Source organism: Podarcis erhardii (assembly GCF_964252035.2).
Source record: "Podarcis erhardii genome assembly, chromosome: 16".
Lineage (NCBI taxonomy): Eukaryota > Metazoa > Chordata > Lepidosauria > Squamata > Lacertidae > Podarcis > Podarcis erhardii.
Genome location: NC_138514.1, coordinates 24227298 through 24371225, shown reverse-complemented (window position 1 = coordinate 24371225; position 143928 = coordinate 24227298). Strand labels below are relative to the sequence as shown.

Below are 143928 nucleotides of genomic sequence, written 5' to 3'. Positions count from 1 at the left end.
TTTAAATTTTTATTTATTTATACTTTTCAAGTTTATACATTTCACTAATTTTACAATCATTCTGACATTTCAAAACTTGACTTCCTTCCCCGTCTTTCTGCGGTTCCTTACATTTATTTTTAATATCTTCTGCATTTCCAAATTAACTTAATTTACTCATTTATTCGTCTTCTTTAAATATGTACTTCTATAAAACTGCAGGTTATTACAATAAGCTTGCCAGTGTTTTTATCTGTTTATCTGTAAATATTCAATAAACCATTTCCATTCTTTTGTGTGTGTGTTTTAAAAAGTTATCTTGATTTCTTATTCTTCCGGTAAGTTTCGCCATTTCTGCATTTTCCATAAGTTTTTGTATCCAATTCTTCCTTTGCTGGGACCTCTGCTTCTTTCCATTTGGGGGCAAGTAACATTCTTGCTGCTGTAGGAGCATACACGAATAAGTTTCTATACATTTCAGGTAGTTCTGTCCCTATAATTCCCAAATGAAAAGCTTCCGGTTTTGGAAGTGAGCTTTCCTGACCCTCTCTCCATCTGCAACCACCAGTGCCTCTCAGAAAGCCCCTTGGGAGGTCATGGGGTCCCCCTGAAGGCTAGAGTTTGCAGGTTTTGTGGGAAGGGGGAGAAGTGACCCAAATTGAGTGGTCCCCATGGATTGTTTATTCTGAGAACTCGGCCAGCAATGCTCCACCGACTTTATAACCAGTTTATCTCTGAGCCTGGCTTTGGCTGGGGATAGATATAGATAGATAGATAGATAGATAGATAGATAGATAGATAGATAGATAGATAGATAGATAGATGATAGATAGATAGATAGATGATAGATAGATGATAGATAGATAGATAGATAGATAGATAGATAGATAGATAGATAGATAGATAGATGATAGATAGATAGATAGATAGATAGATATCTTTATTGTCATTGTCCCATACAGAACAATGAAATTGAAAAACTACATAAAACATTCGAAAAACCCTAAAAACTCTGAAACTCCATTTTAAAATACACTGTGCTATACTATAAAAACCCCTAAAAACTCTGAAACCCCATTTTAAAATACACTATACTATACTATACTATATAGTATATACTATACTATACTATACTATACTATACTATACTATACTATACTATACTATACTACACTATACTATACTATATAGGGACGCGGGTGGCGCTGTGGGTAAAACCTCAGCGCCTAGGACTTGCCGATCGCATGGTCGGCGGTTCGAATCCCCGCGGCGGGATGCGCTCCCGTCGCTCGGTCCCAGCGCCTGCCAACCTAGCAGTTTGAAAGCACCCTCAGGTGCAAGTAGATAAATAGGGACCGCTCACCAGCGGAAAGGTAAACGGCGTTTCCGTGTGCTGCTCTGGTGCCGGTTCGCCGGAGCAGCTTCGTCACGCTGGCCATGTGACCCGGAAGTGTCTGTGGACAGTGCTGGCTCCCGGCCTATAGAGTGAGATGAGCGCACAACCCTAGAGTCTGGCAAGACTGGCCCGTACGGGCAGGGGTACCTTTATCTTTACCTTTACCTATACTATACTATAAAATACACTATACTATACTATACTATACTATACTATACTATACTATACTATACTATACTATACTATACTATACTATACTATACTATACTATAGAGGGGGCGGGCGGGATATAAATAAAAATTTATTATTATTATTATTATTATTATTATTATTATTATTATTATTATATACACAGGGTCCTTTTTCTGTCTTTCTCCCTCCCTCTCTCCCTCCCTCCCTCTTTTCTTCATTTGCTCTCTCTCTCTCTCTCTCTCTCTCTGTCTGTCTGTCTCTCTGCATCAGTTGGCCAACAGAGCTGATCCATAAGAACATCAGAACAGCCTGCTGGATCAGGCCAATGGGCCACTTATTCCAGCATCCTGTTCCCACAGTGGCCAACCAGATGCCTGTAGGAAACCCGCAAGAGCAGGATTTGAGCCCCAGAGCCCTCTCCCCTCCTGCGGTTTCCAACAACTGGCTTTCAGAAGCGTCGCTGCCTCCATCAAGTCGCTCCTCGCCTTAAATGTAATGGAAACATTTACTAATGAATTAGTCCTCATTGCAGCCATTACGAGGAAATGCTTAATTTGCGGTAGCCACCAGATAACTGGGTTTAATTAATAAATCTGGGTGGCGTCTCCTAAACCGCAGGAAGGGATTACAGGAGTTAATGCAACTGTCTGCTGGTCTTCTACGGAAGAATTTGGCCGCCTGCTTTTAAACATGAAAAAGTGCGCTACTCCCGGTCCCATCACTTGCAAATGGGGGGTGTGGGTGGGGAGAGAGGAGGGCAATTGGTTACGAAAACACAGGATGTCCTTTGGGATGTTTGAATTTAGGCTGCATGGGTTCTAGGCATGGGAAGGTCAGATTCCCTGCAATTTTACTAAAAGCTCATCCGGATGACCTATTTATTAAGCATGCATCCTGATTTCCTTGCGCAAAGCTTGCTCAGAGGTTAGGTTATATCCAGTTTTCATGGAGCATTTGTTCTGATTTGTTTGCAAGGTGTTTATACCTGTTCCTGTTAACCATTCATTCATTTCTCACTTTTTGATGCCTTTCCCTGACACTTTCCTAACTGCAGGTAGTCCATTTGACTCAGAGCTACAGAGCCCTTTAGTCCACTTTAACTGTGTAAACCTAAAGTTCTGGCATGTGCTTGAATCCCTCCTGCAAAATAGGGACAGTCAAGAGGCACCCCCCCCAGGTGTCTCTAATATCTTATAGGTACCTTCTACTTTATTGGTGTTTTCAAAATGGGATCAGCAGGAGGCCCTCTCCTGCAGAGTTGGGTATGTAATGGGAGAGATTTTTGTTTTCATTTATTAGTTCAATGTCATGTTTACTGCATGGTAATAGATGGCGACCAGTAGATGGTTAATGAATTAGACACCAGCAGCATCCATTGCCTGAAGATCAAAGCAGTTTGTTGTGTTGTTGCCTGTTAACAAAAGGCTCATCAGATGTCGACGCTTCATATTCCAGAAAATTGCACACCTATGTTCGTGACAAAGGTGTGCTGTGTAAAAGTACACAGATCTCTTGCTCGCTGCTTTGAGTCTCCTGCTGTCTTTTTCCTTTTTTGCAGAACTATCATCACTGCTGAATATGTAGAGAAGAAACCATCCCACGTAAAAAAAGTATAGTGACACACACACACACACACAAACACACACACTTAAAAGACAGCCACCCCAAATCTATGAGAATGATCCTTGGAAGCCCTAATTATTACCAGGAACTCCTGGCAGAAAGCATTCCAACTGCGCACTATATTGTCTTGTGAATAGAACATCTCAAAACGTAGCCCTCGCTGCACCAACTCAAGGCAAAATAGGTTGTGATCTAGTCGCATAGCAACCCAGAGCTCTGAAGGGCAGCCAAGAAAGTAATATTTCAAGAGCAGGAGGTTGCTGAGCACTCTTCCCTCTTTCTCTCCCGGCGTTGTTATCACCCACTGCAATTCATTTGCATCCTTTTTACTTCCCAGCTCACTGTCAAGGGCAGAGTTCCATCGCGCAGTTAAGTATGGTTTGCCGCCATTTCCCTTGCTTTTCCTATTATAGCTGCCTATTTTCTGGGAGCGTGGGTGATAATTGGTTTGCTTGGGAGATCAATTAAGTAAAGCTGTGCAGGCCAATCCTGCAGAACTTTTCTCTGGAATAAGTTCTGCTGAGCTCAAGGTGTCAAGGAGGGAGTTATTTCCAAGTAAGTGTGTGCACATACCGTATTTTTCGCTCTATAAGACACACCAGACCACAAGACGCACCAAGTTTTTGGAGGAGGAAAACAAGAAAAAAAATATTCTGAATCTCAGAAGCCAGAACAGCAAGAGGGATCGCTGTGCAGTGAAAGCAGCAATCCCTCTTGCTGTTCTGGCTTCTGGGATAGCTGCACAGCCTGCATTTGCTCCATAAGGCGCACACACATTTCCCCTTACTTTTTAGGAGGGAAAAAGTGAGTCTTATAGAGCAAAAAATACGGTATGTGTGAACGTGCAAACACAGGGAGCTGCCATGGGCTGAGTCTGGCCTTTGGTCCATATAGCTCAATTCCATCTGCTCTGTCTGGCAGAGGCAGTCTCTCCCAGGCCTGGCTGGAGATGCTGCCAGGGGCTGAAGCAGGCATAGAGATGCAGGACTTGTAAATGATGGAGGTGACTCTTGATCAGCTAAGGCTGAAGGGCATGCCAGATTTATTTATTTAGGATGCTGCTGACAAGCAGATTCCTGTTCAGAAAGGCACCTTGGATGCGCCACACACAAAAGAAAAAGGCAGATATGATAACATCAATCCAGCAGCATTCAGTACACAGAGATCAGTGGCAACTGTAGTCGGTATCAGCAATCTGGCATCAAAAACACCCAGTGGTTGGCACCTGACTTATTTCAAAAGTCAGACTGTTCCACAGAGCAGGAGCCACTGAGGACACTCAGGTGTGATTAGCTGTGGTTCCTGCTTTGCTAGATGACCTTGGCAGTCCCTTCCAACTCTACAACTCTATGATTACATAAATACAAAATGGGGCTGGGGAAATTTTTTTCTCAAGGAGCTGCCACTTTGGGTAGCAGATTTGGAGGCTTCCAAATGACATGTTTATTAAGGATTCATCATGATCCATTTGCAGGGAGACCAGATGACACTGATTATTTAATGAACATTCATTTCGTCTTGCCTGCTGGGAGGTTAGGTGATGATGCATCCAAGCCAGTGTTATCTTGCCTACTTCCCAGTGCACTCCCCACCACTTTCCTTATCACAAAGAAGCCCACCAGATCTCCAGATCCACTGTTAGTTTTTTATATGGTTTTTCTTGTATGGTTTCATGAATAATGGGATATTAGGGATGCCATATTTCAAACAGTGAAAATCTGGGTGGAAAAGTTGTTGAGCTTTTATTGCCCAAACTTGTTCAGCATTTTTTTGGCAAATATGCCATACAAATAATAGAAATTGAAGTTTTTGAGCTATTTTTAAGGAAAATCATCAAAAACGACACTGCCGACATGGGTTGCTATGTTTGGATTTTCCTGAACATTTTAAGCAACATTTTTAGCGATTTCTGCCCAGACACTGCTTCAGACCGCAGTATTCCAATAGGTCCAGGAAAACCATATAAATATTTGTAATAAAATAAATAACCATGCAGCTCGAATTTGCCAGTATGCAATTGAATCCCACCCACCCTGAAAATAGCGGCAGTCCAGAAGCACCCTTTGTATGCCATTAAAGGATGACAAAGAAGGTTTGGGTTTCATGAGGACAGGTAGCTTGAAAACGACCCAGTGCTTGCTTTCTTTCTTGCTTTATTTATTTATTTGAGACAAACTAACAGGAAGGATTCGAAACCGGCGGGACCAGAAATTCACCGAAGACTGGAGTAAATTTACGGATTATTTGAAAAGTATTTGTGACGACCAGACGACGTTTGTAGGTTTACAAGAAGTTCTGTGAGGAATAAGATAAGAAATATTGTAAAAAATGTAGAAGGAGAGATGATATGTTAAAAGATGTAAAGGCAATATTAAGTTAGGAAATGCATAAGAAGTGATTAAGTCGGAGGATTATCAGAGGTGCTGATGGTAATCCAATAAGATTGTATTTGTGATAAACTGTGTGGTATGTTTTATAATTTTATATGATAAAAATCAATAAAAATATTTTTTTTACAAAAATTATTTATTTGAAACTCGCCTTTTACCATCTCGGAAAACATGGCTATACCGGTATATTTTTCGCGCTGTTCTATGGAGAAAAAGCTTTGGGCCAAGGAGAATGTCAAGGTTACAGAGACCAGAGTTGAACGGAGAAGGAAGGGGGTGCAAACGTGAAATGCTGGAGTTTGCTCCTTCCACGCAGGGGGGCTTAGGCAGTTGTTGAGTGCAATTCTCCAAGGGTTAGCTCAACGTAATGCCCCCAAAGCTCCGGGGCTTAACCAATGGCACCAGAGCTCAAATCAGAGACTTTACATCTACATGTGCTTTAATTTCCTAATTATTCTCAGTGACAATTGGATTACTTGTCTTCTCGCTGATAATGAACATTCTTTCTCTGAAAGAGCATGGAAGGGAGAGAATGGGTCACGGCAGGGGCAGTGTTAGGGGGTAGGAATGGGAACCCAAGACCCAGGGCTTGGCGGGAGGGTCTGGATCTCCTCCCCCTTTGCCCTCCCTTAATTTTTATTTTTTTTGGGGGGGGTAGTTTTGCTAACAGGACGGGTGATAAGTGCATTGCAAATCGCTGGTCACCTGACATCTTAATCTTCCCATAGGCATCTCTTTATATACATTAGTCATGGGCCTATATCCTTGGTCCTTTAAGTACCTGGCAATGCTCTGGTTCATGGGGAAAGATTGATTTTGGATGGGAAGGTTTTAAAAAAACAACCTGAGGATATTATCAGCATGGGATATACTAGTTTATAAGAACGTAAGGGGAGCCTGGCTGCTGGGTCAGGCCAATGGTCTATCTTGCCCAACATCCTGTTCTCACAGCGGCCAACCAGATGCCTGGGGAAACCCCTAAGTAAGACCCAAGCACAAGAGCCCTCCCCCCTGCTGTGGTTTCCAGAAGCATTGCTGCCTCCAGCTGTGGGGGCAGAGCAGAGCCATTGTGGCTGGTGGCCATGAATAGCCCTCTCCTGCTCCATGAAGAATTGCCAATCCTCTTTTAAAGTTGGTGGCCATCAATGGCTCCTCTGGGAGCGAGTTCCATAGTTTAACTATGGGCTGTGTGTTCTCTTCTCTGCCCTGAATCTTCAGGGATGGGGAACCTCAGAACCGGGGGACAGATCCTTGTTCTCCTCACTAAAAAATATCTCTCATGCATACCCTTTCCCCATACTTAGAATAATTTGATTGTAGAGCTGGAAGGGACCACGAGGGCCATTGAGTCCACCCGCCTGCAATGCAGGAAACTTTTGCCCAATGTGGGGCTCAAACCCACTATCCTGAGACTAAGTCTCTCCTGCTCTGCCGACTGAGCTATCCACCCCTTACTGGCCCTTGTGTGCTTTCTCCTGGCTGGAATGCAGCCTTGAACTCTGATAATGCTTCTTGCTTGCCTTGAGATGTGTGTGTGTGTGTGTGTGTGTGTAGAGATTAAAAGGTAAAGGGACCCCTGACCATTAGGTCCAGTCACGGACAACTCTGGGGTTGCGGCGCTCATCTCGCTTTACTGGCCAAGGGAACCGGCGTACAGCTTCCAGGTCATGTGGCCAGCATGACTAAGCCGCTTCTGGCAAACCAGAGCAGTGCACAGAAACACTGTTTACCTTCCTGCCGGAGTGGTACCTATTTATCTACTATACTTGCACTTTGCCGTGCTTTCGAACTGCTTTGTTGGCAAGAGCAGGGACCGAGCAACGGGAGCTCACCCCGTCGTGGGGATTCTAACCGCCGACCTTCTGATCTTCAAGTCCTAGGCTCTGTGGTTTAACCCACAGCGTCACCCACGTCCCTTGTAGAGATTAGCCCACTGTTAAAGGCCAAATCAATATTCATTGCTCCTCCTACTTTTGCTTCCAGCTCCACCCATCTGAAGGTCCACAGGTTCACTATCACTACTGGAGGAACATAGAAGAGCCTTCCTGGGTCAGGTCCATCTAGTCCCACTCTTGTTCCTCACAGTGTCCCACTAGATGCCCCCAAGGAAAAGCCCAGAAGAAGGACATGAGCACCGTGGCTCTCTTCTGCTGCTGTTCTCCAGTGGCTGGTGTTTAGAGGCCTGGTGCCTCTGATCCAGGAGATGGTAGATCGCCTTTGTAGCTGGTAGCCACTGATAGTCTCATCCTCCATGCCTAATGTCCCTTTCTAAAATGGTGGCTATCACCACATTCTGTAACGGCCAGTTCCATAGTTTCAACTCTACACCGGATCCTCTTAAGAAAGCGGAGACTTTGGGGGAAGTGGGAGAGCTAGAGAAGAGAAGCTCACAGGTGCTGGGATCTGGGAGTCCACCCATGCTCTCAGAGGTTGCCTCGGAGGGTTTCTCTTGCTTCCACTCACTCTTGCAACAGCAGAGCCCATCCAGCCTGTCTCTGGTACAAGTTGGTTTGCAAATTAAGATGCCTGTCTAGGAACCAGTTATGAAGACTGATGTCCGATGGTTTTGGTGAGCTTCTCACCGACAAAAGTGGTGGCAGACTGTCAAAGCCGCTTAAGCTCCTGGGATGACACCTGCTCACACTCTATGAATAGACGCCTTGTGGAAAGCTAGTGCCGGGCAGATGTCTGGGCGGATATTAGAGACCTAGACGCTGATCGCTGGAGCCTCGAGAATGAGCCATTACAAAGCAAATGGAGTCTTTGGGCTGATGGTGCAATGAGAACAGCAGCCCCCTCCTGTGTCTCTTGCTCTGGGAGATCTAGACGCCTTGTGCTGGGTGCAATGCTGGGTGCAGTACACATTCCCAGATACTTTCTAGTGACTGTGCACATCCCTAGCTTCACCGTTATGAGAAACCCTTGCCTTTTTGGGCAGAAAAGGGTCTGTCTTTCCCTTTGAGGGCACTTCCAGCCCATCCCAGGAAACATAGGTTTGCACAACCCAAGTGGATTAAAATGCCCTGCCACCCCAGGACAACAAATCCATTGTAAAAAAGAAACTGACTAGGCTGGCACAGGCATGGCCAAACTTGGCCCTCCAGCTGTTTTGGGACTACAACTCCCATCATCCCTAGCTAACAGGACCAACTGTGAGGGATGATGGGAATTGTAGTCCCAAAACAGCTGGAGGGCCAAGTTTGACCATGCCTGGACTAGGGCTACATCTAAACCACACATTCAAAGCACTGCAATACCACTTTAAACAGTCACAGCTTCTCTCAAATAATTCTGGGAGCTGTAGTTTCTTAAGGGTGCTGAGAGTTGTTTTGAGACACCATTCATCTCCCAGAGCTGCACTTCCCAGAATTCCTTGGAAAAAGGGAACCCACAACCAACACAGGATTTAAGCCTGCTTACTGCCCATTTGATGACACCAGGCAAGAGGTTTCCCACTTCTGCATCAGGGTGTTGAGTCTATAAGTCAAGCCCAGTCTCCAGTTTGGAGAAACAAACTCCAGTTTGGTTTCCCTTCTGCACCATTAATTTGGGGCAATGTGTTTCATGATCTCATCATGACTGAGCCACAAACTGAGCCTGATAATGCCAATCTCCACTTCTTCCAACAAAAGGCTTAATTAATTCCCTGACTCCAGAGCAAGAGTTACGTTCTTTCTGACTCACTGTCAGTCATGCAGTTTTTCGAGGTGTCAATTAGTGTAATTAGATTTCCCTAATGAATGCTGATTTATGGGATGTGCTGCTCAGTTTTCCATTTTCTGATGCGATAAGGACTAAAAACCTGCATAGCAAGCAGGTGGCCTGATTTGGATCTCACTCACCTCAAGTTTAAAAACCACAAGAAGTCAGACTTAGTCCTATTACGCAGGCAGTGTGGGCAAAACCCAAGCAGTGTCAATGAGGTGCTTTCAAAATGGGTTGCCAGTTTTGCTACTGCGGAGCTCAGCCCAGCCCAGAGGAAGCTCCTTCAAGGCCCATCCATTGATGGCAAGGAGAAAGTTAAGGAAGTAGTTGAAGTCATTCTATTGAAGTTAACACACACTCTCTCCTTTCAAGCAATTTGATTCAATGCTTGGAAGGTGCAGTGTGAAGATGGTGGACTTTTGGAAGGTGGTGGCCTCTCCTTCATTGGAGGTTTTTAAACAGAAGTTGGCCATCTGTCAGGGGTTCTTGAGCTGTGATTCCTGCATTGTAGAGGGTTATACTTCATGATCCTCAGGGTCCCTTTCAACCCTGTGATTCTATGGTTTCCCATCCTTGCTCTACACTTGACAGGCAGTGGCTGTTCAGGATCCCAGGCAGAAAGGGGCCTGTCCCAAGATCCGCTACCTAACAATAAACAAGCCTGAAGATGCGAGGGATTGAACCACAGACCTTTTACATGCAAAGCTGTTGCTCTTCTCTCTGAGTACTCATTCTGCTACTCATATAAACTGATCCTCATCCTCTGTCTTCAGAACAGGTGGGGTTGGAAGTCCTGTTTCTTTTTTTTTTTTTTGGTTTGGCAATCTTTATATATCCACAAGATCAGGTTGATTATGGGAGACTCTGAAAGTTTCTTGTTTGGTAGCATCAAGCTTTCCTCTTGCCTGAGATGCATAATAATAATAATAATAATAATAATAATAATAATAATAATTTGTTTGTTACCAACATCCACAGGAGGGACACGGGTGACGCTGTGGGTTAAACCACAGAGCCTAGGGCTAGGGTGGCAGTTTGAATCCCCATGATGGGATGAGCTCCCGTTGCTCGGTCCCTGCTCCTGCCAACCTAGCAGTTCAAAAGCACGTCAAAGTGCAAGTAGATAAATAGGTACCGCTCTGGTGGGAAGGTAAATGGCATTTCCGTGCGCTGCTCTGGTTCACCAGAAGTGGCGTAGTCATGCTGGCCACATGACCCAGAAGCTGTACTCCGGCTCCCTTGGCCAATAAAGCGAGATGAGTGCCGCAACCCCAGAGTCGTCTGCGACTGGACTTAATGGTCAGGGGTCCCTTTACATTTACCTTTTACCAACACGCACAAGCAACTACAAAAATAAACATAAATACATTTTGAAAGGGTAACTCTCCTGCTCTTGAAATAATGGCCTATATGGAAACCTATGAAATTTTCCCAGGCATGTCTGGGGATATCAGTGACTCTCCCTGGAAATTTCTGCATTAACAACCTGTGTTCTGCTACCGAGGCCTTTCTAGAATCCAAGACATCACCCTGCCCTACCAGATGATTAGCACTACTTCAATATATTTAATTAGTCAATCAATTAATGCTTGGCATTTGCATGCCACTTGCTGGCCACACTCTCAGGGTGGCTCAATATTAATGTGTGAGCAAGGCAGTGTCTACTCAGAATTCATCCTATCTGAACCCTGCCGGACTTACTCTGAGGTAGGGACGGGGGAGAAATTCCATTCCATTCACATTAAAAGCTGAATCCATCAAATTCACACTTTCAGTAACAGCATGAGAACCGAGCTGTCCTTCAATATTTGCACTTACCTGAACTTTGCAATGGAGTTCTCCAGCTTAGCATTGTTTGTGAAAATGTGTATAATATTAGGGTGAAATATGCATTCAAAGGAATATATGAGTGGAAACAATATGTAAGAATTCATTATATTAGGGGGAAATGCTTGCACAAATGTTCACATTGGTCAAAACTGCCTGTGATTCCCAGCACCTTTAGCGAACTACAGTTCCCATGATTCTTTCATGCTTTGAAGGTCTGGTGTGAATGTGACCTAATCCCCTTTGCAAGCTTCTTTCTCCTTTGCAATTTCAGTGTGGCCCCTTGTAGAACTCAGCAGGGACAAGAATAGGGACAAACCTAGAATTAGTTGGGTCTGCCTGCCATTGGCTTTTCTGCCACCTACTGTTGACCTCCTGCATTACACCCCACCATTCCTCATGAGCACCAGCCACCATGGGTTGCTGGGACACAACAGCTGGAGAGAGATCCTGCACTCCTGTCCTGCTTGTGGGCTTCCCAAAGGCATCTTGTTGGCCACTGTGGGCTTCCACCTCTGAATCCTGCCCAGATATTACTTAGGGTGCCAAAAAACTGCACGAAATTGGACATGCTAGAACTGTAAACACTGACAAACCTGGACCTATTTAGAGAGATGTTTACAGGGTGGTGCACATTTTCCAAAGGGTGTTGCAGGGGAGCTGCTGCATATTCCTGACTAGGCGCCAAGAAAGGGCAGTTTCCTTTTTGGCAGGTGCAAATTAGATTTTTTTCCCCCCTCGCACTGTGAAAGAGGTAAGGAGTTACAGCAAGAAAAACAAACAAGAACACAAATGCTTTCATAGAGATTTGGAAATTAGGCTGTACAAAGAGGATCTGTTGTCAAGGATAAACGTGACTGCCACATCAGCCCTAAGTGTGAACAGTATTGGCTAAGAAAGGTATTTTCATGAACAACTTAACGTAAGATAGCACAGATCGCTCCTTTGTTTCCCTTTCCCACTGGCTCTTACCATCTTGCTTAAGGTGTGGAGCAAATAGAGCTGTTGATTCTGCAACAGTCAGAACCCTGGAGGCTACCAAGCCCAGCCATGTCCACAGTCTTTGGCCAGGAGTGGGGTTGTTTAGCTCCAGCTCCCCTCAAGCCCAGCCAGCAGGGAAGAAGGGAGCTATAGCCCAACAAAATCTGGAGGACCGCAGTTCAGCCATCACTACCTTTGACCTTTAGACCTCCACTGAGGAATACACAACCCAAGACATAGGATGAGGACATTGGTGACAGCAGCCACAGCAAGCCAAGGTATTCACCTGACTTTGCTGCTTGTATTTAATAATAATAATAATAATAATAATAATAGTAGTAGTAGTAGTAGTAGTAGTAATAATAATAATAATAATAATAATAATAATAATAATAATAATTTATACCCCAGCCACTCTGGGCGGCTTCCAACTGAATATTAAAAACAATACAGCACCAGACATTAAAAACTTCCCTAAACAGGGCCACCTTCAGTTGTCTTTTAAAAGTAAAATAGTTGTTTATTGCCTTGACATCTGCTAGGAGGGCGTTCCACAGGGCAGGCGCCACTACCGAGAAGGCCCTCTGCCTGGTTCCCTGTAACCTCACTTCTCGCAACAAGGGAACTGCCAGAAGGCCCTCAGCGCTGGACCTCAGTGTCCGGGCTGAACGATGGGGGTGGAGATGCTCCTTCAGGTATACAGGACCGAGGCCATTTAGGGCTTTAAAGGTCAGCACCAACACTTTGAATTGTGCTCGGAAACGTACTTATGAGCAGATTTTGCTAAGCTGGTTACTGAATCACCCATTGGTCATGCTCTTCTCTGTTTCATGCACACTATCCACTTCTTTGTTTCTCCCCCATCTTTTGTCCATCATGGATTAGTGTGTGTAGGGTTCTCCTGCAGCTTTCCATCCTGGCAACCTGACCTGGACAGGCTTAGCCTCATAGACATCGCTTTATAGCTGGGGGAGGGAAACTGTGGTCCTCCAGATGTTGTTGGACAACATCCCTATCAGACCTGACTTTTATGGCTCAGAATCCATTTGGTCAGGCGCATGAATTGGCCTTGCAAGTTCATATGCAATAAAATAAACTAGTCCGGCAGGCTGGTAGTTCACAAACATTCTGAGTTGGAATATAGCAATACAACTGCTAGCACATGCTAAGCTAAGCAGGGTCGAGTATGGTTTCAATTTGGATGGGGAACCATGTGTTGAGATTCCAGCATTGCAGGAAGTTGAACTAGATGACCCTTGATGGATAATCTTTGGCAGTGATTTTTTTTTCTGGGGGGACGCAGGGGTACGCATACCCCTAAATATTTTGTGAATCTAAGTTTGGCCTCATTAAGGGGCAGTATTTCAACATGAGTAGGAAAATGAGAGTACCCCTAAACATTTTTAGGGGGGGAAGCACTGATACCTGCCACACAGGTATGGCACCCTGAGTGAGGCCAAAATTTGGCACCCCCAAATGAATCTTCTCACTGGTGGATCTTCTTAATTTTGCACCCCCTCGGCTCAGTGCCCCGGGTGTGGGCACCACCTGAACCGCCCTAAATCTGACACTGCCCTCAGGGTCCCTTCCAACTCTACCATTCTATGATTCTGTTTGCATTTTGGCTAGGCACCTCTGTTTTTTACTGAGGCAAATAACAACCCAGTGTCCTCCATGATTCTTTGAAGGAGTCAACGTATTCCAGGACTGTACCACTTTAGTGTGCAGGACAGGATGAGCAAATGCTTCAAAACACACACATGAGATGTGCATATATAGCAACTAGCAGGTCAGGGAAATGGCTAGGATAACGGACTTGGTAGTTTACTAAGTGCGGGGATTATTGATTTATTGGTATCATGTGACTGAACCAGGACTGACAACCTCATTGGGAGATTCACCTCTCCTTCCTTCCTTCCTTTTTTCAGAGCAGACTTCCCTACCCCCTTCCGTCTCTCCACATATTGCGTTCCTGATGAAATGCTGGGGCTGCTTTTCGCCAGACAAGGAGGCCTTTGGGTGATTCCAACAGCTGTAAGGGGGACTGAGCCCACATGGCAGATGTTTGCCATTCAAGCCGCTTCATTTCTCTTGGAAACACCCCCCCCCCCAATTCTTCCTGGCTGTTCTTGACTGACAGCCGACGTGTGTTTCATGCGACATAAACGATATTATTGCACAGGCTTCTTTTAAAAAAACAAAAAAAACCTCATTATTGAAACATTTTCCTGCACCCTTTCAGAGAACTCTGATCACGTCTGTGAGTTTTGCATGAGGCTGTGGCGTGTTCTTAACCAGTTTATTCTCCCGGTTCTGGGCAGCCAAAGCAGACTCCAAGCTGATGGTCAGAAGCTCTGGGACTGAAGATTAAAATCAATGTTTGCTCCAGACCTGGACCCAGGGCACTTTCACAAAGAATGTCTCAATGCTTTGTTGAGCCAAGGTCTCCTCTTGGTTAGCCTTCTGCCAGATGTGCAAGAGCCTGCAGCAATAACACGGGGCAAGGCAGTCTGCCTATGCTCACAAGCACCTCTCTCCTTCATTGTTCCTTCTCAGATCCCATGGCTTGGCAACAGCATTAATAGCAGGGTTCAGACCTAAACCCCAGAAGTAAATAATGGCACAAAGGGTTCAAATCACTTCACAAACACAATATTGCAAAAGGCCAGTAAGGTAAGGCAGTGCAGTTCCTGCAGATGTGAAACTGAGAGCATAGTGCAGCAGTTGCCAATGTGATGCCCTCCAGATGTTGTTGGATTTCAGCTCCCAGCCACCCTGACCACTGACCATGCCGGCTGGTGCTGATACAGCTGCAGTCTAACAACATCCCAAGGGCTTGCTAGCTAGTGATTTTGTGGCCAAGGTGAGACGTGACCCAGGGATCGCCTGACTCCTAGCTCATGCCAGCGTTTTCCCACAAGACATCATTGAATTGCAGAGCTGGAAGGGACCACAAGGGTCATTTAGTCCAGCCCCTTGCAATGAAGGAATCATTTGCCCAAGGTTAGACTTGAACCCACGATCTTGAGATTAAGAACCATGCTCCACCAAGAAGCACGTTTCAGTGCTCAAAGTATTGGGAGTGGGGAGGTGGCGGTGAGGTACAAATGCAATTCACAGTCCTCATTCCCCAAGGCTTTTCATTTCTAGGAAATTTGTGCCCTGCTCTTTATCCTTCTCAAAACAGTAGCACAGCGATACCACAGAAGGTAACCCTCCTCCTCTGTAATTCCAGCCCTTGCTCACCTCAGATTCCCTCTCGCTTTTGGTGTGGTGTTTAGGTGTTGCCAAGGCTCCTAGGAGCCAATTCCTAGAGGCCAAGGTCCCTTCACCCCCAATAAAATATTTGAGGGGGTGCCTCCCCCCAAGTTGATGAGCATAGCCATTCAAATGGTGCGTGTGTGCCACATAAAGAAAGTTCTGTCCTTCTTTGGCACCAATTGGCCAACCATGCCCAGGAGAAAGGCCTCTGGTTTCTTCAGAAAGGTATATTTAAATACCTTTTTCATTTCATTATAGATCATCTCGCAGAATGTCTTAATCCTTGGGCACGTCCACCAAAGGTGAAAAAAAGTACCTTCGGTCTCTTTACATTTCCAACATTTATTATCATTCAGAGCAAGTTTTGCCATTCCGTTCAAAGTCCAACTTAAGTCTCCAGTGTGAAAGCTGAAGTCAAGAGCTTGCCATATGTCCTCTTTTTCCAGGACACGTCCTCTTTCTCATGGGTAGAGTTGTCATCCATAGTTAAAAGTAGAAGTTGGCGAATGCGTCCTCTATTTTGCTCTTCAAAATATGGCAACCCAACTTGCACATATGAGCGTTTAGGGTTGTCTCCAAAGCTCAAAGTAGTCCATTTGAAATAAATGGCCATGACTCCCTTAGGTTAATTAATGTAAATGGGTTTAGCACTACTACTATGGGCTGTCACCCCTGCTTCTGTGGCTCACCAAACCCTCTTAACCCCACCCCATGCCAAATCTCTCCCCCAACTCCCCCTCTCTGCTCCTTCCAGCTGAGAAAGGCCGAATGAGGTGCCTCGCTTAAGACTCCCTAAGTTCTATTTTATTCACCGTAGAGGCGACATTTGAACCCGGGTCCTCCACATCAGTTATTGGGGCATTTCTATTGCGGCTGAGCATTCTGGTCAGTCATACTTTTGCAAGCGCATGTCAACCTCCCCCCCCCCCATCCCTGCCTTGAAACAAAAGGCACTTTTAAGACCGAAAGCACCCCGAAAGGACTGTTAAGAATAAAATTGAAGAGGAACCCTGTGTCCCGCCTCTCATGGGCTGAGCCAGAGTCCAGCTATCAGCTTGAGGACAAGCCGGGCTTCGCATCTTAAGCCTCTGAGGAAGCAGCAACCTCCGCTCCTTCGACGCGTCAGCCTAAAATCCTCCAGCCTTAAGACTCCACCGGACTCTTCGCCCGCTGCCGCCGCGTTTGCTAAAATGGATGTGCAGGCAGGGCTGAAATCCTCGTCTGAATTGGCCCTTCGCTTGTAACTGACAAACGGCCGGCCGAGACTGGAGTCGCGGCTTGTCGATTTCACGCGCAAGAAACTGACCTCAGCTCAGAGGGGGATCCCCGCGCACAGCGGGAACGCGCGCAGAAATGTTTCCACAACTCTTGTTATTCCGTCTCCATTGAGAAGCGCCAAAGACGCTTCGTCTTCTCCCAGCTCAGCTGTTTCTGTTTCATTCTTAAAATCAGAGCAGCAACAACAGCTATTAATATTTTACTACAACAACAAAAAAAATTTTTAAATAAACTTGTCGCTGGGCGTGCGAACGCCCCCCCCCCCGTCGCGAAATTAAAAACAAAAGTCTAAATCATCTCTCGAAAACTGTCCGGTTTATTTTATTCATTATTATTCATTCTACACACCGCTTGATTGTAAACCAACAACAACAACTTCCAAGTGGTTTACAAAGAGAGAGCGAGAGAGAGATAAAGCAATAAAATAAACACTAAGGAAAAATTAACAACAATTTAAAACTTTCGGAAAGTTAAAAGAACAATAGGTTAACAATAGATTAAAACTCGCATCGACTTCCTAAACATCTGGGGAGACACGTGGAGGTATCGCTTGGCCTTTTATTAGGTCCCTACTTCCCTAAAATTCCTTGTATTTGCTGACGGCTCCCTTTGCGTCCTAGGAGTCAATAGGACTACGCCAGTGTAAATGGGAATATGCGCGCGCCTGTGTTTTCACTACGCTGGATTCGCATTGCCCAGACAGGCGAGTGTCCTTGGGCAGCAGACCCAGGAAAGGGAACTTCTCTTGCGCAAGCACCTCTGGAATGAATTCCTCATTTCTCCTACTTGGTCCAAATTTCAGGTTTTGTCTGGATGCTAGGACATTTCCGGTCCCAATTTTTTATTCCTGGAAATCAAGCTTGTGGGAGGACTGAGGCCGGTTTTGTTCATGTTTAAAAACCTGGTCAGAGCTCCAAATTATTTCAATGAACATTTTTGCACGAACACTGATTGATATTTGCAGAAGTTTTCCAGCTAGGACGACTAGCTTGCCCTTAGATGCAATCCTACCTTCGTCGTTTTCTTTGGTTGAACGCCAAACTGGTTTTATGAAGGTCACCCTCATTTAAAAGAACAAAAGAAATAAAGAATAGATTAACTAATATAAAGGCTCGCTCAATGCCAGGATCTCACCCGGCTTACCGGTAATTTGGCGGGGGGCGGGGAGGCTGCGCGGAACCGAACTGCTATTTTCCCTCTCCTTTAATGAAAGTTTTTGGTGAGCAAAGTAAAAAAAAGAAGACTAACGAACAAGTCTGGACTCTGGGGAGGAAGAGTTGCAGGAGAGGATGCTTTTCAGCCCCAGGCCCCGATCCTCGACTTACAAAGTGACACGGATGTCCAGAAAGCAGCCCTCCAAGGAAGCACGCTTGAGGAGAGAATAAAGCAATTCTCAGTGGGTTTGCACCTAAGTAAAGCTTGTCAGGGAACACACTTGGGATGAGAAGAAGGAACTTTTCGGGCGCGTGAATTCGCCTCTGTTGTTGTGCTCTGTGATGTTAGATGCGACACGTCGGGTGCTACTAGCCAACGCCAGTCCGACTCAGAGGAGACCCATGGAAATGACTGGGCAGTAATTTAACATCAAGGTTCCAATCAATTTCAACGGGTCCGCTCTCTGAGTAAAAACTTCCTTGGCTGTCTGTCACCCGCTGGCTTTGGTTTGTGCGGGCGCGAGACAAGGGAGTCAGGACCAGATCCCATTGGGATCCTGGGGCGTTCTGTGTCCTGGGGCTGCCAGATATGCATGGCACACACCTCTCTGGGAGTAAGCCCACTGAAGACAGTGGTACTTTTCTCAGAAGTAAGAGTTGGGTTTCACCTGTCCCCTTCCTTTCCTACCGGAGGGGGTGGTTGACTTCTGCTGGGTGACCCCCCCACCCCGCCCAGGTCCTTGCCAATCCTCGCAACAGAGATCATCAGCACATCGCGGGATCTCGCTTTATTACACGATAGGGTTTGATTTTTTTTATAAAGCTTTTGTTTTTAAAAAAAGAATTTGGATGTGGTGCATTTTAAATCCATATGCATTTTTATTATTATTATTATTATTATTATTATTATTATTATTATTATTATTATTCCCCATTTTTTTCATTGCAAGGAGCCATTATAAACCAACAGTGATGACTTTTCCAGTTACATGTCGCTGAATCCCAGCCCTGTCCCAGCAGTTTCGATGCAACAGAATGGGACTTTGCTGATTTCCATGTGATAGTTTTGCATTTGTCGTGGATCAGGTTGTTTTGACGCTCCTGGAGAGCCCAGTGGGGCCATTTAAAAATATGAAGGTAAATTCAGAAAAGGGGAGCGGAATTCACAGAGGAAAAATATATGAGCGCAAAACTTCACAGTCGAAGAGGACATTATTGTTTAATAGGAAAAAAATAATCCATAGCGTTTGGAAATATGTTATATTATAGTAGAGGACCCAAAGCTACCTATTTATGAGAAGAGCTCGAAATTGTTGCTGTGGATTAATAGGTCTCTGAGTACTATTTTACGCATGGAAACCCACGGAAGACAATGGCAACTCCCCGAGTGTAAAGAGAGTTTGATTCGCCTGCAAAAGAAAAATTGCGACGGAGATACAGATCTATAGATCGATGGTGATATTACAACGGAGATATTACGAATCACGTTATTCCTCACTTTTGCAGACACTGAAATGTTTGGATTGCTATTGTGCGGTCAGCATAACCTTAGGAGAAAGAAAATTAAAAAATTAGCAACGTAGTCCTCTGAGATATATTCATTGCATTTAGGCGAACATAGATAACTTCCTGTCTCCCGGGGGCTCAGAGCGCTTTAAAAAAAAGGGGGCCCCCACCTATATTTATGTCCCCAACACCCCATTACATTCGTAGCCGAAGACTGCCATTCTCTGCTCGCTTTCCTGGGTCTAACCCCCGCCCCCCACTTCCAGTTGCACATTAACATATCTTAAGAAGCAGTGCTGCAATCCTAAACGTGTCTACTCCGAAGTAAGTCTCTCTGGGTTCAGTGGAGCTTCCTCCCAGGGCATAGCTGTCAACTTTTCCTCTTGCGAGGAATCCTGTTCAGAATAAGGGAATTTCCCTTTTAAAAAAGGGAAACGTTGACAGCTGTGTCCCAGGGAACTGCGTCTGGGATTGTAGCCTAAAGGACTTGGGGGAGGGGAGGAGAGACCAAACGAGTCAAAAGGTCCCTTTCTGAGGCATCCAAGTGAAAAGTGATCTGGGCGCTGAGTCGATCCCATTCCTTCCCCACCAACAAAACAGAGACGAGCGATAACATCCCCGATATTTTATTTGGGTGCTATTTGTTTCTTTGCTTGTTCACTTTGCTTAAGCCGTTTTATTCGCTCCTTTGCCTTGGAAAGTTTTACACAGAAAGGCAGGATCCAAATATTGTCAAATGCCTAAATTGTACACGGCAGGTATCCTGAGCGTATCAGTTCAGGAGGAGCCGGCTTCGCTGTTTTCAGCGCAGTTTACTCGCGAGTAGGTGTGTCTGCGGCTGCAGGCGAAGATCGAGCATACACACTCCCGCCAGCACTGAAGGGCCTGACGCAGCACAGACCGCAGCTCCAAAGGAAGGTTCGCAAGAGACGAAGAGCTTCGCGGGTCCGAAAGACTGCGAAAAACTCGGGCGAAGCGCCTCTGGCCCTGTCCGAGCTCGGCAGGGAAGGCGGATCCGGGCTGTGGTTGCTGGAATAGTGCGCGCTTCTTGGGGGACACTTTGCATAGGAGTTTTTGAAAGGTTTTATTTCCTTACTATCGGAGAAGACTGCGTTGCAAACGCGCACCCTGAGGGAAAGTACCTTGGCTCACAGAAATAGTTCTTCTAAAGAAGGGTGTGTGTGTGTGTGTGTGTGTGTGTGTGTGTGTGTTTAAAAACAAAAAACAACACATATATAAGGCGCCAGGAGAAAACATTCCTCCGCAATCAGGCCTTCAGGCATTAATAATCTTTGGCTTTTTAATGGTTTTTTTCCCCCTTCTAATTTTGAACTGAGTTTATCTGGTTTTGTTTTATATTGTTAAATCGCTTTGAAATAGTGTCACACTACGCAAAGAAATGTAATTAATAATAATGATATATTCAGTAATTAATGACAGTTCGCCTTGGCACAGAACGAGGCGTGGCACGATGGTGAAAGCAACTCGGAGAGCTGCAAGGGCCGCGATCCCCGGGAAAAAAGAAATGACAAGTCCTAAACATCAAGCGGACACCCAGAAAGAAGGAAAAGGCAGCGGCTCCGCGGCTGTTCGTGGTTTTTTGCTTTTTTATTTACGCGGAGGATAGTTGCAAGGAAGCCTAGAGACCTCTGCAATTTTATTTTATTTTTATAATTTTTCATTGGCGGGCAGGGCAAAAGATAACTTACAGCGCGCATAAAATTTTAATTTTTTGTTTTCCTACACTTTTCTTCTTTTTAGTGGCATCTGCAGAGGTGGGTGGATTTAAAACAAATCAAACAGAGGCATCAAAGGCCCCGAGGAACAAAATCCCGGGGGAGAGGCCAAGGAGTTTAAAAAGCTTTAATAACAACAAGAACAATAATTCCGAAGATGAACATCGACAGCCTTTTTTTTTCTTTCCTTTTTTGCCAACCAGCGAGCAGAATTGAAAGAGAGGAGAAAATCCAAGGGTCGCCACGTCTTGGGTTTGCCGCCGGTATTGGTTACTCCCCATCCCAAATAAATTGCGCCTTAGCGAGCCGGAGTGACCAAGGGCAGATTCAGGGAGAAACGGATCTTGCGCCAAGCTAGATCTCCCTTGACTGGCTCCTTAGTTCTTCCCTGCTCTTAACCCGGCAAAGAGGGGGCGGAAATCTCTTTTAGAGACTGAATCCCTCAAACACCACCGCAAAGGTGAGGGCAGCAGGACCTCAGATTCACCTCAGATCCAGCTGCTGACTCTTTGTGATGTTTTTAGCGTTGGGTGTATCAACTCAGATCTAACAAAATCGACGTGAATATACTAAGAATGTTCTCAAAAGGATACATATGTCTTGGCAAAATCATGTCAGCACTGCAAGTACAATTCGATGGGCTCCGGAAGACCCTGCAAGCGACCCCCCTCCAGGCCACAAGGAAGTGTTTTTTTCTGGCCCGACCCCGCGCGCAAACTCCGGGCGCTGCGTCGACTTTCCAAAGCAGGGAGCGATAGGATCGCAGCCGTGGTTGGAAGTCCCGGGGCTTAACGAGCGAGGGATTGACAGAGCAAGCCCTGGCACGCTTACTCCAAAGTAGACCTCAGTGTGCGCAATAGAGGTTCCCACCCCCACCCCTCAAATCAGTGTCTGCAGTCTCCAGCACCCGCTCCGGTGCAGCGCAAAGCGAGTCAAGCGCCGCTTACATCGGAGCGAACGCGCGGAAGGGAAGACCGGGGTTTGCAGTTGGGAAGTGCCCAGAAATTTGCAGACGGGTGACTGAGCTTCCTTGGGGATCGCTGGGACCCTGTGTGTGGGGTGTGTGTAAACAAATTATAAGAATTCGAAGGGACACCAAGGGTCATCTAGTCCACCCCCCGCAAGGCAAGAACCGGTGCGGAATAACCTCGAGGACATTTCGGATCGCGCTGCTGGCCCCGTCTAAACGCGCTTTGCGAAAGTTTCCCGAACTTCGCAGACAGAGCGCTCCTTCTCTCCTGAAAGGGTTGGGGATGTTCAGACTTGAGGAAAAGGAGGAGGAGGAAGAGGAGGAAGGCATTCACGTCAGTCCATCCCCCGTCCCGTCCCGTCCCGTCCCGTCCCCCCCCCCCCCCAGCCAGCCAGTCGGCCAGCCAGCCTAAGCTAACCCAAGGCCTTGGCGCCCTTCCAGCTGGAGAAGGGAGGGAAGCAGTCCTTAAAATAGCAAGCGCTGCCTGCCCGGGCGTCCCAGGCCCGAACAATGGGGCGCTGCGAAGGGGGTGGGGGTGCGCACTTGATTGACAGCCGGCTTGTCCTCCGAAGGCGCGGCGGCTTATATAGAGGCTGGAGGTGGGGAAGGCAGAGCTAGAGAGACAGAGACAAGTCGGGAGGGAGGCTGGGTGCGGGCGAGAGGGAGCCACAGAGCCAGGCGCAGCAGGAAGGCGGATCCCTGGATCTCCTGGCCAGGCGATCTCCTCCGGCCAGCCTCCTCTCTCTCTTTTTGGCTAGAGCTGCCAGCCTCCGCCTACCCCCCCAGTTCCGGCCAAACTCCGCTCCCCTTCCCCGGCGCGTTTCGCTTTCCTCCGCCCTCCTCGCCGCGCTTTCCTCGGGGACTCCTCGCTCGGCGCTCCAGCCATGCACTGCCAAGCCGAAGCCCGGCTGGCTCCCCCGGGGCCGCTGAAAGCAGCCAGGCGGCGCTACAAGACTTTCATGATCGACGAGATCCTGTCCAAGGAGACGTGTGATTACTTCGAGAAGCTCTCGCTCTACTCCGTCTGCCCGGCGTCGCTCATCGTCCGGCCAAAACCCCTCCACTCCTGCTCCGGTAAGAACCGCTGCCGGGATTCGCCCTCGCCGCCTGCCAAGGGGACCTTCGCTTTGCCCTCTCCAGGCGAAGGAAGTGGTAGAAAAGTTTGAGGAGGAAAGGGAAGCCTTCTTTGTTGCCATTGGGGTTTACACCATTTTTACAACGTATAATTAGCATATTATAAATTATATTTATATGTATTTTTACATATAAATTACATTTTTCTTTTTTCTTTTTTTTAAAAAAAGTATTTAAAAGGAGAAACAAACTTATCAAGACATGTGATAGATATATGTTGTAAACAGCCCCTTGATCTCTGGATGAACGAATGGTATATAAAATTAATAAATAACAATAACTAAGAATTAAAGTTGACCTACCCTTTCCTCACCTGGGAGTAAGCCTCGCTGCATTCAGTACGTAGTTAGGATTGTGCTGGTGACGACAGCACTGTGTACCAGAAAATAAATAATTGGAAGCTACTTTGAGCAACACAAACTCCTTGGAAAGGTGGAATAAAGAACACTTGGAATAAAATAAATTAAATTCATGTTCAAAGTCAGTGAAACCTGCTTTGATATGTCCATAGCTGTCAACTTTTCCCTTTTCTTGCGAGGAATCCTATTCAGAATAAGGGAATTTCCCTTTTAAAAAGGGAAATGACAGCTATGGATATATCCTGCTGGTGAGGAAGAAACAACATGTTGTGTCCACAACTTTTCCAGGCATGAGCAACCCCCACCCTTGAAAAATCAGCGCAATTGGTCAGATTGGAGTTAGGATAATTCCACCGGTTAGGGACTGGCAACTGGAGACCCCAGGCTGAATCTGGCCCTCTATGAAAAAGTGCCAATCACTTCCCTGACCCAACAAGCTGTTGGTGACCCAGGTGTGTGGAGGGCCCAGTGGCTGGTGGGCAATAGGATTTACTGGCGGTTCATGGTGGAAGATGAGGATCGGGGCCTCACCACCATCTCCAAAGTAGAATCGCAGAATTGTAGAGTTGGAAGGGACCTTGAGGATCATCTAGTCCAACCCCCCACAGTGCAGGAATCCGAATATGGGGTTCGAACCTGCAACCTTGGCGTTATCAGCGCCACGCTCTAACCAACTGAGCCATGGAGTCCCATAGAATTCTTTCCAGAGCAGGGCCATATGACAGTCCAATTATTTTGGAGAAGGCGATTTCTGAGTGGGCAATCACGCAATTCCAGTTTGAGCTTCTGTCCTCAAAGCAGAGAGCTGCTCTGTTGACACCTCCTGCTCATTCCAGTGGTGCCCTTGAAAAAAGGGTTTCGTGACAGTGTGTGTGGCGGTGCCTCTGTCACCACTAACAGTAAGGGTCTAAACCTCCCATTCTGCCTCCCCTTAGCACACAGCTCTCCCCTTAGCACACACTCTTGGTCTAACAATGTCAGAAATGATGGTATTAATTTTGGGGAGCAGGTGGACTTTGCAAGCATGAAAAAGGACAGTGAAAATTTACTCTAGCGCTCGTAGGAACATGCAGAGAGCTACCTTAGACCCAGCCAGATCACTGCTTCATCTAGATCAGTATTGTCTACACTGACAGGCAGTTGCTCTCCGGTTTTTCAGGCAGGAATTTTAACCCCCTCCCCAAAGTCCTTTCTGGAAATCCCAGTGTTTGAGCCTGGTACCTTCTGCATCCGGAACAGGTGTTCTACTTTTGCACTAAGGTCCTTTGTAATTGTCAGGATTGGTTAAAATGCATTAGTTAGTTGTTTGGTTGTTGCTTTGAAATTACAAAGAAAAAAGTAGGAGAGAGATGGATTCCTCCCCTCCCCCCCCCCAATTTCTTCATTTAAAGCTGAAAGGTGGCATGAGGTTGATTTTAAGCCATGCTGATTATTGTGAGTGTGGAAATGGAATGCTGGCCGTGATTCTGGGTTAATCGGGAATAAAATGATGGTGGTCTGGATGCCTGTGTATGTGTATGTCGGATGGAGCTTTCCGTTTGAGCTGAATAAGAGTGTAGATAAACTTTGATCTAGGAGTAGCTGATGAGTTTATCAGAAGAGTCCAATAGCTTTGCTCTGGCATAGGCAGGATATGTTTCCCCCCCCTCCACTAAACAGTTTCTTTTCTGGTTTTTGAACACTCTTTGGTAGAAGCCGGATCTCTCTCCCTGCCAAACTCTTTATTTGTGTGTGATTTGGAGAAAGGACTCTTGCTGGGTTGTATTGGCCCAGAAAGGCGCTTACTTCTATTCTATGGGACTGAATATACTCCTCGCCTTCCAATTGAAGTTCAAGCATTTCTTTCCACTTGCTTCTCCTTGCTTGGCAGATAAGTTACGGTGCAATGACTGGAGTTAGATCAGGGCGACCTGAGTTCAAATTCTGGACCTCGTCTGGTAACCTTGGGCAAGCTGCTTTCTCTCATGCTAAATCTACCTTGCATGTTCGTTGCGAGGATAAAATAAGTAACGCTCAACTGGAACTCTTGAGGAAGGATGGGAAAGCATGTACGAGGTGAGGAGTCCCATTGTCCTCCATGGTGTAATCTAATTACAAGACTATTGCTTCAGTCTATTTCCTTGTTAGGAAACAGGCTCAGATGCGATCCCTGGGCACTGACTTTCGGTAGAGAAGGTTCGTTGCAAAGTGTCTGTACGTGTTCTGTTCTTGTGGTTTGGAAGCTTCCACTTGCAATATCTTGTAAGTAGAATGGGCACTCCTTGGATTAAAAATTGTCCCATAGGAGTTAATCAATTATCTGTGCTAGCAGCGAACGGTAGAATTGCACTTGCAGACGGTTCTGGGTTGACAATGGGCATCAGAACCCAAATCCATGCTGGTGATGCACGAGTATGAAAATGCTTCAGTCACTCGGGATTTGTGAATTATATGAAATAAGGAACTGGAGAAGTGTTGATCAAAAAATCTTTCAGACCCTTTTTTTGCCACAAAATATAAATTGAAATGTGCATTGAGGAGTTTAACTTGGCTGAGTCACCTGTGTCATTTTTTGATAAAGGGTTCTAGAAAGGAAGGAAGGAAGGAAGGAAGGAAGGAAGGAAGAGATTTTACTTGGAGCAAAACATACCTATCGCACAACCTACAGCCATTCCTCTGCGACTCGCCTAGGGTTTCCGCTGAAGTTAAGCACAGTTGCCCAATGAACGTGCAATGTGAGATAAGCCGTTGCTCATTGGATTCTCCCATAGGTATTGGGCGCTTAGCTTCACCTGTGGCAATGCTCCATTTGATGAAATTTAATAGGCTGTTGTATTTTCTCCCAGGGTCATAGACTTCCCCTGCCTTGCTTGGGATAAAACAACTGGATTTTTGATCTCCAACAAATCATTTTTATAATAGTTAAAAGGAGACAAGTCAGTGGGCACCTATATCACCATTTCAGATCTGATAGTCATATTATGCTTTTTTTCCCTTTTTACAACTGAAATAATTAAGAAATTCTCATTGAAATCCAATAACCAAAGAAACAAGCGCCCTATAAGCTGTCATGCACATCCGTAGTGCCACAGCTATTATTAGTGGTATAAATGCAGAGAAACAGCACAATAATTGTATTAGAAATCATGGATCACTTCAACAACACATGTCTGTGAAAGCAAAGAAGGGGGTTATTTAGTTCAGTGGAATTAACTTTTGTTTTGTTTCAGGGTACTATGAGATGGTATCTATTCTGGCTTTACTTTAAATCCATCTCTGTATCCCTCTGTTCGGTGCTGACAGCCTCCTAGACTTCAGTCCTAGGGAGAGAAACAGAGAAGACTTAGGCTGTGTATAAACCACTGTGTACTCAGCATCCTGCATCTCTCCCATTGTTCCTTGTGAAATACTGCGTTTTGATGCACCCTCCCCGTCTTCTGTCTGAATTGAAAAAAGAAGGATCTAGCAGCTTTAAGACAGTAATGTGTACACAGCCTTAAATCATGCTGAACCCAGTGAGATGGACTTCTGAGTCAATGAGTTTAGGGTTAGACTTTAGAATGTCTTTCCATGACATCCCCATCATTTGGGAATAACCAGTTTCATTTGCCCAGATGTTTGAATGTCTGGAGAAAGAGAGTGCATACTATAAGCAGATTGTGTCATTAATTAAATTGTTAGAAAAGCGCCCAGAGGCTGAATCTCCCTCTCCCCCAACTTTCCAGAGCAACCCATACTTGGAGATTATCTGGGTACAGAATTATCTTGTCATTCGAATTTTCATATCAATTTCCTCTGAACTTTCCCTTTTTCACAAGCAGCGAGCCAAGAATTTTGGATTAAATAGGTACTTATTAAAGACCTGAAGGCAAGATTTCCCCTTTACGGTTTTGGCTCAAGTTTTTTTTTTTTTTTCCTATAGAAAAGCCCGGAGAGAAAGGGAATCATTGCAAAAATGAAATTCCTTTTTTTAAAAAAAGAAAAGAAAAGAAAGAAAAGCTGCTGAAATTACATTTCCAGGCAAAAATCCCAAATCAGCTTGTGAAAGCATCCTTAGACTTCAGGCACCATTTTTAAATGAGCAATTCTGTATCATGTGAAAGATCATTCCGTGCAGAGGAGATTAGAAAAAGGGGAATAATTTCCGCCACTAGATTTAACTCTGTGTAAACTATCCTTCCCACAAACTTTCTACAGGAGCAGTATGAAACCAGACCCACGGAAACTATATCCATGCTTAATGCTATCACTTTCCCCTGGGGTTGAACTTAATTTGAAATGATGCATTTTCATATTTTTAATTAGTTGCGTTGACTACCATGAAACTTTTTTATGATCATCCTGCCTTGGGGAGCAATGTGGGGCTACTCACTGTAGTTTTCTGAGCATGTAGTAAACTTTGGTGACTCAGTGGCTGCTCACAGATGACTCTGTTACAAACATTTTCATGCCTTATTTACCTGAATTCTAAATCTTTGCGTCTTTGAAAAGCAGTGAATCAGTAGTCTAGAAATTGTTCCAGTAGCCTCAGTTGTTTCCTGCAATTTGTTTGAATGCCATTGTATATAATTCTTTGAGTGGTGTTGGCTAAAATGTTAAGAATTTGGGTTGTTGGGTTGTTGTTTTTTGTCAGGCCGGTTAAAACCAAAACCAAAACTCTACTATGATTAGTAGCAGTGTTATTATTTAGTACTGTGCCACTAATGTGTATGCTAATTGGCACTTCACAGCATAAGCAAAAGAGAGGTCTCTGCAGCAAGGGGGCTGCAATTAAATGGCCGAGAATGGTGGGGAAACCAGGGGAAGAGAAGACCGTTGCTGCAGCAGAGAATAAAGGCGGGGAGAAGGTGATTTAAGATTTTGCTAAAAGGTGGATTTTACGGAAGATAGAAATGAACCCATATAGCTTTTCAGGATAGATTTCTAGACACACACACAAACACAAAAAGGCAGTATCAATTTTTCTAAACCACAGTATGTCAAATTAGAAACTTCCCACGACTAAACTTTACAGTGGATGCTTGATTCGCATCACTGTTCATGGAAAGCGAAGATAAAAGATCCTTAAACTGATCTGCAGATGAGGCTGATATATAGATATGGGTGATGTTAATAAGACTTTTTGTAACCAGAGCTCAGTTGCCGATTTAAACCTTGGCCTGAGTCACTGCTCCCAGTGTTTTCGTAAGCAGGAGAAGAGTCCAAATGGCAGTGTAAAAATTAGCGCAGTGCAAGACTTATTTAATTAAAAATTTATATTCCCATTTAAGAACAATGGGAAGGAAAAGAAAGCTGCATAATTTCCCCAGCTCCAGCGTTTAAACTGCTTACTCAGATATCCTCCCGTCTCTGAAAGCTAGAAGATGAAGGAAGAAGGCATCATGTAACTCTGCCCAGGCGTGACCGCCCTTAATTGAAACCGTGTAAAGTTTGCCCAGATATTACAGCAAAGGCTGCTTCTAAAATGCTTGGAATAATAATCTTCATAATTAATCACTTCATCTTTGCAGCTGTGCAGCATGGCAGACCTTTCTCACATCGGGAGTCAAATCTCCGAGTATTTGTGTTGGCCGGCATGGCGACCATCTCTCCTTTTCATCTCGGAGCCACTTGGTTGGGAGGGTCAGAGACGTCTTCTTCAATCCTCTTGGCGGTCCCACTAAGACTGGAATGAGAGAAGATGTCTGCAGACTTAAGCCTAAGAAGCAGAGCAATCTAACACAAGCCCCTTTATGAAAGAGTAGAAATCTTAAAAGCCCTGGGATCCTGGATGGCCAGTTCTCTCAATTCCAACTCGGATCTCGCACAGGAGATTAGTATGAACGCAAAGGCATTTCAACATTAATTTTAAACTGTGGTGTCTTGACCTTGATTTACACAAACGCAGTCAAGTTTCCGGACCCATGGAATAGCAAAACATGCCAAAGCAAGCCTAGGCTGCATAGGAGAATATGAGAGGATGTCTCTTGCATTTCCAAAAGGGTCAGAAATCAAAGAAAAGAACTGGATTTGGGGGTCTGGGTTGAAGTAATCCAACTGAATCTAATAATCTGAGAGTTTTTTTTATAAAAACAACAACAACAACAACCATATTCTTATCAAATTATATGAGAAAAATGTCAACACAGATTCTATGTATCTTGGTGAAGTTGTAATATGATTCAAAAACACTAGGAACAAACTCTAGAGGTCATTGGTCAGACCTCAGAGGTCAATCTCATGATGGATCCTATGCCCATTTCACTTAATAATGCTAATAACCTTTCTTTGAAGCCTGCTTTCAAATCTCTTATTAGTGGCAAGAGTTGTTTTCCCTAGGCAGGGGAAATTTCCAAGAGTTACAGCCACGATAGAATAGCTGATCAAAGCCATAGAAACTGCAGCAATGAACAAATTGACTGGCGATGCTTCAGTTTTATTAGCAGACAGGTGGGGAGTTTGTTGTTTGTTTTTCGTGTTTATTGGAACACACATTGCAATTTCAATGTACTGTATCTGGTTCAAATTGAACGACAACAATAAAAGAGGGAGAGTTTGATCTCGAACTTCTTGAATGGGTCTGATGTCTGATGAAAACTTCTGTGTTTTGCATAAATTCTTTCCACAGCCCTTGATCAACAGCAGCAACATAGTCTTCCAAGAAAGCAACCTTAGGCAGGTTTACCCTGAGCACTAAGTCCCATTGTGTCTATTGGGGCTGACTTTCAAGGGCGTGTGGTAGGAGTAACTTCACCATCAGAGAGTAAACACCATTCTCTTACCCTGTGTGCAAAGAGTCCAAATGTTTCCAACACATCCTTTGCGTAATCACTTACGCTGTTCAGTAATTCTATTCAATTGTGTGGTGTGGTGGCTCTTTAGATGATAATGTGTATCCTTCAAGATGTGGTCAGCCAGCCAGCCTTGAATATGGGGGGTCATCTAGCTCATTTTGGGGAATGGGGCCTTGGGCACTTGCCCTCAAAGTCTTGCCCTTATGTGTACCAAATGTGCCACAACCTGGTGTGAAGTGGGCGTCTGTAGTCATGGCTCCTAGCACTCTAGCACCTGGAGAAGGGGAAGGGCCATAGCTCAGTGGTCTGCATGCAGAAGGGCCCAGCAGCACCTCCAGGTAGGACTGGGAGGGAGCCTGGTCTGAAATCCTGCAGAGCTACTGCCAGTCAGCAGAGACAATATTGAACTAGATGGAACAAAGGTCTGGCTTGGTATAAGGCTGCTTTCATTTGTTTTAGACCAAAACATCTGGAGGGCACCAGGTTCACTAGCTTGTGATGGCAAAATCCATGGATTTATGCCCTTCAGATCAATCAAATTTATTCACCTTGATAGCCTGTGGTTTAGGACTGGGTGTGCGTTCAAATGATCTAAATGGCTGCTCCTATGACATGTGAAGCAACAGGTTAGGAGGAGAGAGCGAAATTTTAATAAGTGATCAGAACATGATTGCAAAACCTTGGAGAAACACAAAGGCCCTGTCTATTGACTATTGGCTAAGGAAGGCCTGGGACATTGTGGTATTGTATCGAATCATAACTTATAATTATGAAGAGGAAGAACTCAGGCAACACAGATCTTTCAAAACAACTGGTTGTCATTTATCTTGTATTGAAATCAGAAGAACACTGGTGGGATGGTTATTAGGAATATCTGAAGTATGAGATGATTTGTTTTGGTTTTGTGAATATAATTAAGCAATACAATGAAGTTGCCCAAAGGGAGCCCCATAGCTATTCCGAATGTTGTCATACTCCATCTTCCAGCAGTTCCAGCTATCATGGTCAATAAGCAGTGGTGATGGAAACTGCACACCAGTCACATCTGGGGGACCACAGGTTCCTATCTCTGCTCTAGAGCCCCACTTGGCCACCCTGTGTGCTAGCTCAGAATAAGCAAGCAAACAAATTGTTGGTGTAAATGACCAGATGCTTCAGAGCTGTGACTGTCTGCAGAATCTGAGTAACAGGACCATCAGACTTACCACTGTCCACCTTGCTGTTGGCTACAAATGTCTATGCTTTCCTAGATCTGGATGACAAGGTGCATCTCCATGGAATTACTGCATTTGGCAGAAGTCATGCCTCTTTGGGTTTATGGACTATCAGTCTGGAATCTTATGTATATTCAGCTTGGCCTTGCTTCCGAGTGAGCGCCCCATAGAATCAGTTGCTAAGCTGGTCAGGTTCAGTCCTGCAGGTAGACGGCTCTTTTTATGCCTTTAATTTAAAGAGGCCAGGGGCAGTCAACAGGGTTAATGTTCTGTGTATCAGGCAGCAGCATCTACGAGAGGTGGGAGAATGCAGAAACCTAAAAAAGGTTTTAGGTTGTACAATAACAGCACGAGTGCTGATTTTTTCTGAGCCTCATCCAGGCTTGTCACCTCTGGGTCAAATGCAGAGAGGAAGCAGATTTATGGTGCATTATAAAACCACCCAGTTTCTATACGGATGACCCCACAAGCACCATGTGGGATTCCATGTAGACAAGGTCAACCGAGTCCCAGCGTGGTAGATTTGGCTGGGTTTTAAATTTGATCTGGGACACTCTTCAGAATCCGGGTGGAAACCGTTTCTGCTGGAAAATATTTAGCCGGACCCCTTTCCCCTTTTAATTGAACGGATACTGTTACGGCATTCCTGAGGGACTGCGCGGAACTGTGGGAAAGGAGGGAGAGAGGAATGGATACAGTGTGCTTGTATCCCAGTGTGGAGGAGCATGAGATCCCCTTCCACCTAGAGCTTATTATTATCTGAAGCGTAACAGCTGTATTAATCCTGTTAAATAAAGCAAACACAATGTTGTGGCTAATACCTTTTATCAGGCTCATTTACACCTGAGTCCAGCGAGGTCGCATCCTGTCAGTCATGCATTCAGCCAGGATTGGGTGGCCGACTACAGAGGCATTTGCTCCCCGGAGCTCCATCATGTGCCCGATAACAAACAGCTAGAAGGACAAATCAGATTTCTCTTTCCCTGGATTGCAACTTTGGTAGATGTAATAATATCAGTTCAATCCCAAACCTTTATTGTCATGCAGACAAAATTCCGAAAGGTTCTGTACAATAAAATCACTCTGCAAAATATGCATCTAACAATTGGAATACCGCTGTATAGCATTCACAGATCCTCATTGTGTGTTGAAGGACCTGGCTACTATCTCCATCTTATCCCCATCCAGGTTAGACATCTGAAAGGCTACCTTGCATTCAAGCAGATGTAATATATTGATGTCATTGGAACAGATGAAACTGAGCACCCATGAGCATCCTCAGGCATATTTTGACCCACTTCAATGTCTGCTGTGGTGAATATTCAGGTGTGGGGATTCATATGATCATAGAGGAAGGGGCCCAAAGGGTAATCCAATCCAGCCCCCTGCAATCACAGCTGAAGAATCCCCAACAAATGGCCATCTCTATTTGAAAACCTCATTGGATGTGCAATGAGAGGGGGGGAGACTTAGCTTATGATGTGATGCCACCATGCTGCCTCTCCCTCACCCAACTGATTGCCACATATGGGAAGAAGAAGTTCCCAGTGGGATAATCGCACACCATGTGGATTATTATACCCAGGCATTAAGAGAAGAGAAGCTAAAGGAGACATGAGGCCGCCATTTTCCTTGACAACCCTGCGTCATTTGCCTTTCCACCCTAAGTTGCTGTTCACCTGCAAAATAAGATGCTGGTGCTACCCATGACATACATTTAATGCACATTTAAATTGACATGGCTTTCCTCAAAGAATTCTAGACCTCCTCAGTAGCTGCTCCCAGGTTTTGGAACTTCCTCCCTAGAGCAGCTAGGCTGGCTCCCTCCTTCTGTTGGCAGGTGAAGACTCTCATTCCATCAGGCCTTTGGGAAACAATAGGTGGGGTTTTGTTTTTGTTTTTTAATAGTTCTGTGCTTTTTCATGACCTGAATTTTAATAGATTTCTTTTTCATGCGGTTTTAATTCTATTAAATTATTTTTGAATGAATACCTTTTGCATTTCTTAATCTTTTTGTATTTTTGTAAGCTGCCTTGAGTCCCGGTCTGGGGAAAAGGTGGGGTATTATTATTATTAATAATAATAATAATAATAATAATAATAATAATAATAATAATAATAATATCTATAGTTTTCCTCCCCCACATAGGGAGTTCCTGTCACCCTTAGTGAACTGCATTTCTTGGATTCTTTGGGGGAAGTTTTAAATGTGCTCTGAGCATGTGGCGTGGTCGTGACCCCAGGCAGAGGAGCACATGAAGAAATTTCTGCTTTGCAACAGGAGGGCCACAGCAGGCCTCCAAGACACCATGATCCTTAAAGTCGAAAGTCTTGCCATCCAGGCATGGACTGGGAGTGATATTATGTTTCTAAAACCTGACAGAACTCCTCGTTTTTTCTCGCCGTCTCCTCTGACAAATGCAATGGAGTAGCTTCTACAGCTCAGCTCCCTGTTGTACACCCTGTCTTATTTTCCACTCCTGTTCCTGGTTTTCTGGTGCTAAATTTAGCACCTTAATAAGTATGCACCAGTCTCAGTGCAGTGACCCTGAATAGATAACTCCCCAAAGTTGCTTGAGTGGGTGTTTTGCATCTCGTCCCCTCCCTGCAATTGTCCCGTCTTCCTCCTCCACCTTTTATCAGGGCTTATAATCTTCTCCAGTTTTGTTGCTAATCTGATCTTGCACATGCCTGCCTATTATTTACCGTTCTTCACAAAGGTAAAAGACTCATCAGTTATGAGGATTATGGGCTTTCAGCACAAAGGAATCAAGAGAAGGATAAAAATGTATACAGCTGCGGTTTAGGATGATTAACCATTGTGTGGGAGCCATGCAACCATTTCCTTATTTATACTGTGGCAGGGGAACAAGCACAGATTTATTTTATTTCAATTAAATGTCATATGACCTCCAAAATAACAAAAATAACAAAACAATAAAGTTTTCAGTAAAAAACAACCCTTTAAAATGTTCAGAAAAATAACAATAAGCCAAAAACCAGATTGAAACACATGTTTGAATAGGCTTTGCCTAAACAAAAATGTTTAAAGTGGAAGTAGTGAAGATGTCTGCCTGAAGTCAAGAGGCAGGGAGTTCCAAAGTTGCACTAAAAAAAAAAAAAGATTTCTTGCAGGTATGGAGTGAGTGTTGAGTGGCATCTGTAACCGCTGCCAGTTCCACTGATCAAAGCTGTTGAATGGGCTCATAAGAGTAAGGGAATCTCGCAAGCAGATGTTAAATGTGACTTAGGTTCTTCCCTTTCAGAAAACACTAGAACAATTGTAGTGAAAGAAAAACCGTACGAGTGAGTCATTTAAAAGTCTATTTTAAAAGGTGCTGATAACTTGGTGCTGTCAGATCCCATCCCATGCAGTATGAGAAATAATTTCCCCACCCTCGGATCCTAAGTGAAGTTTCAACCAAATCCTGTCCTATGCTTGTTTACTTGGAAATCCACATAGATCACCTGGACTTCCTTCTTTAGCAAAGGTGAGGAGTGATGCTGGGGTGCCGAGATCTGTTAATTTCACTTTCTCTGTTCCTTGTTTTCCCACTCTCGAGTTCACTTTGACACATGCCTGCATCGGTTTGTAGTTGATTATTTCTTCAACATCTCTTCTTGAAAGTTTGCCAGCATTTCTTACCTGTCGTTTCTTTGGTGAGGGGTGCTCCCAGGTGGTCATTATTTTGGGGTGGGATTGAATCACACGCCAGCAAACTCAGTGATAGCTGATTGTGCAGCAAACCTGCTTCCCCAAAAGATTGCACATCTTGCGATAAGGAAAATGTGCTTGAACGTGTGGGCTTATACATGCTTGACACAACATCATCTAAACATGTCCGAATGAATATTCAATAAGTAGTCAACATTGTCTAATCTCCCAGCAAACAAACTTATTCAATGAGATATTTATCTTGTCTATGGCAATCAGTGGGACTTGGGAGTGTTCAGTGGGGATCATACCTATAGGCCTTAATAAAAATCTGTACTTTACTCCCTTTTGTTCAGAGTGGTACTGTACCACTTGGGGCATGAAAGCTGCTGGTTCAGAAGAAGGGTCCATGAAAGATGTTCCCCTTAATCTTCCAAGGACATATAACCGGTTGGGACAGAATTTGCAGGTGTATTCCAATTTAATAAGGTGCACACCTTATTAAAAATAACATGGTTGGGATGGGATTATCGGGTGCATGTCTAGAAGTTAACATCACCCAAGTTAGGATTCAATCTCTCTCTCTCTCTCTCTCTCTCTCTCTCTCTCTCTCTCTCTGTGTGTGTGTGTGTGTGTTGTGATTAATGTGGCCATTTGAAAGCTGTAAAAAAACCCAACAGCTTTCAAATAAGGGTACCTGCAGACCCTCAGTATTTTGATGGAGAGATTCAAGGGCATACAGGAAATTTAGGTTTGTGCAGTTAACGTGGATCAAAACACTCTGCCGCCCTTCAGCAACAAATCCACTTAAAAAAAAGAAATGTGCTTTTGTGGTTTGGAAAGTGACAGGGAAAGTGTGGAACGAAGGGATGGTTACTGGGAAGACGTCTAAACATCCCGCAAGCAACTAGGGATGGATACATTTTGCTGTATATCCTGCAAATAAATCAGAATACACGCATGGCAAAGACCAGATACAATCTCATCTCCACGAAAGCTTTGTGCAAGCAAATCAAGGTGGATGCTCCGTAATCGTAGGCTTCATTTTTTGCTGACAATCTCCTTCAAAGATTTATTGGTGTTTTAGATTATTAAAGGGGAGGCTGTACAATATCTATAGAAACGAACTGTGGTTGCATCCTGGGCATGCCAGCACTGCAAGTTATGCTCAGAATACTGTGGAAGAGGTCTTTGAGGAAGGGTGTTTGGTTAACAAACCTGCTAAACTCTCTTGAAATGCTCCACAACTCAGGACATGGATGGCTGTGTTGTCTATGGATCTTCATTAAAATCATGACAAAACGTTTAAACTGCCAAGATCCCATGTAGCATCTGGAGAAGAGCAAGCAGTTTTTGCATCATGTGGCAGGGTTTGGATATGGGCTGTGTGGTTGGACAGTCTAGAGGAATCAGTGTGTGAGAGCAATTGCGTGTCTATGGTGACCCGTTCTTAGCTTGGTATGACAAGCGTTTGTTTTGAATTCATCTTTATAGGGTCTTCATCTGAAGTGCAGGAGCTGTATGTAGGAGGCATGTGAAGTCCACAGTAAGAATGTTCATAATTTGTATCGGGGAAGGGTCATCGCTCAGTGGTAGAGCGCCTGTTTTGCATGCATAATGAAAACTTTCCATCGTGAAATTGTTACTGCCCAAAGCCTGAATTTCAGGTGCTTTCTGAGTGCTGGCATAACCTGATGCCGACGTTTCATTAAATACTGAACGGCACTCAATGTCAGGTATCAAAAGCATCAAATAGCAATTACTCCATCTTGCCAGCTCCCAAATACTAATTACCACTACATGCCAGCAGTCAAGCAATATTGTTACCGAATGTGGAAAAAGAACACCGACTGCACTCAACAGTCAGATATAAAAATTGCAGTACAGTGGTACCTCGGGTTACATACGCTTCAGTTTACAGACTCCGCTAACCCAGAAATATTGCCTCAGGTTAAGAACTTTGCTTCAGGATGAGAACAGAAATCATGCTCCGGCGGCGCAGCAGCAGCAGCAGCGGGAGGCCCCATTAGCTAAAGTGGTGCTTCAGGTTAAGAACAGTTTCAGGTTAAGTACGGACCTCCAGAACGAATTAAGTACTTAACCTGAGGTACCACTGTATTACTAGATGTACAAGTAATTATGTTTCTGTTCCTCTGGTGTCTTAATTCCCACCTTTCCCCTCCAATACTTACAAAGCGATGGCTGATTTCATGTAAAACTTTTGAACTTGTGAAATTGACCAAGAATTAGGAAAAACCCGTTTTGCTGTACCTATTGCATCCTTGGAGCAATAGGAGAGACAAGGAGGTGTGTGGGGGGGATTAAGAAAAGTGCCTCCATGTTATAAGTGCCTCCAAATCCTCTCTTTGAAGACCTGTAATAAAGAAGGTTGTGCTTATGATTAATGAAAGCATTTGACATTACACAGGATGATGTAATTGATCAGTGTAGAAACCATTTCTATTTCAGTAACTCATCAGGGCAGTCCTGGAAATGACATGCCGTTGTCTCCACAAGCTGTTTAGCTCCTGATTAAATTATTTAGCTGAAGAGGATCTGCACAGGGGCTGAAGCAACTGCAAACTCTTTTGTTCAAACACCCATAAAGTACGTAAATCAATATGTGGAGGCAGGCGGGAAGGAGCACCAGTCTGTTCACTCGTTTCAAAAGCACAGAATGGGGAGCAAGACTTTGAAAAACTCAAAATACTAGACCCCCTCCAAAAAAACCCCCTCCTGCCTCTTTGTGGTCATGAGAGCTCTGTTCAGTTTCAGACATTCTTAGGACACAGCAACACATTCATGTAGACACAGCTGGAATTACAGCTGCAAGTCATGCACCATCGCTACTACTACTACTTATTTATTTATTTATTTATTTATTTATTTATTTATTTCATCTATGAATCACTTTTATGAGGCGTTCCAAGGTGGTTTTCAATATAATAAAAACAAATATAAAAGAGTTGCATATATAAAAAGTTAGTGCAATTGCATATGTAAAGGCAATTCTACTACTACTACTATTATTACTACTACTACAAAAACAGAATAAAGCACCCAGGACAAAGATCTCCATTGAGATGGCTTGCTGAAATGGGAAAATCTCTGGCAGGCACTGATGTTCCTTTGCATGCTACATTGATGCTCCTTGCAACATGGATGCTTGACTTCCATTGCATTCTCTCAGGAGAGCCCATGTCTACGTGCAGAAAGAGGAATCTAATGCACGGGTTTCAGAGGCAGGGCTTGCCGCTGCGCTTCTCAATTCCCTTCTCCACACACACTTATCACAGCGCTTTAAGGATGTCTGCTTTCATGAGCATTAAAAACCCAAGATCACATTGTTGCTTGAGGTAGGCAAGTCATCCCACCCCACCCCTCCACACACACACACACACACACAAACACACACCTTGTTCCATGCACTGGAGCCAATTGGTCTACTTGGCTGTTGACTCTTGCTTCAGCACTGGCGGCAGGACAGCATTCTCCACCACACCTGAGGGCAGCAGGCGAGTTAGAGCTGCAGGGCAGGACAGGTATCCCACAGCCCTGCCCTTCAACCCCTCGCTGCTGTCGCCCAACGCAGCACCTGCCATCTGAGGCAGTTGCCTCACCCCGCCTAATGGTAGGGCACACCCTGGAAAGGATAAACAGAGCTGGGAGGGCAAGTGTTTCCAAAAAGGAAAAAACAAACAAACCTATACTTGGTCAAAGCAGTGTATATTATATTGCTTCTATGTATATTGTATGGTTTCTTTTTCTATTTTATAACCTTTGTTGAAAAATAAAGAAGTTCAAAATTACAAGTGCACAGGGTAAGATAAGACACAAAAAAGATGAAGAAACAAGAAATAGTACTCATGTAGAAAACAAATCAGGGAAAAAACTGGGTGCATTACAAAAAAAGGGGGGGACTTGTTATTGTCGTTAAGCAGACCTTAGTCTAATATGATATTTATAAACATGAATTCGATGAATTCCTTCTACAGTGGTACCTCGGGATACATACGCTTCAGGTTACATACGCTTCAGGTTACAGAAGCACAGAAATAGTGCTTCAGGTTAAGAACTTTGCTTCAGGATAAGAACAGAAATTGTGCTCCGGCGGCACGGCAGCTGCAGGAGGCCCCATTACCTAAAGTGGTGCTTCAGGTTAAGAACAGTTTCAGGTTAAGTACGGACCTCCGGAACGAATTAAGTACTTAGCCCGAGGTACCACTGTATATTGTATGTTTATGTTGCGAACTGCCCTGAGATATGTGGCTAAAGGGCAGTATTCACATTTAATAAGTAATATATAATGATGTTATGCAGTTGCCCTCACTGAAGATGTTCCCAGGGAAGGCCTATGAGATACTGAGCGGTGGCTGGGTCCTCCATTGCTTCAGCCAGTGTTAAGTGGTGCATGGAGCAGATTCATCACCGCAACTGAGAATGAGCAAGGAATCCATGCAGTCAATGAATGGGGACTAGCAGCCTACAGGATAACAAGGCCTTCTTGTTCATTATTGTCTTGCATCTGAGAAATTAGGGTTGCCATATTTCAAAAAGTAAACACCAGGACACCCCAAACATTGAGCTTTCTTTTAGGAAGACTGCCTTGTCCCGTCCCCCCCTGGACGTCAATTCCTCCTTTGAAATCCTGGCAATGTCTAGGAAAATCTGGACGCATGGCAGCCTCAGAGAAATGCTTTTTAAATTTATTTAAAGGGTGGCAGCTGGGCTATCCTCAGACCAATATCTTGTGGCGCCCATGGGCAGGAAGCACTGCCGCCTTCGTTTTGTACACAGGGGGCAGCTTGCTAAGCAAGGAACTTTAGTCACCCTGATCCACAAATCATTTAAAATGGATCTAGACCCCCTGAAAACGTCAGGCTTCCATGTCAACTCTCCCTTGCCTTAGCTGGCCAGGTGGAGCTGCTTGTCTTTGAGCCAAGTTCTTCCATCTCTCTGGCTCAGAATTTATTTACTTTTTTTGCATTGCTAGCCCATCTTTTCCTCCAAGGAGCTCAAGTTGGCTTACGTGGGTCTCCCTACGTCTCATTTAATCCCCATGACAACCCTGAGAGGTGGGTTAGGCTGAGAGGCAGGGACTGTCTCCCTACCACCCAGTGAGCTGTTTTATGGCCCAGTGGGAGATTTGAACCTTGGTCTCTCCTAAGTCCTAGTCTGACTCCCTAATCACTGCACCACAGTGGGTGGAACTGCCTCTCCTCTATTGCAACAAATACCTTGGTGATGATTTACCTACCCCACTTCTATCATATCTTTTGGATCAAGGATGCCTTGCCTGCTTGGCAGTTCATAAGATATAATCATTAGGATTGTCAGCCAGCAGAAGACTTATTACAGTGTGATTCTGTGCATGCCTACTTACAAGTAAACCCCACTGAGCTCACAGGGAATGACTCTGAGCCATGTTGAAGGTTGTATCAGTTATTCAGTTGGCTGCCATCATGGCATACTCTCCAACATTTCTCCAATGAAAATAGGGACTTCTTGTTCCATTATAATTATAATTATTTATACTTGCCCATATAACTGGGTTGCCCCAGCCACTCTGGGTGGCTTCCAGCATATATAAAACCATAATAAAACATTAAACATTAAAAAAAAAATTCCCCATACAGGGCTGCCTTCTGATGTCGTCTAAAGGTTGTATAGTTATTTATCTCCTTGGCTTGGAGGGGTCGCATAACTCCATACCCTCCAACATTTCTCCTAAGGAACAGCGGGACATTCTGGGATCAAATCAGAAACCTGGACGGTTTCTGTAAATCTGGGACAGTTCCTGGAAAATAGGGATGCTTGGAGGAGCTGTCATAGCCATGCCTACTCAAAAGTGCCATTGGATTCAATTATTAATTCAGTTCAGCTAAGGCTAAGATAGACTTCTAAACAGGTGGCAATAGATAAGGACCCAGCGGACCTCAGGTGAGAAAGCATAGGAGAGCACTGGGCTTATTACAGTTAAAGCCTGGCATCAGGTCGAGGGCCACTTACCCGGTAGTTCCCGGAAATGATGACTCTTGGAGCAAGGCCCATTAGATGTCTTGACTGCCAGCGCCTGGGATGCTCACCTCACCTGGACGTAGAGTTTTAAAGGCCAACACCAATGCCTGCCAACAAGATTTTAGCTGGCAAGCAGCATAAGTACAGTGGTACCTCAGGTTACACATGCTTCAGGTTACATACGCTTCAGGTTACAGACTCCGCTAATCCAGAAATAGTACCTCGGGTTAAGAACTTTACCTCAGGATGAGAACAGAAATCGTGCTCTGGCGGCGCGGCGGCAGCGGGAGGCCCCATTAGCTAAAGTGGTCTTCAGGTTAAGAACAGTTTCAGGTTAAGAACGGACCTCTGGAACGAATTAAGTACTTAACCCAAGGTACCACTGTACAGAGATTTAAAGCATTGCTCGAACCACTGTGCTCCACTACCCCTGACCTGATTGGGCCTGATCTTCACCCTTATCTCTGGATATACAAACTCAATAAATAAATAAACTAGGGAGGTGTGCATGGGAAGTGTCCAGCCAAACCTGAAATGAAAGCAGAGCACTGACGGGAAGGAGGAATATATTTCCTGGAATAACACCTTCTCTAGGGCTTGCTGGCTGGCATTTCTGAATCTTCCTCCAGTCAGAAAGGGATTCAAGGCGGCTGCCTCTGCGACTGAGTCACGTTGTGCCCTAGATCTCTTGAGGACTTTATATTATTTTAGCAGGTGGAAGAGTCAGAAATTGTCAACTATGCACTGGGCCATTCTGAAACCAGTCTGGGGCCTGACTGGGGAGATCCAAACATCCAAAGCCCACCCCTGTTAACCCAGAACACCCTCTCTAGCCAGGATTCTTATTTATTTATTATAAGTTTCTATTATTCGGCTTATAGTCCTCTTCATGCCAAAATAGGCTTCTAAGTGGGTTACAGTCATAAAAAACGAATGGCGTAAAGAATAAAATATAAACATCCATGGAAAAAAGGTGAGGTTCCAACAAAGGAAGAATGGCTTTTGAAAATGATGCTGAACTGGCAAGATAAACAGCAAATATTAGAGACCAAAATGACAAAAAGATTCTTTGAGAACTGGAGGCCTTTTATTGAATATTTAAAGAAATACTGTAGCAAGATGAAAACACCAGCAAGACTTGAAATATGAGCCACAGCGTTAATTATCAAGATAAATGGGTTTAAATGGATGTCTTGAATACACAGCATTCAAAGGTAAATATGGAAACCATGGAAGGGGAGGATGGGAAGTCGATAAAATAATTAATTTACGGTCTATGTTAAAATTTGTAAAGTTTTTATTGTGAAAAACCAATAAATAAGATTATTACACACACACACACACACACACACACACACACACAATTAAAATACTGAAGTAACAAAACAGCCTTGTTAAAGCAGTAATTAAAACAAGAGACTCGGGTCAAGAGATTATGGGAATGTCTTCAAAAGCTAGGTAGGGCAAGGATTCTTCTCAAGGGCCGATTCCCTCCTGGGCAACCTTCTGAGGGCCAGCGGTGCGCGGGTCCAGAGGCAAAAGTGGGAGGAGCAACACATGCAAATTTTACCTTTGTACAGCAGGCTAGGTTCTAAACTCACTCACACCCCCTTCCCGACCCTCCATTCTAGGAAACAAGAGTCACGATCAGAGTTCAAGGACGTATCCTGTCTCGGCAAAACTGGTTGGGGTGTGAAGCTAAACCAGCGAGGGGGTATGGTCTGGGGAGAGTCCTGGGGGCCAGATTTAGGGGCTTAGAGGGCCGCATTGCCATACTGGCCTGAGGCTCCCGCACCCCTGCCTTAAGCTACAGATGAATCAAGCTAAAAGTCGACTGGTTAATCAAGCCAAAAATTATTGACTCTAATTTAAGTCCCACTGCGAGAGGAGTGGTAGGATAAGTGCTGAAGCGAGAGGCAAACAGTTTGGCAGGAGGTCAATCTCTCCAACTTGTGGCTTAGTTAGGAGCAGAGTGTGTGCCCCTTTGATGCCATCTCTGGGTCTCTGTCCCGTCTGCCTTGGCAAGCTCAGCAGTTAGCAATGCTTTTTATTTTATTGGGGTGGTGTGTGTACCGTTCCCTCCTCATTACCCAGCCGTGAGAGATTTGACTGAGCTAATTGACAAAAACAAAGGTTTGGCCGGCCGGCCAAAATTCCATCATGTGTCATTATGCATCCTTCTAAATTGTATTGTTTGTGCAGCTGTTCTGCAAAACGGGCCACTGGGTTTATTTTTGTCCCCCAGAGCTGGGTGTGGAGGGAAGAGAAGGGTCTTCTTCCTATTGTGGCAGGTCTGAGATCAAAGAATTAAAATAACGCAGCTCAGGACATTCAAGGGTGCTTTGAGGCGGGGAATCACTTCACATTGGACTGTGGAGATATCGCCAGCAAATTATGGGCAACAAGATCTTTTTACTTAGTGGGTTTGCCCCGGAAAGAGTGAATCTGAATTAAATGGGAGTGGGAATACGGGCTGACATTTTGATGGCAACCTTGCAGTGGGTAGGGTAGCATTTTTAGGCTCCTGAACTTCCTAAGTGAACTAATTTAATGGCTGACTTTTCGAGGCTTCTAATTGTGGCTCTCATGGACGAGCTGGTTAGTGTCCCAACAAAACTGGAAATCTCCGCAGAGTTTCCTTACTACGCTTGGAAAGCATGTGTTTGAATGCTTTCTAATTCTAGATTCCTAAAAAAAATGTTTTAAATAGAACGTAAGAGAAAGGAACACGACTGGGGGAAAGTGTTATTTGCTATGAATTCTTTTAATGCTCCCATCTTCACTATACAGCTAAAGCAGTATAATAGTATTGCAGAGATGGAAGGGTCTGTGAGGGTCTACTAGTCCAACTCCCTGCAATGCAGGAATCTTTTGCCCCACGTAGGGCTCAAACCCATGACTCTGAGAGTAAGAGTCTCATGCTCTACCAAATGAGCCATCCTAGGACTGGGCCATGGCTTCACCAAAGAATCCTGGGAACCCTAGTTTATCAAAGGTGCTGAGAGTTGTCGGAAGACCTCCTTATTCCAACTTGCAGAGTTGCAATGTCCAGAGTTCCCTGGGAGGAGGGATTGGATAGTAAACTGCTTTCCTGCTTATGTTCTTTTAAGATGTGGCTCCTAGACTGGTGACTGGGTGCGGCCGCCGAGACCACATAACACTGGTCTTGAAAGATCTACACTGGCTCCCAGTACGTTTCTGAGCACAATTCACAGTGTTGGTGCCGACCTTTAAAGCCCTAAACGGCCTCAGTCCAGTATACCTGAAGGAGCGGCTCCACCCCCATCATTCTGCCCAGACACTGAGGTCTGGTGCCGAAGGCCTTCTGGCAGTTCCCTCACTGTGAGAAGCCAAGTTACAGGGAACCAGGCAGAGGGCCTTCTCGGTAGTGGCACCCGCCCTGTGGAACACCCTCCCACCAGATGTCAAAGAGAACAACAACTACTGGACTTTTAGAAGACATCTGAAGGCAGCCCTGTTTAGGGAAGCTTTTAATGTTTAACAGACCACTGCATTTTAATATTTTGTTGGAAGCTGCCCAGAGTGGCTGGGGAAACCCAGCCAGATGGGCGGGGTATAAAGAATAAATTATTAGTAGTAGTCTTTAAACTGGACCTGGACTGGGCAGTCCTTCAAGCAGAGAAATGTCCTCTGTAAAGTAGGACACATGGCCATTATATTTAACAGTTTATTTTCAGTTCTCCCCTCATACCCCATTTTCTTTCTTTTATAGTGCTTTGGGAAGGTGCCTCGGTGGTAGAACATCTGCTGTGCACGCAGAAGGTCCTAGGTTCAATCCCTGACATTTTTGTATGCAGTCGTTGTCTAATATACAAAATTTTGCAAAGCATTTCCCCCTAATGCAATGCATTTTGCTTGTTGTTCTCGCTAATACAGGCATCCTTTGTCCTAGTCTGTGCAATTTTGCACACCCTAGTTTTCTGGAGAACTGCATTGCAAAATTCAGAGAAGTTTGAATTGTTTCAATCCTCTTTTTTTTAAAGTGTGAATTGAGCAGCTTTGCCTTCAGCTGTGAACTGAATCAGTCTCCTCCCCCCTCTCCCAATCCATGCTTGCTTCCTGCATGGCACTTCACTTCTCTGAGAAAGTGTATCTCCTTGTAAGACAATTCCATTTCCTGAAAGTCGGCGATCTCAGAGGGACAGCAGTTCTTGGTTTGCAAACAATTAATTTCACTCTCCATCCTTCTGTGTCACTCATCAAATGGTTTTTACACGTTGGAAGCAGGAAAAAGGCAGTGGCATTTGCAGCGAACGTTTTCTTGGCACTGGCCACAAGGGTGGGCTTGTGAAACCTGAAGCGCCCTTTGTGTAAGCTCTGAGTCAGCCGCCTGGAATTCATGTTTGCTTATGGATGTTGCGATAATTAAAAGAGCAGGAAGCCAACGACTGATTGATTGATTTATATTTAGGTGTGCGTTCACACAAACACACAGCGTTAATAAAGCACCTCTTGGAATGCAGAGATGGGTTGGAGAGTCTGATCTCACACATGTTTACTTGGAAATTCATTAAGTGTGCATAGAATTTGAACTCGTAGCCGGTGCCTCCTTTTTCCTGGATAGTTTGTGGAGTTGCTGCCGAGAAGCTCATCAACAGAACATCTGCTGTTGTGCAGGAGATACCAGATTCAATGCCTTGCATTTCTGCATAGGGCTGTTAGACTCTTACCCCAAACCCTAGAGAGCTGCCGCCGGTCTGAGTAGAGTGTACTGAGCTAGATGGGAGGATGGGAGGATGGTGTGATTGTGTGATAATGAGGATTCCTGGGTTTCTATTTAGCATCTCAAAATTGAATCCAGATGCCAACCTGCCTGCCTTTGCTGTTGATGGTTCCAGTTTGCTTGTCACCATAGCTGGTGCAGATCTAATGGTGGAGGCACATTAAGTCAGCTGAGCATTGCAACAAGGATGTAGTCCTGGAGGGCTGCAATGAGCCTTTGGATCTGTGCAGGATGAGCCCCTGACCAGGGCTGATGCACGAACCCTACATGCTGTGGGTGGAGTTTGGACGGGGACTTGTTAAACCGGGGTTATAAATTGCTTTTGCATAAAGGATTATGGGCAGGTCTCCAGGGTTGCCTTTATTAAACCCTTTTGCATTTACAAAGCTTGCAGGTCGTCACATATTTTTGGAGCTAATTAGTTACTGTCAGGGCATTTATCTTGAAGTTGTAAACAGCAGTGCGGAGAAGTGTCATCATCATAAAGTGTTAATTATCCCCCTGATTAGTTTTTACTAAAACTTCCCAGGGCCTTCAGGCATGGGAGCTTTGAATTCAGTCAAATTTATTAATTACTGTGATTATGTCTGAATTATACTGCTGCGTTGAGAGGTGGCTAATAAGAGAGGGCTCCGATACCACTCATCGCAGAGGAACCAAACAGAGGGAGAAAGTTTTAGATTAATGAGAATCATGGAATTTGAAGAACAGGGAACATGGAGGGCATTTCTATTTCCCCCTTTAGCCAAAAAGGCATTCCAAGCTGCTTACAAAAGACTTGCAACCCAAAAAGACATGCAGGGGGAAAGGAAGGAGGAAAAGGAAGACAAAGCAAGCTCAATCTCAGGCTGTACTACTCATTTTGGCACTTACTGAAAACATCATTGTTTAGACAAGTCTACCTAGACATTTAGAAAGTTGATGAAAGTTTTAATCTGTTTTTTATTATTTTTGGTCTATTGTTATTTTAATTTTTCAAAGGCTTTACATTATGATTGTTAATTTTTCTTAGTGATAGCTTTATTGTTTTATCTTTTTTTGTAAACAGCTTTCAGGTTCGTTTGGGGTTTTTTTTTACGGTCAAGCAGCTTATAACTTTTGTGAAGTAAATAAAATTAAAGTTATTAGTTACAGTTCTTATGGTGCAGTTAGGAGGAGGAGGAGCTCCTCATCGATGCCAGTGGAGGTTTTCTGTCGATGAAGAGAAAGCATTCTTCACACTGAACAGATCTAAGAGCAGATCCTGGTGACAATTTGTTTTTTTATGATATTTTATTAGTTTTTCAACAAGAAAAGAGTTACAAAACAGTGAAAAAAAGAAAAAACACAACAAAAATACAAAAACCAAAAATAGACATAAAAAAAGATAAAGGGGAAAAAAGAAAGATCCCTCTTTCTGATATCTTACCCCTCATTTACTTATTTTCATGACTTCCTCACACCTCCCTTTTTTGTATTCCATTTAAAAATTTGTTCGGCAAATCCATACCCTCTTCGTTTACCCTTAATTGTTTATCCTCACATATTATAACTTCAAATTTTCATCTAATATCAATCCAATCTTACATATTCTTATTTTGCCTTATTACTAGAACCACTTCGTTTCATTCCAACATCATTGACATTCAATAATTTTACAATATTTCTGTAGATATATTTTAAACTTTTTCCAATCTTCTTCCACCAACTCTTCTCCCTGGTCTCGGATTCTGCCAGTCATTTCCGCCATTTCCATGTAGTCCATCAGATCCTGGTGACAATTTGTAGGCCAGAAGGACAGGGCAACTCTTGCCTTGCACTTCTTCCCTTGGATAGCTGACTTAGAAGCCACAGTGACCAGAAGTTCAGTTCCATATCTAGAAGCTGAAAATGCACATTGGAGGGGTAAAATGCACTCAGAACTGGCTCCTCCCACCCATAATTGTTAGCATTCGATCAATTATTCTGATTTTTTTAAAAAGGGCTCTATAATTGTCAAGTGAAATTATGATAATTCGGACAGCTTAGCTGAGCAATTTAAAGTTGTGCCGTCAGCAGGCTCGAAGCACAAAGGAGTGACCCAAAATACTGTATTTTTTGCTCTATAAGACGCACATTTTCCCCTCCAAAAATTAAGGGGAAATGTGTGTGCGTCTTATGGAGCGAATGCAGGCTCTTTGGCTTCAGTGATAGCAACGCAAAGCCTCCGAAGCACAGAGGGAGCGCTCCCGCCGTGCTCCGGAGGCTTTAGGTTGCCTTCACTGAAGCCAAGGAGCTTACATTCGCTCCATAATACTCTCCAGATAGCTTCCTGAAGCCTCTGGAGCGCGGCGGGAGCTCCTGCCGTGCTCCGGAGGCTTTGGGATCCTTTCGCTGAAGGGTAGGTGCCCCTTCAGCTAAGCGGGAGGAGAAATGGAAGGGGCTCCGTTTCTCCTGCCGCTTCGTTGAAGGGGCGCTGCGCAGAGAGGGGGAGAATTTTTTTTCTTGTTCTCCCCCTCTAAAACAAGGTGTGTCCTATGGTCGGGTGCGTCCTATAGAGCGAAAAATGCAGTAGTTTCTGCCCTCTTCCCTGATTTGCATTTTCTCTTCCAAGGATGGGTGCAAAGGCATCTTCTGGGGCAAGCCTGGGCCCCATTTGTTCAGCTTGTCCACAGGCTCAGTGTGTCACAAACGGACGGTTGAAGGAGCTGAGTATGTTTACCCTGGAAAAGTGGGGACTGAGAGGAGATATGATAGCCATCTTCAAATACCTTAAGGCAGGGGTCAGCAACCTTTTTCAGCCGGGGGCCAGTCCACCATCCCTCAGACCATGTGGTGGGCTGGACTATACAGTGGTACCTCTGGTTGCGAACAGGATCCATTCCGGAGGCCCGTTCGCAACATGAAAAGAGCGCAACTCGCAGTGGCGCATCTGCACACGCGCGGGTTGTGATTCGCCGCTTCTGCGCATGATGTCATTTTGTGCTTCTGTGCATGTGGGAGTGGCGAAACCCAGAAGTAACCCTTTCCGGTACTTCTGGGTCACCGCAGGATGTAACCTGAAAGAACGTAACATGAAGCAAACGTAACATGAGGTATGACTGTATTTTGAAAACAAAAATGAACGAATTCCTATGCCCCACAAATAACCAAAGATGCATTTTAAATAAAAGGACACAGTCTGCTCATGTAAAAACACGCGGATTCCCGGACCGTCTGTGGGCCGGATTAAGAAGGCGATTGGGCCGCATCCGGCCCACGGGCCTTAGGTTGCCTATGCCTGCCTTAAGGGCTGTATTGTGGAGAAGGGAGCAAGCTTGTTTTCTCCTGCTCTGGAGGGTAGAACGAATGCCTTCAAGTTACAAGAAAGGAGATTGTGACTGAACATTCAGAAAAACTTTCTGACATTTCGAGCCCTTTGACAGTGAAATGGACTCCCTCAGGAGGTGGTGGACTCTCCTTCCTTGGAGGTTTTTAAGCAGAGCTTGGATGGCCACCTGCCATGGATGCTTTCGCTGAGATAGGAAAAAAGGACTGGGCAAAAAGATTCCTGCAATACAGGGGGTTGGACTAGATGACCCTCGTGTCCCTTCCAACTGTAAGATTCTATGATTTTATCCCTTCTTGAGTGTTTTCCCCTGGCTGGTATATGTCAGCTTGAGCTGTGGATGGAGATGGCTGTGCGCGGATGTGCGCGCGCAGAAACTAGGCTACTGTACCAAGGTAATTGATGCATTTGTTCCCCTGCCCACTTTCACCTGTGGCCCTGTCCACCACTGCCATGTGGCCCCCATAACATTACCCTGAAGGCTATGTGGCCCTGCACAAGCTTCCTTATCCTTAATCAAAATGCATTTTCTCCCCACAAACCCTTTCCTTTATCAGTTCCTTCCTTGGACTAGTTGGGGGCCCAGGAATGCGCATGCGCCAAAGGTAGCAGCAGCAGGATGTGTTCCGAAAGGTCAGTGGCAGTCAGTTCCGCAGGTCTTTGCTCTCCAGCACTGCCATAGGCCAAGCCAGAAGCAGACGGAGCTCTCTTCAGTTTCCCCCACTGTTTTGAGACTCCCCAGCCAGCAGATTTACAGTCCTCCTGCCTCAAGTTCATTCATTTTCTCCTCTTATTTACCTTTCTGCACCACACGGTGTTTTCAGCAAAGATCACATTTCTGCCTCCGAGCAAAGGCTGGCATGCCAAGAAGGAGCTGATCCATAAATCTTTCCTTCCTTCCCCCTTTTATTCCATTAAGAGATTTAGCTGAGGTTTCGGAGGGTGGTGTGGTGTTTTTTTTGTCTCTTTGTTTTTGCCTGGGAGGAAAAAGTGCCCTGCCATTGCGGGTGTTCAGACAGCGCAATTAATTAAAGCTTCATTTTCCTGCTCGTCTCTGTCTCCCCATTACAACATCTGCCGTGTGGATCCATGTCGCGGGGATCGGGCAGGCGTGGAGAAAAAGGGATTCCTTTGAGGCATTGGATCTTAATTGAAACTTTTGAAATGGGATCTTGTTTGAAGGCCACGTATAGATAATTGTGTCACGTCCAGCGGGCTTGAGGAGTTCAGTCAGAGCTTCCCAACAGATGTTTTTGGCTGACTTTAGCCTCGTGTGATGGGAAGCATGTGGGGTTTGGGAGCTTTCCAAAAGACTTGAAAGTCTTTTTTTACCATTTCTGCCTAGAAAATGAGAGTCTCTCTCTGAAATTCTGGACTGGGCCATCTTCAAAGGGACTCAAGGGGCTTTGCATGGCTCCCCACCCACCTCATTTTGGTGGGTTAGGGCTATCACAAGGATACCGTAGAGCAGGGGTAGGCAAACTAAGGTCCAGGGGCCGGATGCGGCCCAACTGCCTTCTCAATCTGACCCACGGATGGTCCAGGAATCAGCACGTTTTTACATGAGTAGAATGTGTCCTTTGATTTAAAATGCATCTCTGGGTTATTTGTGGGGCATGGGAATTTGTTTATTTATTTATTTTCAAAATATAGTTCAGCCCACCACATGGTCTGGACCGGCCCACGGCTGAAAAAGATTGCTGACCCCTGCTTTGGAGTCTGAAAAGGTTCAGCAAAGGGCAGTCAAAATGACCACAGGGTCTTTTAGTTTAGAAAAGAAGTGTGCATATGCAATAGAAGTATATAATATTATGCATGCCATGGATAGATAGATGTTTTTCTCATTCGCTCATCATCCTAGGACACCAGGGTCATCAATGAAACTGAGTGTCGGAAGATTCAGGACAGGCTTTTTCTCTTCTTTTGTGAGAATTCTTTTAAATTAATGTAGGGTCAGAGATACAGATGTGAAATAACATAAACAAAACCACAAAATGCAGGAGCAATGCAGAGATTGTTCATGCAAATTAGTAGATTTCAGGTGCTTTAGGATGTGAGTTTTCATCTGTTTTTAGTTTATTGTTATTTTAACTTTTGGAAAGTCTTAAATTACTGGTAATTCACCTCACTGATAATTTTATTGTTCTCTTTTTTTCTTTTTTGTAAACCACTTTGATGGTTTTCTTTTCTTTTTTTTAACCAATAAGCGGTGTATAATTTTATACATAAATAAATAACATATTAAAAAAGAAAAGCACATTGCGATTTGGCATGGGGAGAGTTTTGCATGTCCGAGTTTGACGTGTAAGAAATAAAGTCCCGCCAAACAGTGGAAAAGTTTTGCCTCTTCTTTGCCTTTAGAAACACAGAATTTGCAAGTTATTTTCCCTGCCCTAGCCAGAGTCCGCATAGTTTTGTATCGCTAAAAAATGTCCAGGTCTTGTCTTGTCTCCCATTTCTGAGCTTTAGAGATCCTTGCTGCATCCAGGTAAGGAATTATTTAGATCATAAAGATGTCTGGACAGGCTTTTTCACACAGGAGATCCTTTTTTTCTTCTTCCACAAGGCCCATACTTAAACACTTGGAGTCATTGCCACAACTTGTAGCAATGGCCACCATCTTGAATGGCTTTAAAAGGGGATTAGAGAAATTCATGGAAGGCCATCAATGGTTACTAGCCATGTTGGCTATGTATTGCTTCCTCTGTCGGACACAGTATGCCTCTGACATATCAGCTGTTGGGGAGCACAAGGGAGGAGAGTGTTGTTCTGCTTGTGGGCTTCCCAAAGGCTTCCCACGGAAACAAGATGCTGGGCTAAACTGGGCCCCACCATCTTAAAGCTCATGACTGGCCCAGGATCACCCAGTGCACTTCAGGGCTGGGTGGGGGTCTAAATCATGTCCCAGCCCAGTGTTCCAACCACCAACAGCATTGAATAAACGATTTGCAAGTTTAAATCTCACCCAGCCATGGACTCACTAGGCAGCCTTTGGCATGACATCATCTCCCCCCTGAAGTGTAGCGCAAGCCTACCTTAAAGGGTTGTTGTTGCTGCTGCCACTGCTGAGAACGCCATATCTGGGACGCATAGGAAAAGTGCTTTCAGAGTCAATGGGGCTCCCTTCCAAGTAACTGTTCTTAGAGATTGGGGTGTCAGTAAATGAAATGGAGATGGAGATGTAAAGTGACTCGTGAAAGGTCATGGAGTGAGTCAGAACTCAGAATAGAACTTGTGTCATTTGAGTTTGCGGCCAACCTCTTATCCGCTGGTCTCTGCTGATTGTTTAGTTTTTGAGTTTTGTCTTCGTTTTTAAGATTGTTTTTAATGTGGGAAGCTTGTGTGAGCTTGCAGCATTCAGGGGTGGAACGCTTTCATTTTCTGTTTATCCATTCAAACTGCTTACAATAATAGGAAGCTGTCCTGCGCTGAGTCAGACCAGTGGTCCACCAAGTGGACCTCCAAGGTTAGGGTCTGGAGATGCCAGGACTTGAACCTGCAAAGCTTATGCTCACTGTGTGCAGCCACAACCCTTTCCCTAAACAAAGCTAAGCCAGAACTGAGCCAGGAGCTTGCAGCCCTCCTCTCTACCAGCTGAGCCATCAGCTCAAAGCAATTCACAATATTCTTTTTTAAAAAAATACAATTTTAAAAATCGCAATATAAATGTGTCCAAATAAAAACTGCAAATTAAGCCACAATCACAGAAGATGACCTAGCTCAGCCAAATGCCTGTCCTGGCTTGCATTACATCAGTGTGGTGTAGTGGTTAGAGTGTCAGATTAGGACCTGAGAGACCCGGGTTCAAATTCCCCACTTGGCCATGAAGTTCACTGGGTGACCTTGAGTAAGTTGCCACCTCTCAGCCTAACCTACCTCACAGGGTTGTTGTAGGGATTAAGTGAGGAGTGTGAGAACTATGTATTCTGCCTTGAGCTCCTTGGAGAAAAAGGTGGGATAGAAATGCAATGGAATAAATAAAATAAAAACAGAAAGTCTTTGCAACACCTTTGAAAAGCTAACATGGAAGTAGCTTTCTTAGCCTCTTTTGAATAAGACAAATGAAGGGACATAACATTTGCATATGCTGGTTTATATGTAGCGATGTGAATTCAGAAATAATTATTAGAATTTAAATAGCAATGCAATACGTCACACCATAGAGGAAAGAGGGCAAAGTGGCAAAGTGTCTGAATTAACACACAAGCAAACTAAGCAGGAGACTCCAGCACAGAAATGTTGTCCTAGCCTTGGAGCTTGGGAATGTGGGTCTTTTTAAAAGATTCAATACACATTTAGGAACATAACCAGAATTGGTGCAGATATATTGCTATTTCTTTCCGATTTCTGTTCATGGGTGCAGCCGGGATTTCAAGAGCAGTGGAAGGAGACTTGTCCTGGGTCTCCATTGCTGTTGAACCGCAGCCATTGCTGACTGAAGTGGGATGTTCTCAGGCTGGTCAGGAGGACGTGGCCAGCTGGCCCTTTACCTTGACACGATCTCCCACCAATTTCAGAAGCAGCACAGGAGCACGTCAGGAGCAGATGTCTGTCTCCTCGTTCACACAAAGAAGGGTGGTGAAGCAACAGCCACTTCAGTCTTGGCTCGAGAGACTTGGCATAATGCGTCCAATTTTCACGCGTTCTGGTGGCGGCGCTTTTTATAGAACTTATTTTTGGGGACATTTGAGCAAAGCAAGGAGCTCACACATCCGTGAGTAAACACAGTGGTGAGGGTTAGAGATGTTTGTGCAAAGCTGGGACAGAAACTGAGCTTTTGAGCCTTGGGCTCCGTTTGCGGCTGTCAAAAGCTGGCCTGGTTGATGGGCCAAATAGTCTCAAGGCTGTCCATGCCAATATGGCAGCAAGTCCCGCTGAGCATAGAGTTATTTTCAACCAAACAGGCATAGGGCAATGTGCTGGGCCCGGGGGTAACCCATGAAATGTGGTCCAGAATCCAAGGTTCCGCTAGGAGTCAGTCCAACAGGGCCAAGGCAGGACACAAGGCAGGAAACCAGGCAAGGACAGGTACAGGATCTCTGGCATACAACAATGTTGCTTCCGCAACCTGGGTTGGGGTCTGACAGCCTTTTATCTTTGTCGGGGAACGGCCGGTCCTGATCCCCTGGCGACTCACCTCCCTGTTTCCAAAGGCGAGCACTCCTCCTGCGAGTACTCAGGTCTCTCCTTCTCTCAGACCTTAGTCTCTGCAGCTCGGGAGACGTCAGTGGGTTACTAGGCCCAGGGGCTGCCTCAGCCTCCCCGCCCCAACCGGTAGTGGAGCAGCTGTAAGTAATGGCCTAGCTGAAGGCAACGAGGTAATCCCCGCATCTGGAGCCAGGGCAGGCTCAGGCCCCTGACTCGGCCCAGCTGGTGTTTGTTGCAGGGGAACCTGTGCAGACTGGGACTCTTCAGGATCAGGCCCCAGACTTGGTTCAGGTGATGCCTGAGGCAAAGGATCTGGTGCAGACTGAGACTTCTCTGGTTCCGAGTCTGAGCCTGAGTCCCAGGCCATCACAGGCAATCAGAAGTGGCGTGTAGTCAGCCAGTGGACATGGGAGACTAGGCTAGTCCCATAAATGTTCCCCATAAATTACAGCATTGCATTATTACAGCCTGGCGCCTCCATCCAGAAACCAGTGAAGCTTCTGGCTGGCTTAGGCTGGGAGGCACAAAGCTCATGCATGCAACTTCAGGATGTCCCCTCTTCCTGCCCAATCGCCCTTGCTCTGATTGGGCGGCTCTGAACCACGATGATTCAACCTCTCCTGCAAAGGCCCTAACCTGTGGTGTAACCCCTCTCCTTCTCTGATGCTTGTTCCCCAGGCTCCCCTTCTCTGAGGGCCTATCCTCTCATCTCTGTCATCACCAGGCAGCCCTCGGCCGTCTCCCACTTCATCCCTGCCACTGGCACGTCCCGCGTCCTCTCGCCACACCCCACGCCGGGGAGCACCTGCTCAGAGACCCAGGCCAGCGAGACCCACGGGAGCAGCGAGTCGGAGGCGGAGCAGTCGGCGCCCCGCTTGAAGAAGCCCCGCCGCAGCCGCACCATCTTCACGGAGCTGCAGCTTATGGGGCTGGAGAAGAAGTTCCAGAAGCAGAAGTACCTCTCCACTCCAGACAGGTTGGTCGAGGGGGCTTTGAACTCAGAACTGCTTCTTGTTGTGCTGTAATATTCTGATTTCCAGAAGCTAACACTGAATTATTATTATTATTACTTTAAACTGCAACCAACAGTGTCTCCATTACTCAGAAGAAACCTGTTGAAATTAATGAACATGGACGAGACACATAAAAGCATCTGGGAAGCCTGACCACTTGAAAATCTTAAATATTCCCCCATATTTATTTAGCAATGAGCAAGTTAAATGGAAAGGAAGTGCCCTTTTGTCCTGCTGATAATTTGTAAAACCTAAAAAAAACCTTCTACACTGGCCATCTGAAAACAAAACACATTCTGTGTTTAATCTGTCTAACTTGTATGGAAGGTGTCACTCCTTTCAATTACATCTTCCTATTTACACATGAATAAACAAGAACCCATTTGCTGCTGCACAAACTGGAGAGAGGACTAATAATAATAATAATAATAATAATAATAATAATAATAATAATATATTATTTATACCCCACCCATCTGGCTGAGTTTCCCCAGCCACTCTGGGCGGCTCCCAATCGAGTGTTAAAAAACAATACAGCATTAAATATTAAAAACTTCCCTAAACAGGGCTGCCTTCAGATGTCTTTTAAAAAGAAGATAGCTGCTTATTTCCTTGACATCTGATGGGAGGGTGTTCCACAGGGTGGGTGCCACAACCGAGAAGGCCCTCTGCCTGGTTCCCTGTAACTTGGCTTCTCACAGTGAGGGAACTGCCAGAAGGCCTTCGGCACCGGACCTCAGTGTCTGGGCAGAACGATGGGGATGGAGCCGCTCCTTCAGGTATACTGGACCGAGGCCGTTTAGGGCTTTAAAGGTCGGCACCAACACTGTGAATTGTGCTCAGAAACGTACTGGGACCAACAGGCAAATCCTTGCCATTTCGAATTCTTGCAAATATCCCCGCTTCAAACCTCCACACTTTAGCCTCGCCACATCATTTGCAGAAGCAAACTCTGCGAGCTTCCGTTTCTGGACAAACGTGTTTCTTGAGCTGGGGTTGGTGGCCGGGTCCTCCTCCCAGCCTCACCAGGATGCTGGCTTGTGATGTTCCTCTCAGCTGTTCAGGAGCTGAGAGCACAGCCATGGTGCCTGGGCACGTGGAGATGAGCTTGCTCCCAGTGGAGTGCTTGGTCACATGCTCGGGTCAGATTTCAAAGCACCCTTGCCTTAAATAAAAAAGAAGAAGATAAAATCAAAGGAGACATGAGTAGATTGTATCAGTGGAAAATGCATACCAGGGCTGTGGGAATGCTTCAAACGCACACATGCCATCATGAATTGATGTGCAGTGATACTTATGAAGAAGAGAGAAAAGGCTTCTTCCTTCCTGGTACCCCTTTGAAAGGCTGATCCCTATATTTCCACTGAAAGAGAAGGAATGCTGGTTCAATCAGTAGGGAAAGGAAATGTTGCTTGTTTTTATAGGCTAGTAGGGAAAAGTCTAAGATGGGAGCCTCTGCACCAATTCATCACATTACTCAAGGTTGGGGTAAAGAAGACTTTAATTACTGTACTTTTCTGTGTATAAGACCAGGTTTTTTTCTTTTAAAATTATGTTAAGGAAAGGGGGGGGTCATCTTATACATGGGGCAATTTCCCCCTATTTTCTTAATTTGGAGTCCCCCAAAATAGGGGGGGGTCTTATACACAGGGGCATCTTATACACGGAAAAATATGGCAAAAGTATTCAATGATTGCATTGCTGATCAGAAATGCTAGGCAAAAATTCTGGTTGCATTTGCGCACGTTAAATCCGAGCGATGTGGGGAGCTTAAAAGCTCTTCAAATGCCAGGTCCATTTAAGAACATTAGAGGAGCCTGCTGGACCAAGGCAATGGCCCATCTAGTCCAGCATCCTGTTCTCACACTGGCCAACCAGATGCCTCTGGGAAACCAGCAAGAAGAACATTTGCACAAGAGCACTCTAGCCTCCTGTGTTTTCAGAAGCATGGCCGCCTCTAGCTGTGGAGGTAGCCATCATGGCTAGTAGCCATCGATAGCCCCCTCCTCCACTTGGGGCTTCCCCATGTTGAAAGTGCTTTTAAGCTCTCCACCTTGGTTGGAGGACAAGGCCCGCCCAGTGCGTCCACTCTAGGACACTCTTGCGAATTACTTAGTTCTGGCACCCCCTGCTGTCAGGTTCCTTGGCTTCTGTCCTACCAGTCCCCCATGGGCCAGCGTTAGAAACTGAGATATAAAAGCTAGGAGCTAAATGGCACCTTAAACCTAAGTTATAGGCACAACGACGGAATGTATAGGTGCGCTTTTTTATAACAGGAATACAAAGCTGAAATGAATGAACTGCAGCTAAAATATTATGTTCATTTGCCACATGATTCTAGTCCTTCCCCTGCCAATCCCCATGATATTATTAAGTCTTCTCCAGTCTTCAGAGAGTAGCTGGAAGTGGGGAGACAGAAAAAGGTCCTCCTTTCCTTCCACTCTGCAGTTTTAATCTGAAATCTTAGGCGCAGTACTGCGCCCAGAACTCAGAAACTGCTTGTGCAAATGAAATCCCCTGTCGCAAAATGCGCCTAGAACAATGGGAGGTTTTGGATACTTCCATGGGCATCAGCCACCGCTGCCTGTAGATCCACTGCCATCCTGCGTAGGCCAAGGGCTCTTGCCCACAGTGCTCAGCACCAAGAGCTCCTTCGTCCCTCTCGTAAGGGGTCCTGATTCCATTCAAGGGTTTGGGTGGCTAGTGTGGTGCCGGCTCAGAATCTCACATGACTGGTTGGGCAACACCATCAATCACACACACGACTCTCTTGGCACTAATAAGCTTTGGCATCCTACGTGACTGAGCATGATGAGCCAGCGCAGCTCTGGCAACTCCTGCCCCTTCCCTCCCTCCCTCCCTCTTGTTTGTTGCTTTGGTTTCCTAGGCAGTGCCTGTTGTTTCTAAACAGGCGCAGCAACCAGTTTGCAAAGGGTTACAGGTAATCTCGCCGCGATGAGGCCCCCGCTGCCAACCAGGCGCCTTTCCCATGTGAAGATTGAGATTCAGTGATGGCAAAACCTCCGCCAGGCTCCCAGCATCGCCTCCCAAAGCTGCAGCAGACGTTGCTATATTTTCCTTTCCTGGTTGAAAATTCAAGACGCCCTTCCCTTGACGCTTCAAAAAATGGCCACGCATGCATGTTTTTTCTCAAGAGTCTCTCCTCCTCCTTGAAAACTGGTGGATGGCCTGGCTGATTGCTCCTTCCGGAGGAGGAATAAGGAAGGGTGCCATCTTGAGCATCACCTTGGGTAGCAACAGGTCTTGGGGCAACCCCAATGCATCCCGCTTGATGCTAGATGTTTTCATGGCCTACTTGTGGAACTAGAATCATAGAACGGTAGAGTTGGAAGAGGAACGCCAACAGTTCTTTAGTCCAACCCTGTGCAATGCTGGGATTATTATTATTATTATTATTATTATTATTATTATTATTACTGGCCGACTCTGGGGTTGCAGGGCTCATCTTGCTTTATTGGCCAAGGGAGCCGGTGTACAGCTTCTGGGTCATGTGGCCAGCAGGACTAAGCCGCTTCTGGTGAACCAGAGCAGCGCACGGAAACACCGTTTACCATCCCGCCGGAGCGGTACCTATTTATCTACTTGCACTTTGCTTATGTGTTGCCAAAAAAGAGAAGTCGTCATTCGGCATCAGAATAGGGGACAAAAGGAGTCACAGATTAGCATGAAACTTGCAAAAAGGTTAATGTATATATCTTAATGCCGGTTCAGATGTCACTGCTCTCATGGAAATGGAGATGCAATGCCCCTCAACACTGTCGGGAAGACCAAATGGCAAGGTGAGCAGTGTTTCTGCTCGGGTGGCCGTCCAACTTCATGACTCCTTGCCCTCCCTCCTTAGGGCTCTTTATTTTTAAACTGGACTTTGGCCAGAAAACCCTTCAAACATAGGGCCACCCACTATGAAGTGCAGCACGTGGTCACCCTATTCCTCACACCAGTGTGCCCAGCAGCACACTGTTCAGGAGTCTTGCCAACGGCTTTGTCCTGCCCTTGCCCCCTTTGATGTGGGTCTTAAAGAAAGCCCGAAGAGAACCGTTGAATGACGAGGCTCGCTAATGGCAACAGAGGGCAGATGGGCCTGATAAGCAGCAGCCTTAATGGGTTCTGCCCTGCCGATAATAACACTCGGTGTTGCTATAGCAAAGCCGAGTGTTCAAAACACTTCGTAGAGAGTTGATCTCAGCGATGATTACAACAGCCCTGCAATGCAGGTTAGCATTAGAATGAGTCGGTGGTGCTGATTGTAGACGGAGAGTCAAAGCGAGTGGTTTTTCTGTGTCTAGAGCAGCTATCTACCAGCTCCATCTGGTATGCAGGCTGAGACCCTACCTACCTGAGGACTGTCTCGCAAGACTGGTGCATGCTCTGGTTATCTGCTGCTTGGACTACTGCAATGCGCTCTACGTGGGGCTACCTTTGAAGATGACCCAGATACTACAACTAATCCAGAATGCAGCAGATAGACTGGGAGTGGCCGCTGAGATCACATAACACCAGTCTTGAAAAACCTACATTGGCTCCCAGTATTTTTCCGAGCACAATTTAAAGTGTTGGTGCTAACCTTTAAAGCCCTAAATGGACTCAGCCCAGTATACCTGAAGGAGCGTCTCCACCCTCATTGTTCTGCCCAGACACTGAGGTCCAGCGCCGAGGGCCTTCTGACGGTTCCCTCCTTGCAAGAATTGAGATTACAGGGAACCAGGCAGAGGGCCTTCTCAGTAGTGGTGCCTGCCCTGTGGAACACCCTCCCATCAGATGTCAAGGAAATAAACAACTACCTGACTTTTGGAAGACATCTGAAGGCAGCCCTGTTTAGGGAAGTTTTTAATGACTGATGTTTTAATGTATTTTTAATAGTTTGTTGGAAGCTGCCCAGAGTGGCTGGGTAAACCCAGCCAGATGGGTGGGGTATAAATAGTGTATTCTTCTTCTTCTTCTTCTTCTTATTATTATTATTACTACTGAAATGTTGGAGGGTACGAGGTTGCCCAAGCAACCAAGCCAGATGGCCCTATGTTCCGACTTGCTATAAGGTTTGCTCCTATGTTTCCAGCCCCTTGAGAAACGGGAAACGAGTGGAAGAAGTAGGTCATCTGTTGTCCCTCTTTAGACCAAGTCCTCTGGGCCTTTTGGGGCTGCAACCAACTGGTAAAACGATTGCCATGTGAGCACAGCTATTGGAACCCCACCGCAGAGAAAACGACCTGGCAAGTTTCAGGGTGATTCAGAGTCATCTACCGTGCAGCCGGTGGTGTGTATGAGACGTGACCGAGTGCACCAAGCTTGGCTTAGGCTGCCCTCACACCTTTTGTGTTTCTGGTTCACTGATGCTAATCATGGCAGAGGCACAGCGAAGATGTCATGCCAGGAGGTCTCTTTCAGATTTCTTTGTTCAGCAAGTTTCATCTGAGGAGATTAGTCTTTCACTTGGTCCTTAACCAACGGGCCTTACGTAAAGACAATGGTGCTTGGCTGTGTGTTTGTGTGTGCCCGCGCAGGGGACCTTCCCATATCTTATCAAGGAAATCTCAGGTGAAACCCAGTTTGATCTGAGTGCTATTGAGTTCTGAATCCTCAGGAAGCTGAGTTCCGTCTGGCTTTCCAGCCTTTGTGGAAAACCAGAGTAGCAAATCCACCTTTGCACAAGAAGCTCAGTGAGAGGCTGGTCGATTTATTTATCTATTTATTTCATTTATACCCCACAGTTTTCTCTCTCCAAGAAGCTCTGGAGGGTGCTCATGGTTCTCCCCGCTATTTAATTCCCACAACAGCCCTGTGAGGTAGGTTAGGCTGAGAGGCAGTGACTGGCCCAAGGTGGGGATTTGAACCCTCGTCTCCCTGGTCCTAGTCTGACACGCTAACCACTAATAAGAGGTCCTTCGTTTCAGTGCTCATGGGCAACATGGTATGCTCAGACACACACCCAGGTCTGAAAAGTTGGTGACCTCTGTTTTAGCATCACCAAACCCTTAACATTGTTTTTGAACATGCATGAGACAGACCACAGGCCTGCAGAATTGCGCGACCTGAACTTGCGGGTGTTTACTTAAGTCTCTTCTTGGGACCGTCACTTTAAGGAGCAATTAAAGCAATTTAACTGCCCAGTCCAAGGCATGCTGACTCAGGGAGAAATCCCACTGCGTTCAATGGGGCTTCTTTCCAAGTTAAGACTTATTTGCACCTCTGTTTGTTTGCCCTGCCACTTCCACCTGGCAAAAGCTGCAGTTTAGCGGAACAAGCAGCGATGGGGTTTCCTGCAGATTGCCATTTGTTCTGATTGAGTGCTAAAGAGCGGGTTTTCCTGAGGAAAGCAGTGGGGCAAAGGCAAAACTGCTTGCACCAGAGCTTAGAAAGGCACGAGACAAGCAGAAAACTGCACAAGACAAGCAGAAGTGTGGATGAGCTCTTAGTGCACCGATCATCACTGCCTCCGTCTCTCTCCTATATAAGCCCCACAGGAAATTACTGTGCAGGTGATGCTGTTCAACCTACCTAATCAGCTAAACTTGCATTCCAGGACTTATTACTGATGGCTTTGTTGTGCTTCTGTGGCATCATGATCTTATTATTCATAACCAGGGGCGTAGCTAGCTGCTCCAGTACCCAGAGCAGTGGGGGCGGGGCGAGTCACCCATGGGGGCGCCACGGCGATCTGTCTAGGGGGGCTCTGTGGCGAGCTGCCCACAGAGTCCGCCTGGCGGATGCAAGCCCCACACTGCCGTTTTGGGCAGCGTGGGGCCCCGAGCCACCGTGTCACTCCCGGGAGAGACGCGCACCTCAGGCCTGCTGCAGGTCAGGCCCCACGGTAAGTGCCGCCCCCTGCGGTGTGCCATTTTGTCACCCCCTCAGGGATGACACCCAGGGCAGACCGCACCCTTGTACCCCCTTTCTACGCCCCTGTTCATAACATATCTCTCTGCTTTTCCCCTCTGCATCATTTTCTTTCTTAAGTCGTGGACCATATGATATCAGACAAACAAGTCATTGCTCGTTTGTGCATCTCTCAAATGTTTGCATTGTTATTTGCAACAAATTATTTATTTGTGGGGTGGGGGGAGAAACCTCCCTGCAGTTAATTACACCAAAGGGGGAATTACAACATCTCTTTAGCTTCCTTTAGTTGATTTATTTGGACAGGGCACGTTGTCAGTCGGTGATGACTATCTTCCCCTGGCTGTTAGTGTTCCTTGGTTTTCCCCTCCAGTGTCTGTACAACTTGTTCGCTTTCTTCAGGATGTGAGCTAATCAGATCTTGGCCGTGGATTTCCTTCGTCTTCCTTTCTGTCGTTGATTTGGATTGATTTGGATCTCTTGTTTTCCAGGCTGGATCTGGCTCAGTCCCTGGGCCTAACTCAACTTCAGGTGAAGACTTGGTACCAGAATCGCAGGATGAAGTGGAAGAAAATGGTAGGTACTGTGGTAAACAGGGGCATGCGTATAGGGTGTGCCCAAGGCAAAAATGAAATTAAATGAAAAGAGGCAAAAGGTTTGTGTCTCATTTTTTTAAGATGGCATTTTTAACGTAAAACTTAGTTGTTAATTTTTTAAAAAATTAGTTCAGTTGCAGTTTCTTTAGGCAGTGGGACTCAGTTCAAAGTAAACCCACATAGGATTGAAGTGTAAGACTTCCTTAGTTGGGTGACAGCCCTAAATGTGATTTTCATCCAAGAATCCTCCTGCTTCTCTGACACTTGGGATAATAAAATAATCCTTTATTATTGCCTTTCAGCATCAGAGTGGATTGCCTCCACTATCAGTGTCTTAAGATTTATTTACTTAAGAACATTTCTAGCCCCCTTTACAAAAATTAAATTTAATAAATAAAAAGTTCTAAACGGTAAGACAAAAATCTCTGATGCTTTTTGTGCTAATTGAGTACTGCAGAGCAAAAGATGAATCAGTCCCTCTAACAGTGAATTCAGTTGCAGAGTGCTGATAGAATACTAGACAAAATGGGGAAACAAAAGCGAGGTATCTTCAGGCCTGGAGGAAACCCCTAAAAACAACAGGAAAGAAATCAGTAGGGTGGAAAACTCTAAAAACACCCTATTGAGGACTGGGCATGCTCAGTGGGCTTGGAATGCTGATTGACTTTTGGGAGGAGGAATGGAAAAGTAGGGGATGGGATGGAATATCCTGGGAGAGGGCATGGCAGGCTGGGCAGGGTACAGGAACTCTCCATGCTGTAAGGTTTTGTTGCTAGTCCAACTTAACACTAAAACACACACACACACACCATGAAAGTAGCAATTAGACACTCAGCATGTTGGTTTTTTTGTTCCAGGTTCTGAAAGGCGGGCAGGAGGCCCCCACAAAACCCAAAGGCCGCCCTAAGAAAAACTCCATTCCCAGCTCCGAAGAGATCGAAGCGGAGGAGAAGATGAACAGCCAAGCTCACAAGCCGGCTTTGGAGGAAAGCCAGGCCACGGAAGAGTGTGGGTTGACCGGGGAGCCATTGAATGCCCCTTCAGAGACAGAGGAATCTCCTAAAAACACAGCTGAAACCCCTCTGGGAGAAACTGCATCAAGTTAAGAGAGAGGGAGAGAGAGAGAGAGAGAAAACTCCCCACATTTCCCAAAAGGACAATGTACAAACTGGAGGCGTGCACACTTGGTGCCTTATGAAATCGAACAGTATGGGTGGGTCGCTGTGGAGCAAAGAGACCCTGTGTAGGCAGCAGCGACAGTTTCCTTCTTTCCAATGCAGTGTGTGTACACCCTCCCCACAGACAGTGGGGCCTGAGCTCTCCTTGCAAATCTGAGACTTTGGAAATGCACAGGGAGCTGGGAGGAAGAGGCTCCTTAGCGAACGGCTGCCAGAGAAAACTGTCCCTTTTCATCTTCCCCCTTATTATCCTCATCTGTGAAATGGGTTCAGAGCAGTGACTGCCAAACAAAACAAAAGGTCCTTTGTCGTCGTTCCAACATAGCATTCTTCTGCAACCAGTGCTTAATTGGGAACGGGCCAAAGCAAAGGTGTTTTTAACAGGGGTGTTTGGGAATCTGGGATGTTTACGTTCCAGCACCACAAAGATCGGGGGGGGGGTGTGAGGGAAACGCAGGAGTAGATGTCCAACTTCCTCAAGTCACTCTCTGACTTGGAGGGCTTGGCAGCACCAGTGGCCCATGGGGGCAAGACTGAAGTGGTGGCAGGGGGCGGGCAAGAGGCTGGGGCAGCAGCAAGAGTTGTGGATGTATTGGTTTGGTTCATGGTGGATGTGGAAGTTGCACTGGCTGCGGCAGAGGCAAGCGGGTAGGCCTGCCTGTAGCCACCCGGAGCTCAGTGGTGACAATATAAACTTCTGGTGCACATGGAAGGAAAAGTGGTAGCTCAGCGGTAGAGCATCTGCTTTAAAGACAAAAGGCCCCGGGTTCGGTTCCTGGCAGCATCTCCAGGTGGGGCTGGGAAGTTCCATGCATGAAGCTCTGGAGTGCCACAGCCAGTTAGCGTAGGAAATCCTGATCTCAATGAAGCAATATTCGAACTCTCAGTAGAAGAATTCCTTGTTGATGTCAGAAGAGAAGGCATATCTAAGGTCGGCTTGCCATGTTTCCAAAAGTGAAAATCCAGACACAAAAGTTGTTGCGCTTTTCTTTTTTCTTTTCTTTTTTTCTTTTTTGCCCAAAGTTGTTGAGCTATTTTTTAGGAACATCACCAAAAAAACCCAACACTCTTGATATGGGCTGTCCCAGGTTTTCCCTGGACGTTTTTTCGAAAATTCTGCCTGCATGCCATTTGTGACAGATGAATCCCGGCTATGTCCGGGAATTTCCAGAAGTATGGCAGCCCTAAACTAAGGACTTCAGAAGAGTCTTTGCTGGATCAGGCCCGTGGGCCATCTAGCCCAGCACCCTGTACTCACAGTGGCTAATCTGGGACAGACCACAATAACACTCTCTCGACAGCAGAGCCATTATGGCTAATAGCCATCAGTAGCCCTCTCCTCCTCCATGAATTTGTTAACCCTCTTCTAAAGCCATCTAAGTTGGTGGCCATCACTGCCTCCTGTGGGAGTGTGTAGTCAAGTCAAAGTTTAATTGTTGTGACCATCTTGGTCGTTTCATCCCCCAAAAGGAAATAAAAGTATTCTGTGCCTACTATACAGAACATGCAGAGATACACCATTAAAATACAGGGACCACCAATTTATACAAATATACCTTGAAATGGAGACCTACACAGATACGTTTCTGTATTACAGTGGTACCTCAGGTTACATACGCTTCAGGTTACAGACACTGCTAACCCAGAAATAGGACCTCGGGTTAAGAACTTTGCTTCAGGATGAGAACAGAAATTGTGCTCCAGTGGTGCGGCGGCAGTGGGTGGCCCCATTAGCTAAAGTGGTCTTCAGGTTAAGAACAGTTTCAGGTTAAGAACGGACCTCCAGAATGAATTAAGTACTTAACCCGAGGTACCACTGTACATTGCTGATCCAGTCCACTGTATTGTCTTTGAGGAATGTTCTTCTCCTTTTTGGGGCTGCAGCCACCCAACCTAGCAGAGGGAGTGGTTTAACTATGTGCTGCGTGAAGAGGTGTTTTCTGTACCCCAGAAGCATGCATGCATCAAGATCAGGGCCACTACCAAAGATCAGCAATTCGGGGGACCTGCCAAAGCCTGGACCTCTTCTGGAGGCCCACAACCAAACCCTAGCCTGTTCCTTCTGCTCTCAGCTGCCTGTTCATCTGCCTTCTGAGTGTAAAAGCAGTGAGGGAGGGAAGAACGGTCTGTTTCCTCTACTTGGCAGTGGCTTGGTTTAGGCCAGAAGAGAAAGAACCAGCAAATGTGCCTTGGTGACTCTGGCAAGTCGAGCTCAGTATTGTTTACGCTGGGCAGCTGTGGCTCTCCAAGGTTTCAGGCAGAGGACTCTTCTAGATCTACCTGGACCTCTCCTAGACCTACCAAGGATCAAACCCAGCACCTTCTGAATGCAAGGCAGCTGCTTTACCGCTGAGCCATGGAGCTGGGACTTTTAAACTGCAGTGAAAAGAGGGGAAAGTGACCAGGGAACTACAGGAGGTCTGTCTGCTGGCCACCTGTTCTTTGATAGAATGCTGGAAGGATGATGGCAGGAAGTTTGGGGGAAGAATCTGGAGCAGGTCTTGGGCTCAGTGGGGGTGCAAGTGTTGCATCTCCCTAAAGACAGTGGGGCAATAAGTTGAGTTTAAGTTGCCATAACTGAGGGTTGATTCACACTGTTTCACGCTTGATCATTGAGCCTGGTCTACATCAGGAATGGAGAATCAAGCTATGTGCACACCATCCCATTAAAGTACTCCCCCCCCCGCCCAAAAAATCCTGGGAACTGTAGTACACCTCCCACAGAGCTATAATTCCCAACATCCTTAAGAAACTACAGTTTCCAGGATTCTTTGGGGGGAGGGGAACCCATGGCTGTTAAGATTTACATGTGGGAGGTGGGTGTGACCTGCCCCCTCCCCAGAGTGGTTTTAACAATTTGCTCCTTTTTCCTCAGGGAACTCTGGGAATTGTAGTTCTGTAAGGGGGATGGGGGAATCTCCTAACAACTCTCAGCACCTTTGAGAAACTACCATCCCCAAGATTTTTTGGGGGGGAAGCCATGTAGTTTAGGTGGGGCCTGGGTTCCGATCCACGCATTGGTCCAGGAGATGCAGATAAAATCAGTTTGCATTGAAATTTGCAAAGACCATTTCCCTCAGTTATCTGCAGTCTATTTCTGTGGCAGAATGAGGCAGGTCAGACATGCTCAGAAAGGATTTAAAAGTGCAATCCTATAGATTTTGCATTAGAAGTAGAACCCCACTGAGGTAAATGGTACTTACTCTTCAGTAGGTGGGTATAGGAATACAACCCAAATTTAACTAATTTAGCCAGTTGATTGACTCACCCACAAAAATCTAAACATGTTTAGTCAACAGTAAACTACACTGAGTTCAATGGGATTCACTTGCTGATGAGAAAGGGTTGCAACTTGAGACAGGCGAATCAATCAATGTCACTTCCCACTTTTCCAATCTGACATTCAGTTCTCGACATTTTCACATCAGTCTGCCATTTTATTTTTATTTTTTTAAAGTCCTTATGAAAATTCATCAGCACCTTAGCATTGATTTTTTCTAACATATGCATGCTTCTGCATGCAGTTTTGCCTAATACACACCAGCAGCTGTGCATTAGAAAGCAACTTTGCATGCTGTTTCCACCAAGGTATGCATTTTTATGCACATCTTACCTTAGTGTGGACGCGGGTGGTGCTGTGGGTTAAACCACAGAGCCTAGGACTTGCTGAACAGAAGGTCGGCAGTTTGAATCCCCATGATGGGGTGAGCTCCCGTTGCTCAGTCCCTGCTCCTGCCAACCTAGCAGTTCGAAAGCATGTCAAAGTGCAAGTAGATAAATAGGCACTGCTCTGGCTGGAAGGTAAATGGTGTTTCCGTGCGCTGCTCTGGTTCGCCAGAAGCGGCTTAGTCATGCTGGCCACATGACCTGGAAGCTGTACGCTGGCTCTGTCAGCCAATAAAGCGAGATCAGCGCCGCAACCCCAGAGTCGGTCACAACTGGACCCAATGGTCAGGGGTCCCTTTACCTTTACCTTAGTGTACACATGTACATTTAGAGAACTGGATTGCAAAATTCAGAAAAGTGTTTAATTTAGAGGATGAGTGCCTTTTTGTCCGTGTATCATTTTGAGAAGCATGCATTTAATAAGAGCTGCCTTTAAACGCAGACTGAATCAAATTTATCGTTCATCCCTCCTTGTGGACCTAAATGTTGCAGCATCAGTATTTAAAGACCAGTCTTTTTTTTCCAACTGAAGTTCCCAGAAATAAGGTGTGAGCTTATTCTTAGCTCGAGCCCTTTGTGAAGCCTATATCAACCCAAGGAGATTTCCGATGTCTACAGCAACACCAGTGTTTTTAGAGCTTTTGCAGATTTGGATACATTGGTCTCTAGATTTATATGGCACTTACTGTAGGAGCACTGAAATATCTGGGGGTGGCGGGGAAGAAAGCGAGCCACGGAATTCAGAAGAAAACTTTGCAGGAGGAGCGTCGCATTTATTTTCCAGCCCCGTGTGCCAAGATTAGATAAGCATCGTGTTTCCTATAGTCTTGTTCGAGGGTGCATTTTTGCCCAAAGGCTGCAAAGAGATGTATCAAGATAACCTTTATTTTTTAATTAAAAATAAAATATATAAATAAAGGAATTGAGCAGAATCTCTCTCTCTCTCTCTCTCTCTCATCCAAGGTTCTGAGAACTGGGTTTCTTCCTCTGCATTTTGATGTCACGGGGCCAAAAAGCCTGGGGGTGGGGGAATCGAAGACCCTGTACTTCCCAGGGACAACAAAGCCCTGCGAGAGCACACCAGCTCTTAGATGTGTCCCTCAACCAGAAAAATTGCATTTAGGCTGATTTAGGACCTGGCTCGGTCATGGGAACATGAGAAGAGCCCTGTGGGATGAGAATGAAAGATCCTCGCAAGGTGGTGGACTCTCTTTCATTGGAGGCATTTAAAGAGAAGCTGGATGCTCGTCCCCCGTCAGGAATTCTTTAGCTGTGATTCCTGCATCGCAGGGGGTTGGATGATGACCTTTGGGGGACCACTCTACCATTCTATGAATCTATGATCCAGTTCTCACAGTGGCCAGGGGTTACTCTGGACAACTTATTTACTGAGCATTCTGATTTCCTTGGGCAAAACCTGCACAGAGGTTAGATTACAGTGGTACCTCGAGTTACCAGTACATACGCTTCAGGTTACAGACTCCTCTAACCCATAAATAAGAACTTTGCTTCAGGATGAGAACAGAAATCGTGCTCTGGTGGCGTGGCAGCAGCAGGAGGCCCCATTAGTTAAAGTGGTGCTTCAGGTTAAGAACAGTTTCAGGTTAAGAATGGACCTCCGGAACAAATTAAGTTCTTAGCCCGAGGTACCACTGTATATTGAATCTTTCTGCTTTCGTGTGTGTGAAATCATCCTGATTTGCTTCCCAGTAATCATTCCTTCAATACACACTTTTCAACGCTTTTTGCCCTTCACTTTCCTAATCTCAAGAAGTTGGTTTCTTTTTTTCTTTTTTTAAAAAGCTGGTTTGTTGCACAAAGGTGGCAGAGTTCCTTAATCCAGGTGAATTACAGGAGCCTAGATCTTTTCCTGCAAGCTACTGGCCATCTTGAGGTTTCCTAGCCAGATTTCCTGCCCACAAGCGAGACCTGTATGTGTGACTTTTCACAGTGCCATGAATTATTATTATTATTATTATTATTATTATTATTATTATTATTATTATTATTTCTATACTGTTTTATATTTGGGGGGGGGTCTCAAAGCAGTTTGCAATCTACATTAAAACAGCATATAAAACAATCCAGAATAAAACCTTATTGAAGAAAGTAAAATATAAAGTATACATTTAAATACATTTAACATTCAATCAGACAGAATGAACAGCAAACTAAAATATTATCCTAAACACTGAATGTGTGTGTAAGTGCAGCTCTACTTGAGATGTGGCAACACGAGTCCTCTGCCTGAGTGCTGCCATGTGGGCAAGGAAGATGGATGTGGCCATGCCTTTATCCTGCACTCTCGATCCCAAATGTGGATTGGAATCCCTGCATTGCAGAGGGTTGAACCGGATCACCCTTTGGGTGCCCTCTGACTCTACAGTTCTATGGGTCGATAACCCCCCACCCCCATTGACTTGAAAGCATGAATGTGGAAGTGTGGGAAAGCAATGCATCCCTTTATCATTCTTTACCCTCTGGGGCTGCCAACTTTTATTCCTGGCAGCGCGCCTGTTGCCCTTATCAGCTCTGCTAACAGAAAGGTTGGAAATGTTGCCTGCCATGAAAGGCTTCATAAGATGGTTTGCTTATCTGCGGTGCGGTTGTTAAAGGCACTGGAGATCTGGCAGGAGAAAGGCAGGTAGACAACTGCCTTATCAACTCCTGGAAGCCCAAGACTCCAATTAAGTGTCTCTATATGTTGGATCTGCAACAAAATGTTACAGTACAGAGTGTTCCTGCTCAGGGCTCCAGCTCGCACAGTCATGCCCTTTTTGGGGACACACCCCCACCCACCCTGATTTGCATTTCTCTCTTTCTCCACCCCTCAATAGTCAACATTCTATGCGCACTGAGCATCTTTCATTTATTGTTTGTTTTTGTTTACAGTAACCCAATATTTTTTTTTCTAGTGCATTAGACTCAGATCTAAGGCACCCAGCTAAGCTAGTCTGTAGCAGAGGATCCCAACAGAACAGCATCTTAAACTAGTTACATACTGTAGAAATCCCTTCTCTTGTGGATGAACTAAAAGGATGCTGGCTCAGCTACAATATATTGGAGAAGGAGTCTGGGAGGACAAGAGTTAACATCCGCCTGCCCTTAAGGAGTGTCCATATGTGCATGTTGAACAGTTTAATAAATTGTTCTGTGCATACTTAAGTTCACAAAGATGTGAACATGAGCCCAAATACTTCCAGTGTCAAGCGAGGGAGCAACATTATTAACTTTCAACAACAATTATTATTATTATTCTGTTGTTGAAAGTTAAGAACATTGCTACAAGCAATATATCACAGCTTCTATATCCTACATATGGTCAGGGTATTTAAAATGAGAGTCGTCTTAGAGAGCCATAGTTAAAAGGATAAGTCAGCAAATGTGTCCTCTTTTTTGCTCTTCAAAATATGGCAACCCTCAGAAAACGAATGTGGTGCCCTCCATGTAATGCCTCTGGTCCTGCTTACCTCTGTCATGTGGCCCCCAGAAGGGAATGTGGCCCTTGAACCCTGAAAAATGTTATCCACCCCTGAACTAAGCCATGCTTTTTGTGTCATGTCAAAACACAGCCCAGAAAACCAAGATGCCACGAAGTCTGAAGCAGACAGAAATGCAAGAAAGCCACAGGACAGCCCCACACACCCTCTGGGGCAATCCTGTCTTGTTGCCATCTGGACTCCATGAAGGAGGGAACCCAGAAAGATCTCCTAGTGGGTGCCCGCACCATAAAAGACTAGTGTCTTGCTTCGTCACTCATTCACACAAGTAGAACAGACTCCCCGCTTCAGAGTTTAGTCCTCCAACTCAAGGAGCATGGTGGTCCAGCAATGATGGGCACTCTCATTCTCATAGAATCACAGAATCATAGAATAGGAAGAGACCCCAAGGATATTGTAGTCCTACCACCGTCCCGTCATTGCAAGAGATTTGGAATGACTGATTCAGGATACAGTTCTTATGCCGCAGGTAATAATAGTCTGAACTGGGTTGCTGAATTGTGATATTTCACAAGCACACATCCTTAAGTTACTCCCTTTCAAATAATCTTTTTTTTTTTTTTTGTACATATCAGTCTTCATTGACTGTCAGCTGCCATGGCGACCTGTTGGCAGGCAGAAAGGTAGGATATAAACATTGTTAATAAAAGAAGGCATTTATTGGCCTCAACCCAATGGCTTCCGCAAGTCTTCCCTTCTTCCAGTTGTGCTTCTTGGCTTCCCACCTTCTCAGCTGCAGCCCCTGGTTTGCATTCCCTGCTAGTCATTGGTCCATTAAGAATATACAAACATAAGGAGAGCCTGCTGCTGGATCAGGCCAACGACCCATCTAGTCCAGCATCCTGTTTTTGTAGTTACCAACTATATGCCTGAATGGGAAACCCACAAGCACAGGAGCAACTCTCCCCTCCTGCGGTTTCCAACAACTGGTATTCAGAAGCATTATCACCTAACACATTTGCTGACTTCTCCTTTTAACTATGGCTCTCCTTGAGGGCAACAAGGAGAAGGGGACGACAGAGGACAAGATGGTGACAGCAGTCACGAAATTAAAAGAGACCTGCTTCTTGGGAGAAAAGCAATGGCAAACCTAGACAGCATCCTAAAAAGCAGAGACATCACCTTGCCAACAAAGGTCCGTATAGTTAAAGCTATGGTTTTCCCAGTAGTGATGTATGGAAGTGAGAGCTGGACCATAAAGAAGTCTGATCGCCGAAGAATTGATGCTTTTGAATTATGGTGCTGGAGGAGACTCTTGAGAGTCCCATGGACTGCAAGAAGATCAAACCTATCCATTCTGAAGGAAATCAGCCCTGAGTGCTCACTGGAAGGACAGATCATGAAGCTGAGGCTCCAATACTTTGGCCACCTCGTGAGAAGAGAAGACTCCCTGGAAAAGACCCTGATGTTGGGAAAGATGGAGGGCACAAGGAGAAGGGGACGACAGAGGACAAGATGGTTGGACAGTGTTCTTGAAGCTACCAGCATGAGTTTGACCAAATTGCGGAAGGCAGTGGAAGACAGGAGTGCCTGGCGTGCTCTGGTCCACGGGGTCATGAAGAGTCGGACATGACTAAATGACTAAACAACATCAAATTACTTAACAACCGTGTCTGCAGAACGTAGCCACTGTGGTTCACAGCCCCTTCCTCCATGAATTTATTTCATCCTCTTTCAAAGCCTTCTAGGCTGGTGGCCATCACTCCCTCCTATGGGAGTGAGTTCCACAGTTTAACTATGTGTTGCATGAGTAAGTACTTTCTTTTTCTTCGTCCTGAGTCTTCCAGCCAGGTGTTTGCACCAACATCCCAACATCCACCCATGAGTTTGAGTATTATGAGAGAGGGAGAATTCATTAATTTCAAGAAGCTAAGTTAGACACAACCCAAGGATGGTCCTCTTTCCTGCGAATGTTCTTTGTGGAAACATGACCAAACTCTCCTAAAAGTCTTAAAGAACCCTCATCTACCAGCTGTTGCATGCTGAAGCTGTCTCGGGTCCTCAAGTTTCTCCTCATTTGCCTCTGAGATTAACAATTGGCCTGGGCCCAACTCTCTCTACCCCCCCCCCTTGCACCGAAACTTCTTGAGACTTAGACAGATCTGCAGGTGCAGTCTTTGGCCTCAAAATATCATTTAGCCCTTGGAGAAAGCCAGCAGCTCTGTTATCAGGTGGGAACTTTCTGACAAGTCTGTACAGGGTTGAGCTGGGCGGTGGGGGTGGAAAGCACCTATTAGCAGAACAGTTCCATGGAAGACATAAGCTCATGTTCAATTCCCACCCCCAATGATGGCTGTTCACTTTGGGGCAGCAGCTTATACGTACAATCCAGCAGAATCACATCGTAAATCTGTCCTGTTTCCAGTTTCAGGGAGGGGGAGGGGTTGCATGTCTGGAAGCTAAAACAAAAACCAGCAACCCAAAAGAGCTTCTTTCTTTAATGTACAAAATTATCATGACAACAACAAGAAGAAGACGGGGCTCAAGGCTTCCCTCTGAAATACTAGGGTGCATGGGCATAGCCAGGATTTATGTTAGGGGAGGGCAGGACACCCACCTGTCATCATCCCCTGTCTGGCTCTGTCCAAGCTACCTGCACCATGATTGGTCAGTGTGCAGAAGCCATGCCTATCGCTCAGTTGGGTTACCCGTTGCATCGCTAGAATGCACGCAGCATCCTCCAACTGACCTCAGCAAGCATTTTAATTTAAAATATGTTGATTATTTCTACTTTTAGCTAAGTATTTTTATTTATTTACTTGATTTGGGGGTGGCAGCTGCTCCCAACCCTGCCCTTCCAGCTATGCCCATACTAGAGTGGCGTGTGTCTGTGTGTTTGTGTATAGGGACATCTTATGCATAAAGGAATATTACAACATGCAGACAGGTGAACTAATGTCAGTGTACTGGAAGAAGCAAAGATCACCAGTGTCAATGCAATCAACTTCATTGGACTGGTCCTGTTGTGCAGATGCCTGATTATTGTCTCCCAAAGCAACTACTCTATTCCAAACTTAAAAATGGAAAGTGTAATGCTGGTGGTCAACAAAAGAGGTTTAATGACTCTCTCAAGGCAAATCTAAAAAAAAAAAAAGTAACATAAACACCGATAACTAGGAAACATTAGCCTGTAAGCACTCCAGTTGGAGAACAGCCTTTACCAAAGGTGTCATGGGCTTTGAAGACGCTTGAACTCAGGATGAAAGGGAGAAATGTGCTAAGAGGAAGGCACGCTTGGCAAACCCTCACCGTGATCAACTCCTGCGCAGAAACCTATGTCCCTACTGTGAAAGGATGTGTGGATCCAGAATTGGCCTCTATAGTCACTTACAGACCCACTGTTAAAACCATGTTTATGGAAGACAATCTTACTTGGCTACAAGTGATTGCCAAAGAAGAAGAAGTGTCTGTGTGTCTGTGTATAGGGACATCTTATGCATAGAGGAATATTACAACATGCAGCCGAGGGTGTTACAACCCATAATAACTCAAAAAGAGCTTTGCTGGGCTGGGTCAAAGAGCCTTTGTGTCTAGCATCTTGTTCTCACAATGGCCTGCCAGATATCTACCACCTCATCCTCCAAGGAGCTCGATGGAATTTCCCTGTATGAAGTTTGCAACGCGCTTAACTGAATCACGTTTTTGATGTGTCTAGATCCAGCCAAAGTCAATGGAATTCCATATACCATATTTTTCGCACTATAAGACGCACCAGACCATAAGACGCACCTAGTTTTTGGAGACGCACCTAGTTTTTGGAGGAGGAAAACAAGAAAAAAAATATTATGAATCCCAGAAGCCAGAACACCAAGAGGGATTGCTGCGTAGCTGAATTTGATCGAATTAGATTGCAAGAGTTGAGTAGCTGAATTTTATCAAATTAGCTTGCATAGAAAGCAAGCCGCTCGAACGCTGATCTGAATGACAGAAACAATTTCGTGTCTCCGCTCTGGCACTCAGCTTGAACTCAGACCTGCCTTGGCTGCTGAAGCACATTGGTGCTGCCAAGAGGGAAAGGTGTGCTCCTAGGTTGCTGCCAGACAAACAAGGTGAGCTAACCCCTCTGGTCTGTTCCGACATGTCCATTACCCAGTGGAAACACTGAGCCTATTGTTTCCTCGAACAATCCAGCAGAGGAGGTGGCCCATGATTCTCCGCAGGCACCTGCAAATTGACTTCGCCAACTCTGGTTTGGTAAGACAACTCATTAGGTGAAGGAGTTCCCTTGTACAGGAGGTGAGTTATCATGCAGGGGCAATTTCCATATATATGCGCCAGTGGTTCATGTTCTCCTGTCCTGCCCCCTTAATAAAGATCTGAGGGATGAGACCATTAAACCCCTCTTACTTACTTACCATCCCAGCCCACCCATCTGCGGCCACATTGTCCTTTCTTTTATCAGATCAAAATGATTGCTAGGTTTATCGAGGGTGGAATGAGATTAAGGGCCACTATCTGAATGATAATCTTGGTCATTTGATTGCCCTTTATACCCATTGCTGTCTTTTCAGTTGTATATATTGCTTGTTTTATGTTGCTATGGCCGTTGGCTAATGCGAATAAAGTTTATCTATCTATCATCTATCAGTCTATCTATCTATCTATATCTATCTATCTATCTATCTATCTATCTATCTATCTATCTATCTGCACCTATGCATAAATCAGAAAGAACTAGTCTGCAGCAGACAAAGATAATATCCACTGCAGGTACAGAGGGAGGGGCAAATCTCTTAGTTTATGTTCACCTCAGTTCCCCATTTCCCCCCAACCTTAAACTCAGTTCTCCACATTTCTGCATCCGTTTGCAGTTTTTGTTTTTAAATAAAAATGGAGGCCTTGTGAAAATTCATTTTCATTCTAATTTTTCCTAATGCATCCATGTTTGTGTGCAATTTACCCAAATAAATCTCCATATTTCCCCCTACTTAAATGTGTGTTTTTAACGCACGCTTTACCCTAGTACATGTATCTCCGAACCCCATTATTCAACTGGAGAACTGCGCTGGAAAATTTGGAGGTGCGCGAATTTTGGAGGGTGGATGTGTTTCAGAGCTCATATTGTTTATTGGAAAATGCAGATTAGGTGGGTTCACCCTGAAATGAGAACTGTTATCACATTTCTGATATATAATGAAATGAGGAAAATGTTTAAATGGGCTGTTTCCAAAAGACCACGAGGTTTTCTTATAGGTATAATAGGATGTTCCAAAGCTGACAGCGAAATTAAGAGATCAAAATGATGAAAATTTCTAGAGAAGAATGGAGAGACCTCTTCTTGACTATTAAAAATCATTATAGTCTAATGAAACAAAAGCAGTGGAAGAAAAATGGCAAAATAATTGTAATAGGGAAACTTTTTGTAATAGATAAAGATATAACGCAGTAGAAAGGGTTTGAGCAAAAACATTGTGGAGGTGAGGGTGGGAACCCTTCCTATTGTTTCATAACAATGTAATAAATTTGAAAGTTATTGTGAAAAGGTGTGTGTGTGTGTGGTATCACATTTCAGCCCCATCCCTATATATAACCACAGACTGAAAAGATTAATGGGGAGCTTAAGAAGAGTCCTGCTGGATCATGTAGAAGGCCCATCCAGTCTGGCATCCTGATACAATAGTAGTAGTAGTAGTAGTAATAATAATAATAATAATTTATTATTTATACCCTGCCTATCTGGCTAGGTTTCCCCAACCACTCTGGGTGGCTCCCAACAAAATATTAAAAACACAATGAAACATCAAACATTAAAAACTTCCCTAAACAGGGCTGCCTTCAGATGTCTTCTAAAAGTCAGACAGTTGTTTATTTCCTTGACATCTGACGGGAGGGTGTTCCACAGGGCCACCACCAAGAATGCCCTCTGCCTGGTAACTGGAGGGGGGGTTGGTCATGGGCCCACCTGAACTAGCCCTGCTCTGACCACTGACACATGTCCAGTCGTGCCTCCCACTGCTAGCACCACATCTCCACCACGATCTGTGCGTTCAGACTGTGAGTGAAAGGGGCTGCCCACATTTAGCTGTGTGTAGAACTACTCTGGCAAAATAAGGTTCCCTTTGTGGGGAGAGGAGGCATGGAGGGGACTTTCCTGCACTATTTGAATATGTGGGAAGCATTTCTGCTCCGCCAGTGTTCACAAGCATGGCTGGGGCAGAGCAGGTGGCGCTAACCGAAGTGCACAGGCTGCAATGAGCCACCCAGAGGAATCTGGGTCAGGGACCAGGGCATCAGGCGAGAAGGTGGCAGCCATGTTGCTGTGGGATGCAGAGGAAGGCGCTTCACACATCCCAGAAACCGCTGACCTACAGCTAAAACAAATTCATTTTGCCACCCATACGCCTCTGCCAGTGTGGTTTAGTGGTTAAGAGCGGTAGACTCGTAATCTGGTGGACCGGGTTCGCTTCCCCGCTCCTCCATATGCAGCTGCTGGGTGACCTTGGGCCAGTCACACTTCTCTGAAGTCTCACAGCCCCACTCACCTCACAGAGTGTTTGTTGTGGGAGAGGAAGGGAAAGGAGAATGTTAGCCACTTTGAGACTCCTTCGGGTAGTGATAAAGCGGGATATCAAATCCAAACTCCTCCTCCTTCTCCTCCTCCTCCTCCTCCTTCTGCCACTCCCCCCTTCCTCACCTGTGGCCACAAGTCTCCCCAGCTGAACAAATTAAACATCTTCTGTTTGAACCTTTAAATGCCTGCTGTCAGGCTTATGCAGGCAACTAAGAATACATTTCCCCATAGTTGGTTGATTCCTGAATTTAAATTTTTAAATATGTTTTTTACCGTATGGTTTGTTGTTGTTTTTTGTATAATTGTTGTAAACCACTCCAACATTGAGCCAGTGAGAGTGTGGGACAGAGATGTGGGAGACCAGGGTTCGAATCCCCACTCGCCCATGAAGTTCACTGGTTACCTTTGGCCAGTCACTCACTCTCAGCCTAACCTACCTCACAGGGATGTTGTGAGAATTTAAATGCAAGCCTTCCTGACATTTCCCTGGGATGGGGATGAGATGGAGATAGTAGTCAGGTTTGTGCAACATGCAGTGAGGATCTGTGAATGTTATACAACAGTATTTTAATTGTTAGGTGCAGATTTTGCTGAGTGATTTTATTGTACGGAACCTTCTGGAATTTTGTCTATGTGCCAATAAAGGTTTGAGGTTGAAATGTAAGCCAATTTGAACTACCTGGAGAAAAAGGTGGGAAAGCAATATAACGCAAAGCAATCAATCAATCAATCAATCAATCAATCAATCAAGGGGAATGAGACGTCTGCAACAAATGTCTGATTTTTAATGGGTTACACTGCTGCTGATTTTTAAAAACTCTCCTCTTATTTGGTTTCAGCTACAGTGGTACCTCAGGTTAAGTACTTAATTCGTTCCGGAGGTCCGTTCTTAACCTGAAACTGTTCTTAACCTGAAGCACAGGTTAGCTAATGGGGCCTCCTGGTGCCGCCGCTCTGCCGGAGCACGATTTCTGTTCTCATCCTGAAGCAAAGTTCTTAACCTGAAGCACTATTTCTGGGTTAGTGGAGTCTGTAACCTGAAGCGTATGTAACCTGAGGTACCACTGTACTTTTATATGTGCGTACTGCTGCATTGCAATGTTTTAAACTAGCTTTAATAGGCTGCATGGTTTTGAAATGGGCTACTGTGGTTTATCTGCTACACGTAAAATGTCTTTGGAGAGCTTTTATCCTACAGGGTGTCTTTAAAATTACCTTAGACAAATTGACAAAGCTTCATCACTTATCCAGCACTCCAATCTCTGTTCCAGAGGCTCACTCACCAATACAGTGGTACCACGGGTTACATACGCTTCAGGTTACATACACTTCAGGTTACAGACTCCGCTAACCCAGAAATAGTACCTGCGGCATTCAAGTTGAAGCTTGATCTGTGCACATTGAATGACCTGCAAGTTCTCACTGTTCCTGGATAAATAGTAAATAATGCAAACCAATCTCCACCCAAAAGTTGATTCCAAAGAATCCAACCTGAAGTGGGGTTCAACACCACCCCTTTCAAAAGGCTCAGAATGGGTATTTATTTTATAAATTCATTTATTCACTAAATTTATATCTCACCCCTCCTCCCAAGGGGGCCCAGGGTGTGGCAAAAAACAAAACTACGATTAAGCCAACTTATTGGACAAAAAAGATACATACAAACCAGCCTAACGGGTTTATGGGGGGGGGAGGTATTTTTGGTAATGTTTTGGGACAACTAGTTCAGTGATAATATTCAACCTTATGCTGCTTTCAACCAGCTGTAACATCATTTCTTTATGCTCTTTATTTTTGGGCTCTGTGTGTGTGTGTATGTGTGTGTAATAAAATCTCTACATGGTTCCAGCCCTTCCCCCTCTGAGCATCTAAAGTTCAGCCCTGAAAGAGAGGAAATCATTCTCTCTTACAATGCACGTCAGTGACAGTTTCCCTCCATCCCTCGAAGCCATTATTATTTTATTATTATTGTTAACTTCCTGTCTCTCCTTTCATTCCTGCACACATACTCCCTCCCTCCCTCTCTGGGTCTTGCCTGTTTGTTCTGCTTGCAGATTGATCGGACCCACAGTTGAATGCCATTTCGCTTTGCAAAACTGTCATCGCCTGCACTTCATTAATGGGATAATTCACTGGCAAACTTTTTAAACAGCAAAAGGAAGAAGCCGTTGGGGGGGGGGGCGGAGGAGAAGAATTTACTGCCTCAGGTCAATATGAAGGCCAAGATCAACCGAAACTCAGCTGTGTGTACCTTGAATGTTAAAAATGCCACAAGGAGCATCGCTGTTTCCTTTCTAATTACCTTCACATATCAGACTGACTGTCACTTTCCCTGCATTGCTGTTTGGCGTTGAGATGGTTTCTTTGTGTCGAGCTTCAAGTGAGTGAAGGTGGAGGGATGGGGGGAGAGAAAACCCAAAGAACAGAGAATAAAGATGTAATCATGCACCTGCTAATAAGGTATGTGATTTATCCACGATCTGTCTTGTGTTTGATGGCCTCGGTGATGCCCTCCCGTCCACCCAGCAAGCCGATGCAGAGGTAGGAAAGAATGTTTTCTGCAATACTGAGGGAGGGTTGTGGCTCAGTAGCTCAGAGCACCTGCTTGGCATGCGGAAGGCTCCCACTTTGGTGCCAAGGACCTGCAGTTAGGGCTGGAAAATGCCCTGAAGGCTGGAGGGCTGCTGCCAGTCAGTGTGGACATTCCTCAGATAGATGGGCCAAGAGGTCTGACTGTGGCAGCTTCTTGCATTCCTAAAGGTAAAGAGACCCCTGACCATTAGGTCCAGTCGTGGCCGACTCTGGGGTTGTGGCGCTCATCTCGCTTTATTGGCCAAGGGAGCCGGTGTACAGCTTCTGGGTCATGTGGCCAGCATGACTAAGCCACTTCTGGCAAACCAGAGCAGCGCACGGAAACGCCAGTTACCTTCTCGCAGGAGCAGAGACCGAGCAACGGGAGCTCACCTTCTGATCGGCAAGCCCTAGGCTCTGTGGTTTAGACCACAGTGCCACTCGCGTCCCTTTATAACTGCTATTCGACCAGACAAGGAAAGCTTCAAGTTTGACCAAATTTCTAAGTCTTTTTTCACTTGTTTCCAACATTTCTCATAGTTGTCTTTAAATAAGTTCATATTTTTAGCTGTCATGTTGTCTTTAAATAAGTTCATATTTTTAGCTGTCATGTTGGCAAACCAGAGCAGCGCACGGAAACGCCAGTTACCTTCCCGCTGGAGCGGTACCTATTTATCTACTTGTACTTTTTGGCGTGCTTTCGAACTGCTAGGTTGGCAGGAGCAGAGACTGAACAACAGGAGCTCACCCCGTTGCAGGGATTCGAACCGCCAACCTTCTGATCAGCAAGTCCTAGGCTCTGTGGTTTAACCCACAGCGCCACCCGCGTCCCTTTCTTGCATTCTTATATATTACCAAATGATGAGGACTAGAAACATACCTCATTTTTATGATCGCTCAGTGACAGAACCCCTGCTATGCATGTGGGAGGCTCTTGGGTTCCCCGGCATCTCCAGGTTAGGACTAGAAAGGACTCCTGCCTCAAATGAGGAAGGGTCATATCGCAGTGACAGAACATCTGCTTGGCATGCAGAAAGTCCCAGGTTTGAACACTGGCAGCATCTCCAGACATTGCTAGGAGACACTCCTTGTCTGATACCGTAGAAAGCCTTGACAGACAAGAGGAGGGAGCAGTTAGTCTGGCTCAGTGTAAGGCAGTCTCTTATGTTCTTACTGAGCGAAACCCACAGTCATTTCCAGATGACCAGCTTCTGGAGCCTTCAACCTGATTTGTGTGCCCACAAAGTTTTCAGGGTAGTCAGGCGACAATGGCTATTTACATACCCTTCAACATATCTCCAATGAAAATAGGATGGCATTTTACCATTGTACTGTGGAGAGTGTATTAACTTATGATCTCTGTGTGTGGTTTGGGAGCTGCACAGTCAGGGAAAAAACAATGCTGTCCAGGGTTGTAAAGACTGTGGAGAGAATAATTGGGTGCACTCTTCCCACCTTGGATCAAATCTATGCTTCCAGGTGCCATAAGAAAGCTGCAGAGATAGTGCAGGACAGTGTACACCCCGGAATTTATTTCTTTCAGCTTCTGCCTTCTGGAACAAGGTACAGGGTTATAAAGATTATCGTATCGTATCATAGCAACGTCCCATTCCATAATGATAATTTTACTATTTACACCCCGCAAATCTTACTGGGTTGCCCCAACCACTCTGGGCAGCTTCCAACATATAAAAATAATAATAAAACATTTAACATTAAAAAAAAAACCTTCCCTATACAGGATTGCCTTCAGATAGCTAGGGGGGGTTGGATAATTTCATACCCTCCAACATTTCTCCAGTGAAAATAGGGACGTTCTAAGGAAAAGTGGGACATTCCAGGATCAAATCAGAAACCGGGACGGCTTCTCTAAATCAGGGATGTCCCTAGAAAATAGGGACACTTGGAAGGTCTGTATTTATTGAGCATTCATCCTGACTCGCTTGCAGGGAAGTTGAACGAACTTGCATGCAGCAGTTATATAAAATTTATTATATGGTTAAAAACGAGCGTACTCTATTCAATACAACAAATACTAGTATGGATAAAATAAAGTAAAATGGTAAGTAAGCAAAACTGAAGACTTAGTGATTTAAAAGAGAGATAAATGGTTTGTGTAGACCCAGCAGGTTAAAACGATTGGCGTATTTTGTAGGCTGTCGCACAAATTTTTGTGACTGATGCTGCAATCTCTGGCTTTCCATCTTCTAGAAGCAAACTGGACAATGCCAATGCTATTTTTCTAGAAAAAGAGGTGCTGGAGCTCAGCATGAACTGGCTGGGCCACGCTTCAGGAAAAGCCTCCTTAAACAAGCCTTAAGCGACCATCTTGCAGCTTACAGAACACCCTGATTCCTCGAATGCCACCATTTCCTACCTCCTAGTGAAATCTTTCTCTTCACCTGATCCTGGAGATCTCTCGCCTGGCTTACAACTCATTATGCGTGGGGGATCAAATTGTCCTGTAAGGTTGACGAAAATGGCAAATTTTTATATATATCGTCTCTCCCTCCCCAAGATTCCAAATCACCATGCAAAGCTCCTTGGCTAATCCAATCCGATTTAAAGCTAATCCCTTGCCGGCCTAGTATAGTTGAGTGAAGGTATTTGAGAGATTTATATGGACACCATTAGCCTCTCAGGGGCCTTGCTTCTTCGCATACCTCCGAAACACAATCTGATGGAGGAAGGTGAGACCCAGAGGCCTCTTTCCCGTAGCAATGGCTTTTCGTTCCATCCCCTGAGCTGTGTGAAATTGAGGAGGGCGAGGAAAGCGGGGCGCCCTGGCGCTGAAACGAGCCTCTTGAATCATGGAAGCATAGAATTGTTGGGTTGGAAGGAACCCAAGAGTCATCTAACCCCCTGCAATGCAGAAATCTCAACTAAAGCTTCCCAAAAAGATGGTCACCCAACCTCTGCTTAAAAATCTCAACCAAAGGAGAGGCCACCACCTTCTGAGGCTGTTCATTCCATGGTTGAACAGCTTTTTACGATTAGACAAATTCAAGGACAAGAGGGCTATCGATGGCTATGAGCCACAACGGCAATTGAAGGCAGCAGTGCTTGTGAATGCCGGTTGCTGGAAATGAGAGGCAGGGAGAGGGCTCTTGTGCTCAAATCCTGTTTGCAGGTTTCCCAGGTTGGCCACTGTGAGAACAGGATACTGGGCTACATGGGCCTTTGGCCTCACCCTGCTCTTACAGACCCTCTAAGTGTCCCTATTTTCCAGGGATATTCCTGAATTTAGAAGAGCTGTCCCGGCTTCTGATTGGATCCCAGAATGTCCCGCTTTTCCTTAGGACATCCCTGTCTTCATCAGAGAAATGTTGGTTTATGTTATGTTGTAAATAAAATTTCCAATAAATTTTTTTAAAAGAGAAATGTTGGAGGGTATGGTAGGGTGTCCCTATTTCCATCAGAGTATGGAGTTATGCAATGCCCGAAACAAGGAGATAAGTAATTGTCCAACCTTTAGAAGACATCTAAAAGCATTCTGTTTTTATATATGTTGAGTGGCTGGGGCAACCCAGTCAGATGGGCAGAGTATTATTATTATTATTATTATTATTATTATTATTATTATTATTAAGAGCCAGTGTGGTGTAGTGGTTAAAAGCAATAGACTCATAATCTGGGGAACCGGGTTCGCATCTCCGCTCCTCCACATGCAGCTGCTGGGTGATCTTGGGCCAGTCACACTTCTTTGAAGTCTCTCAGCCCCACTCACCTCACAGAGTGTTTGTTGTGGGGGAGGAAGGGAAAGGAGAATGTTTGAGACTCCTTCGGGTAGTGATAAAGCGGGATATCAAATCCAAAACTCTCTCTCTCTTATTCAGGACATTCCTATTTTCATTGGAGAAATGTTGGAGGGTATGCTCTTATGTACAGAAGGCTTACAGTGTCTGCACTGTGCAGGTGCCAACCCACCAACCCACGCCTGCCTTTGCTTGCTGTCTCTTGCTCCTTAACTGCGGCATAGCGATGCAGTTATGGAATCCTGAAAAGGTTCACCTGATCCCTGAGATTAAAGCCACCTGGACAGGCTCCAAACAAGAGGAGCCCGCCCCGGACCAAATGCAAGCAGGGCGATCTACATGGAAGGCCTGGCTCCGTTCTACGGCTCCAGTTTGAAACCCAAAGTTTGAAAAGCTCCAGTTGCAAGAAAGCAGGTCACCTTTAACGGGCCACCAGCCTCTTTGTTGGTTTTCATTTCAATTTTGTGTGATTCCCTGTGACCTCGGGATGCATCTAACAGCCAAACCAGGAATGGGTGTTGCGTTTGGCCGGGTCATGTTTATTAATACAAGCTCTATTTTAAGCGTGGCTTTTGTAAGAACGTTGGGTAGTTTGGCATAACAACTCGCTGTCCTTTATTCATGCATGTTGTTGGACAAGACATTAATCGCCCTGTTACCATCAACAAGGTGGGCCTTTTCAAAGGAGAGAGAGAGAGAGAGAGAGAGAGAGAGCTGACAGCCATTTCTAGTAAGAATCTAAGAAGAATTTGCCAATTCACACCAATGGCCCTGTTCTCACAGATGCCTGTGGGACACCAGAAAGCAGGATTCAAGCACAGGAGCCCCCTCACCTCCTGTGGTTTCCAGAAACTGGTTTTCAGAAGCATTGCTGCCTCCAGCTGCGGAGGCAGAGGATAGCTATTGCATACCCTCTAACACTCCTTAGATGAAAATAAGGACATTTCTCACTTCTCCCCTCACAAGTGACCCTCCTTGACCCCCCATTTTTGTGACCCCTCTGCAGAGCATTTCCTATCAGGAGAGGGGCCAGTGTCGCCACCGCCACATTAATGGGACACAGCACATGAGTCCTCCACCATCCTGAGAAAACCTCTTAATCTCTATTCTATTATATTCTATGGTAAAGGTAAAGGGACCCCTGACCATTAGGTCCAGTTGTGACCGACTCTGGGGTTGTTGTGCTCATCTCGCTTTATTGGCCGAGGGAGCCAGCGTACAGCTTCTGGGTCATGTGGCCAGCATGACTAAGCTGCTTCTGGCGAACCAGAGCAGCGCACGGAAATGCCCTTTGCCTTCCTGCCGGAGAGATACCTATTTATCTACTTGCACATTGACGTGCTTTCGAACTGCTAAGTTGGCAGGAGCAGGGACCGAGCAACGGGAGCTCACCCCGTTACAGGGATTCGAACTGCTGACCTTCTGATCGGCAAGCCCTAGGCTCTGTGGTTTAACCCATAGCGCCACCCATGTCCCTATTCTATGGTAGATTTACCAATAAATAAATTTTAGAAAGGGGCAAGATTAGACTCCTTGTGCTCTGCTCCCAATTTCTTTCTGCCCAGGGCAGCCCTGCTCTCTGCCTGCCCCTCAGATCTGGTGCGTCACGTGGGGCTAGACCACAGAAGCCACAGCCTCTCCTCCTCTTTGCCTGTTTTCCAGCAGCTGCTACAAGCTGCCCAAGGGAGAAGGATGGTGGTAGTGGCCATGGGGAGGCCATGGGGAGGCAACGGGATGCTCCCTTGCAGCCGCGGCCACTGTCGTCACTCGGGACAAGCACTGACTCATCCTCCTCCCCGCATTCGGCGGTGGCAGCCCTGGTGGGGGAAATAGGGACATTCTGAGTCCAGTCTGGGCAGCAGCGACTCTTTCCAAAGGGCTAGGAGCTGTGAGGGTCTCCTGTGGCCTTTAGCCTGAATTTGGGCCTCACACAGAATGCTGCTAACTGTATGGAGAGCGCTTGAGTGCCACATCGGATCCGTGAGGCCGTTGCTGCTCTTTCGAGAGCTGGCACATGCAGCGCGCCAAAGCGTTCTCAGCTGGGGGCTCTTGGTATCACTGCAATGCAGTTAGCGATAATCCTCCCTTGGCAGGATAGCGTGTGGGCTGCTACCCAGCATGCCTTGCAGAGCAATTTTGCTTTTATAAATAGAAGGTAGGAGAGTGCAGAAATGGAGAGAGGAGGTCACGGGACTTTTATGCCGTGCAAAGGAGAGGTTTTGGTATTTATTTCAATTCAGTTCAATTTATGAATCGCATCCTATAAAACGCCTCAGAGCAATGCAGCAAGGGAAGCATCCATTTGATTTATAAAAGCATATAGAAACATTTCATTTATTTTATTTTAAAAACATTGTAACAATTAAAAAAAATTAAAGTTTCGTATGAAAATACGATGAGCAATTCCTGTGTTGTAGGGGGTTAAAGTAGATGGCTTGTTGGGTCCCTTCCAACTCTACAATTCTGTAATTCACATAAGCAAAGAGAATGAAAGCGATTTCCTATATAAAAACATTTTAAAACAATTTCATCTGTAAAAAAACAATTTCAAATCCAATACACATCCAGAATGGGATAAAAATGTCCACTGAAATGGCTTCTCAACAGTCTATGAGAAGGCATGGTGCTTGTCTGATATGCAACAGGAAGTAGTTCCCAAGGGCAGGGGCCACCACAGTAAAGACCCAGTTCCTGCATCACAGGGAACAGATCTCCAGATGAGATGGTCTCTTCTGCAAAACACAGTGATAGGTTGAGTATGGAACAGACAATATTTTAGATCTGTGGTTCCCAAACTTTCCCCCTCCATGGGCTGCTTGAAAATTGCTGAGAGACTTGGAGGACCATCTTAATGGTTTCCTTAATGGTTTAATTAATTGATTTTTATTGCTGTGATCCCTGTATTTCAGGGCGTTGGACTAGATGACCCCAAAGTCCCCTCCAACTCTACAATCCCAAGTTCCTTTTATTTATTGTGTTGTATTTTATTACATTACTTTTTGATTGTCATAGAAGCAAAATGGTAGGTGTCCTTCACGTATAGGGCTGAGGACCACCTGAATGAAGCTCGTGGCCCACTGGTGACCCACAGGGCACAGTTAGGGACGGCATGGCAGGGATCATGGCCTTTGGCTTTCTTGCCACTGTTCTGATTTGACTTGTCTCTTTGGTTCATCAGAACAACAAACGTTTTCAGGGGACTCTGAGGTTCCCCAGAAGCACAAATCGGGAGTACATTGGTAATGGCACTTCGAAAGAGTGCTTGTCCAAGCCTAATTCTCTGCCCTTTGGGTATGAAAATAATGTGTTTTAAAGTACAGGTGTGGTTTTTTTCTTGATTTTCTAGTCTTATCTATTTGTAAACCCCCATGAGGTGTCCCCCTCCTTTTTTTAAAAAAAAATAATAATCAAGTCCTGTATGAATTTTATGAAAACAAAAACAACAACACTGTGTTACCTAGTTACTATGAGTAAGCACGTAATGTAACCTCTTTACCTGGTGGGGAAGTTCATGCAGGATAGTGGCAGAGCAGTGACAGTAGAAACTGTTTGCTCTAACACCTGATGGAGAAAAGGAATGTTTCATTTTTCTTTCTTTCTTTTCTCTCTTTCTTTCAAAATGAGGGGGGGCGGGTTTAGGGGGGTGGAGATGCAAAGCAAAAACAGCCATCACTCAGTTCCACTGTCACATTAAGCAGCCTGAAATCTGCTTTCAGGTAAGAGGCCTGGGTTCAGCTGAGGGTCACAGGTAAAAGTGCTCTCATTACAAAAATAAAGGATTCTTGTAACCCACAGAGCTTCCAGCTCGTGACTCCTAAAGAAACCCTGTCCTTTTCTTCTAAAATCCTTGGAGTTCGGGGAAAGTGTGTCAGATAGGCAGTACCAGATTTACATACAGTCAAACCTCGGGTTACAGATGCTTTGGGTTGAGCGATTTTGGGTTGTGCACCGCGCCAAACCCGGAAGTACCAGAATGGGTTACTTCTGGGTTTCGGCACTTGCACATGCGCAGAAGCGCCGAATCGTGACCTGCGCGTGGGCAGATGTGCGGGTTGCGGGTTGCATATGCTGTGGGTTGCAAACGTGCCTCCCGCACGGATCACGTTCACAACCCGGGCGTCCACTGTATATGCTAAACAAGCTGTAGTTTAGGGCCCCACTCTCTTGGGCCCCCCCAAAAAAGGGGGGAAGTGGATGTACATTTCCAAAATATAAGATAAAAAACAAATAAAATAAAACCTACATACAGCAACAGTGTTTTGGTTTGTGTAGGCTCCTATTTGTTATGTGCAAATGCCTTGGCCCTGTGCGTTAAACCACAGAGCCTAGGGCTTGCTGATCAGAAGGTCAGAGGTTTGAATCCCTGCGACGGGGTGAGCTCCCGTTGCTCGGTCCCAGCTCCTGCCAACCTAGCAGTTCGAAAGCACGTCAAAGTGCAAGTAGATAAATAGGTACCACTCCAGCGGGAAGGTAAACGGCGTTTCTGTGTGCTACTCTGGTTCGCCAAAAGCGGCTTAGTCATGCTGGCCACATGACCCGGAAGCTGTAAGCCGGCTCCCTCGGCCAATAAAGCAAGCTAAGCGCCACAACCCCAGAGTCGGCCACAACTGGACCTAATGGTCAGGGGTCCCTTTACCTTTACCTTTGTTGTTGTTGTTGTTTAGTCGTTTAGTCGTGTCCGACTCTTCGTGACCCCATGGACCAGAGCACGCCAGGCACTCCTGTCTTCCACTGCCTCCCGCAGTTTGGTCAGACTCATGTTTGTAGCTTCAAGAACACTGTCCAACCATCTCATCCTCTGTCGTCCCCTTCTCCTTGTGCCCTCCATCTTTCCCAGCATCAGGGTCTTTTCCAGGGAGTCTTCTCTTCTCATGAGATGGCCAAAGTATTGGAGCCTCAGCTTCACAATTTGTCCTTCCAGTGAGCACTCAGGGCTGATTTCCTTAAGAATGGATACGTTTGATCTTCTTGTAGTCCATGGGACTCTCAAGAGTCTCCTCCAGCACCATAGCTCAAAAGCATCAATTCTTCGGCGATCAGCCTTCTTGATGGTCCAGCTCTCACTTCCATACATCACTACTGGGAAGACTATGGCTTTAACTATACGGACCTTTGTTGGTAAAGTGATGTCGCTGCTTTTTAAGATGCTGTCTAGGTTTGCCATTACCTTTCTCCCAAGGAACAGGCGTCTTTTAAGTTTGTGACTGCTGTCACCATCTGCAGTGATCATGGAGCCCAAGAAAGTAAAATCTCTCACTGCCTCCATTTCTTCCCCTTCTATTTGCCAGGAGGTGATGGGACCAGTGGCCATGATCTTCGTTTTTTTGATGTTGAGCTGCAGACCATATTTTGCACTCTCCTCTTTCACCCTCATTAAAAGGTTCTTTAATTCCTCCTCACTTTCTGCCATCAAGGTTGTGTCATCTGCATATCTGAGGTTGTTTATATTTCTTCCGGCAATCTTAATTCCGGCTTGGGATTCATCCAGCCCAGCCTTTCGCATGATGAATTCTGCATGTAAGTTAAATAAGCAGGGGGACAATATACAGCCTTGCTGTACTCCTTTCCCAATTTTGAACCAATCAGTTGTTCCGTATCCAGTTCTAACTGTAGCTTCTTGTCCCACATAGAGATTTCTCAGGAGACAGATGAGGTGATCAGGCACTCCCATTTCTTTAAGAACTTGCCATAGTTTGCTGTGGTCGACACAGTCAAAGGCTTTTGCATAGTCAATGAAGCAGAAGTAGATGTCTTTCTTGAACTCTCTAGCTTCCTCCATAATCCAGCGCATGTTTGCAATTTGGTCTCTGGTTCCTCTGCCTCTTCTAAATCCAGTTGCACTTCTGGGAGTTCTCGGTCCACATACTGCTTAAGTCTGCCTTGTAGAATTTTAAGCATAACCTTGCTAGCATGTGAAATGAGTGCAATTGTGCGGTAGTTGGAGCATTCTTTGGCACTTCCCTTCTTTGGGATTGGGATGTAGACTGATCTTCTCCAATCCTCTGGCCACTGCTGAGTTTTTATGCCAGCAAGTCTGGAAAACTCAGCAGTCTGGAAAACCTTTACCTTTAGGTCCATAAATTACCAGATAGCATATTTTCTTTTCTTTTTTTTTTTAATAATTTTTATTAATTTTACAACATAAACAAAAAACAAACAAACATAACACGACTTCCCCAAACCTCCCCTTCACTGCATTCTTGTTTTAAAATTTTTTAGCAATCCTTCATCCCTTTTTATATTTAATTCTCTCTAAAAAATTTTAAGTTTCAATTTTTACAGCTGTAATTCTTTATATCCAATCCCTTGACATCTTAACATTCCGAAATTTTACAACAATTTTTAAGATAAATTTTGAATTTTTTCCAGTCTTCTTCCACTGTCTCTCTCCTCTGGTCACGGATTCTGCCGGTCATCTCTGCCAGTCCCATAAATTCAGTCACCTTGGTCTGCCATTCTTCCAGAGTAGGTAGTTCTTTAGTCTTCCAATACTTTGCCAAAAGAATTCTTGCTGCTGTTGTTGCGTACATAAAAAATGTTCTATCTTTCTTTGGAACCATTTGGCCTACCATGCCCAAGAGAAAAGCCTCCGGTTTCTTTACAAATGTCCACTTAAGGATTTTCTTAATTTCATTATAGATCATTTCCCAGTAGGCCTTAATCTTCGGGCAGGTCCACCAAAGATGATAAAAAGTTCCTTCACATTCATTACACTTCCAACAGTTGTTATTGGGCAAGTGATATATCTTTGCAAGCTTGACTGGGGTCATGTACCACCTATAGATCATTTTCATTATATTCTCTTTTAAGGCACTACATGCCGTGAATTTAATACCTGTGGTCCATAACTGCTCCCAGTCAGCAAACATAATATCATGACCAATATCTTGTGCCCACTTAATCATGGCTGATTTAACCGTTTCATCCTGTGTGTTCCATTTTAGCAGCAAATTATACATTCTAGACAAATTCTTAGTATTGGGTTCTAGCAATTCTGTTTCTAACTTTGACCTCTCCTTCTGGAATCCTAGTTTCCTGTCCTGCTTAAAGGTCTCATTAATCTGGTAATAATGTAACCAGTCTCGGACTTTAGGTTTCAATTTCTCAAAACTCTGTAGTTTCAACTTTTCACCATCATATTCTATAATTTCACAATATTTTGGCCAGTCTGAATCCATGTTCAGTCTTTTTACCGCCTTGGCTTCCATTGGTGACAACCACCTGGGGGTTTTACTCTCTAACAAATCTTTATATCGGTTCCATACATTATACAGTGCTTTCCTGACAATATGGTTTTTAAAGTTTCTATGTACCTTTACCTTGTCATACCATAAATATGCATGCCAACCAAAGTTGTTATCATAACCTTCCAGATCCAGAATATCTGTATTCTCAAGAAGTAGCCATGGTTTCAGCCAGCAAAAAGCTGCTGCTTCATAGTAAAGTTTTAAGTCCGGCAGGGCAAAGCCCCCTCTATCCTTTGCATCAGTCAAAATCTTAAATTTTATTCTGGGTTTTTTGCCCTGCCAGACAAATTTAGATATATCTTTCTGCCACTTCTTGAAACAGTCCATCTTGTCTAAAATTTGCAATGTCTGGAACAAAAATAACAATCTCGGCAATACATTCATCTTGATAACAGCAATTCGGCCTAACAAGGAAAGTCTCAGCCTAGACCATATATCGAAATCTTTCTTCACTTCCAACCAACATTTCTCATAATTATCTTTAAATAAGTTCACATTCTTAGATGTTAAATTCACCCCCAGATATTTTACTCTTTTTGCAATTTCCAAACCGGTTTCTCTTTGAAAACTATCTTTTTCCCCCATCGTTAGATTTTTTTCCAGCACCTTTGTCTTATGCTTATTTAATTTGAAACCTGCTACTTGACCAAATATTTCAATTAATTCCAAAACTCTTTTTGTACTGGCTTCTGGCTGTTGTAATGTCAAAACTAGATCATCTGCAAATGCTCTTAACTTATAATGTTTAGTTCCGACCTGTATTCCTTTAACCAGCTGGTCCCTTCTAATCATATTCAGGAAAACCTCCAGTACCGATATAAACAATAGGGGGGATATTGGGCATCCCTGTCGTGTCCCTTTCTCTATTGGAATCTCGTCCATGACCATACCATTTACAATTAGTTTAGCCTTTTGCTCGGAATATATTGCACCTATACCGTTTTCAAAATTTTGGCCTACCCCCATCCCTTGGAGATTCCTCTTCATAAAACTCCAGCAAATATTGTCAAAGGCTTTCTCTGCATCCACGAAAATCAGCACAGCTTTTCTATTTATGTCAGTTTCTAAGAGTTCCAAAATGTCTATAATGTTCCTCACATTTTCTGACAATTGTCTACCTGGTAGAAAGCCTGTTTGGTCCCTGTGAATCTCCTCTAACAAAACTTTTTTAAATCTTTTTGCTAAAATGTCTGCAAAAATTTTATAATCCACATTCAAAAGTGATATAGGGCGGTAGTTCTTGACTTGATGTTTCTCAGTTTCTGTCTTCGGTATAAGTGAGATGAATGCTTCCTTCCACGATTCGGGAGCCTTTTTCCCCTCCAAGATTTGGTTGCAAAGTTCTTTCAATGGTTGTACTAACCATTCCTTCAATGCTTTATAGTATCTCGCAGTTAGTCCATCTGGTCCTGGTGATTTCCCTAGTTGCATATCCTGAATGGCACTCTCTATTTCTTGATCTGTAATTTTCTCATTCAAACTCCTTCTGTTTTTTTCGGAAATTTCCACCGACTGCACCAAGTTGTTGTTCCTCCTCGGTCGGTGCTTGGTTCAATCCAAATGATAGGTTTGAAATGTCCGGTATTTCCCTCTCACTAACAGTTCCTTTCTGAAGATCCTCTAAGTTTCTTTCCAGAAAAAGTTCTTTATCCTGATTTGTTTTTATTTTAATTTTCTTCCCTTTAAAGTTGAAGGACAGCCCTTGTGGGAATTCCCACCTGAATGGGATATTGTTCTGTTTGAGTAAGTCAACTAAATCTTTAAATTGAATTCTAACCTCCAAAAAGTGTTTAGGAATATCCTTGAAGATCTGTATCTGAGAGTTTTTAATGACCAAGGCCTTCTGGAAATGTAAATTCAATATTTTATCTCTTTGTTCCTTTGATCTCAGGGTGATTAAGCAATCTCTTGGTTTCTTGCCTTGCTTCCTGCCAATCCGAAAGGCTGTAGTTATTACAAATTCATCTTCCTCTCCATCTAGCTCATCATTCCAGAAATCTTGAAATTTATCTGTAAGGAATTCCCCAAGCTTGTCCTCTTCCTCTTCTGGTACCAATCTCAGTTTCAGGTTCTTGCTTTTCCTCTCCAATTCCAATAGGGCTAAAGCTGCATCATGTTCATGTACTTTCTTTGCAATAGGCGCAAATTTTCCCTTGGTTTCTTCAGCAGTAGTTCTGGCACTCTCAGCTATTTTCCTTGTTTCCGTACTCTCTTGGATCAAACGATTGATAGAGTCTGTATTAGATGATATTGTCGTTGTGTTCAGGTCTAATCTTGTTGTCAGCTCCGTCAGTTTCTTAGAGTTCTCTATAGACTGTTTAGTGAGCTCTGCAGACTGCTTAGTAAGTACTTCTAAAGATTGATTTATTCTGAGCAGAGCCTGTGTCATAGAATCCATTGATGCTGCTGTTGTTTTCTCTTGTGCAGCTGCTGCTCCTGATATAGAACCTCTTTTTTGAGCTTGTTTTTGAGCCTGCTTTGTTTTACTTCTTGTTGAAATTTCTTCCAGCGGGTTGCTCATAACTCAAGGTCGTTCACACAGGAAAGTTGCAAGTGGAAAATCCCGCTGAATCCACCGTAATGCAACTGAAGCCCTCTAGAGGGAGAAATTGTATCCAAACAGAGGTAACAGCTACAAAGAAACTGAAAGTTCCAAAAGCACAAGTCCAACCAAAAGTCCCTACTTTGTAGCACTTTATGGTATTAAAACTGTAATCCACCAAAGTCCCGTTATTATGTTTCAAATAAGTCTTATTTTGTAGCCGCTATCTTTTGACAGCTCATTTGACAGTTCCTTTTCTAGGCGATCGCTGCTCCGGCAGTCTGGCCAGAAGTGTCGGCAGCGGAAGCTTCCCCGTTCATAACTCTTTCTTTCTTTTACAGGTTAGATTAATTCTGTTCCCCCCCCTTCCCCTGCTCTACAGGGGGGAGATCCTTTCGATGTCTGGTCTGGTAAAGTTTAAAATAACTTTCCTTTTAAGTACAGCTCAGTCTCTTCATTGCTCCGTTACTCATGCAGGTCCGGGAGGCTGACTTCCTTAATTTTGCCTTCCCGTTTTCAGCCAAATCTTCTAAATTTTTAAAGTCCCGTTTCCTTAATTTTCCGTTCTTACTCACGGGTATTGTTGTTGCCAATCGTTAATTTCAGAAAGGAATCGGCACTCTCCGTCAATGGTGACGCGGCTTCACTCCGCAAGCTGGGTAGCGATCCTCAGCACCGTGCTCGCCCCGATGCCGCTCCGGAGCCTTTAAAAAGGCTCTTTCACGATACCGGGGGGCGCAAAGGTGCCCACCGAATCTCCTTGCTCACAGGCTTCAGCGCCTGTGATTTTAGGGGTCCCCCGCTTGCCGTAGCGGGTAGGACCCGAACTCGCGGAGCAGTCCTGCCTCGGAGCTCGAGGCAAGGACCGCCATTAAACGCTGGCGCCGACCAGAAGTCCAGATAGCATATTTTCAACACAAAAAAACAGCGACAAATTGTTGTTGACAAAGGACAACTGGACATATAAAGGGCCCCATTACCTTCAGTAGCTTAGGGCCACATCAAACCTAAATCTGGCCCTGCAGATAGGGATCCCCCAATTTTCTTCAAGGGAGGCTGGATAAACTCCTCCCTGAAACCCTGGGAACCAGTGACCCATCAGAGTGCAACACTCGGCTCGCTGGACCAATTGGTGTGACTCAGTTTAAAACAGCTTCCTAAAGCATCCAGTCCTCAGGGTTACAGAGAAAATCCTAAATGTGTAACAACAACAAATGCCTGTATTAAGGGTTTAGCCCTCATTTCCATATTATTTGAAAATGGAAGCAAATAACACGGCAATGAACAGTGAGTTTGCTCTATATTCCCCTATAGGACTGGCTTTTACATTGCGTGAAAGCTCAAATATAACGTGAAACTTAACTGTCAGGAAAGGAATGCCACCTGAAAAATCTGGGGTTTTGCCGGGGAGGGCAGAACACAGGAGGTACAGTAGATGAATGAAATGGAGTATCCTGAAAAGGGGAATAGATGGCTGAATGTCCCTTTAGAAAGGCTCAGTGGAAGAATATCTGTTTTTTCTTGGTAGGGCTGGTTATGTCCGCTGTCTGAAATCCTGGAGAGGCGCTGCCAGTCAATGCAGACAACGCTGAGCTATTAATTTTTTAAAAATAATTTTTATTGAATGATTTTATGTTACAAAAAACATTACAACCATACTACCACAAAATATAATTGAGAAATAAAAATTACATACATCAATATTTTGTTTGTTATTTGTTATTTACTGTCTTATTTCCTCCCAAACATTTCATACAAAACACACACCCACACAAACGCACACACACACAAATAAATAAATAGTGATAATAATGAAAATAAATATTTTGCCCCTTTTATCTTACAAAATCTTTTCTTCAATTTTGACTTCCTGTCAAGTCGCTTCGCATATATTTTATCTTACAGTTGACTTCCTGTCAAGTCGCTTCGCATATATTTTATCTTACAGTTGAATGTACACAAAACAATGAATCTTTCTATATAGATTTTCCAATGCATTCAGAAAACATAATAAATCCTTAATTGTTATCCACCTCCTTTTACTTCCTTTGTCACTCAAACGCTAAGCACGGAGTCAAAACTATTATTGTATTTTTGAACATATCTTCTATAACCATCCCATTTTTCCGCAGATTTTTGCTTTGAGTTTCCTCTGAGTTTGCTACTCAATTGAGCCATCTCCACAAATTCCTGTAATTTAATTTGCCAGTCTGTTATTTATGGAGCCTCCTGATCTTTCCATCCCTTGGCAACAAGTATTCGAGCCGCTGCAGTTGCATACAAGAATATATCTCTTGAATTTTTGGGGATCTCTTTGTCTAAAATACTTAATAGAAATGCCTCCGTTTTTTTTTAGTAAAAAGGCAATGCTGAGCTAAATGGACCAATGCTATGAGGCAGCTTCCTATGAGCTGGAGCACTCTACCTTACAACATGTTGTGTCTCCTGGGATGGGCTTTGGTGTTGATACAAAAAAGCCAGGAAGGAAAGAGTTCTTCAGCAGAACTCTTCACCCCAGCAGTCCTTGACACGAGCGCAGAGGGAAGTAGTCTGAGTCCTTGGGCGATAATGATAGTTTAGGGTGAGGAAGATTTATGGCCAAGTTGCTGGTGTTTTGCAGGTAGATGTGCAAAGCTCTTAAAACATAGCCAGGGGTAGAAATCCACAAAGATGACAGAGAAGTCTTTATAGGAGGGAACACAAAAGGTGGTTTGTTTTTCCAAAGATTATTCTCAGGTAGTTAAGCCTGCCCTCTCTCTCTCTTTCTCTCTGCCTCCACCCTTCCTCTCATTCCTTGGCACCAAATCCCAGAAACATCACCAAATTGAACCCTTCACTTCTCTGCTTTTTAATGGGCAAACAGCGGCAGCTGCCAGCAGCACCTGAACTGCTGCTTCTTCCCCACTGTGAGCAATTCAGAAAACCAGGGGAAATCGTCCGCTCACAATAGTAACAGTGGTTTGATCGGGGCCTTTGGTTCCAGAGCAGCTGAAGATGCTTAAGAGGAAGGTGGCAGAAACAGGCTCCCCTGGCCCCTTGCAGTTTTAAGGCGATGCAAGGATCTCAGTTGAAGCATCCCTGACTTCTGCTAACCCTCAGCCTGACCAGAGGGAGGTCCCTTCTGTGCATTCCCTTTAACCAGGCGTCTCACTCTTTGCTTTTGAAAGCATTAGGGTGAATTAGAGCCACTCCTCCTTACCCTCTTCAAAGACTGTACAGTGGTACCTCGGGTTATATACGCTTCAGGTTACATATGCTTCAGGTTAAAGACTCCGCTAACCCAGAAATAGTACCTCGGGTTAAGAACTTTACTTCAGGATGAGAACAGAAATTGTGCGGCGGCTGCGGGAGGCCCCACTAGCTAAAGTGGTGCTTCAGGTTAAGATCAGTTTCAGGTTAAGAACGGACCTCTGGAATGAGTTAAGTACTTAACCCAAGGTACCACTTTACCTGCTTTTGAGTTGGTATCTGCGGTGGTTCATTCATGCATGTTAGTCAACAAGTGATGAACATGGTTGTGTGAATCTGCAGTGCGTCTGTGTGTGTGTGTGTAGGAACACCCAACTGGCTAAAGTGTGCCAAGTGGTTAGTTAGTCTGCTTTTTGCTAATTAGAGGATACCCTAATATTATTTTCAAAATAATGGCTCAAGATATTTTGAAAGACATCAGTTATTCCCTGGATAATTAATGGAGTGAAGCTGAAACTCGAAACCTTTAATTTCAGAAACTCTGTTGGGATACTTCCACCATCTTCCACGAAACCTATCAATGGCCACTTTGTGACAATCGCTTGAAACCACAAGGCAAATCAGGCACATTTGCAGACTTCTGCATATTTTTTTCCTCCTGAGTATTTCACATCATTCCTGTGGTTGCAAGGATCCACCAGTCTATTATATGACTGGAAACAGTTGTATGTAGAGGAAACAAAGGAATTTTAGCTGCAATTGCTGACATTGTATGCAGTGTTTATCTAGCAGGGTGGAAGAAATAACACAACCTTAAGCCAAACAGAAGACAAAGACGCATTTCAATTCATTGCCAATCCTGCATGGTTTTCTCCCATGCATCTGCCTCCTGGCTGAGCCAAAGATTATCACCGCATTGACCCTAATAATTAAAGAAAAGCTCAGCTCAGTTGGTTAGAGTGTGGTGCTGATAATACCAAGCCTGCAGGTTCGATCCTCATATGGGAAAGTTGCAAATTCCTGCATTAAGGGGGATGAATTAGGTGATCCTCAGGGTCCCTTCCAACTCTGCGATTCTATGATTCTATTATTCCTATGCACAGAATAAGATGCATCGTAAATCAGAGGGGGGTAGATTTCAGGCTTGTTGGAACTGCCTTCTTTCCCTTTCCCCTAGAACTCCAAGATTTGCCAACCAGATCCAGGTGCAAACGACACACGGTTAGAATTAATCAGCAAGGCTTTGCAAGGGCATGTGAAAGGATGATTGCATGTGGAACTTTGTGACCCTGTATCCTCACCTCTGCAAAACCAACCTGAAAAGGCAAAAAATATTATATTTCTTATCATTCTTAATTCAAATGATATCTACAGTGGAGGCAGGTCTGTCTTCCCCCAGATGCCTGCTTTCCTATTTACACCCAGTCTAGGGGGCGGCTCTTCCTGCCAGCTTCCTCCTCCTCCATAGTCTCAGTGTTGGCCTTGTAGAACTACTCAGCAGGGACAAGGAGGCTGGGGACAAAACTAGAATGAGTTGGTTTAGCTCTGGCGCCCCCTACTGCTGGTCTCCCTGCCTTCCACCCTACCAGTCTTGGTGGGCACCAGCCACCATTGTTTATACCCCTCCCCTTCCTCCCGAAGTTGCCCAGGGTGGCATATAATGCTCAGTTTACGATTCTCCGTTACAAAGACCAAAATACTATTGTGAGCCTCGACATAGGATTTCGCAAATTTTTGATGCTACATTTTGAAAAATGAAATAAATCATATGTGTAAAAGTTAGGATCCACAGAACAACAAATAAGGCAGAATGATGTGTGGATGCTCCAGTGTAAATCCAGCCCTGAAGCACTATCATAACTTCTGTGACGTGTTGCAACATTCACATGCAAAGAACATCAGTCTGCAAATTTCGCAAAATTAGGTGCACAGCCTAATCCCAGGCATATTTATTTATTTATTTATTTATTTATTTTTAAATGTTTATAGTTTTCATTTATATACATTACAACAATTATTTAACCATAGTTTTAACATTTACAACTTCGACTCCCTTCCACCTCCTTCTGCAGTTTCTTACATTTAAAAAGTAAAGTAAAGTGACCCCTGACCATTAGGTCCAGTCGTGACCAACTCTGGGGTTGCGGCGCTCATCTCGCTTTATTGGCCGAGGGAGCCAGCGTACAGCTTCTGGGTCATGTGGCCAGCATGACTAAGCCGCTTCTGGCGAACCAGAGCAGCGCATGGAAACGCTGTTTACCTTCCCGCCGGAGCGGTACCTATTCATCTACTTGCACTTTGACATGCTTTCAAACTGCAAGGTTGGCAGGAGCAGGGACCGAGCAACGGGAGCTCACCCCATCGTGGGGATTCGAACTGCTGACCTTCTGATCGGCAAGTCCTAGGCTCTGTGGTTTAACGCACAGCGCCACCTGCGTCCCTTACATTTATTTCTGTCCTTTACTGCATTCTCCAAATTGCCCTAACTTACAGTGGAACCTCTACTTATGGACGTAATCAGTTCCAGAGGTCCGTCTGTAAGTCGATCCAGGTCGCTGGTAGAAGCGTCATTGTGTGCAGGCGCATTCGGTGGCAGCATGCTTCTGCACATGTGCAGATGGCGGCAGCTGCTTTTGCGCATGTGCAAATCACGGCATGCCCAGTATTTACTTCTGGGTTTGCTGCGGTCGCAACTTTGATCAGACCAAAGTAGAGGTGGTTGTAAATAGAGGTTCTACTGTATTCTTAATCCCAGGCACATTTATTTGGAAGTGACTCCCATTGGATTCAATCTGGTTGAGTCTCCAGTAAGTGTATGGTTGCCTTATTGAGTATTGTGCTGGGGATATATCACAGCTAGTCCTGATTGTACAAGATCCCAAATCAGTGCAGTTGATCTGTGTTCCATTTCTGGTTGCTTCCAAGTGAACGAAGGGCTCTTTGATAATGAGTTTTGCTGGGATGGTCTTTTTACGACTCTCTGGAAGCACTTGGGGGGCACCCAATGGGGACCCTTGATGGTCTATGGCTCTCTGTCACATGTCTCCTGTACATTAATTTTATAATGAATGATTTTAGAGTGTTGTTTGTGTTGTACTTTTGTACTGTTTTATTGTTGTTAGCCGCCCTGAGCCCGGTTTTGGCTGGGGAGGGCAGGATATAAATAAAATAATAATAATAATAATAATAATAATAATAATAATAATAATAATAATTACTATTATTATTATTATTATTATTATTACAGATTGCATAGTTGCTGCAGGAGACAGCTGTGGAATGCCAGCTTAGCCACAGCATGGCGGCAAAGGCAGGAATAGCAAAAGATTGGAGAGGAAAATTCCAAGACCAGCTGGACATCTGTGGTTTTCGAAAGCAGAGGACATATTGCTATTATGGAAAAACTTGCTCATCTGCTATAGGTTCAGCTTTCAAATGGCTTGGCAAATGTCTCAGGTTTTTTTTAAAGAGTGCAATTGATACACTGTGCAGAGCCTAGGTAAGAAGAAGAAAATGGACCTCCTTAATTATAGATCAATAAGCATTTGCTGATTTAAGCCAGGGGTGCAAGGGCCACCTTCTTTTCTGAGCCACCTCCTGAGGGCCACATGTCAGTGGTGGACTGTGCTGGATGCTAACATGTTAATTTCACTTTTGTGCAGTGGAGTAGTTTCTATGCACAAACACACACCCTTTATGTCTTCCATCAATCCATGCAGAGTTCAAGGGAGTTGACTTGGGTGTGTTACCTAGGAAGAGTCCCAAGGGCCATAAAGAAAGGTACGAAGGCTGCATTTGGCCCTCAGGCCCATGTTTCCCTGTCTCTGGTTTAGGCAAATGGAAACAGTGGAAGGAAGACTTTCCATGGTAGTGGGCAATGCAAATACTTAGGAAAGGAAGGATTTGCTGGGTGCTTAATAGTCACTTGCAGCAACCCCCATTAGTAATAATTGCAACAGCTTCCCAGACTCACCTGGAGCTTGTAGCAAGGAGGGGAAGGGAGCTCAGACAGGCAATGGAGGACCAGAACTGCACCTCTAAGTGGGCATCCCAAGAGAACCACAATTCTTCTTGAAAACATTTTAATGAACTTAATATGAAAATTGTTTATCGGTGGTTGGCCATATTCATTTCACTGCAACTGATTCTGCAGACAAAGACCACTGTTAATTATTCACTTGGGATAGTAATGTGAAAGCTAGGGAGAGAAAAACAATCTTAAGCATTAAAAAAGAGGAGCAGGATTATTGTACTTAAAAAAACACACAAGTTCATTTATTTGATTCCGTTTATAAATTACTTTCCTAAAGCAACTCGAAAGTGATTTCGTAGTAAAAACATCACCAATAAAATGAATTAAAAACAATTCCATATATACGAATGATTGAAAGTCTGGGTCACTGCAATGCGCTCTGTGTGCCTGAACTTTTACCTAACATAATGCATTTTCGTATGTTATTTATATTAATTTTTATGCACCCTTTTCCTGAATATTTGTGTTTTTGTAAACACTGGGTAGATAACTGCATTGCAAAATTTGGAAAAGTGCAGATTTTGAAGGGCAGCTGTGTTTGAAGGGCACACAGTCTAGCCAAGGTTCTGAAAGGAGTCCACTAGAATGAAACCAGCATCCATGCTAGCATGCCACTGCTAAATCTCAGCTTCGCACTCAGCCACGCTTGCTAACTCCCACCACTGTCTGCCCTGCCTATTGTTTCTGTGAGTACTGTGACCACTTATGAATCTTCCAGTCTGCATTTTCCTGTATTGAGTTCTGCCTTCCAAATCTTTGCTGATCAAATTTCGTGTAGGACACAGGCCAGGACTTCTCTCCCTCAGGCATGGAAACCCTGAGCAGAAGGGCTGATCCTGCCCAGTCTTGGATGCTTGATGGGGGGGGGGGGATAAGTTGTTTTTTTTAATAAGAGATCAGCCAGTCATACATTTCAAGATCGTTAAAGAAATACACAAAGAAAAGAATAATTAGATTCCCCCTTCAAGCCAAGCAGGATGATGTAAAAACAATTAGGGTGGGCGAAAGACAACCCCCCCCCCAACTTTAGATGAGACATACAAATCTTTAGGGAACCTATTTGCATTTTTAAAATAAAATCTCCAGAGGCATTTATGAGTCAGAGACCAATCACATCCTGTAAAAGCAACAGCACAGATTTTGCAATTGAGACATAACATTCATTCTCATCCACTCCGTTCCTTCGTTCTACCTCTGAAGACAACTTCAGCTTAGCTATGTGTAGCCAGCTAAGATCCCATTGCTTTTCTTCAACCAGGCATTGGGTTGATTAACATTTTTTATGGCTTTTGAAATGCGTTTGTGGGTGGGGGTGTTACTGATTTGTTTTTGTTTTATTATGTATATTGTATTCTTGATTTGTATTTTTCTATTGCAAACCACCCTGGGATCTTTGGACAAAAGGCAGTATACAAATTTAATAAATACTTTAATAAATTTAATAAATAAATATTCCAAAAAAATTGGAATAGTTCCTTAATCATATCAGTCTTCATTTCTTAATTTCTCAATTAGATCTGCACACATTTCCACACACAAAAAGCAGCACACTATTTCTGAAGCACATGTTGCTGAACTATCTGCACTATAGAGTTAAGCCACTATCATGCTGCTTTAGGATTCCTAACATCCACCAAAGAATCCTGGGATTTGTAGTTTGCTAAGGGGGCTAAGAGTTGTATGAGATGCCTTGTTCCCCTCACAGAGCTACGACTCTCAGAAGAGGGACTGGTTGTTAAGCCACTCAGAGAAATGTAACTCTGTAAGGGAAAGGGAATCTCCAATCTCCTAACAACTCTCGGCACCATTATGCCAAGAAAAGGCTGAATGAATGAAAGCTCTCAACACCCTTAGCAATGTCTAAAGGACTGCAGACCAAATGGATTCATGTGGATTCCGATCCGGGCCAGGGGTGCTGGATTTAACTCTTTCCTCCTATACCATTTACCTGGTCTAAACTGCTGCTATTTGCCCTGCGTGCTTACCCCAGCAGAGCAAATAGTACTTTCAAGGATCAGGAAAAAGCCATGTGGTGAAAGAGTTGACGCTGTATCGTCCAGCACCATCCGAATTAGTCCCCACCCTTTATAGTGATCACCATCTGAGGCCCTTCTTGGTGTGACTGCTCCACATGAGGTCTAGAGAGTAGCAACACAAGAACAGGCCTTTTCTGCAGTGGCTTCCTTTTTGTGGAACGCTGTCTTGAGGGAGGCTTGCCTGCCAGGGGCGCCATCTCTAGGAGACACTGAGGGCCCAAGAACCCATAAAAAATTGTTGTGGGTGCTCAGCTCCCACACCGCAGGGCCCCCGATGCAACTTCCGGTGCCTCACGAAGCACCGGAAGTCAGGTCCAAGGGCTTGTGAGACCTTGGAGATGCTATTCAAGGCCTTGCGAGACCTCAGAGCCTGGTTTCCAGTGGAAGTCAGGTTCTGAGGCCATGGGGTGCATGATGTCATAATGTCACATCACAATGTGACGTTGTGACATCATGTTGTGCACGCTGGGCAGCCATAACCTGCGGCCCAAGTCAGCACCCCTGTTGCCTGCTACCTTCACTACATATCTTTAGGCAGTAGGGGAAACATTTATCTGGATGACTAAACAATATATGGACTTTTAAATGTCTCTGTGGAAAGCGGGGGGTTGTGGGTTTGTTTGTTTTTGTCATGTATTTCTGTGCTTTCATACTGCAAACTGTCCTGTGATCCTCAGATGAAGGGCAGTATATAAATTTAATAAATAATAATAATAATAATCAGTACTATTTTTCTAGAAAAAGAGGTGCCGGAACTCACCATGAATGCCACCCTTGTTCTCTTAGAATGGCAATGGCGCCCACCTGGGAGGTGCCAGAACTGAGTTCCAGAGAGTTCCAACTGAAAAAAGCCTGAATAAAAATAACAGCAGCAGCAGCAGCAACACCAACAACATGCAAAATGGAAAATGGTGTTATGCTGGGTGAAACTGCATACAAAATTGAGTATGATAGCAGAAGGTTGCATGGAAATACTGGTGGTTTTTCACGAGAACGTTGAAAATAAATACCGTACATCACAAACTGACGTGGAAATGTGGAGAGCTGGACTTAAGAGTGTAAAAATGGAAACAAAAATTGACAGATTCACCCATCCTTAGGGACTGAGGATGAACGCCTTGGATTGGGGCCAATGTGCTTATCCACATGTACAGAGACGGATTAGCATCAGCATCAGCTCAAGAGATAGATATCCACAGGGTGGCCACCTGTCCAGCTTTAAACCACCCAGGCTGACTCCAGAAAGGGTTGTGAAACCAAATGCTAAGCAAGTAGCATTTAAATCCTTTTAGGAAAATCTTGCAAAACATCAAATGCTGGCTTCAAAGTGGTATTTTAAAAGGTATCCTGTGTCATCATAAAACCGTTGCCTTGAAAGCACCCTTGCACAAAGAGAAAGAGAGATAGAGAGAAGGGGAAAGAGAGAGAGAGAGGCCACCGCATCCCTTGGTCCATTGCAATCCCTTTCAGAAGTTTATTTGTAGAGGCTCACAAAGAAATGTCTTTGCAGGAGCTACATTATTCCCCATAGCGACTACTGAGAGATCATGGATTGCAAATTCAGCAAGTTTTGTACCCAAAGTTTGTTGACAACTTTTTGGGGAAGGTGGGCACACACACACACACACACCACACCCCAACCTGTCATTTCAGGCCATGCCATGCCATTACTGTTTGAAAGGGGCATTTGATAATAGCTAATGAGGAGATCAGAAATTAATTGTTTGGAAAGTATTGTCATTGATTTATTAACAACATTTCTGTTCTACCGACAAACGAGCATTCTTCGGGCAGTGAAAAATTCAGATTAAAAGCCATTATGTGTGTGTGTGTGGTTAAAAGAAGCAAAACCAAATAACCACAGTTAAGAAGTAGAACACCTACAGGGAGAGAAGTGGTTAAGATTGTTTCAGCAGCGTCATTAGCCCTGAGCTCCCAAGAGAAAGCTGCTGTTCACATTCCCAAGTTGTAGTTAATGAATTGATTCATTAATCAAATCTGGTTAAGTGATTAATGCTTTAAGCGCTAGTAATCAGGCACTGATTCAACAAGATATTCAAATATAGAATTAATTCAGGATGCACCAATCCAGCTCCACCATAGTGGAGTTTGTAGAACATTCTGCTGTCTTTATTATGGTAATTTATTATTCCTTTACTTCAGACATTTATAACCCACCTTTGAGGATAACGAAACCCTCCCAGGTCACTTGTAAAAATTAAGAAACTGTTGTTGGTTTTCTGTAATATTGAAAAGCACAATTTAAACCAATCAGCTTGAAGCACCTACAAGATTCCTGGAAGGAGGAAAAAACAGCAGCGCCGAACCTACCAACTTCTTTGGAAAGTTAATACCATAAAATGCTGAGCAAAAGTCTCAAGGGCCAGATAAGAAAGTGTGTGGGGGGGTACTTTTAGCCCCTAGGCTTGAGACCTGGTCTACCACACAGGAAAATCAAAAAACAAGAAAGGTTTAACCAGTTGGTGAAACACATCAGAGGAGGGAACCAAATGATTATTTGATTTACCATGTGGTAAATTTGTAGTAAATTTTGTGGTAAAATTGTGGTAAAAAAAAATGTGGTAAAGAACCCAAATTAGATTACCATGTGGTAAACTCTGGAAGGTCTGGAAACCAAGCCTGGTGAGGAATGGTTGAGGGAGTTGGGTATGTTTAACTTGGAGAAGAGAAGACTGAGAGGCGTTGTGATAGATGTTTTCAGTTACGCAAAGAATTGTCACGTGGAAGATGGAGCAAGCTTGCTTTTTGCTGCTCCAGAGGGTAGGACCCAAACCAATGGGTTCAAATAACAAGAAAGGAGATTCCAGCTCAACATTAGGGGGGAAAACATACGGATGGCCAGAGCTGTTGACAGTGGAACGGACTCCCTCAGAAAGTGATGGACTCTCTCCTTTGTTGGAGATTTTTAAACAGAGGTTGGGTGGTCATCTGTCAGGACTGTGATTTCTGCATTGCAGGGGGTGGACTTGAAGACCCTTGGGGACTGTTCCAACTGTACAATTCAATGATTTGGACAATAAAGAAGGCTGATCACAGAAGAATTGATACTTTTGAATTATGATGCTGGAGGAGACTCTTGAGAGTCCCATGGACTGCAAGAAGATCAAACGTATCCATTCTGAAGGAAATCAGCCCTGAGTGCTCATTGGAAGGACAGATCGTGAAGTTGAGGCTCCAATACTTTGGCCACCTCATGAGAAGAAAAGACTCCCTGGAAAAGACCCTGATGTTGGGAAAGATGGAGGGCACAAGGAGAAGGGGACGGCAGAGGACGAGGTGGTTGGACAGTGTTCTTGAAGCTATGAACATGAGTTTGACCATGTGGAAGACAGGAGTGCCTAGCATGCTCTGGTCCATGGGGTCACGAAGAGTCGGACATGACTAAATGAGTAAACAACAACAACAAAGGTATTCCGCAATCTGGATGTGGCCATGGAGAATCTCTCTCTCTCTCTCTCTCTCTCTCTCTCTCTCTCTCTCTCTCTCTCTCTTTCTCTTTTCCCCACCCCCTAGGTTTTTCATTTTCTGGGTGAAACTCCAGCTTGTGTTGCGTAGGGGGGAAAACAGAGTTTGCTTTCCAACCCCCCTTGTAGCCTTGCCATAACACCCAGCAATTAATCAACACCGTGAAGACACAGGAACATCGCTGGGTACTCCGCATGCCTTGGGCGCAATTCATTGTCACTCAATTTTTATCCGAGCTCAGTGCAGAAAACCCAGCCTGGGTGGGGCTTCCCTTTTCACCCCTTTGATTGTTCATCTGGAATCTCCTCATGGGGCTGGAAATGAAACACATTAACTTGAGCAACGTGCTCCACGTAGGTAACTGAGTGCTGGGAAGGTTCCCCCCGGGGCAGTTTCCACCAGGTGGGGAAAGAGATTGTCTCTCAGCAGCGCTGGCCCTTGCTTCGACAAGCACGCAGGACATACCTCAGTCATTTATTTATTTTTAATCTTGTGATTTAATGCAACAGAACGTTGCCATGATGTTCCCCACCTCTTGAGCCCTGTGCACTGGAGGGATCTTCGTTCTTCAGCCCGAGACAGATTTGTCCCTGGGTTGTCCCCCCGGGCTACTCGCAGAGAAGGCGTCTCGGGTGTGCCTGCCCCAAAATGTTTTTCACACTTACAATAATATGAAGTGGGAATGGGGCAGGAATAGGTGGGGCGCATCCGACGCTGTGTGTATGGAACTCTGTTTGCACAATGGGACTTAGAACTGGAAAGTCAGGAGGGTCATCTAGTCCAGCCCCCTGAAATGCAGGAATCGCAGCCAAAGAACCCCTGACAAATGACCATCCATCTTCTCATTAGACACCTCCACTGCTTTCTAATTTCCCCTTCTTCTCCACACATGTCTCCAGAATCTCCTCTGGAGGCCGAAGCAGAGGAACCTACCCCCACCTCCAAGTCAATGAGCATTGCCATTCAAATGGTGTGCATGCACCGTGTCATATGATTGATTTTGGGGGGTGGGGCTTACCTGGGTCTCCCCAATATTTTATTCCAGTTGGCACTCCTAATGGGCTCACCCAGCCTACCCTTCTTACATGATCCTTTGTGTTGAGCATGTGTCTGAACGACTAGATAGGACCATGTAGATATTAGAATTCCTGCTCCGTGATTGCAGTCATGGGATTGTTGTCTTTCACATGACGGTATATGTTTTGACTCCACAAAGTGGGAAGTGACGGAGACAGGATGTTTGTGTTACTGTGTTCTGTGAAGTGGCACCTTTGTTCTTTCTCTTTGCTGTCTGACGCTAGGGAGAGAGGGAGCCATGTTGCAGTGCTCCGTGTATGTTCATATGTAAATAAAGTAGATTAGCCAAAATGCTGAGTTGCTGAGGTCTGCCACGCAAACTGCACAGACTCTGTAGATCTCTAAGTGTGCCGGTGTCTGTTGGCATCAGTCACTGTGATGTTTGGGCTGAAGAAAGCTTTTGAAGCTCCCGAACAATCGACCAGGAGGGAGGGAACATGCCAGTCGGGCATGTGTCTCTGCCAGGGCCCTACTCGAGTGTAAGCTGAGCTCCTGACAGTAGGGATTCTTTTTGGTACGTATCTCTCTCTTGAATAGGAACTCTCTCCTTTGCTGCTGCTTAATGTGCGGAACAGCTGCAGGACTGACTGGTGGCTGAAGCATTTGCATCTATTTCTTTCATCACCAGAAATTCAGCTCTTCAAGGATGGGGGCTACGGAAACTCAGGGCAGCTCACACAGCTGTAACTTTTCGTCTTCACCACAACCCTGCGAGGCAGGCTCGGCTGTCCAAGATTGGAGGACACTTTGCGTCTCAGTCTCTCTGCCACCTGAGTCTGAGACTCTTGCTCCAGGGTAGCCAATGAGGTACCACCCAGATGTTGTGGACTACAACTCCCATCATCCTGGTCATTGTGACTGTGTCAAGATTGTAAAGTGGCTCAGAAGTGTTAAGAACTAATTCATTCACCCTTTAAAGATCATCAATATTGCAGGGGTTGAACGAGATGACTCTTGGGGTCCCTTCCAACCAGGTGTGCCGAGTTGGGTCCAACATTGGGGGGGCTGTCATGACATCACACACATGGACCCCCCCTCCCATTGGGCCATGCCTGCTGAGACGTTCAGGCACCTGCTGTGGTGCTCTGGCAATTGTGGCGGGGGGCTCAGAGGGAGAAAATCACCCTCCAAGCCTTCCCCCCAGGGGCAGCAGGGGATGGCGGCCCCCTCAATATTGGGAGGGGGGCTCAGCCCCCTGCCTCAAAATATTGAGTAGACTGAAGCCCCTTCTGCCCCCTATAGCTGAGATCCTAGCTTTAAACACTACAATTCTATGGTTCACAGACTCTCCTTCATCTCAACAGATGATGAGTTGGGATACAAAGCTACACAAAGGTACAGAAATCACATGTATACAATTACATCAAAAAGACATCCATCACAGCAAGCTTAACAACAGCAGCAACTGAAATAACAGAGATGATGATGTACCCCCATCGTTCAGCCCGGACACAGAGATCCAGCACCAAGGGCCTTCTGGCGATTCCCTCGCTGCAAGAAGTGAAGTTACAGAGAACCAGGAAGAGGACCTTCTTGGTAGTGGCGCCCTCCCTGTGAAATGCCCTCCCTTCAGATGTCAAGGAGATAAACAACTATACAACTTATAGAAGACATCTGAAGGCAGCCCTGTTTAGCGAAGTTTTTATTATTTGAGGTTTTGCTGTGTTTTTATGTTTTTCTGGAAGCTGAGGCAACCCAGTCAGATGGGCGGCATCTAAATAAATCATCATCTCCCGCTTCTGCTAAAAGCAGCAGTCCTGAGAAAGAATAACAGAATAACCCTAGAATATGCCTGTTGTGCTAGTCAGTAATTGAAAAGGACAATCATCTTCATTAGCAGTGGATTCAATGAGGCTTTCATAATGCGTGGATGTTCTTCTAGCGAAAGCACACCCACCTGCGCGCGCGCGCACACACACACACACACACACACACAATATTACTTTCTCACTCTGCCTGGCTTGCTCTGTCTCATTGAAACCTTGAGGGTTTGTTGTAGAGCCCGTTGCTATAAACACCCCAGGTATTTGCATAAGTATGTGACATTGTAAAGTTCCTGAAAGATTTTATCAGGTTGATTTTGGCTTGGTGCCCCATATTCACACTGAGCTGCCAGGGAGCGAGGCAGAAAGTCTGTACGCATGTGAACGTTTTCAACTTCCTAAGCTCCATCAGAGTAAAAAGTAATGGGATTACTTTAACCAAACAATCAAACAGAACCGCATTTCACCTGACCATCTGTGCATTGCACTATCTGGGCAAAGCATGATGGGAAATCACAAACAACCTGGTGCTGCTTGTGATTCTTTTTTGGTCTCCAGGTGAACTTTTGCAAAGCTTTTGCTTAGTTTGCGCAGGATCTCCGTCTGAAAGGTGATCTTATGGCAGCTTGTTCAGCGATGTCAGCTACAGAAAATGCGCCTTAACCGAGGAACCACCAGCTGCACCATATTTAATAGCCTGGTCTAAAAGGGCCTGGACCACAGACATTGCCATATGAAAAGAGAGTAAATGAACAGACTTACCCCTCCCTTCAAAAACGGTTGAGGAACAGGTTTGATTCATGGAACACTTGACTACTAAGGCCCCATCTGCACTTCACATTTAAAGCGGTGTTATCCCACTTTAAACAGTCTTGTCTTCCTCCAAAGAATCTTGGGAACTGTAGTTTGTTAAAAACACCAAGGTTTGCTGTTAAAGGTGCTGCAAATTTGTAACGGTGTTTCTTTTTAATTTTCCTAAAAAATAAAGCAAAGCAGTAAATTGTTAAAACAGCAGCAGTTTAATGCAGTATAAAAGAGACAGCATTTAACCAGAGGCGATAATTCAATAGCTGGTGCAGCATAGTGGAATAAGACATGACACAAAAGGAAAAGGGGATTGGGAGGGAAGAGGGGGAAAGGACATTCAGGCATCATGGGTTGGTTACAAAAGTCTTGTAAACATGAGCTGGAATTGAAAGAGGGGCAGGAGCCCAAAGCTGCTGGTCTTTCAACAGAACTGATGGAGATGGGATCTCTCTCAGGATATTTCTCTGTGTGTCTCTATCTGGCTCCCACTGTCCACTGGAAGGAGTGATGTAGCCAGGCAAACTTCTCTGAGGAATCATAGAACCATAGAAAATGGCTCCATAGCTAGTTTCAAGCCTACTTTAAGCTTAGCTGGTGGCAAGTCCCGGAATGCTCACAAACATTCTAGCTGCTCCCGAACTTTTTTTCTGGTAAAGAAGGATAGCCGTCAATACAGCTTCACTGAGAGAGAGAAAGAAAGAGTCTGTTTGGATGGGAAACAAAAGTCCCTTGAGGCCAAAGGGAGACAAAGACAGGAAGCTGAAAATGAACTGTGGAGCTGCATGATCATAAAATGTCAGAGTTGGTGGGGAAGTTGTCGGAGCCTGCGACACAAAGAGCAAAGAACAGGGAGCAGAGAGGGCAATGGAGGGGCTTGAGGAAAAGGCGGGCAGAGGCATAAGAGGGGGTCAGAGTGGAAGAGAGGAGAAACTGATAAGGAATGGGACCAAGGATGGGAGGAAATTGGATTCAGTTTGCATTCAAATTCAAAGTGACCAAATCCAAACTCTCTGAATTTTGCAAAGCAATTCTCCAGCCAAGTAATAAGTACAAAACTGCATATAACATGGTAAAGAGTGCTTAGAAAGGCACATATCAGCATATATCAAGGGGAATTTGCTATGCAAAAAAAATGTATATTGAGCTAAATTGCATACAGAGATGTGTGTACAGTGGTACCTCGGGTTACATACGCTTCAGGTTACATACGTTTCAGGTTACAGACTCCGCTAACCCAGAAATAGTGCTTCAGGTTAAGAACTTTGCTTCAGGATGAGAACAGAAATCGTGCTCCGGTGGCGCGGCGGCAGCAGGAGGCCCCATTAGCTAAAGTGGTGCTTCAGGTTAAGAACAGTTTCAGGTTAAGTACGGACCTCCGGAACGAATTAAGTACTTAACCCAAGGTACCACTGTATTAGGAAAAAGTTCACACTAAAATGCTAGTGAATCTTCATGAGGAATTTCCTTTTTTAAGCAAGATGACGTGGAAATGTGGGGAATTTAAGACCAGAGAAATGAGAAACTGAAAGAAAATGAAATGAATGAATTTGCCGGCAGGAGAAACTTGAATTCAGGAGGGCTGAGGTCCAGGATGGAATTTGTGCTGTTGATAGTGAGGACAGGCAAAGGAGTTTGGGAAGGGATTGGACTGTGAGCCAAAGCGACATGGAGGTGGAAAAGATTTTTGGGAGGTGGTGAGCGGGGAATGTTGATTTGAGCTGCTCCATCCCAGCTTCTGGCCACGGGCGTCTGGCTGGTTATGAATCACCTAGGACCCACCAGGATGAAATTATAAATCAGGATTGACATGCCATTAAGTGGAACTCGTAAATCTCAATGAGAACATGCACCAGGCATCGAATATCGAGACTTTTAATTAACGTAAACTAATATTCGGGGATTAGCTACAGCACGTAAATTGGGTGGCAGATTACAGCTTAATAAACTCAGGGATATGCAACACCATTGGACATTGCAACTGAAATGTTCTGTTCCAGGCTCTGCAAGATCAGTGGCAAATTGTACTGCACAGAAGCGGATATAGGGCAGCAAGACTGGTTCCACTGCACTGGGTGCCAAGCCTAGGGGGCGCTGCAGGTCATCACAAGTATGGCATAGAGAATTGAGCAGAACAGAAGGCGAGAGGTTGGAGGTGGGCTGAATTTTGTCCTCGCACAGGGCACCACTGAAATTTGAAAGACCAAAGTCCTTCCCTGTATTGCAGCGGAATCGGGGGCGGAAGTTGAATGCAAACTGCACAGATCTTTCAATGAAAGAGAACTGGAGCCTCAGAGAGAATTGTCAAGCCACGAGTACTAAATCAATATTTGTGGTTTGACTGTACTGGGATTCACATATGCATAAATGTATTTCCCTCTTGCGGCTAATTAAATTAATTAAAGTTGCTTAATTCAATCCTATCTCCGGGACAATGGGTTGATGAGCATGGCATGACCTTTCCGACTTCCTTCCTTGAACAACCCCATGAGGCAATCTGGGCGGATCCACCACATGCTATAAGATCTGTTGGTGAGAACCAGCACAGAATTAAATCCTTTGTGGACACCAGGTGAACGCCCACCAGGAGCAGATTCTTTTCAGTAGTCGAAGCTGTGGAATGCTTCCCCCACTCGCATAAACTAAATACAGTGGTACCTCTGGTTACGAACTTAATTTGTTCTGGAGGTCCGTTCTTAAGCTGAAACCATTCTTATCCTGAGGCTCGCTTTCGCTAATGGGGCCTCCCGCTGCATGTGCGCCTCTGGCACACTATTTCCATTCACATCCTGGGGCAAAGTTCACAACCAGGAGCAGCTACTTCTGGGTTAGCGGAGCTCGTAACCTGAAGTGTTCGTAACCAGAGGTACCACTGTACTTGTCTCCTTTAGGAAGAAAGCAACATTCTTATTGCTCTGTAACAGGGTTGGGGGAACTTTGGCCCAGGGATCAAATGCGGCCCTCCATCCTCTATATACGGTCCTTGCAATTCGCCCCAGGCTATGCCCCCTCTCTTCTCAGGCCATGGCCTTCTCTGGACCTGCTTCACTCCTGAAAGACTTTGGCCTGCTGCACAAAGGTGATAATGGACATTTCTTGCTTTGCCCATTTTTGCCTCTGGCCCCGGCCACCACTGACATGCGGCCCCTGGAATGAAATGTGGCCTTCAAGTTGAAAAAGGTTCCACACACCTTTTCTCCAGGGTAGACCTATGCCCAGTGCTATTTTTCTGGAAAAAGAGGTGCAGGAACTCACCATGAACACCTCCTTTGTTCTCTTAGAAGGGCAATGGGACCCACCTGGGAGGTACCGGAACTCAGTTCCGACGAGTTCCACCTGCAAAAAGCCCTGCCTCTGTCCAGCTGTCCAGTTCAGAGGACAGTCCTCTAACTGAAGGGATGTCTGTCCCAAGTCCAGTTGCCAGGATAAAGACCCCCAAGAGGAGAAACCAGGAGGGGCCTTGAAGTTGCCCATCAACACTTAGAGAGCCAGTGTGGTGTAGTGGTTAAGAGCGATGGACTTGTAATCTGGTGGACCGGGTTCGATTCCCCGCTCCTCCACATGCAGCTGCTGGGTGACCTTGGGCTAGGTCACACTTCTCTGAAGTCTCTCAGCCTCACTCACCTCACAGAGTGTTTGTTGTTGGGGAGGAAGGGAAAGGAGATTGTTAGCTGCTTTGAGACTCCTTCGCGTAGTGATACGGTCAAGGTAAAGGGACCCCTGACCATTAGGTCCAGTCGTGACCGACTCTGGGGTTGCAGTGCTCATCTCGCTTTAGTGGCTGAGGGAGCCGGCGTACAGCTTCCAGGTCATGTGGCCAGCATGACTAAGCTGCTTCTGGTGCAGCACACGGAAACGCCGTTTACCTTCCCACTGGAGCGGTACCTATTTATCTACTTGCACTTCATGCTTTCAAACTGCTAGGTTGGCAGGAGCAGGGACAGAGCAATGGGAGCTCACCCCGTCACGGGGATTTGAACCGCCAACCTTCTAATCAGCAAGTCCTAGGCTCTGTGGTTTAACCCACAGTGCCACCCGCGTCCCAGGGTAGTGATAAGGTGGATATCAAATCCAAACTCTTCTTCTTCTTCTTTTTCTTAGGACTCTGACAGCGGGCACCTGGGCCACCTGGTTACCACCTCTGATGTAGTGCATTTATATTTAAATTATAAAAAACTCTTTCCAATTTTGCATCCATGTGTATAAATTAGCATATGCAGATGTTATGCACACCCACACGCTCTTTTCCAGTGACTCATTTCCTCTTTGGGGAGGTGACGCATGAAGTGTCAATCCTGCGGTTCTTTAAGTGCAAAGGGAGTGGTATTGTGCTCCTGCTGGGCTGGTTCTTTTTCTAAAATTGTGGTTTGATTATTTCATTACCATGTCAGATGATCTGTGTTAGAAACCATCTCGAAAACATCGGTTAGAAAGCAGTATCTGAAATTTGTTAAGTAAACACAACGCTGTGTAGTTTCGTCAGCAAGAGAGGTACAATACAAATTGCTGCGTTGATGGTATTTTCAAACCAGCTGGATTTAACAGGATACTTTCCACGGTGCGTTTCAATGTTTCGGGAGGTGTATTGCTCCCCACACAGATCTGATCTGGTGAGACGCCAGATGCTATATTATTGGCGGCAGGTTGCAGAAATCAGATTACAAAATATAGGTTATGATCTTGCTGCTAATATTTTAATGATTTTTCCCAATGTAGTAGAGGATACCATTCTCAAGATTACAAAATCTATTGTGTTGTATTTATTAATGTATTGCCAAGTATATTTGAGTATGTCCCTGCGGGGGACGGGACAGTTGTTCATGATACAGAAATGGTTATTAAAATGACTTGATCTGGTGGAAATGGATAAACTGACAGATGTTATTCACAGCAGGATCTGAGCAGTCAAAGAACTGCGTAGATAATGGATATGATTTACTGTTTATAGGAACCAGCATTTTGAACACATCACCATGGATAGATAGATAGATAGATAGATAAGTATTTCTCTCTCTCTCTCTCTCTCTCTCTCTCTCTCTCTCTCTCTCTCTCTCTCGTGTTTTACTGCATTTTTTCTTTTAAAATGATTTTAGAAGCTTCTAATTGCTTTTTTAATATTTTGTTTATTTTTTTAAAGAAAAAATGCATTGTATCACTGGTGTGTTTACCACCTGGAGCTCCTTTGGGAGGAAGGGTGCAATATAAATTAAATTAATAAAAGTAACTCTCTTACTGTGGTATTTTTGCACTCTCTCTGTTTTGTAATAGCCACCTCCCACACAGCATTGCTCAGGAATTCTAACAAACTAAATAATCAGTGCACTTTTGAAATCACTGGTTAAAATCAGTGCTGTTTTGCAAGACTTGGCCTGCCATCTTGATTCAAAATGGTTCCAGTTGTATCCAAGCATAGGTGAAAACCTGCTACTGGCTCTCACGAACCATGATGCAAAATTTGGTTGTGATATATTGAGAGGGGTCCAAAATGCACCCAGACAACTTTCCAAAATATATTAAGAGATCTAGCATGGACAAATGATTTTTTAAAAAATGTTTAAAAATACAAAACTTACTAAAAACATAAATAGAGACTTGTCCATGACCAGCTAGTGTACTTTGTGGTTAAGACGTATGCCAACTTGCGTTTTCTGTGTTTTTATTTTACTTTTCATGTCCACAAAACTAACACAAGCTTGGTATCATATACGGTAAGTATGATTCAGTAATATGGCAAGAATGTTTTATTACAATGGGAGGATTGTCTAGGTCAGTGGTTCCCAACCTTTTTTGGCCATGCCCCACCTAAGCCCCAGTGACATATAATTATTATTATTCAAAAAATGAGCTCCTGTTCACATGGAGGAAGCCTAAAAGGCCATTAACTTGGTCTAGCTCATTCTCAAATTGCCCCCCTTAAAAATCAAATTGCCCTCCTGTGGGACATGCGCCCCATGTTGGGAACCACGGGTCTAGGTTTATAGTGCAGCTTGTTCAAAGCTCACCTTGCCCTGGTTCAGTGGGCCAGTACATCAAAATAGGAGTTAAAGCAGGCTTCCCAAGGTGACAAGGCCAGTCCAAGATATTTTACTGCCTGTGGGAGAGGACAAGATGGCGTCCACTCCCCATTGCATGGACAGAAGCTGACTGAAGTTGAATCTTGCTTCAAACCTGGTATGTTCCACCTCACCTGAGGCAGGAGACTGATTTGTGGGGTTGGGGAACATGACGTGTAACATACACAGATGTGTCCTCCACACACCACTGCCCCACAATGTGCTACCCAAGGTGTTTGCTTCACCTTGCCTAACAGTAGAGTCATTTCTGTAAGTAGTGCAGAGACCACCAAGGGGTGAGATACAACTCCTGCTTTTGCTACTTCCTCACAACAGACAAGAAGGAGTTCAGTTTCACTTTTCTTGGATTTCCAAGGTTCTGCAACAGCCCACATGAATGCTGTTTTCTTTTGCCAAACCTGAGGCAGTTTTTATTGTTATCATCACATTTATATCCCATCTCCTTTCTTCCCAGGAGCTCAAGGTGACATATATAGGCCCTTCCCCTCTCCATTCCATCCTCACAGAAACCCTCCTAGGTGGGTGAGGCTGGGAGATGATGCATACCCTCCAACATTTCTCTGGTGAAAATAGGGGTGGCCTATTCCATAATTATAGTAGTAGTAGTAGTAGTAGTAGTAGTAGTAGTAATAATAATAATAATAATAATAATAATAATAATAATACTTTCAGACACCTGGGCTCTCACTTGTGAGATGCCTCAGGGTTCCGTCCTCTCCCCCATGCTTTTTAATATCTATATGAAGCCCCTGGGAGAGATCATCAGGGGTTTGGGCTGGGTGTTCATCAGTATGCAAATGATACCCAGCTCTACCTCTCTTTTAAATATTATTATTATTTTAAATATTATTATTATTTTAAATATTATTATTATTTTAAATATTATTATTATTATTATATTTTATTATTATTTATACCCTGCCCATCTGACTGGGTTGCCCCAGCCACTCTAGGTGGCTTACAACATATAAATATATTTAACATTTTTTAAAAAAATGTCTTCTAAAGGTTGTATAGTTACTTATCTCCTTGGTTTGAGCATCACTTAATTCCATAGCCTCCAACATTTCTCCAATGAAAATAGGGACATCCTAAGGAAAAGTGTGACATTCCGGGATAAAATCAAACTGGGACAGCTTCTGTAAATCTGGGACTGTCCCTGGAAAATAAGGACACTTGGGGGTCTGGATGATGACCACTCTAAGGTGGGCTTCATGGCTGAGTGAGGATTCAAACCCTGGTTCCCCAGCTCCTAGCTTGCCACTCTAACCACTATGCCACACAGGCTCTCTACCCTCAAGACATTTCTCCTAGTTCTCCTGCAAAACCCACCCTCAGTCTCATTCGATCTTGCCCTCCCTCTGGGGTGGCAGAGAGCCTGCCTCTGCCCCCTTCTGCATGACACTCCTCTCCCAATGTGACTGTCATCACACCTCATGTTTCTACACCCTTGTTTCATATCAGTGTCTCTTTCTGGTGGAGGGTGAAGAAATGCAGTATGTGAAAACATTATGATGCAAGAAAGTGAAACCACTTTTTACAAGGAGAGGGGAGACAAGAACAGCAGACATGATATTTCGCAGCCACCCCTAGTCTGGTTTGAAATCTCATTTGGCGCGCAACGTAACTGCAGGCTTTTGTGTTCCTTTGGGTTGGGGCCAGAATCCCTGCCATCTTTAGGATCAAACTGTTATAGGAAGGGAAGCAGGAAGAAGGCATCACACAAAAGCAATCAAGCTGACATTTGGCATTTAGTTATCATGCAACCAAGCACATATCACCTGCTAATTAAAAACAAATTACATATAACTTAAGGAGGATTAAACTTCGTATAGAACAGGCTGTCTTCCGAGGGAGCGATTAGTCCACGTTTTGAGCACGGTATGAAACCAAGCAACCTGTCCAATAGAAAGGCAATCTAAAGAATTAGCTTGTTCCCACTCCTGTTCTTTTCCATCTGCAAGAGAACAGCTGTATAATTACGACAGATGAGGCTTGTGATGGGAGCGAAGTCTTGTGAAGCACTCCAACAGGGAGGCTCAGCGCATCTTGAAGGAGGAAGGCAAAGCCTAGGAGAAGGAGAAGTTGTCGCAGAAGCATGGCCTCCTCCCTGTTTTGAAGCGAACCACTTCCCTCTGTCACTTGGCCTCCCTGAGTGTGACAGCAGAGAAGAGAACAAAAGGGAAAGAAGATGGGGTCATGGCAACTCACAATGGGGCAGAGAGCACATGGGGAACAGGCGAACTACAAAGATGGAAAAATACCGTATTTTTCCCTCTATAACACGCAGATTTTTTCTCCTAAAAAGGAAGGGGAAATGTCTGTGCGTGTTATAGAGCGAATGTGTGGTCCCTGGAGCCGAAAAATCAAGCAAAAATCAAATCGCGGCGCTTCACAGAGAAGGGAAAACTGAAAAGAGGAAGCGGCTGCTTTCCTGCATTCTGCCTCAGGGTCTTACTGCCCACCCTTCTCTGTTTCGTTGCTGTGTTTGCTGAAACGGAACAAAGAGCAGGGAAAGCCCCTCCCCTCCAGGCAAGCAGAGGGGAACTCCTCCAGGCAAGCAGAGGGGAGAGAGAGGGGGGAAGGGAGAGAGAGAGGGGGAGGGGGGAGAGAGAGAGGAGGGAGGGAGAGAGGGAGGGAGGGAGAGAGGGGGAGGGAGGGAGGGAGGGAGGGAGAGGGAGGGAGAGAGAGAGAGAGAGAGAGAGAGAGAGAGAGAGAGAGAGAGAGAGCGCGAGCGAGCGAGCGAGCTAGCTGGCTTGGGTGGGGGGAAACTTTTGCCTTTCTTTCCTCCCTCCCGTTAAATCCCTCTCCTGCATTCTTAGCCAGCTGCTTCTCTGCACACCCCTCTCATGTCCCTTATTTGTTTTTCCTTCGCTCCCCACTTAAAATGTGGTTACAAAGCATAGATCCACATGGATCCTCAGGATCTTTGCATTGGGTCACCCCAAATTCACCATCAGATCACATAGCATGTCCATGGCTACAGCCTGCTCCCCCAAAATCACGCACCCACTGTTGCCTGGGGCTGCAATGGTGCAAAAATGTGGTTAAAAAGCATGGATCCACATGGATCCTCAGGATCTTTGCATTGGGTCACCCCAAATTCACCATCAGATCACATAGCATGTCCATGGCTACAGCCTGCACCAAAAAAATCACGCACCCACTGTTGCCTGGGGCTGCAATGGTGCAAAAATGTGGTTACAAAGCATGGATCCACAGGGATTCTCAGGATCTTTGCATTGGGTCACCCCAAATTCACCATCAAATCACATAGCATGTCCATGGCTACAGCCTGCACCAAAAAAATCACGCACCCACTGTTGCCTGGGGCTGCAATGGTGCAAAAACGTGGTTACAAAGCATGGATCCACAGGAATTCTCAGGATTTTTGCATTGGGTCACCCCAAATTCACCATCAAATCACATAGCATGTCCATGGCTACAGCCTGCACCAAAAAAATCACGCACCCACTGTTGCCTGGGGCTGCAATGGTGCAAAAATGTGGTTACAAAGCATGGATCCACAGGAATTCTCAGGATTTTTGCATTGGGTCACCCCAAATTCACCATCAGATCACATGTCTGTGGCCACAGCATGAGGCCCAAAAATGATACATCCACTGTTTCATTCAGAATGTTTTTTCCCTTGTTTTCCTCCTCTAAAAACGATGTGCGTGTTATGGTCAGGTGCGTGTTATAGAGCGAAAAATACGGTAGTTTGGAGGAAACACAAGCAAGAGGTGACATGATAGAAATTTATAACATTATCAGAAAGTGGGAAGGGAAAGCTTGCAGGGGGTTGGACTAGATGACCCTCGGTGTACCTTTCAACTCCTCAGTTTTATGATTCTATGAAAATTTTTATATGTAACTGTGAATTTTGTAATATTTTGTTTAAGCTGTTCCTTCAGCTTTTGGTACACCACTTAGCTATATTTTTAATTTATTAAGTGGCATACAAATTAAATAATCCAATCAAAGAATCCAGTCAAACAAAACTGTGTACCAGGAGGTCAACATTGTTTCCATTTTTACAGGAGTAACAGGACAGCGAATTGCTCAGGTGACCTCTAAATTCAGCCCCAAAGTCCCAAGATCATATTAGTTCTACAAATTCCAATAGATGGAATTGGCTGAACAGAACTGTAAAGTTGACTCACTAAACTGCATATTGGGTGTGGGTGGAATCAGTTGATTTCGGGTTCTCTCAGTTTCTTTTTCCCAATCTGATGTTCCGTCCTTTCCATTTCCCCATCAATTTGCAAACTCTGCATTTTTCTCAACAAATCTCCTAAAATTTTGTGTGTGTTTCTGTGGGCAAGGTTGCCTAATAGAAGTGTTCTTGCAGTCGACTTTCTCCTAATATAATGCAGTTTGTGCATTATTTTAACTAATATATACATGGTTTTAGCATGTGTTTTGGTTGAACTGCATCACAAAGTTCAGAGCCACATTTGGCCCCCGGGACAAGGGTCCCCATCTGGATCCTATGAGTTTGACCCCTGTGCACCATAACCTCCACCCTCTCGAACATGGGAAATTTCTGACGTTGCCAGGAACGGCAAGCTCTTAAAGATCACCTTTGGAAATCACAAAGCCGCGATGAAATGTGTGAGTCCTTCGATGACATGAGGAAGTTTTTCAGAACAGAAGAAATCACTCCCCCACCCCCTGCAAAGGCTGTTTTGCCTGTCAATCTACAGCGGTCTAACCACAGGAGCGTTTGTTTTGACAGTGCATACAAATCGGACACGGACGTGTAATAACATCAACATATTTCGCTTCCCCCCCTACCTCCGCCTACCTTTTTCTGTCTTTCTCGTTCACCTTTCTGCTGAGCTGCTCCACCAGCCCTCTCGCCTCAGGGGTGGAGAGGAACAATTAAGCTTTGTGCGGTTTTTGAAGATGACTGTCAGGCCTCCATGGGACAAATGCTTTTTGACTGGAAGAAGAAGAAGAAGAAGAAGAAGAAGAAGAAGAAGAAGAAGAAGAAGAAGAAGAAGAAGAAGAAGAAGGGGTCCAACTTTGAGGGTGGGGGCAAATAAATATTTTCCTCACACTTCTTCACATCTTTGTTGGGTTTCTTAATAGGCTGCCCCCCATACTGAGAGAGAGGCTCATCGCCAGCGGTCGTTGAAACCTTGGCCCCACCTCGTCCCCTCCCTCAGCGGCTGCCCTGTCAGCCTCTCAGATGATAGGTTCTGGGTGAGGGAAAGGTGAGCAGCATTCCACTGGGTTGTGATAAGTAAAATGGCTTTGCGTGGAAGAGGAACTGAAGACTGCTTCATGTTTTTCTTTTCGCCATCTCTACACAAACACACATACACACCATGCTCAGAATACTGGGCTCTGATGCTGTCAGTCAGCGGTGGGTGACCCTCAGCCCTCAATCTAAGTTTTAAAAAAACACCTGTGTGAGTAATCGGTTCAGGTTTCTAGCAAGAGCAACCTGTGTCTTCAGAGAGAGAAATAACCTTAGCCCATTGCTCAGTGCCGGATTTACGTATAAACTAAACAAGCTATAGCTTAGGGCCCCACTCTCTTGGGGGCCCCCCAAAATTTAAAGGAACAAAAAAAATGGATGTACATTTCCAAAATATAAGATAAAAAACAAATAAATTAAAACCTACATACAGCAACAGTGTTTTGTTTTGTGTAGGCTCCTATTTGTTATGTGCAAATGCCTTTAGATACCTATTAGGTCCATAAATTACCATATAGCATATATTCAACACAAAAAAACCAGCAACAATTTGTTGTTGACAAAGGACAGCTGGACATATAAAGGGCCTACATATAAAGTAGCTTAGGGCCTCATCAAACCTAAATCTGGCCCTGCCACTGCTGGCATTGGACCCTCAACAGTTTGCCTCCTGAGGGAAAGTGCCCTCAGAATAATAGAATGGCAAGGGACCGCAAACGTCGCCTAGCCCAAGCCCCTGCATTGCAGGAATTCACCCTTCTTTCCCTCTTTCTTCACATTCTGCTACCCAGTCTATGCTTATCTCATGGCGCTCATTATCACTGGCGGAGGAGTCACATGACAAGAAGCAAAATACCTCTCCACACTCAGAAAGTTACATGCCATGGAAAAGTCTTGTCTAACCTTTTCCTGAGATGCTCAATTTTTGGCTGGGATGGGGTGGAGTGTTCACTGCAGAGTTGCCATATCTTGAAGAGCAAAAAAGAAGACAGCACAAGATGCTGCCAGCCTGAGCCGGAGAATGAGGTGTGCAGGCGTGGACGCGCAGGGCCGCCTCCTCTACACCCGCACACCTCTTTCCCCGACTCAGGCTGGTGTGCGGACCAGCCCAAACCCAAACCACCCAAACCCAAGCCCCACCCCCAAGTCCTCAGCCCTAAGTCCTCCTAAAACCCGGACATTTCCTTTGAAATGTAAAAATCCTCCCAGATGGGCATGGGTTTTTCTAGTAACCCTAATTCAGTAACCCTAATTTTCTGGCAACCCTAATTCAGTATGCTTCTCCCACTGCTTGCCATCTAAATTGGTACAGTCTCAGATTGCACCTCTGCATTCACCATGATTTGTGACAGTACAGCCTGGCAAGAGATTATGGAGCCTTATGCATTTCTTGTCAAGGAAATTGTTGTTTGCAAATGTAATTGAGACGGTGGCTTTTGCAACAACAGGAGGTATTAACCAAATAGCCGATCATGTTTCAGCTCTTTCAAAACATCTTTTATTAAGCACCCGATTCTCCCCCCTCACAAAACAAAACCCTGTTGTGTAACAACTTGATTGAGATACTCAGCAAATAAATTGTTCCACCTTTGTCTCAGTTCTTTTCTTTGAAATTAAAAAAAAAAGGTTTTCTGGGTGATGCACACTGACAGGAAGCATGGATTAGATTCCTGTGGGTTTGTTTTGTGATAGACTTTGTAAGTGATCACTCAGTGTGGAAGGAACTCCCTGTGGAACTGGCCCTGTTACAGGGGCCACATAATGTTCTTTTCCCATTTGTAATATATCTATCTTTTAGTGTGGCAGTATTTGCACTTTGGAACTCCCTGCCTTTTGACATCAGGGAGACAACCTTCATTGTTATTTAGTCGTTTAGTTGTGTCCGACTCTTTGTGATCCCATGAACCAGAGCACGCCAGGCACTCCTGTCTTCCACTGCCTCCCGCAGTTTGGTCAAACTCATGTTCGTAGCTTCGAGAACATTCTCCAACCATCTCGTCCTCTGTTGTCCTCTTCTCCTTGTGCCCTCCATCTTTCCCAACATCAGGGTCTTTTCCAGGGAATCTTCTCTTCTCATGAGGTGGCCAAAGTACTGGAGCCTCAGCTTCACGATCTGTCCTTCCAGTGAGCACTCAAGGCTGATTTCCTTAAGAATAGAGAGGTTTGATCTTCTTGCAGTCCATGGGACTCTCAAGAGTCTCCTCCAGCACCAGAATTCAAAAGCATCAATTCTTCGGCAGTCAGCCTTCTTTATGGTCCAGCTCTCACTTCCATACATCACTACTGGGAAAACCATAGCGTTAACTATACAGACCTTTGTCGGCAAGGTGATGTCTCTGCTTTTTAAGATGCTGTCTAGGTACTCTACTCTTTTTGGCACCTGCTAAAAATGTTTTCATTTAGACAAAGCCTACCCAGACATGCAGAATGCTGGCGTGTATTTTGATCTGGCTTTTAGCTTATTTCCTTGACATCTGATGGGAGGGCGTTCCACAGGGTGGGGGCCACTACCAAGAAGGCCCTCTGCAACCTCACTTCTCACAGAGAGGGAACTGCCAGAAGGCCGTCAAAGTTGGACCTCAGTGTCCAGGCTGGACGATTGGCAGCAGATCCCTGATTGGCAGCAGATCTTCAGGGTTTCAGACAAGGGGACATTCCTAGCCCTAGCTGGAGATGCTGCCATTGCAGGATTGAGCTTGGGACCTTCTGTGTGCAAATGAGATGCTTTGCCACTGAGCTATGGCCCTTCCCCTATATACTGCTTGCATGTGCATTTCAGATGCTGATTTGATGGCTCCTCTATTTCCTCCTCCAGGTTTCAGTTTGGTTGCACCTCCTGCTGCTCTTGCTGGTTCCATTTCGGGAAAGAGCTTCCATTCTGAAGTGTCGATTTGTGAAGGGCCAACTGAGGCACCGCCCTCAGCCTTCAATCATCACTGGCAGGCAATCAGTGATCAGGAAGAGCATTCTGGGTATTATAATTAACATGCAAATCAGGCCACTAAGCAACCTACTTTGCCTAAGAAAAACATTACAAGATCACGGTTGGGAAAGAGGATTTCTGGGCAGTAATGAGATGCAAAGAGATTTGGCGTGTTCCTTTCTGTACCGATAATAATTTACAAATAGCAATTTGACTAGCGTCTCTCAGGCAGGCCTCTTAACAGCGCTTTGCAAATGCTAATTAAGTCTAGCTCCTAATATCCTAGGACTGTTGAAGCAGGTGAATAAATTAATATACTTAATTGAGACTTGCATTCCTGATCAGTTTAAGTCTGCTAAACAGGCTGGAGACTAGGAACTCTATATAAAGAGACACTGTTGACGCAGAATGGTGTATATTTTCATATATATAGGATCTTCTCAAGCCAAACTTTCAGTTCACTGTGCACAAGGGATTTATTCCTCAACATCTCCTCGTTCTGCAAGAATGTAATTGCTTTTTTAATTGCTATAATGGAGCTGCCAGGAGACAGTGCAATTTCTCCAATGTATCATGCAGTGTCCCCCCCCCCCCCCCCGCTGCACAAAAATGAACTCGGGAACTGAAATCAGACAGAAAAATACCCTTCAGTTCTTAAGAGAATTTATTTACTTTTTATTTGTCATACAAAAATATATTCCAGAGAAGACAAGGGAGCGTCTCCATAAAACAACATTGCATGAATTCTCTGTACATGAGGAAGTGCCTAGTTTCAAATAACTTATTTGAATGGATATTGAGCTTATAATTGTAATAATTCTGTATAAATATATTAAAGCATGGCTGTGTTGAGATATGCAAAAACATAGAAATTATGAATCACACTATTCATGCTTGTTTGGAATAAGAATAGACAATATAATCTGCTGTTAAGCAGTGTAGAATTTCACAATATAGTAAATATGGATTCACCTGTTCTTGCCCTTTATTATTCCAGTAAAATATAAATAAGCTCAGTTTTTAAACACAGTTATCTTTTATTTGCCTGCCTTGTCCTACTGTCATTTGTAAGTTTATTATTAAAAGCTATTTATTTTCCCCAAAATACTGTGATTGGCACTACCTTAGATGATTAAAAAAAAATTAGGATTCAATTAATTCATATATGATACATTTTTCAGTAAGTAAGTACAGTATGCAAATGGAATCTTTGTTATTCAAAGCGGTGTACCTTCTTATAAGAGTTTTTAATTGGGAAATGATACATTCAATTCCCCCCTACTTGTTTTCATTCATTTCTTTTGCCAGCCATTGAAATGACATTCATTCATTAGTCCATCTCCCTTTCCATTTATTGCAATGGGAGAGCCAACCAGTCTTCCATTGCCCATAACTTCTGTGTTTTCTATCCAGATGACATGAAATGTGCAGACATACTACCATCCCCCAGATAATCACAACTGCAAACTAGTCTAATATCAACTCCCAGGTAATCAGACCTGCCAATTTACAGTCAGATTGGACAATGGGTTTCTTCTGCCTTATGGGCAAATGGAAATGAGCTAGCAAAACTAATGAATGAATTTTCATTTGGTTTTATTGTCATCCATCCAAATCATCATTCCCATAATAGTGAGTGAATGGGGCTCATTTGTTCTTCAAATGAACACATACCTCTCCCTTCTCTTCACTGGCAAACAACAGAACATGAACATCATCCCTTTCTGAAGGCATCTGGCTGGCCACAAATTCATGGAGGAGAAGACTATGGATGGTTATTAGCCATGTTGGAAGCAGCAATGCTCCTGAACACCAGTGCTGGCAAGCACAAGTGGGGAGATTGCTCTTGTCCTAGGACCCTGCTTATGGGTTTCCCACAGGCATCTGGTTGACCAGAACAGGATGCTGGACGAGGTGGGCCATTGGCCTGATCCAGCAGGCTCTCCTTGTCTTCTTACTTTCTTCTGAAATCAAAATGCTGGATTAGACAGATGAGGAACCTGTGGCCCTACAGATATTTCTGGGTTTCCAACTCTCAACAGTCCTGGCTGGCATAACCAATGGCCAAGGATGATGGGAGCTGTATTTTGGCAACATCTGGAAGAGCTCAGGCTCCCGATCCCTGGACAGATACTTTGACTGGTAACAGCAAGACTTATTCTATGGCCTTTTAAATGTGTTTGTGGGGAGGGGGTTATTGACTTGTTTTTGTTTTACTCAGCGCTATTTTTCTAGAAAAAGATGTGCCGGAACTCACCACGAATGCTTCCCTTGTTCCCTTACAATGGCAATGGCGCCCACCTAAGAGATACCGGAACTGAGTTCCGGCAAGTTACAGATGAAAAAAAGCCCTAGTATTACTATGTATTTTGTGTTCTCCTTTTGTATTTTTATGTTGTGAACCTCCCTATGATCTTGGGAAGAAGGGCAGTATACAATCTTAACAAATCAGTAAATAAAAACAAATAATTCTAGACTTATGCAAAGAAATGATGGACATAATGGAGAGTGTTTCCTACGTTTTGAGCAGACTTGGGAGCTATAGGGACGCGAGTGGCACTGTGGTCTAAACCACAGAGCCTAGGGCTTGCCGATCAGAAGGTGAGCTCCCGTTGCTCGGTCTCTGCTCCTGCCAACCTAGCAGTTCAAAAGCATGTCAAAGTGCAAGTAGATAAATAGGAACCACTCCGGTGGGAAGGTAAACGGCGTTTCCGTGCAGTGCTCTGGTTCGCCAGAAGCGGCTTAGTCATGCTGGCCACATGACCTGGAAGCTGTATGCCAGCTCCCTCGGCCAGTAAAGTGAGATGAGCACCACAATCCTAGAGTCGTCCACGACTGGACCTAATGGTCAGGGGTCCCTTTACCTTTATCTTTTAGGAGCTATAAGAGGGACCCTAAAAACCAAATGTGTTGTATGTGGTGGTGTTCTTGCCTTGTTTACCTCCCTCCCTCCTTCAGGGGGTCCTGGCTGCTCTCTGCCAATTACCAGCAGCGTTATAGACTCCCTGGCTTGAGCTGTCAGTAACCAAGGAAGGATGTCAAACTGTGTGTCAAACGTTTTGCACCATCTGCAAACCACAGGCAAGTTGGAACTCCTTGGATTATTGAGGGCTTGATGGCATTTATCCTTTTGCATGTCAGTGAAACAATGCGAAGGTGAGGCTGGCTCTCAGCAGTGGTTCCTCTGAGTCACCTTTTTGTTAGGCCCTCTGCGCTGCTGTGAATAACAGCATTGGAGGTGAAAAAGAAACAAACAGCTTTGTGCCTCTGGCAGGTGTGAAGTGGGATGTTTTGCTGCAGCTGCGATGGAATTACACTCAGAGGTTTATGCAGGTATCACAACAGAAGGGGGTCACGCTCAGAGGATGTTGTCAATAAACTGTGGATAGTGCTTTTATTGATTAGATTAGATTAGATAAATTTATTGTCATTGTCCGTATATACACAGTATACACAACAACGAAAATCAAACACCCAAGACCGGATTCACATACACATTTGCACGTATCTCCAACACTCTCATCCTATTCAGACATAATCTATTAAAACATACATAATCCAGAATATAACACAACCTATTAGAAGCATAGCATAACCTAAAACCTATCTCATTCCTTACTACTCACTGCTTGCTATTTCTTACAACTGGCCCTGAGATCATTATTTAGTGCAATCAGAGCTCTTGGATAGAAACTATTCAGAAGGCGTGTGGTTTGTGTTTTCATTGTCCTGTAACTTTTCCAGTTAGCCGATCAAATAATAAAATTGTAGAACTGTACAGTTGGAATGGATGTCAATGGTCCTCTAGTCCAACCCCCTGTGATTCAGGAATCACAGTTCAAGAATCCCTGACAGATGGGCCATCCAAACCTCCAATGAAGGAGAGCCCACCACATCCTGAGGGAATCCATTCCACTGTCAAACAGCACTTTCCGTCAGGAAGTTCTTCCTAACAGATTCGCATTTTAATGTCTTAGTTAGAACAATAGTACAGCCAAGGGCAGAGAGAGTTGTGCTAGATTCAAAAAAGAACCCAGTTGACCTCTCCACAGCAAATGCAAGAAGACTCAGTGGCAGCCGCGATTCCTTGGCACTCCATGTTCTCCTGCAGAGATGCCGCAATGATCTGCAGGCTTAATCTGGGCTGAGAGGAAAGGGCAGACACTCCCTGGAGGAGGTTTCAGGGCAAGAACACCTGATCCCGGATGAAGATCGTGTGACCCTGATTCCTAAAAGGTTGGGGAACAATCGGTTCCCACTCCTGCCATTGATATCAGATGACACAATGCTACCATTTTTTTAAAAGGGTGAGCTGCTACTCATGCAAAAGTGTTCTTGACTGCAAGGAAAACGAACATCAACAGAGCCCTGCTGGATCAAATCAAAAGGAAGAATGTAGGTTTTAATGGTTCTATTGTACTGTTTCATGTTTTTTTAATGGCTGTAAACCACTTTGATATATTTGTTTATGATACAGAATATGCAAATATATTTTTCTTATAAATATTGATGAGGTCTTTTTATAAAAAAGAAGAAGAAATGTGGAGAACTGAATTTAAATTTGGAAAGACAAGAAGCTTGGGGAATGAAAATGGACAGAGCCATCCATCCCTAACAGGGGGCTGCCTGCCATAGCTGCCCCACTGAATCTTGCGCCCTCAAACTGCTGAGTGAGAGGCTTGGACTAGTCTTGACCCAGACCGGAGTGAGAAAAGTTGATTTTACAGCACTGTCATTTGAGTTTATAAATTTATGCTTCTTACCTACATACTGCACAGAGACAGAATGCCCTTTTCCACATCCCATTCTTCCTAGAAGGAACAGAAAGAATGGGGACTAAAAAATAAACCTGTCGTAAATTTGATAGCGATTAGCAGAACTTGCATAATTTCTGCCTGCAATATGGCTGGCTGTACCCAGCCTTGTCAGTCTTGGACACTTCATCAGCGCCAGGCTTGCTTCATTTTCGTAGAATTGTATAATTGTTTTAAATAACAACAGTAAATAAATATTGCTATGAGGTTTCTTTGGGCAGGGGAGTAGGCCGTATGCAAGATCTCTCTAGCCCCTGGATCCAGGAAGTGTTAAAATACAAGCCAGGCTTTCTTTGTGCATTGAGGTGATAAGGCTGGGAAATGGGCCATTAAAGGAAACAAAGGAAAATGGCTCTGTGTGAGACAACAAATGAGTGGGAAGCCTCCCTCAACTCATAGATAGAAAGACAAAGCCAGAGTTTAGAGTTGAGTTGCAGTGATGTGACCTAGAAGTAAAATAGCAAGCTAGAGAAAGTCAGAGCAATGTTTGAGCGCAATGTTTCATTTCTGTTTGACTCCAAGGCTGAAGCTTGAGGTGGTAGACCATTTTGTCTAGCTGGTTTCCACCATAACCAGCAACCTCTCCATCGATGGTGAGCTGGACAAGCGTATTGGCAAGGCAGCTATGGCAATGGCTCACCTCTTAGAAAGAGTAGGGGAGAAACAATACCCTCTTGGGGTGTTAATTCTGTGAACCCCTCTGTCAGGCTTCAGGGACTTGGCTTCCTCCCATCCTTTGGCAGTAGATAAGCAGAACAAAGTGAGAGGAGTCTCTTACCAGTTTGAAGTTTTAATGATTACAGCGAGAGGAGAAAGAGCCCGTTCCTAGGAATGAAGGTGCTCCCAGTTAAGGGTTCCACCCACCTCCCCCCTAGTCACCCATGTCACTTCCACATTTTGAAACCTGATCTCACAACCACTGTGCTTTCTGTGCTGCCACCTTATCTGCTCTCCTTGACCTTGGGCTGAGTGGATGGACGCTTTCCAGAGAAAGTGAGTCTGTTAACTCTCCTTCTCCCGGTTCTTCTTCTTCTAGCTGTTCACCACCCAGTTCTTCCCAACTTCTGTCTTCTGTACTATGTCCCTCTGCAAACCACTGTTCCAAATCTATACTGTCCTCTTGCTCCTGGGAAGAGTCAGGGTTCTGATCAGGAGCAGGGAGAGGGGGAGGCTCCCACCATTCCTCTTCAGCGCAGTCCTCCTCAGCACGGTCCCTGACACCCTCCCTCACAGGCTTGGGTGATATATATTATTTACACACATATATGTGTGTAAATAAGCCATATATCACAAATATGCCACAGTTTCCACTGTGCCTCATTCCAAAAGGAAACACAAACCCTGGGTAAACGCCTGGAACCCCTGGAATCTCGCACCGCTGGGAGATTGGGGTGGCGTGCAACCCTATCTCTTAACAATCAGTTGTCTCCAATTAAAAGCACAGAAAGCCAGTTGTCTGTCCCTGTTGCACAACTGTTGCCCATCCTACAGATACCAGTCGATTATTAAAATAAAACATTTAAGCAGATGCAAAAAAAAAAAAAAACCAACTCAAGATGTGCATCTGTTATTATTATATAATGACAAATGATAAATGGAAAGTCGAGCTGTGATCCTCATTAAGCTGGCAGGGGGGTGGGGATGTGGTATGAAAGAGATGAATGTTTTGCAAATGCAAAATGCGCCCCTGGTTTCTTTGGGTGTTTTTCTTTTTCCCAAGGCAGAAGCAGATCCTTCCACACATAATAAAATAAAGGAGACTCGAGGTGCTTTAAACAAGATTTGAGATGAGTCCTCTGGATTACTTTGGATTAGTCTGTTGCTAGTGGCAGGGAATCCTGGCTCCTGGCCAGGCATTCACCTAGAAAATACAGAGCTAATTGGAAAAGCACCTGTGATGAGGTGTAGCTCACCACCTGCACTTTACCAAAATAAAAGAAGCCTACATAACTGAGAACATATTAATGTTGTGAAATCACCTCCAGGCATTTTTTAATTATTATTCTTATTTTTTTAAAAAACTCTCTTTCCCTCCCCCCTGTATACTCCAAATGGTGTCTCCTTTCACCTCCCTGGGGAGCTGTGGGGCAGAGTTAGGGGTGGCAGCAAAAGAGAGGGTGCAAATAAAAGCATCCCACTAGAGCAGCGGTAGGGAACCTCTGGCCTGTGGCTCTCCTATGTCCCATGACGTCTCTCCATTGGGTCTGCAAGGCTGCTTTGGCTCAGTCCTGCCCACCTGACCTCCAGGTAAAAGGGCAGAGCAGAGAAAGATGCAGCTGGGCTGGAGAGAGATTTGCTGTGATGCCTGCAATTCCCCATGCAGAGCCCTTTTGCAAGTGCCGACGGTTGTCCGATACAATAAAAGTCCTTCTTCAAACAGTGTGTGGTTGAACTTGTTCCCACAGGGTGCAATGATGGCCACCAACCTGGATGCCTTTAAAAGGTGACTGGACAAATTCATGGAGGAGAGGGCTATTGATAGCCACTAGCCACCATGTCTATGCTCTGCCTTCACGGCCAAAGGCAGCAAGGCTCCTGAATACCAGTTGCTGGAAGCCACAGGAAGGGAGAGGGTTCTTGTGCTCAGGTCCTGCTTGCAGGCTTCCCATAGGCATCTGCTTGGCCACTGTGAAAACAGGATGCTAGACTATGATGGGCCATTGGTCTGATCCAGAAGGCTCTTCTGGTGTTCTTGTGTCAGAGCGTGCAAAGTGTGCAGCATGGTGCTTTGCAAGCCACGATAATCGGCTGGTGGTTAGGGATCACTTGCAGGTACAATGGAAGCCCTGATGGCCACTGATTGTGGGGTGCAAGGTGCATTGCAAGCCCCAACAGTGAGCAGATCGTCAGGGCTTCCATGTACAGCACTAGGCAGAAACAGGCCCCTGGCAGCATTGTGGGGTCAGGTGATTGACAGGTGTGCAATCCCAGCCACCTACCTAACTTGGCCCATGGGGGAGATATGGATCTGGCCAGCTGGATCCAGTTCCCCAGCCCTTCATCAGAGTCAGTGAGGATACCCTCTTGAGACACAAACACTTACCAGGGTCCTCAACTAAAAAACCGCTGTTAAAAACCCGTTTCACCTAAAACTGGTAAAGCCAACTGATTAATCAACTAAAGTTCTCATTGATTTAAACTCATTAAAATTTGCAGCCTTGTTTAGGACAATAGCCAAGACAACCACCTGTAGTATAACTAAGATGAGAGATAAGTTGTCTTTCTCTTTTGGGCTGGGGTTGTGCCAACCTGATATCTAGCTGGAAATCTTTCTCTCTCTGATACCAGTTTCCTACCCGAAAATCATCTGTTTGGCAGAGCGCAGCCTGGCTTCATGGGAAGCCAAGTGTTCTGCCCTTCTGTCTCAAGATGGGTTCCCCATTTTCAGTGAGACCTGCTCAGTCAAGTCTCTTGGAGACTTGACTGGGCCTGTTGCCTGTTGTGCTTCCCTGAGTCAAATGTCTGTGTGCCAGCCGCATCTTCCAGACAGTTGTTTGTCTCAAGATTCAGCCGCCTCCATTTTGCTGATATCAGAACATCGCAAGACAGACCCTGGAAACCATAAGAGTTTAATTGTTCAGAGCTGCAACTTTCAAACTTTTTATCCCCAGGGAACTGTCTGACATCCTCCTCTTTTCTGAGGAACCCCTCTGCTCTCTGGGGGGCGGGGGCTTCAGAGGGTGAGAAGTGCACTCATTGCACCCATTCATTATCTTGATCCTTCAAGGAGACTAACATCCTGGGTCAGGACATTGGTGGTCACAGGCTTGAGGTGGTAGACCATTTTGTCTAGCTGGTTTCCACTATAACTAGCAACCTTTCCATCGATGGTGAGCTGGACAAGTGTATTGGCAAGGCAGCTACGGCAATGGCTCACCTCTCCGAAAGGATATGGGAGAATGTGATGCTAACATCCAATACTAAGATGAAGATCTACCAGGCTTGTGTGTTGAGTACATTGCTTTATGGAAGTGAGTCGTGGGCAACTTACAACCACCAGGAGCAACACCTCAACCCCTTCTACATGTCCCGCATCAGGAAGATTTTGGGTATCACATGGCAGGATAGAGTCTCAAACAAAGATGTGCTCTCCCAAACCCACATTCTCAGCATGTTCACACTTCTGTCTCAGTGATGTCTACACTGTCATGTCCAGGATTCCTAAGGATGTGCTCTGTGAGGAGCTGGCTTCAGGCACCAGGCCCATTGGCAGACCAATTCTGCATTACAAAGATGTCCGCAAACATGACATGAATGCCAGCATCATCAACCCTGCTGTGTGGGGATTGCTTGCAGACGACTGTTGAGCCTGGAGACAGACAGTCAAGCCATGTATCCAGATCAGTGACCACAGAAGGAATCACTGCTGGGAGGAGAGAGAGAAGAAATGTGGTGCATCTGCAGCAGCGCAACCGGGTACCTTCATCTGCCCCTGTCGCAATGAAACATTTCTCTTCCATATTGATTTCTACAGCTATAGCAGGTGCTGTAACCTTTCAACTGTTTGACCTCACCCGCAAAGGCCCAATGCTCCATTGTCCCCTGAGACACACCAATGCCAACCAATATTTTGAAATGTCTCTCAAATGCTCTCAGTACCCGTGCATCACGAGGGCAGCTTACAACTATTAAAACTACAATGCAATGCCAATGTATTAAAATATATACAACCCCTCTCCCCTGTAAAAAACAAAAAAGAAAACATGCACAACATTAAAAAGCAACAATGGCAAAGATCACAGCTAAAAATGACCATCACTTAGCAGGCAGAATAATGGAAGGCAGAGCAAGCTGCTCCAGAGGGCAGGAGCCAAACCAACAGATTCAAATAGCAAGAGATTCCAACTAAATATTAGGAAGAACTTTCTGACAGTAAGAGCTGTTTGACCATGAAACCGTCTCCCTTGGAGGGTTGTGGGCTCTCCTTAACCAGAGGTTTTTAAGCAGAGGTTGGATGGCCATCTGTCATGTATGATCTAGTTTTACTTTCTGCATTGCAGGGGGTTGGTCCAGATGATTCTTGCGGCCCCTTTCAACTCTGCCATTCCACGATTCTAGGAAATATTCCTAGACCAACCAGAAAGAGGGCCACCTGCACTTCACATGGTGAATATGGGTGCAGCCACCAAAAAGGCCCTATCTCTTATTGCCTCAAGGGAGACACAGAGGGCCCCTCCAGATGCCCTTTTAATTGATCATTCATGAAGATGTGTCCTCATGATGAGACCAGGGTCATTATATGTGGTCTTGCTTTCAATACCCTTTGCATCTGGGAATGTTTCAGGGTAGATATACAAGTTCAGGGCATGGCCCATAGCTTCCAATTAAACACTGTTACTTTTTATACTACTGATGTCCAAATTTTGTCGTGCTATATAGGTTTGGAGTGCCCGTCCAGGGAGCAGCGATGCTTCTGCAGAACAAGGAATAAAGCAGAATGGTTCACCCAAGTCCTTCTCCTTCACCTTGCCAGCAAGAAGCAGCCAGAGAACGCGCTGCTGTTTCAACACAGCTGATCACGGCTGGCCTGCTCTTGCTGAGGGTCATGCAGAGAAACAAGACTCCGAGCTCCGAAATGTTGAAATAGCGAAAGTCATCAGAGCAGAAGCTCCCTTAATTGTTCCAATTAATGAGGAGATTATTTAGTGCCGTCTGTAACTTTAGGGGGAAGGCGGTGCTGTTGCCACCAGCCAAAAATAATATCTCCACCGAGGTATTTATCGCGTTGCCGGTTCATAAAGCCTCGCAGACAATGTCAACATCCTCCTCCTGACCCCTCTGGGAAGGAGACATGAAAATTATTATTGCTCCCATTTCGAAGGTGTTGACTGGGATTGAATGTTGAGTCTGCTTGCATCAAGCCATTGTGGAATGATGTGGAAATGTGCAGACAGGAGGGTATGTGGTGTGCCAACCCTATCTGGGCAAAGGGGCACCTTATCAAAGATAACATGGCAGCCACCAGGCGGCAGAAAGATAAGGGAACTGGGAGCAACCAAGAATCTTGTTTTTGCAAGAAGCTGGCTGGTTTAAAAATAGCATTCTGATTGAAGATGAAATATACAATACAGTATACATACAATCTATCTATACTTGGCCCGACAGTTTAGGAAGGATGTTGACCAAGAGAAGAGTGACTAAGATGATCAAGGGTCTGGAAACCAAGCCTTGTGTGAAACGGTTGAAGGAGTTGAGTATGTTTCGCCGGGGAAACAGGAGACTGAGAGCCATCTTCAAATACAGTGGTACTTTGGTTCTCGAACTTAATCTGTTCTGGGAGTCCGTTCGACTCCTGAAACCATTCAAAAAGCAAGGCACAGCTTCCAATTGGAGCTTCCTGCACTCAAGCGGAATCCGCATCGGACATTCAGCTTCTGAAAAAAGTTCGCAAAACAAGACCACTTACTGCTGGGTTTGTGATGTTCAGGAGCCAATTTGTTTGGCAACTAAGTTGTTCGGGAACCAAGTTTCCACCGTATCTGAAGGGCTGTCACACAGAAGGCGGAGCAAGCTTCCTGACATTCAGTCAGAATCTCCTTTCTTGTAACTTGAATCCATTGGTTCAGGAGAAGGAGAAAACAAGCTTGCTCCATGTGACAACCCCTGGAGTCTCCTCACAGAATCATAGAATTGTAGAGTTGGAAGGGATCCCAAGGGTCATCTAGTCCAATCTCAATTCTCTGAATGCCAGTCCTTAGAGTGATGACTGGTGCACATTGGAATGGGTAGGGTGGAAGGCAGGGAGCCCAACAGTAGATGGCGCCAGAGCTAATAACAGGCAGAGCCAACTCATTCTCCTCCTCTTCCCTGCTAAGCTCTAGAAGGGCATCACTGAGACCAAGGAGGAGGAAGCTCACAGATGTGCTGCCCCCTGGGTTGGTTGAAAGCCAGCAGGCAGGTCCATTGATTTCAATGGGACTGCTCTGTGTATGGCTAATATTGAATATCAGCCATGTTGGAAAATCATCCCCTACCCCAGCAGTTCTCAACCTGTGGGTCCCTAGATGTTGTTGGACTACAATTCCCATCATCCCTGAGCTCTGGCCTTGCTAGCTAGGGGTGATGGGAGCTGTAGTTCAACAACATCTGGGGACCCACAGGTTGAGAAAGGCTGCCCTACCCAATAACCGATGAGAACCAAGCATGCTGCCTGTTCACCAGTGCAGCCTCTGCAAACTCCTGCACTGCCAGCCCCAGTTTCTGTGGACTCTTGACTTCTCTCTCTTCAAGCACTGACTCTTGACTTCTCTCTCTTCAAGCACTGCTCCTCATGGGCACCACCATCTTAGTGCAGCAGCTCTTTTGAATATGGACCACAGGAGCTACTGAGACAACACCAACTACAGGAGGACAAAGGTGCTGCACTTTTAATACAACCACTACAAAAATAAATCCATTAGGTGAAGCTCGTGTGACCAGGACTTGTAAACAGGGGCGTTGTGAGGGCATTTAGCAGAGGAGTTTGAGGAGAAAGCCCGGAGTGCCGTCTCACAGTGAACAAAATGAATTTCAATAGGGACAAATGTCAGGTTCTGCACTTACGCAGGAAGAACCAGGTACACCAATATAAGAAGGGGGGCACCTGGCTTGCCAAATATTGCACGTGAAAAGGGTCTAGGGGTCTTAGTAGACCACAAGCTGAACATGAGTCAACTGGGATACAGCAGTGGGGGAAAACTAATGCTATTCTAGGCTGTGTCAACAGAAGTATAGTGTCCAGATCAAGGGACATAATACTTCTCCAGACCACATCTGGAGAACCTTCTGATGGTAAGAGCTGCCCTCCCTTGGGAGGTGATGGACTCTCCTTCCTTGGAGGTTTTTAAGCAGAGGTGGGATGGCCATCTGTCACGGATGCTTTAGTTGAGATTCCTGCATTGCAAGGGGTTGGACTAGATGACCCTTGGGTCCCTTCCAACTCTACAATTCTGTAAATCTGAGGATGGGTGGAATGAGGAACCAGAGGGAGAGGAATGCAATGGAGTGTCTGAAATGAGCCCACTGCAGTAATTTGTATCTTCTGATTTATATCTTCTAATAGGTTTTCTTGGGCACATTTTGGATATTGTTTTGCTCACTATTTCCCTAATTTTCTTTGATGAAAGGTCCGTATAAACAAGCTTTCGGTTGCACCAAATCATGGGCTGTGCAGTCCTCACTGATTTCAATGGGACGTTGTCTAGGCATTGAATGTATAGAGTGAATCCCCTAGCTTCAAAAGCTGCATATTCCAGCTGTACAAATGGATGTTTTCCTAACGGCAATGAAAACCAATTCAGAAATTGTCCCTGTGTATAAAAAAACAATAAATCAAAGCTGAAATGTTGTGAAGACTGATGTTTTCCATCGCCCTGCCGAAGTATTTTAAACACTTTTCCTTATTATAATTTAAATTGACCTTGGAGCCAAGAATGTTATCAAAGCAGGAGCTCAGATTACTCAAGTGATTATCTTGCCACATACTGAGTGATATATTTTTAATCCCTGCTCTTCTTCGCCTTTTTTTTTTTTTTTTTTTTTTTTGCGGAGGCAGCAATTCAATAAATAATTAATGTGGTTTAATCCTTTGGCTATTTTCCCTCTTGTAAAAAAAGAAAAAGAAAAAGAAATATAATTGGTCTTCAATCATCGATTTTACTGCAACCCAATATTATTACCCTTCTAATCATCCCCTTGCCCCTGGTACAAAGCTTGGAGTATGAGTGAGCTAATGTTATACACTGCCGTCACCTCAAGGAAGGTTTAGTAATGGCAATTTTCCCCATATCAGATAGAAGCACCAACCTAGCTTGAAATGATGAGGCCTCACAACCTCCAGTAAGTCTGGGACGCATAGCCTTGAAGCTTCCAATGGAATGTTGCTTATTTTAAGTTGTCGGTCCAAACTGAGGTTGGGTAATGTATATATTATATATATGCAGCTCCAGCGCCTCTCAGATGGGCACCATTGTCTTTATAAGAGAACTAGGGAGACATTCATGGTGAGTTCCAGCACTTCTTTTTTTTAGAAAAATGGCACTGTATGTTCTATTGCAGAGTTGGAAAAGATTTGGAAAAGGGCAACCAAAATACAGTGGTACCTCGGGTTACATATGCTTCAGGTTACATACGCTTCAGGTTACAGACTCCGCTAACCCAGAAATAGTACCTTGGGTTAAGAACTTTGCTTCAGGATGAGAACAGAAATTGTGCTCCAGCAGTGCGGCAGCAGTGGGAGGCCCCATTAGCTAAAGTGGTGCTTCAGGTTAAGAACAGTTTCAGGTTAAGAAAGGACCTCCGGAACGAATTAAGTACTTAACCCGAGGTACCACTGTAATCAACCGAGTTTGGCAACTGCCATATGAGGAATAGTCGCTGCATTTAGGACTTTTGAGCTTGAGGGGGGGGGAGAAAGTCAAGTAAGAGGCAACATAATAGAAGTTTATAAAATTATGGAGAAGGTGGATAAATAAGAGTTTTATTTCCTCTCCCATGACACTGGAATTCGTGGATATTCAATGGTGCTGAATGTTGGTAGATTCAGGAAAGATAAAAGAAAGTTTTTTCTACACACAGTGCATAGTTGAACTTTGGAGAGCCAGTGTGGTATAGTGGTTAAGAGCAGTGGACTCGTAATCTGGTGAACCGGGTTCGCTTCCCTGCTCCTCCACATGCAGCTGCTGGGTGACCTTGGGCTAGTCACACTTCTTTGAAGTCTCTCAGCCCCACTCACCTCACAGAATGTTTGTTGTGGGGGAGGAAGGGAAAGGAGATTGTTAGCTGCTTTGAGACTCCTCAGGGTAGTGATAAAGCGGGATATCAAATCCAAACTATGGAACTGGCTTCCACAGGTGGGCAGGGATGGCCACCGACTTTAAAAGAGGATTGGGCAAATCATGGAGGTTAAGGCTATCAACGACAACTAGCCACCATGGCTAAGCTCAGCCTCCACGGTCAAAGGCAGTAATGCTTCTGAATACCAGTTGCTGGAAACCACAGGGCAGGATAAATCCTTGCACCGATGAGATGTGTTAGTTGTAGGCTGCCCCTTGGGTTGTGTTGAATGTTAATCTCACTCTGAGCAGGTCAAATGGAATTGAATGGACATTTCGTAATTTCAGTGGGTCTACTCTGAATCTCCATTGATGAAGCCCTCAGTTCTGCATATGTGTCCTAGTGGGAAACAAGTCAATCGCATATCTCTTCTTTCCTTGTAGATAAACAGATTTGGAGCAGTTCTTAAAAGCCTTAGGGAATTTATGGAACTTGGTTGAGCCAGGACAGGGCAAGTTCCAGTTTTGCCTTGAATTTGAATAATAACCAGTTCCTCAACATTTAAATCGCACAATAGCATGTATAGATTTATTGAAAGATGTCCAATTTACTCAGAGATGAAATGGATATATTAAATGTTGTTTTTTGCCATTGGTTTGAATACCTACAGCTGCCGCATTGAGGGGGAGGCATACACTCAGGCGGTGTACAAATTTTATGAAATAGTAAGTTACAAAAGTATCAGGAGAAAGGTAGAAACAAGGATATTCGTTAAGAGAATCCTCAGCCTTTGAAGAGAAATATTTATCCAGTGATAGAAAACAAATTTGATCAAAATTGCATAAAATCATATAATATGTTGCTTTGCTTTTACTATGATGATGAACAAGTGAAGACATACAACATGAGTTGGGGCTGAGATTTAGGAGAAACCATGAAGTTTGATGTTTGCAAATATGGTAGGGAAACAGGATTTTTTTTAAAAAAAAAATATTTCACCAAGTATTTGTAGGGAGGAAAAAGTGTGGATAACCTAACAAGGGGGAGGGTTTTCAAATGTGTACATCAGGTCACCCCACCCACTTCTGCAGGTGGCAAGATCTAGAACCAATCTAGATTGGAAGCAACATGTTGAAGATGACCGTGAATTATTCTGGATTCAGGGGAAACTACATTTTGTCTCCTTGATCCTTGCCCATCCTGGCTAGTAAAAGGGCTGGGCGATGAGCTCTGCAGGGTGGTGAATGCTTCCCTCTGTGAGGGAGCCTTCCCAGACACACTGAAAGAGGCAGTCATTAAACCGCTTCTTTAGAAAACATCTTTAGACCCAGCCAACATAGCCAACTATCGCCCAGTCTCAAATCATCCATTCTTGGGCAAGGTGATTGAGCGGGTGATTGCTGAACAACTCCAAGCACATCTGGAGGATGCAGACCATTTGGATCCCTTCCGATTGGGATTCAGACCTCATCATGGGACTGAAACTGCCTTGGTAGCACTGGTTGATGATCTCCAGCTAGGGACAAAGGTAAAAGCTGTTTCCTAGTTCTGCTGGATCTCTCAGTGGCCTTAACGTCCTTCTGGACTGTCTAGGGGAGCTGTGAGTTATATTGTACAGTGGTTCCGCTCCTTCCTCCAGGGCCATGTCCAGAAAGTGGTGTTGGGGGATGAGTGTTCAGACCCCTGAGCTCTCACTTGTGGGTTGCCTCAGGGTTCTGTCCTCTCCCCCATGCTTTTCAACATCTACATGAAGTTGCTGGGAGAGATCATCAGGGGGTTTGGGCTGGGTGTTCATCAGTACGCGGATGATACCCAGCTCTACCTCTCTTTCAAATCAGAACCAGTGAAGGCAGTGGAGGTCCTGTGTGAGTACCTGGAGGCAGTTGGAGGTTGGATGGCGGCTAACGGATTGAGGTTGAATCCTGACAAGACAGAAGTACTGTTTGGGAGAGATAGGGGGCAAGCGGGTGTGCGGGACTCCCTGGTCCTGAATGGGGTAACTGTGCCTCTGAAGGACCAGGTGCGCAGCCTGGGAGTCATTTTGGACTCAGCTGTCCATGGAGGCACAGGTCAATTCTGTGTCCAGGGCAGCTGTCTACCAGCTCCATCTGGTATGCAGGCTGAGACCTTACCTGCCGGTGGACTGTCTCGCCAAAGTGGTGCATGCTCTAGTTATCTCCAGCTTGGACTACTGCAACGTGCTCTACATGGGGCTACCTTTGAAGGTGACCCAGAAACTACAAATAATCCAGAATGCGGCAGCTAGACTGGTGACTGGGGGCGGCCGCCAAGACCACATTGGCTCCCAGTATGTTTCCAAGCACAACTCAAAGTGTTGGGGCCTCGGCCCAGTGTACCTGAAGCAGCGTCTCAACCCCCATCATTCAACCAGGAAACTGAGGTCCACCACCAAGAGGCTTCTGGCGGTTCCCTCACTGCGAGAAGCGAAGTTACAGGGAACTAGGCAGAGGGCCGTCACGGTAGTGGTGCCCCGCCCTTTGGAACACCCTCCCGTCAGATGTCAAAGAAATAAACAACTATATGACATTTAGAAGACATCTGAAGGCACCCTGTTTAGAGAAGTTTTTAATGATTGATGTTTTAATGTATTTTTAATCTTTTGTTGGAAGCCACCCAGAGTGGCTGGGGAAACCCAGCCAGATAGGTGGGGTAGAAATCTATTATTATTATTATTATTATTATTATTATTATTATTATTATTGTGTGCTGACAGCCTTATAAAATTGTTTTGGAAACAGATACGTGCTGCAATGGAGGACAGAAGAAAGTTAGAACATTTTTATTGAATTGTACAAGGAGTACAATAATTATTTATTGAGACACCATTTCTTACATCATGGGTGCTGCAAAATGGCATTGTGCAAAAGGCTGTAATCAGATACTAATCCTATTGATTGCAGAATGGGAACCAAAACAGTGTGATTAGGCCATTACAGAACCTGCAGGAGGGGAGAGTGTTCTTTGTTTTCAAATCCTGCTTGCAGGTTTCCCACAGGTACCTGGTTGGCCACTGTGAGAGCAGGATGCTGGACTAGACTGGCCAGTGGCCTGATCTAATGTGGCTCAACTTATGTTCGTAAGTCCCACCATCCCTGACCACTGGCTATGCTGGCTGGGATTTGTGAGAGCTGCATTTGACTAATTTGCCATATTTCCAAATTTTAAAAGGAGCAAGGCCTTCTTCCTCAGTGTTGCTCTGGTTTTCAGTCAAAAACAACACAGAGAACTGGCATGACAGGCAAGTACTAAGAGGCATTCATCTGAAAGCATCTCTTACCGATACTGTGAGCTACAACTTCAACATGCACCTGGGTTTCAAAGTGCGCTACCAGCAACTGCTGGCACTGAACTGAGGTTAATTCGTTAGTTAATTAATTTATCTAAGTACCTGACAACACCGTGCTTGGAAAGAGTCAACGGGTGGCGTGTCTGAAGTCTTATCTGCCATGTGGAGCCAGCATTTCCCCAAATGCAAACCCTAGCTTTGTTGAACCAATCTCTGAGAATGGCTTTGGTATGAGCTACCTCTGCACAGGGCGTCTCCTGAGCAAATTCGTCCCCTGTGATTCCTAATCTGCTACCATCCCTAACAGGCACCTCCCACACTTCTCCCCCCCCCCTCCTTTGCACAGAACAGCCTCAATACCTACACAGTCAAACAGGGAGATGATGGTTTGCTCGGCAGGGCAGCGGCCTGAATTTCTTGAGAGCTTCAGGTGAGCCCTGGTGTGTGTATATAATCACATTCTGCATTGCTTTCAGCATGCAAACATACATATCAAATGATTGGGTGCTTGGAAATTGTAATATAGAATGTCACCCCCTTAGCTTACTGTCATTGGTGCAGATGCAATATGAGGCACCCTCTGCCCACCAAAGCGAAGAAGGTCTTCTGTTTGTAGGTTGTACAGTATACATGTGTGGTGACTAGATTCTAGCTGCAAAGAAGAAACCAGGCACTGGTGGAGGAGGATGAGCAAGCAGAGTGACAATGGATGGGGAGCAACAAGAGAAACTGGAAAAGGGCCTAAACCGTATCAGCTGATGCAATCAGCAGCTACTACAGTCACCCAGAGACTCCTTGCTACATGGAGCCTTGTGTGAACCGGAACATAACATTGGAAGGAAACTAATGGGCCTTCGAGTTCAACCCATTGCCTCTAGGCATGATGATCTAACAGCCCCATAACCCATCCCAGTCTCTCCTGTCCTTGAAACTCTCCTGAGCCTTCTTTTCTATCACTGAACTGATTTTCTCTTAATCCCACTCCCTTTTGCTTCTTAATTTACTTCCTTTTTAACATTCATGCCTGTTTTGCTCCTACTGAATTTTTCTTCTCCCTGAAAATGTCTTCTCCCTGAAAATATTTTGGGGGGTATGATGAAAGAAAAGAGGATTTTAATTTAATTTATTTATTTGCAATTAAACAAATGGATGCATACTTTAAAAGGAACATGACTATTTTTTTATGCACCATGTTCTTTCGGCGCCTCCTATGCTATCAGGAGTCCATGTTGCGCATCACAGAGCAGGGCCGTTTAGTGCATGCCTGTAAAACTGTTTCCCAAGTCTTCAAGCAGTTTGTTAAATTAGCTCCTGGCATTGATGTTAAAATATACATAGTATCCAGTGCATGTGCATCTGATTACTCTCCTGAATGCTCTCCCATGTTCACAAGACTAGAAAAACACGTGCAAAATGTAAATGTGAATTTTATTTATTTATTTCATAAATTTTATATGCTGCTTTGCTGGCGGGGGGGACAAAAACCTCAGAGCAGTTTGGGGGGGGAATAAAACCATAAAATTATCAATAACAAAAAATCAACGACAATAATTTTAAACATCCAAGAAGTTAAAATAACAATAGACTAAGAGCAGATTAAAACTGACATCAAATTTCTAAACATCTGGGTAGGCTTGTCTAAACAAGAATGATTTTAGCAGGTATTAAAAAGAGGGCACTGAAGGCATCTGCCTGATGTTAATTGGGCAGGGACTTCCAAA

General features: G+C 44.9%; 1 protein-coding gene across 2 annotated transcripts; it reads left to right on the top strand.

The window, feature by feature from the left end:
- Positions 1 to 22597: 22597 nt before the first annotated feature.
- BARX2 (BARX homeobox 2) lies at positions 22598 to 68548 on the top strand. 2 transcript variants are annotated; one of them, XM_081843192.1, is made up of 5 exons: positions 22940 to 23072; positions 28981 to 29286; positions 54987 to 55284; positions 62668 to 62752; positions 63630 to 68548. In XM_081843192.1, the coding sequence occupies exons 2-5, from the start codon at positions 29241 to 29243 to the stop codon at positions 63876 to 63878; spliced, it is 678 nt and encodes a 225-aa protein (XP_081699318.1). In that variant the 5' UTR covers positions 22940 to 23072; positions 28981 to 29240; the 3' UTR covers positions 63879 to 68548. The 2 variants fall into 2 exon arrangements, with proteins under 2 accessions (XP_081699317.1, XP_081699318.1); XM_081843191.1 differs by lacking the exon at positions 28981 to 29286 and having other exon boundaries at positions 22598 to 23072.
- The last annotated feature ends 75380 nt before the right edge of the window (positions 68549 to 143928 follow it).

Excerpts from the sequence above, each read along its gene's own strand:
- BARX2 (XM_081843191.1), top strand. The coding sequence starts at position 22,883 with ATGCACTGCCAAGCCGAAGCCCGGCTGGCTCCCCCGGGGCCGCTGAAA. Across the intron at positions 23,073-54,986 it reads ACCCCTCCACTCCTGCTCCG|GCTCCCCTTCTCTGAGGGCC; the intron begins GTAAGAACCGCT and ends CTTGTTCCCCAG. Across the intron at positions 62,753-63,629 it reads GGATGAAGTGGAAGAAAATG|GTTCTGAAAGGCGGGCAGGA; the intron begins GTAGGTACTGTG and ends TTTTTGTTCCAG.